At 37.2% G+C, this 133,198-nt stretch overlaps 1 protein-coding gene and 1 pseudogene across 2 annotated transcripts; one reads left to right on the top strand and one right to left on the bottom strand.

Annotated features, from left to right (window-relative positions):
• Window positions 1–21,062: 21,062 nt before the first annotated feature.
• Window positions 21,063–122,523, bottom strand: Pof1b (POF1B actin binding protein). Of its 2 annotated transcripts, XM_060374867.1 has the most exons (17): window positions 122,431–122,523; window positions 122,011–122,315; window positions 102,504–102,578; window positions 82,967–83,047; window positions 72,163–72,264; window positions 64,827–64,997; window positions 57,522–57,652; window positions 55,254–55,281; window positions 53,949–54,023; window positions 41,873–41,965; window positions 40,914–41,027; window positions 40,002–40,154; window positions 39,583–39,702; window positions 36,225–36,353; window positions 35,400–35,482; window positions 25,315–25,429; window positions 21,063–22,942 (listed from the first exon to the last, which is right to left on the bottom strand). In XM_060374867.1, exons 2-17 carry the CDS (start codon window positions 122,278–122,280, stop codon window positions 22,937–22,939), a joined length of 1,746 nt encoding a protein of 581 aa, XP_060230850.1. In that variant the 5' UTR covers window positions 122,281–122,315; window positions 122,431–122,523; the 3' UTR covers window positions 21,063–22,936. The 2 variants fall into 2 exon arrangements, with proteins under 2 accessions (XP_060230850.1, XP_060230849.1); XM_060374866.1 differs by lacking the exon at window positions 21,063–22,942 and having other exon boundaries at window positions 25,291–25,429.
• Window positions 122,524–127,141: 4,618 nt separating this feature from the next.
• LOC110543553 (mitochondrial import inner membrane translocase subunit Tim17-A-like) lies at window positions 127,142–127,642 on the top strand (annotated as a pseudogene).
• The last annotated feature ends 5,556 nt before the right edge of the window (window positions 127,643–133,198 follow it).

The following is a 133,198-nucleotide window of genomic DNA, read 5'->3' as shown; positions in this document are numbered from 1 at the left end:
CAGTTATTTGGGAAGTAATTTTCCATTTTTCAATAGCTATTATTTTTCAATAGATACTATTAAATTGGATTCATATTGCCATATATAGCACTATTAGTTAAAATTTTGCTAATTGAGTATACTGTTACAGTCGTTAGCATAAGAAAAAAATTATTAACTTCATGTATTAGACCAGCGCTCTAGAAATTTAATAATTATCAGATCACCTAGGGATCTTACTAAAATGTGCATTTGAATTCAATTGCAGTGACTACAATTTTACATTTGTAGCTCTTTAACCTGTGTTGCCACCCTGTGAGTAATACGGTGTTAGACAAAAAGCATCCAATATAATTTTAGAACACTTTCGTGCTCATGATTAAATAACTGGCTAAGTGGATAAAGAAAATCCATATTGAGGACATGTCATTAAGAACAAGGAAAGGAAACCTGTAAATATAAATAATCTGAGTTGAAATAAGCTATTGTGAGACAGTGGTGAGTGAGTAGGACTGAAAAGAGATGTAGCCTTTGAAGTTTCTAATAGGAAAACATTGTGGGCTTGAAAGAGGGCAGCATTTTTTTTTTTTTTTTTTTTTTTTTTTTTTGCTTTTGATTTAGTTTCTATTTGAAGATCATCTTGGAAAGTCTAAGGACTACATCGCACAGATGATGGGGGAAGTAAGGTGCCATATTAAGAGGTTGTGTCTGGTTATAGTGGAATTGAACAAAAATAGATCTACTTCTAAATTATCCCTTAAAACCACCACTATCAGCATTGTATTGCTCATAAAATTGTTTTATATATAGACACAAATTCAAAAATAAAAGTAACTTCTATGTACCCATTAAAAATCTTCAGTGACTACCGTTACTTGACAAGCTTGTTTCACTTATATTATTCCTCTTCTCTTCATCCACTTATAATAATGGCTTCTTTGATGCCACCTTACCCCAGTGATTTGAATTGAAGTGAATGACAGATGTTGTTTAAAGATTTTTTTTTATAGATGATAGAATTGCCTGTTTATGAAGGCAGAGGAACAAAAGAAATCAGCTGGCTAAAACTGAGATTTTATCCGGTAAGTTTTTTTTTTTTTTTTTTTAATTTTTGAGTAAATCTTCATGTATGTTTGGGACTGTATTATAACTCTAGAATATCATTAGGTTAAAGAATCTTCCTTATTCACATTGTATAAATTACCACAATTTCTGTATACATTCCTCAGTTGATAGTCATCTGGGTTGTTTCCAGATTCTGGCTATTACAAATAAAGCTGCTTTGAACATAGTTGAGCAAATAAATGTTCTTATTGAATGGTGGGGCACCTTTTTTTTTTTTGTTGTTGTTGTTGTTTTCATGATTTTTAATATTAATTTTTATTTTTTATATTAATCACAGGTTATTTACTTTGTATCCCAGTCGTTGCTCCGTTCCTTATTCCCTCCCAATCCCACCCTCCCTCATCTCCTCCCTGTCCCTTTCCAAGTCCACTGCTAAGGGAGGTCCTCCTCCCCTTGCATCTGACCTTAGCTTATCAGGTATCTCCAGGACTGGCTGCCATGTCTGCCTCTGTGGCCTAGAAAGGCTGTTCCTCCCTCCGGGGCAGGGAGGGTTAGGAGCCAGTCATTGAGTTCATGTCAGATATAGTTCCTGTTCCCCTTATTAGGGAAACCCACTTGGATACTGAGCTACCATGGGCTACATCTGAGCAGGGGTTCTAGTTTATATACATACATGGTCCTTGGTTGGAGAAACAGTCTCATAGAGGACCCCCATGCCTGACATATTTTGTCCTTGTGGAGCTCTTGTCCTCTCCAGGTCATATTAAACTCCCCCTTTTATCTTATGATTCCCTGCACTCTGCTGAAGATTTGGTTATGAGTCTCAGCATCTGCTTTAATAGACTGCTAGGTAGAGTCTTACAGAGCCCCTCTGTGGTAGGCTCCTGTCCTCTTACTTGTTTTCTCTTACTTCCCATGTCCATCCATTTGTCTTTGTAAGTGTGTATTGATCATCTTACTCTGGGTCCTCTTTCTTGTTTATCTTCTTTAGGTGCACATATTTCAGTATGTTTATCCTATCTTATAGGTCTATATAAGTAAGTATAAACCATGTGTGTCTTTCTTCTCCTGCGATACCTCACTCAGGATGATCTTTTCTAGATCATGTTGGGGCATCTTTTGGATATATGCCAGGGTATGCCAGGAGTGGATCTTGAGATAGCATTATTCCTAATTTTCTGAGAAAGTGCCAGATTGATTTCTGAAGTGGTTGTACAAGTTTACATTCCCACCTGCAATGGAAGAGGGTTACCCTTTCTCCACATCCTCTCCAACATATATCACCCCTTTAGGATTTTTAAATTTGTATTTTATTTTTATTAATTACAGTTTATTCACATTGTATCACAGCTGTAGCCCCGCCCCATCCCTTCCCATTTCCACCCTCCCTCCCTCTTCTCCTATGCCCCCACCCCAGTCCTATGATAGGGGAGCTCTTCATCCCCTTCCATCCGACCCTAGTCTATTAGGTCTCATAAGGAGGGGCTTCATTGTCTTTCTCTGTGGGCTGATAAGGCTGCTTCCCACTCAGGTGAAGGTGATCAAAAGGCAACCCATGAGTTCATGTTCAGAAACGGTCCCTGTTCCTATTACTGGGGAACCCTCTTGGACACTAAGCTGCCATGGGCTATTTCTGTGCAGGGGTTCTAGGTTATCTCCACTCATGGTTTTTGTTTGGAGTATCAAACTCAGAAAATATCCCTGTGTACAGATTTATTTTTTTGGTTCTGTTGCTCTTGTGGAGCTCCTGTCCCAGGTATTTCTGTCTCCCCCTTTTTTCATAAGATTCCCTGAACTCTGCTCAAAATTTAGCTATGAGTCTCAGCATATGTTTTGATACCCTGCTGGGTAGAGTCTTTCAGAAGCCCTCTGTGATATGCTCCTGTCCTGTTTTGTATTTTCTCCCTCTTTCAATGTCAGTCCTGTTTGCCTTTCTGAATGAAGACTGAGCATCTTACCCAGGGTTCTCCTTCTTGATTAGCTTCCTTAGGCATATATATTTTAGTGTGATTACCCTATATTATATGTTCAATATCAATTTATATGTATATACCATGTGAGTCTTTCTGCTTCTGGGTTACCTCACTCAGAATGATCTTTTCTAGATCCCACCATTTGCCTGCTAATTTCATGATTTCCTTGTTTTTAATTGCTGACTAGTATTTCACTGTATAAATGTACCACAATTTCTGTATCTATTTCTCAACTGAGAGAGATCTGGGTTGTTTCCAGCTTTTGGCTATTACAAATAAAGCTGCTACAAAACTAAACTCCAAGTGTATCGAAGACCTCAGTATAAAAACAGACACACTAAACCTCTTAGAATAATAAGTGGGGAAGAGCCTTGAACTCATTGGCACAGGAGACAACTTCCTGAACAGAACACCAACAGCACAGGCTCTAAGAGCAACAATCAATAAATTAGACCTCATGAAACTGAAAAGCTTCTGTAAAGCAAAAGACATAGTCATCAGAACAAAACAACAGCCTACAGACTGGGAAAAGATCTTCACCAACCCTATATCTGACAGAGGACTGATATCCAGAATATATAAAGAACTTAAGAAGTTAAACAGCAACAAATCAAGTAACCCAATTAAAAAATGGGGTACAGAGCTAAACATTATTCTCAATAGAAGAATATCAAATGGCAGAGAAACACGTAAAGAAATGTACAAAGTCCTTAGTCAACGGACATGGAAAGAAAAACGACCCTGAGATTTCACCATATATCCATCAGAATAGCTAAGATGAAAAACTCAAGTGATAACACATGCTAGAGTGGATGTGTAGAAAGAGGAACCCTCCTCCATTGCTGGTGGGAATGTAAACTTGTACAACCACTTTGGAAATCAATCTGGCCCTTTCTCAGACAATTACAAATAGTGTCACCTCAAGATCCATCTATACCACTCTTAGCCATATCCAAAAGATATTCAAGTATACAAAAAGGACATTTGCTCAACCATGTCCATAGCAGCTTTATTTGTAATAGCCAGAAGCTAGAAACATCCTTTAAGTATTTGATCTTAGTCAATCTGATGGGTGTAGGGTGAAATTTCAGGGTCGTTTTGATTTGCATTTCCCTAATAACTAGGGATTTTAAACATTTAAGTGTTTCTCTGCCATTCGATATTCCTCTGTTGAGAATTCTCTGTTTAGCTCTGTACCACATTTTTAAATTGGATACTTCGTTTGTTGGTGTTTAACTTCTTTTTTTTTATTAATTACACTTTATTCATTTTGTATCCCCCCATAAGCCCCTCCCTCCTCCCCTGCCGATTCCACCCTCCCTCCCCTTTCTACATGCATGCCCCTCCCCAAGTCCACTGATAGGGGAGGTTCTCCTCTCCTTTTTGATCTTAGTCTATCAGTTCTCATCAAAAGTGGCTGCTTTGTCCTCTTCTGTGGCCTGGTAAGGCTGCTCCCCCCTCAGGGGGAGGTGATCAAAAAGCAGGCCAATCAGATTATGTCAGAGGCAGTCCCTCTTCCCATTACTATGTAACCCACTTGGACACTGAACTGCCATGGGCTACATCTGAGTTCTTTATATATTCTGGATATTAGCCTTCTGTCAGATACAGGGTTGGTGAAGAGCTTTACCCAGTCTGTAGACTGTTGTTTTGTTCTGACGACAGTGTCCTTTGCTTTACAGCTTTTCAGTTTCATGAGGTTCCACTTCTTAATTGTTGATCTTTGAGCCTCTGCTGTTGGTATTCTGTTCCTGAAGTTGTCTCCTGTGCCAATGAGGTCAAGGCTCTGCCCTACTTTTTCTTCTAACAGATTTAGTGGGTCTGATTTTATGTTGAGGTCTTTGATCCACTTGGACTTTAACTTTGTGCAGGGTGATAATTAAAAACAATGAAATCATGACTTTTGCAGACAAATGGTGAGAACTAGAAAAGATCATCCTGAGTGAGGTAACCCAGAATCAGAAAGACACATATGGTATATATTCTCTTATAAGTGGATATTAGCCATGTAATATAGGATAAATATACTAAAATCTGTAGCCTAATGAAGCTAAACAGAAGGAGCACCCTAGGGGAGCTGCTTAATCCTCATTCAGAAGGACAAACAGGATAGACATTGGAAGTAGGACAAGACAAAGAACAAGACAGGAGGACCTTCCACAGAGGACCCCTGAAAGACTCTCTCCACCAGGGTATAGAATGAGATACTGAGACTCAGAGCCAAACTTTTGGGAGAGTGTCGGAATTCTTATGGAGGAAGAGGGTGATAGAAAGATCTGGAGGGGGCATGAACTCCACAAGGAGACCAACAAAGCCAAAATACTTAGGCACAGGGGGCTCTGCAGGGACTGATACCCCAACCAGGGATCATGCATGAAGAGGACCTAGATCCCGGGTTCAATGGAAGCCCATTGGCAACACGGTTTCCAAGTGAGTTCCCTAGTTCAGGGGCTATCTCTGATGTGAATGATGGCTGGCTCTTTGATCACCTTCCCCTGTCGGATGCTGTCTTGCAAGTCCACAGAGGAAGATGATGCAGCCAGCCTGTTTGAAACCAGATAAACTAGGGTCAGATAGAAGGGGAAGGGGTCCTCCCCTATCAGCAGACTAGGGAAAGGGCATGGGAAAAGAGCAAAGGTGTGTGGGACAGGGAGGAGACGAGGAAGGGGTTGCAGTGGGGATACAAAGTGAATAAATTGTAATAAATGTATCAAAAAAAAATTTAAAAAAGAATCTTTCTTATTTCTCAACCTGGTATGTATTGACTCTGCCATTCTAAAGGCATTACCTTGTACACTTGAAACCTGTTAAATGAAGTTCCCTACAAACTCCGGTTCTAGATATCTGCCTGTTCCAATAATACCCTTATACTTACACATTTTTAAGTAAGTACTCCAAAGAGAATTTTATTTGGTTAAAAAAATACAAATCAGTTGACAATATAATTACTGTCTTATACATCACTTAGCATAAGTCTTAGTCACCTCCATTTGATTTACTAACTATCATCCTAGGAACACATTTTCCACAATATGATTGTCTCACTAGTCTCCCTTAGGAAACTACATAAAATATGTATATATTCCTTCGTTTAAACACATTGGTTTGTTTTGTTGTTCCTTGTTCCATACAAACTAAGAACTTGTAACACTAATGTTATTAGCAAACAAAACATAGAAATAAGGCATTATATTATAAAGTCTGCCCTTAAATGATCTGTGTAGCATACATTTCAAACAAAACATTAATATGCTGTGATGGGGAAAAAAGTTTGTACATCTTTTTTGTGAGACATGATTCCAGTTGGGCCCCAGCTGTCTTGAAACTCACTTTGTAGATCAGACTGTCTTCAAACTCAGAGGTCCACCTGTCTCAGCCTCCCAGGTGCTATAATGAAAGGTGTGTGCCACCATGACTGGCTATTTATAAACACACTAATAAGATGAATTCAATAAAATTACAGAGAATATCAATTGATAATGGATATCATTTAATTGTGTCACATAACAATTCCATTATTCCTTTGTAGAATAAAAAGAGGTATATTTTTGTTCTAGAGTAAACACTAGGTACTTTTACTAGTGAAAGGTATGCTTATTATACTGTTTATTGACATATGGTCACTTTTCTAGAGTAAGCAAGAAACACTATGTATTTTACAGTTGAACAAATACTACTACAAAATCAAGTAAATTTTGTAATGGTGTGTCATGGTGAAGATGGACAATTTAAGGAAATAATTTGAAAACATTTACTTTCAAAAAATACTTTTTTCCAAAGAAATGTAGTTTTTTTTTTTTCAAAAATACCTTTTCATAGAAACCAGAATGTAAAATATAATATAAGGAAATAGCATTAATAAAAACCTGCAGTGTGCAGGACAATATAGAATTTATAGTTATTAATGTAAGGTAATTGGTATGTAATAATAACAGTCTTGAATGAAACATTTATTCTAACAAGTGTTCCCTGTTTTTTGGTCTATTGTTGTAAGCACACTATAGGACAGTATTTTCATTTACTTTCTTTTTTATTTTATTTTTTATTTATTAATTGCAATTTATTCACTTTGTATCCCAGTTGTAGCCTCCCTTGTCTTCCCAATCCCACCCTACTTTCCCTCTTTTTCCACTATACCTCTCCCCTAGTCCCCTAAAAGGGAGGAACTCCTCCCATTCTATCTGACCCTAGCTTATCAGGTTTTATGCAGGCTTCCTATGTGGTCTGGCAAGGCTGCACCCCCTAGGAGAAGGTGATCAAAGAGCCAGGCACTGAGTTTACATCAGAGACATTCCCTGATCCCCTTACTAGGGTACCGACTTGGAAACTGAGGAGCCTATGGGCTTCATCTGAACAGGGGTCTAAGTCCTCTCAATGCATGGTTATTGGTTGGAGTATTGGTCTCTGGATCCCCCTAGGCCCAGATTTTTTGGCTCTGTTGGTCTCCTTGTGGAGTTCCTGTCCCCTCCAGGTCTTTCTATCTCCTTCTTCCATAGGGTTCTCTGCACTCTGGCCTAAGTTTGGCTATGTGTCCTAAGATCTCCTTTGATACCTTGATGGTAGAGTCTTTTAGAGGCCCTGTGTAAAAGGCTCCTGTCCTGTTCCCTTTTTTCTCCTCCTTCCGATGTCTATCCTATTTGCCCTTCAGAATGAGGTTTCAGCCTTTTCCCTGGGGCACTCCTTGTTGTTTAGCTTCTTTAGGACTATAGATTTTAATATATTTATCCTATATTATATAGCTACTATCTGCTTATAAATAAGTATATACCATATCTGTCTTTCTGCTTCTGGGTTATGCCACTCAGGATGATCTTTTCTTATTCTAGCCATTTTACTGCAAATTTCAGGATTTCCTTGTTTTTAATTGCTGAGTAGTATTCCATTGTGTAAATGTACCACAATTTCTATATGCATTCCTCAGTTGATTCCTCAGGACATCTAGGTTGATTTCAGAATCGGGCTATTATGAACAAAGCTGCTATGAACATAGTTGAGCAAATATCCTTGTATAATTGAGGATCTTTTGGATATATGCACAGTAGTGGTATAGCTCAATCATCAGGTAAAACTATTCCTAATTTTCTTTTGTTAATTTTTATTTTTTATATTAATTAAAGTTTATTCACTTTGTATCCCAACTGTAGCCCCCTCTCTCATTCCCTCCCAATCTCACCTACCCTCCTTCCTTCGTCTCCTCCCATGAACCCTCTCCAAGTCCACTGATGGGGGAGGTCCTCCTCTCTTTCCATCTGACCTTAGCCTCTCAGGTCTCATCAGGACTGAGAAAGCACCAGACTGATTTCCAAACTGGTTATACAAGATTACATTCCCACTAGCCATGGAGGAGGGTTCTACTTTTTCCACAACCTCTTTCACATGTGTCATCCCTTTAGTTTTTAATCTTAGCCATTCTGATGGGTGTGAGGTAAAATCTCAGGGTCATTTTGATTGTCATTCCTGGGTGAATAAGGAAGTTGTACATTTTTAAAATGGATTCTCTATCATTCGGTATTCCTCTGTGGAAAATTCTCTTTTTAGCTTGGTACCCCATTTTTTAATTGTGTACTTAGTTTGTTGGTGTTTAACCTCTTCTGTTCTTTATATATTCTGTATATTAGCCCTCTGTCAGATGCAGGGTTGGTGAAGATCCTTTCTCAGTCTATAGGCTGTTGTTTTGCACGGTTGACGGTGCCCTTTGCTTCACAGCTTTTCAGTTCCATGATGTACCATTTATTGTTGATCTTAGAGTCTGTGCTGTTGGTGTTATGTTCAGGAAGTTGTCTCCTGTACCAATGACTTCATGGCTCTTCCCACTTCTTCTTCTAAAAGATTTAGTGTGTCTAGTTTTATGTTGAGGTCTTTCATCCACTTGGACTTTACTTTTGTACAGGGTGATAAAAATGGATCTATTTGCATTTTTATACATGTGGTATCTAGTTATACCAGCACCATTTGTTGAAGATGCTATCTTTGTTCCATTGTATAGTTTTGCTTTCTTTATCAAAATTCAAGTATCCATAAGTATGGGGGTTTATTTCTGGGTCATCAATTCAATTCCATTCACCCACCAGTATATTTCTATGTCAGTACCATGCCATCTTATTTTTTCTTGATTTATCACTGAATTTTACTCACTTAGTTCTTTAATATACATTTAACATAAATTCAACATACATTTATGTAACATTATGTACACAGGTAGCTTACATAAACAAATTATTTTTAATGTATTTTTGATTGATTACAGTTTGTTCACTTTATATCCCAGCTATATCCCCTTCCTTAATCTCCTCATAGTCAGACTCTCCATCCCTCCCCCATATCCTCCCATGCTCCTCCCCCACTCTACATTTAGAGGAGGTCTTCTTCCAATTCCCTCTAAACCTAGCATATCTGGTCTCCTCAGGACTGGTTGTATTGTCCTCCTCTGGGGACTGGAAAGGCTGACCACCCCTCAGGGAAACATGATCAAAGAACCAGCCACTGAGATCATTTCAGAGTCAATCCCTGTTCCCATTATTAGGGAACCCAATTGGACACTGAGCTGCCATGGGCTACATCAGAGCAGGGGTTCTAGGTTATCTCCATGCATGGTCCTTGGTTAGAGTATCAGTCTGATATTTTTGTTCTGTTGCTCTCCTTGTGGAGCTCTTGACCCCTCCAGGTCTTACTAACTCCCCCTTCTTTCATAAGATTTCCTGTACTCTGCCCAAAGTTTGGCTATGAGTTTCAGCATATGTTTTGATATGCTGCTGGGTAGTCTTTCAGAGCCCCTCTGTGGTAGGCTCCTGTCCTGTTCCCTGTTTTCTCTCACTTCATATGTCTTTCCCGTTTGCCTTTCTGAGTGAGGATTGATCATCTTACCCAGGGTCTTCCTCTGTGCTTATGTTTTTAGGTGTAAAGATTTTAGTATGTTCATGCAATACTGTATTTCTAATATCCACTTATAAATGAATATATAACATGTGCATCTTTCTGCTTCTCGAATATCTCACTCATGATGATCTTTTCTAGATCCCACCATTTGCCTGCAAATTTTATGATTTCCTTGTTTTTATTTGCTAACTAGTATTACATTGTGTGAATGTACCACAATTTCTGTATCCATTCTTCAGTTGAGGGACATCTGGATCGTTTTCAGCTTCTGGCTATTACAAATACAGCTGCTACAAAATAAGGTCTTGTTTTCTTTTCTTTTTTTTTCTTTTTTTTTTTTTTTTTTTTTTTTTTTTTTTTTTTTTTGTTTTCAATGCAGTTTATTCAGGAAGGTCTTGTTTTCTTGAGCATCTTTTGGATATATGCCTGGAAGTGGTATAGCTGGATCTTGAGGAAGAACTGTTCCTATTTGTCTGAGAAAGCTTCAGATTGATTTCCAAAGTGGTTGTACAAGTTTACATTCCCACCACCAATGGAGGGGGGGTTCTCCACATTACTTGAGTTTTTTATCTTAGCCATTCTGATGGGTATAACGTGATATCTCAGGGTCATTTTGATTTGCATTTCCCTGATGACTAAGGATGTTGAGCATTAGTGTTCCTCTTCCATTTGGTATTGCCCTGTTGAGAATTCTCTGTTTATCCCTGTTTCCCATTTTGTAATTGAATTCCTTGATTTGTTGCTTTTTAACTAAAGAAGTTATATCCTGGATATTAGCCTTCTGTCAGATATAGGGTTGGTGAAGATCCATTCCTAGTTTGTAGGCTGTCCTTTTTTCTAGTGACAGTGTCCTTTTCTTTACAGTAATTTTTCAGTTTCATGAGGTCCCATTTATTGATTGTTGATTTTAGAGACTGTGATGTTGGTGTTTTCAAGAAGTTGTCTCTTGTGCCAATGAGTTCAATGCTCTTTCCTACTTTTCCTTCTAACTGATTTGGTATGTGTGGTTTTATGTTGAAGTCTTTGATTCACTTGGACTTTACTTGTTGGCAGGGTAATAAATATGGATCCATTTGCAATTTTCTACATGTAGACATTCAGTTAGACCAGGGCCATTTGTTTGAAGATACTGTCTTTTTTTCCATTGTATGGTTTTGGCTTCTTTTTCAAAAATCAAGTGTCCATAGGTGTGTGGTATTATTTCTGGGTCTTCTATTCTGTTCCATTGATCCACCATATTGTTTCTATGTCAGTACCAAGAAGTTGTTATTACTATTTGTCTGTAGTACAGCTTGAGATCAGGAATGGGGATACCTCCAGACGATCTGTCATTCTACAGGATTGTTTTAGCAGTTCTGGTTTTTTTGTTTTCCATATGAAACTGAGAATTGTTCTTTCAAGTTCTGCACAGAATAGTGATGGTATTAAGATGGGGACTGCATTGACTTTGTAGATTGCTTTTGGCAGGCTGGCTATTTTTATATGTCAGTCCTACCGATCCATGGGCATGGGAGATCTTTCAATCTTCTGTTATCTCCTTCAATTTCTTTCTTCAGAGATTTGGAGTATTTTTTTTCGAACAGGTCTTTCACTTGCTTGGTCAGAGTCACAACATGGTACTGAGAAACCAAAGGATTAAAAATCAGTGGCTATTACTTTAAAGTTTAAAGCACAAGCCTGAACCAAGGCCAGCCAAGTGGAGATATGTTCAGCCACTTTCAGGGAAGAACTGGCCTTAATGCCCTGAAGGGGAAGAACTAGCTTTTTTTTATTTTTTATTTTTTTTATCAGTTACATTTTATTAACTCTGTATCCCAGCCGTGTCCCGATCCCTCATTCCCTCCCAGTCCCTCCCTCCCTCCCTCATCTCCACCGTGCCCCTTTCCAAGTCCACTGATAGGGGGGACCTCCTCCCCATTCAACTGATCCTGTTTTATCAGGTATCTTCAGGACTGGCTGCAAAGCCCTCCTCTGTGGCCTAACAGGACTGCTCCTCCCTTCGGGGGTGGGGAGACCAAAGAGCCAGTCATTGAGTTCCTGTTAGAAATAGTCCTTGTTCCCCTCACTTTGGGAAACCAATTGGTTACTGAGCTACCACAGGCTACATCTGAGTGGAGGTTCTAGGTTATATCCATACATGGTCCTTGGTTGAATGTCAGTCTCAGAAAAGACCCTGTGCCCAGATATATTTGGTCCTTGTGGAGCTCCTATCCTTTCCCCATCAGACTAACTCCCCTTCTTTCTTATGATTCCCTGTACTCTGCCAAAGGTTTGGTCATGAGTCTTTGCTTTGAAAACACTGCTAGTTAGAGTCTTTCAGATGCGCTCAGTAGACTCCTGTCATACATTCAATGCACATCCCATCTGTCTTTCTAAATGAGGATTGATCATCTTACCCCATGTCCGCTCAATTGATTATCTTTTTTAGGTGTATAGATTTCATTATGTTTATCATATCTTATAGGTCTATATAAGTGAGTATATCCCATGTTTGTCTTTCTCCTTCTGGGATATTTCACTCAGAATGATCTTTTCTAGATCCCACCATTTGCCTGCTAATTTCATGATTTCCTCCTTTTTGATTGCTGAGTAGTATTCCATTGTATAAAAATACCACAATTTCTGTACCCATTCCACCGTTGATGGACATCTGGGTTGTTTCCAGGTTCTGGCTATTACAAATAGAGCTGCTATAAACATGGTTGAGCAAGTGTCCTTTTTGTGTACTTGAACAAACTTTGGGTATATACCTAGCAGTGGTATAGCTGGGTCTGGAGGAAGCACTATTCCTATTTGTCTTAGAAAGCGCCAGATAGCTTTCCAGAATGGTTGTACCAGTTTACATTCCCACCAGCAGTGGAGGAGGGTTCCTCTTTCTCCACAACCTCTCCAGCATGTGTTATCGCTTGAGTTTTTCATCTTGGCCATTCTGATGGGTGTAAGGTGATATCTCAGGGTCGTTTTGATTTGCATTTCCCTGATGGTTAATGAGGATGAGCATTTCTTTAAGTGTTTTTCTGTCATTCGATATTCCTCTTTCGAGATTCTCTGTTTAGCTCTGTTCCCCATTTTTTAATTGGATTACTTGGATTGCTGCTTTTCAGCTTCTTTAGTTCTTTGTATATACTGGATATTAGTCCTCTGTCAGATAAAGGGTTAGTGAAGATTCTTTCCCAATCTGTAGGCAGTCGTTTTGTTTTGATGATGGTATCCTTTGCTTTACAGAAACTTTTCAGTTTCATGAGGTCCCATTTATTGATTGTTGCTCTTAGAGCCTGTGCTGTTGGTGTTCTGTTCAGGAAGTTGTCTCCTGTGCCAATGAGTTCTAGGCTGTTCCCCACTTTTTTTTCCAATTGATTTAGGGTATCTGGTTTTATGTTGAGGTCCTTGATCCACTTTGACTTTAGTTTTGTGCAGGGTGATAAATATGGATCTATTTTCATTTTTCTGCATGTAGACATCCAGTTGGTCCAGCACCATTTGTTGAAGATGCTGTCTTTTTTCCATTGAATGGAATTGGCTTCTTTGTCGAATATCGAGTATTCATAGGTGTGTGGATTTATTTCTGGGTCTTCTATGCGGTTCCATTGATCCTCCTTTCTGTTTCTATGCCAATACCATGCAGTTTTTATTACTGTTGCCCTGTAGTACAGCTTGAGATCAGGAATGGAGATACCTCCAGATGATCTGTTGTCGTACAGGATCGTTTTGGAGATTCTGGGTTTTTTGTTTCTCCATATGAAGCTGAGAATCTTTTTTTCAAGGTCTATAAAGAATTGAGTTGGTATTTTGATGGGAATTGCATTGAATCTGTAGATTGCTTTTGGCAGTATGGCCATTTTCACAATGTTAATCCTACCAATCCATGAGCACGGGAGATCTTTCCATCTTCTGATATCTTCTTCGATTTCTTTCTTCGGAGACTTGAAGTTTTTCTCGAACAGGTCTTTCACTTGCTTGGTCAGAGTCACAACAAGGTACTGAGAAACCAAAGGATTAAAAATCAGTGGCTATTACTTTAAAGTTTAAAGCACAAGCCTGAACCAAGGCCAGCCAAGTGGAGATATGTTCAGCCACTTTCAGGGAAGAACTGGCCTTAATGCCCTGAAGGGGAAGAACTAGCTTTACTGCATTCTTTCCTGCCCACTAGTTATACAGTTGCTAGGAAACCGACCCATATGACCAGGCCAAAACTGTTTGTATTCTTGGCACTTAAAGTGGACCAATCATTTCAAAAGTCAATTTCCCTAACCCAGTCATGTAACACCAAAGCATGTAAGTCTCTGCTTGTGGTTCTGCCCTATAAAAACTTTGTTCTCCTAGACCTCAGGGCTGCATTCCTGTCCTGTTTTAGCAGGGAGTTTGCATCCCATGTTCGAATATGTATACATTTTAAAAACATTTTAAAAACGCATGTATTTACAGCACAGTCTATTCCTGTTTTTTTGTGGTTCGTGAACTGGGCACAGCAGTACTTGACAGTATGAGTAGCTACTGTGAAGGGTGTAGTTTCCCTAATTTTTTTTCTCAGCCCTTTTGTATTTCAAATACAGGAGATGTACTAATTTTTTAGTTAATTTTGTACCCAGCCACTTTGCTGGAGGTGATTATCAGCTGAAGGAGTTCTCTGATTGAATTTTTGGGGTTACTCATGTATAGTATCATATCATCTGTAGTTGTCTTATTGCTGTAGCTAGGAATACAAGTACTATGTTGAAGAGATATGGAGAGAGTGGTCAGCCTTGCCTTGTCCATGGTTTTAAGGGGGTTGATTTAAATTTCTCTCAGTTTAGTTCAATGTTGGCTATAGGCTTGCTGTATGATGCTTTACTAGTTTTAGGTATGTGCCTTGTATCCCTGATCTCTCCAAGACTTTAAAGATGAATGGGTGTTGGATTTTGTCAAATGCTTTTTCAGTATCTAATGGGATGATCATGTCATTTTTCTCCTTGAGGTTGTTTATATGGTGGTTTACATTGATGGATTTCTGTATATTTAACCACCTCTGCATGACTGGGATGAAGCCTACTTGGTCATGGTGGATGACCTCTTTTATGTGTTCTTGGATTGGTTTGAAAGTATTTTATTGAATATTTTTGTAACAACATCCATAAGAGAGATAGGTCTGAAGTTTTCTTTTCTGTTGGGTTTTTGTGAGGTTTAGGTATGAAGGTGACTGTGACATCATAGCGTGAGTTTGATAATGTTCCTTCTGTTTCTATTTTGTAGAAGAGTTTGAAACGATTTTGGAGTTAGCTCTTCTTTGAATGTCTGGTGGAATATGTGCTGAAAACATCTGGCCCTAGAATTATTTTTTTGGATGGCAGACTTTTGATGACTGCTTCTAATTCCTTGGGGAATATCGGACTATGCAATCTATTTACCCGATCTTGATTTAATTTTGGTAAATTCAGTCTATCAAGAAAATCTAGGAACCTGCCACAGACGGCCTCTGAAAGGCTCTGCCCTGCAGACTATCAAAGCAGACACTGAGACTTATGGCCAACTGTTGGGCAAAGTGCAGGGAATCTTATGTAAGAAGTGGGAAATAGTAAGATATGGAGAGGACAGGAACCCCACAAGGAGAGCAACAGAACCAGAAAATTTGAACACAGGGGTCTTTCTAGAGACTCATACTCCAACCAAGTACCAGGCATGGAGATAACCTAGAACCTCTGCACAGATGTAGTCCATGGCAGTGTAGAGTGCAAGTGGGTTACATAGTAATGGGAAGAGGGCCTATCTGACATAATCTGATAGGCCTGTTCTTTGATCACCTCCCCCTGAGGGGAGAGCAGCCTTCCCAGGCCACAAAAGATGACAGTGCAGCCATTCCTGATGTGATCTGATAGACTAAGACCAGAAGGAAGAAGAGGACCTCCCCTATCAGTGGACTTGGGGAGGGGCATGCACAAAGAAGAGGGAGGGGGGTGGGACCGGGAGGGTAGGAGGGAGGGGCTTATGGGGGGATATAAAGTGAATAAACTGTAATTAATTAATTAAATAAATAAATAAAAGAAAAAAAAGGAAAATTGTCCATTTCATTTAGATCCTCAAATTTTGTGGCATATAGGCTTTTTGTAGTTAGACCTAATGATTGCTTGGATTTTCTCACTGTCTGTTGTTATGTCACCTTTTCACTTTTTTTTTTTTTTTACTTTTTTTTTAATTTTATTTTTTTCTTATCAGTTACATTTTATGAGACTGATATTCAACCAAGGACCATGTATGGATATAACCTAGAACCTCTGCTCAGATGTAGCCTGTGGTAGCTCAGTAACCTTTTCACTTTTTATTTTGCTGATTTGGATAGTTTCTCTCTGCCTTATAGTTACTTTGGCTAAGGGTTTGTCTATTTTGTTGATTTTCTCAAAAAAAAAAAAAAAAACAGCTCTTGGTTTCATTGATTCTGTGAATTGTTTTCTTTATTTCTAATCCATTGATTTCAGCTCTGAGTTTGACTATTTCTAATTGTTTACTCTTTGAGTGTGGTTGCTTCATTTTTTCTAGGGCTTTTAGGTGTGCCATTCAGTTACTTGTAAGGGATATCACAAACTTCTTTCTAGAGGCACTTAGTGCTATGACCTTTCCTCTTAGCATTGCTTTCATTGTGTTCCATAAGTAAATTTGGGTAAGTTGTGCCTTAATTTTCATTGAATTTTAGGAAGTCTCTATTTTATTTTTTCATTTCTTCCCTGAGCAAGCTATCATTGAGTAAAGAATTGTTTATATAATTGAGTAGAGAGTTGTTTAATTTCTATATGTATGTAGGCTTTTGTTACTTCTGTTGTTGAGGTATAGTTTTTGGCCAGGGTGGTCTGATAGGATACAAGGGGTTTATTTCAATCTTCTTGTATCTGCTGAGGCTTGCTTTGTGACCAACTATATGGTCAATTTTTGAGAAGGTTCCATGAGTTGCTGAAGAGAAGGTATAGTCTTTTTAGTCTGAGTGAAAAGTTCTGTAGACATCTATTAAGTTCATTTGATTTAGGACCTCTGTAAGTATCATTATTTCCCTATTTATCTTCTATCTAGATGATTTGTCCCTTGGTGAGAGTGGAGTGTTGAAGTCTCCCAATGTTAAGGTGTTGGGATCAGTATGTGATTTTAGCTTTAATAACGTTTCATTTACAAATGGAAGTGCTCTTGTGTTTGTGGCATATATGTTCAGGATTATGATGTCCTTCTGGTGGGTTTTTTTATTGTTGAAACTGAAGTGTCCCTTGTCATCTCTTTTGATTAATTTTGGTTGAAAGTTTGTTTTATTAGATATTAGGATAGCTACTCCAGCTAGTTTTCTGTGTCTTTTTGCTGAAAAACAAAACAAAACAAAACATTTTTCCAGTCCTTTACTCTGAGGTAGTATTTATCTTTGTTGCAGAGATTTGTTTCTTGGACGCAGCAGAATGTTGGATCTTGTTTCTGGAAACATTCTGTTAGTCTGTGTCTTTTTATTGGAGAGACATTGATAGATTATAATGACCAATGAATGTTAGTTCCTTTTATTGTGGAATCAGTGGTGTTACTATTAATTGCTTTTTGTTGTTGTTGTTCTGAAGTTATCTATATCCTGTGTTTTCTTGGGTGTATTTGATTTCATTAAATTGCAGTTTTCCTTCTAGTATCTTCTGTAAGGCTGGGTTGCTATGTAGATATTGTTTAAATTTAGTTTTGCCATGGAATATTTTGTTATCTCCATCTATGTTGTTTGAAAGCTTTGCTGGGTATAATAGTTGGGGTTGACATCTGTTGTCTCTTAGAGTCTGCATGACATCTGCCCAAGCCCTTCTGGCTTGAGAAGTCTGGCATGATTCTGATATGTCTACCATTATATGTTACTTGGCCTTTTCCTCTTGCTCTGTAGATTTAGTGTTTTGACTATTACGTGACATGAGGAGTTTCTTTCTGCTCTAGTCTATTTGGTATTCTGTAAAACTCTTGTAGGTTTACGGACATCTCTCTATCTTTAAATATAGAAAAATTTCTTCTATGATTTTCTTTAAAATATTTTCTGAACCTTAGAACCCGGAATTTTCTTTTTCATCTGTTCCTATTATTCTCAGATTTCTTCTTTTCATGGCGTCCTTGATTTCTTGGATGTTTTGTGTTTGGAACTTTCTCAATGTTACTTTTTCTCTGAGAGCTGTATCAATTTCTGCAATTGTATCTTCAGTGCCTGAGATTCTCTCTTCCATCTTTGGTATTCTGTTGGTGATGCTTACCTTTGTGGTCCTGATCTTTTCTCTAAGTTCTCCAGCTCCAGGGTTTTCTCTGTTTGTGTTTTTGGTTGTTGTTGTTTTATTGATTCTAATTCTGTTTTCATGTCTTGCACCATTTCACTCATTTGTTTGAATGTGGATTCCTGTTTCTCCATGACGGCCAATTTTTTTTATTCATTTCTTCCTTATTTGCCTCCTTTTGTGTGGCTATTTTTGCCTGTATTTCTTTGAGAGCTTTTTTTTTTGATTCCTCTTTCTACCTCCATTTGTGTGGCTATTTCTTTGAGACATTTGTTCATTTCTTCTTTACGTGCCTCTAATAACTCGATAAGCATAGCATTCAAATTATTTTCCTGTATTTCTGATGAATTAATAAATCCATTTATTTTGGGGGTTTGCTGGTTAAGCCATGATATGCTGATTTTTGTTGGATGTGTTCTTATGCCGACCTCTAGTCATCTGTTTATCCATAACCTTCGCTGTTTGTTCCTGGGGTATGTACTTCATACTGGATCCCTCTGTCTCTGGTTTCTGCAGTATTCTTTCAGAAGATGAGAGATGACCACCAGTTGGTGTTTCAGCTGTATCGAAGGGAGGAAGGTCACGGGCCCGTGTGCACAAGCACAAGTGTGTGCGTAAAAGTGTGCCTGAGGGACAGGGTGCTAGAACATGTAGATGCCTGCAAGGATGGAGCTTAAGCACAGGAGGGGGTGCTGGTGCTTCACAGGCACAATGCCCATGCACTGGTGCCCTGAATACCTTAGTGGCCTGTTGTACAGTCCTCCTGGCATTCATATCTGTCTGGGTTCTAGGAATTTTTTTTGCCTGGACTCCACTGTTAGACCCACAGAACAGGACCTTCAATGTTGAGTACACTGTCAGAATAGTCCTTATGTTGCCTACAGTGGGGGTGTGGGTGGGAGTGATCTGATGTCTGGCAGCTAGTGTATAGGGACCCTGGATCTGGGGCTCTGCACACACTCAGTTGAAGACAACCTCACTATCCTGAAGGCCTAAATCGAAAATCACAGAGTTTCCCCCTGTTCTCTACTCTCAGATTTGGGCCCGCAGGGGCAAATGAGAGTATGGGAGATCATTCTGCTCAGTGGTGTCCACTGTTTGTCTTCTTGGCAGGGAGATTTGTACTTGGGACTGCCCCTTCTGCTGTCTCAGTCAATGAGCATGGAGTCTCCTGCTTGGTCTAAGCCATAGCTGCTGACCTGGCAAGTAGGTACAGCTCCCTGCTGCAGCAGCTGATCTGAGAGTCCCCTACAGCCACCTGCAGCACCTGCTGACCTGGGAGGCTCTGCTGCTGCCGCTTCTGGTGTCTCAGTCACTGAGCATGGAGGCTCCTGTTTGGGCAACCAGTGCCACTCTGTGAAGCAGGGAGGCCCCTGTTCGGTACAAGAGGAAGTGCAGGGTGGTTGAATATTCACCACTCTCAGTCCCTGGAGATGGCCATGGGTGACCTGGATTCAAATTGTACCAGCTCATGGGTTGTGTCCTCCTGCCCAAGAAGCTCAATGTTGATCTTCTAGCTTCAGGTGCCCCTCCACTCACCAATTTTGGAATTTTGGATCCTGTGCCCCTCAGGTAAGGTGTGTGCTGGTCGCTGCCATGTTAGACTCCCCACCATGCTGTTTTTATGACTGTTGCTCTATAGTATAGCCTAAGATTAGAGGTGGAGATCCTTCCAGAAAGTCTTTTATTGTACAGGATTGTTTCGGCTATTCTGGTTTTTGTTTGTTTGTTTTTCCATATGAAGTTGAGAATTGTTATTTCATGGTCTGTGAAAAATTGTGTTGGTCCAGCACCCATTTGTTGAAGATGCCGTCTTTTCCCCACTGAATGGTTTTGGCTTCTTTGTCAAAATCAAGAGAGGGGCAGGTAGGAGATGAGGGAGGGAAGTTAGGATTGGGAAGGAATGAGGGAGGAGTCTACAGCTGGGATACAAAATAAATAAATTAATAATATAAGAAAACCCAAATATAAATATTTTGCAAACAAAAAAATGTGTTGGTATTTTGATGGGAATTGCAGTAAATCTCTAGAATTGGTAGGATGGGCATTTTCAACTACCATGGCCTAACACTAGACTTCAACAATAGCAGAAATAGCAAAAAGCCTACAAACACGTGGAAACTGAACAACTGTGTACACCATGACTAATGGGTTATAGAGGAAATAAAGACATTAAAGAATTCCTACAATTCAATGAAAATAAAGGTAAAACTTATCTTAACTTATAGAACACAATGAAAGCAGTGCTAAGAGGAAAGTTCATAGCAGTAAGTGCCTTCAGAAAGTTTTAGACATCTCATACAAGCAACTTAATGGCACACCTGAAAATACTAGAAAAAGGAAGCAGCAGAAACACCCAAGAGGAGTAGATGGCTGGAAATATTAAAACTCGCAGCAGAAATCAATAAATTACAAGCAAAGAGAACAATTCAAAGTATCAATGAAACCAAGAGCTGCTTCTTTGGGAAAATCAACAAGACAGACAAATCCTTAGCCACACTAACTAAGAAATATAATCTTTATAAATTGCAATAATGAGAAAAGATGCAAAGACAGATTTTTTTTTGCTAAACTGATATAAATTTGATAAATAATTTTTAAAATTTGTGTTCTTTTCATATTGTTCATGTTTCAAAAAAGTAATACGGCTAAAGCACCAGTACAAAGATGAGAAAAATATATTTTAGTGAACCATGTTTGTGCATAGAAAACTAAATTTGTAAGCAAATTATATTTTGCATCAGCTGGATATCAAACTTTTGTTAAAATTCCACCTTGGGTAGCTTATATCAAGAACCATTTGTTCTATGTGTTTTACAATATTGCCTCTTAGCTCCTGTATAAACATTTAAATGATAAAAAAATATCTGGCAAATTATGAAGATAAGCTAAAAGTCTTTATTATTTGAAATTTCACAGAGACTACATAGAAGCTTAACATATTTTATTTAGCTATATATACAAATTTTGCATGACAGTCTACAGTCTCCATTTTATTTGACAAATATAGAATGAAAACATATGGAAATAGAAATAAGATAAAAAAAAGCATCCTCACCTGACCTCACTGGAGTTTTCACTTAGAAACTACATGGAATTGGTGAGAAGAAAATAATATCACTTTTATTCCTCTTATTTCTATTGATCTTAAAATGTTAATAAATAAAATGAAAAACTTTTATATGACTAATTTACCATCCTGGATCAAATAGGCTCTTCTTAATTGCTCTCTAATTCTGAAAATAGTTAGTTTTAATAGTTTTGAAAAAGTCTTATTCTCATTTTCATATTGTATTTATGGCAGTTTTCTGTCAAGGTAATTATAACATTCCCTTGTAACTTTTTTAATGGATGAATAAAATAGTACACTTCTGCCACAGTTACAGATATTAGTAGCTAGCAGAGGGAGAAACTGATCTGTTGGTCATAAAATAGAGGGGAATTGTAGGAACATGAAACATTTATATTTTATATCTTAAAATACTGATAAAATAGAAATTTTATTCATGTCAGAAGACGTCATGTTTATCTCAAGTGTTATAAGAATATAAATAAGACTTAATTTTATATTAAGACCTTTTGTATATTTATACCTCATAGTTCTAGTTAGTATAGTGCCACAGCAATGCTTATCTTAACTGATTCTTAATATAATGAATAATTAGATTATGCTTATAAAGCATTGAAGAATTTTAGGAAGGTATCTGTAGATATTTTAGTATAAAGCAAAAAGGTTTTACATGTAATAAACATGTAACCTGAATATATTTGTTACATTAATCCTAACTTTGATGAACAAATTTTTGCAGCGTCTAATTAGGTTATATTATGAAATTCATTACTGTAATATATTTAACAAATACTTGCATTCACTTCGTAATATCACTGTAATTCAACTAACAAACTTCTAAATATATGAACAGCTCTACTATATAATATTCCAAATAAGATATAGCTATCAAGTATCTTTTACTGTTATTTTTATTACTTAAGCTTTTATTACTATACAATATTTCAGCGTTCTATCTGGATATCACTATGAAAAATTCTAAAATCTTATTGCCCCACTACGACAGTACAGTTTTATATGTTTTTAAGAAAATGAATGGCATCACTAGCAGAAAAATATGTTTTGAAAGAACAGATTTTCCCAGGTACTGACATGTACTTAGAACCAAGTGTAACAATGTATAATTTAATTAATATAGTTATTTCAAAAGATATAAGCCCATTTCCATGATTAACAATATTAACCTCCACCTTTGCTTATCTGTTTCTGAGATATGTTAGCACTGTCATACTCTCTTTTAGTCTCAAGATTAATGTGAGAAAAGTAAACTTAGGCTATATATTTCATATTCTAGTTACCTATGTTTAAATTTAATTGTGCTTTGCCTCTGTTTTGCTGAAAAACATCAGTGAGTCTTATAGCTAAACTGCACATTTAATATAATATGATAACTTGTAATGACTTTATCCTTATGAATAAGTTCACCATAGATTAAGCTCCCTATATAAAAATAAGATGTTAAGTTCTAAATTGTCTTTAACCAGTTTAAATACAAAGTTTTTTTTTTCCATTTGCATGATGTTATATCAAATATATCAATGTGAAAAAAGGATTCAGGTGTCCTGAATGGCTGGGAAAACTCATCTGCAGAATTAAATCGACCCATTAGATTCATAGAGTAGTACCATGATTCATAATTTGATTGCACTTTAGAAATAGAAAAATAACCATTAAAATACTGATGAAGACAATAAAAATTTCCTTAGAGTTGTAGTCCTGTAAAGTGGATCCATTCATGGCTAGAAAAGAAAAAAAAAATATCTTAAAATTGGTTCACAACTACATTAAAATACTGCCATTATTACATGTACATAGTTACTAAAATTATTCAGTTGGGTCTGTATACTGCTAACAGAAATGTATCACAGTTTGTATATTATTTATACAGTACTCAATAAAATGATAATCTCTCAGACTTAAGGCATGTGCTTTAAATGACTGTAAGCCAGGAGGAGGGAGATTGGGTGCATTTTCTGATTGTGTTTAGACATTAAGTATATGCTGAAATATGTCTATATGCTGAAATATATCTGCTAATAAAACAGATCTATCATTTTGAACTTATTTAAATATATTTGGAACTACTTCTCCTATATTCCTTTCAGACCTTAACTCTATATTTCACTGGAGATAAAAGAAATGTCTACTAATTCACTTCTGTGTCACAGGAAGTCCAGCAATTGTTTCTGAGTCTTAACTTTTTGCATCAAATTATCCTTGAGTGAAAATTCTGTATCCTGTGCAGACATCTTTGCTGCCAACATGATTGTTGAACTATCAAGAACTTTTATTACTTGATAATTATTAATATCCTTATGAATAATATCATTATTAATATCCTTATGAATAAGTTCAACATATAGGAAGCACCCTATATAAAAATAACAAGTTAGGTTCTACACTGTCTGCAACCAGTTTAAACACAAAGCTATGTGTTTAGTTAGTGACCTAAGATATAATGGTTTTAAAAGAGTCAACTGTGTGTATAATTTTATTTTTGTTGGAGATTTACTAAATACTGCTTACATCCACTGATTACTTAAAATATTGATGCCTAATTGCTATGAAAGAACATCAAAACTGAAGTTATTTTTTAATTACTACTGAAGTAATAGTTTTGTTTTGCTGTAAGTTATATATATATATATATATATACATATACATATTTTTTTTCAAAAGGGTCGCTGTCCTGGAGCTCACTCTATAGACTAGGCTGAACTTGAACTTGCAGAGATCTGCTTGCCTCTGCCTATCAAATGCTGGGATCAAAGGCGTGTACTACCACTGCCCAAGGTATATATAGCATATATGTATGATGCAATATATACTGTATTTTTTAACAACTGTTTAATTTTAGTAACAAGCATAACTGATGTGTAATTTTAAGATGTAAGATTTATTTATTTTCACAACTTATGTATCTAAGTACAATAAAATTGTAAAAAAGTAACATATATTATAAACCTTAGTTTCCACATTGCAAACATGTACTCAAAGTCATGCATCTCAGAAAACAAAATATCATTAGTAAACCAGTCCCTTCCTTATGTTTTCTTGCAATCAGCCTCTGTTTTCCCAGAATAAGCATTTCTTGAGGTTAATAACCATGGACTTACTTTGCCTGTTTTAGCATATAAGCCATTTGACAGGTAGATGTTAACATAACACTCAAGTTGCTTCTTTTGAATAAGATTATGCATGGTTTAAGAGCTGAGATTCTGAAACTTTTTTCTGTCCCTTGCGCCTGAGGAATGTTACACATTCCTGTGCTCATGATAAGTGAATTGCTATTAAAATATTGTTCAAGACTGCAGAAGCACATAATTAAAGAAAAACAAGAATGCTTTTTTCAAAATATTAGTATGTTTTCTCAAGATAAGGACTACTAAAATTTGGGGTCAAATAATTCTTTTGTGAGTGTTCTGCACAGCATAAGATGCATGGCATCACTTTGGTCTATACAAAAGAAGATGCTAATATCGCTGATCTCTACTGAAAACTGAAAACATCTAAATACAATAAATGTTCTGGAGTTGGAAAGTAGATGCCACTAGAGAATATATATGCCACCATAGAGATGCCACTATGTGTGAGGGAACATAGATCTTTTCTTTGATGATCACTACTCAAAGTCAACAAGTTAGTAAAAGTCTTAAGAAAGCAGCTGGCATCCATTTGTAAGAAGAGATTTTTAAAAATTATCAGCCCCTTACTAATGGGTTGAAATATTTAGAATGGTGTTAATATCTATTTTATCTGGTCACGTTGGAGGAAAACATAGAGGGTAAATTTTATAGGACAGGTCATTTGCATGGCTCTTTGGCTTCACATTAAACTCCAGAATTTAAAACTGGAGGATTCTGCAGTCTACAGAAAAACAAAACAAAACAAAAACAAAACAAAACAAAAAACAGACACAACTTTCTTTTCAAATTTTAAGGAAATAAAAGGTAGTAAGCATCCACATTCAAGATCATAAGACAAATTCTATTGATACATGCATATTCATGTTCCATTCCACTTCTAATAGTCTGACATTTGGTATTTTACCTAATTTTAAAATCTATGAATAAGTAAATAAAACAGGCTAGAAATACCCAAATAAACTTACACAAGTCCATTTGTCTTCAGTTTTCTCAATCACAATAGTCTGTGTATCGCTACCTGGTGGTATATATTCATAATCATCGTACAGGAGACCTAGGATCGGATATTGTGTCCTGTACCTAAACAACAAAAACAGAGTTACAAGTAGTATGAAATAACTCATTTGTAGTCACTCCCATTTTCTATTACCTGATTTAAATCAATTTATCAATGAATGATTAGTTTCAAATGAAATGCCTTCTCAAATATGAAACAGCCCCAAACTCAGACTTACAAAAGACCGGGAACCCTGAGATCAACCCCTAGATAAAGGAAGGAATAAAGGAAGGAATGGCTGTCTTTGATCATGATGAATCACTGGTAGTACAGAAAAGAGATAACACAAGAACCTTAAATACTGAGATAACTGCTTTAAGTTTTTCATGTTTACAGAATAGGGAAAGGAAAATCAAATGGATTGTAGAAAGTTTATCAAGTTAAAAAGACACAGTAATGTATGCCACAGTAATATCTTTTGTGACAGATCTCTCTAGAGCTATTTTTTTTTACATTTTTCCTTTTTTATTATTATCACTTATTACAATTCATTCAGTTTGTATCCCACTCCCTCGTCTCTCCCACTGCCACCCTCCCTCCCTCTTCTCCCCCTAGTCCACTGATAGGGGAGATCCTCCTTCCTTTCTATTTGACCCTAGTCTATCAGGTCTCATCAGGACTGGTTGCATTGTCTTCCTCTGTGGACTAACAAGGCTGCACTCCCGCGGGAGAGATGATCAGAGAGCCAGCCACTGAGTTCATGTCAGAGACAGCCCCTGTTCCCTTTACTAGAGACCCCACTTGGAGACTGAATCTGTGGGCTACATCTGAACCTGGGTTTTAGGACGCTCCATGTGTTGTCCTTGGTTGGGGTATCATTCTATCAAGGGCCCCCAAGGCTCAACCTAGAACCTTGATGTCCCTCAATAGAGGAATGGATACAGAAATTGTGGTACATTTACACAGTGGAATACCAACAGACTATCTATTTTATTTATCTGATCTTGATTAAGCTTTCGTAAATTGAGTCTATCAAGAAAATTGTCGGCTCGAGCCAAGATGGCAGCGCCGGGAGAGCACTGTGCCTGAGAAGCAGGACAGCACTCTCCATGCAGCGACCAAGAGAATGAACTCTGGGCCCTGAAACCACAGCGGTCGTGTTTCCCAGGTGAGGGGAGGCTCCCAGGGCTTGGGAATTGGTCGGGTCCACTCTCAGCTGCCCAGCCAGAACCCGGAAGAGATCCCTGGTGGCACGGGCTTTGGGTCTCCAGGCTGGTGCCTTAAGCCTGCGTGTCCCCATCAATTTCCCAGGCTGATACGTGGGCACCAGGGTGCCTGAGGCTGAGAGTCCCAGTCACGGGGGACCCCACGGGGAAGCAAGGTTGCAGGTCTGATTGCGGGTCACCCAGTCTTTCCCCGGAAGGTCTGTGGGACGGCGGTTGCCTGCCTCCATCACAGTTGAGCTCCTGCCACGCGTGGAGAGCTGCACGATCAGCTGTACAGACAAGCTGCGCACCCCAGTACAACAGGGACTGGGAACCCCTGTCCAGAGAGGACCCCACAGAGAAGGAAGAAACTGTGCTACTGGGGTCACCTAGGGAAAGTCTAGCAGCCTGCAGATCGCAGACAGGTGAGTACAGCCCAGGACCCAGAAATAAACCCACAGACTTATGGACACCTGATCTTTGACAAAGACGCCAAAACCATACAATGGAAAAAAGATAGCATCTTTATCAAATGGTGCTGGTCCAACTGGAGGTCTACATGTAGATAAATGAAAATAGATCCATACTTATCACCCTGCACAAAAGTGAAGTCCAAGTGGATCAAAGACCTCAATATAAAACCAGACACATTAAATCGGCTTGAAAAAAAAGTGGGGAATACCCTAGAACTCATTGGTACAGGAGAAAACTTCCTGAACAGAACACCAACAGCACAGGCTCTAAGAGCAACAATCAATAAATGGGACCTCATGAAACTAAAAAGCTTCTGCAAAGCAAAGGACACCGTCATCAAAACAAAGCGACTGCCTACAGATTGGGAAAGAGTCTTCACCAACCCTTTATCTGACAGAGGACTCATATCCAGTATATATAAAAAACTAAAGAAGCTGAAAAGCAGCAAACCAAGTAATCCACTTAAAAAATGGGGAACAGAGCTAAACAGAGAATTCTCGACAGAGGCATATCGAATGGCAGAGAAGCACTTAAAGAAATGCTTAACTTCATTAGCCATTAGAGAAATGCAAATCAAAACAACCCTGAGATTTCACCTTACACCCATGAGAATGGCCAAGATCAAAAACTCAAGTGACAACACATGCTGGAGAGGTTGTGGAGAAAGGGTAACCCTTCTCCACTGCTGGTGGGAATGTAAACTTGTACAACCACTCTGGAAATCAATCTGGGGCTTTCTCAGACAAATAGGAATAGCGCTTCCTCAAGATCCAGCAATACCACTCCTGGGCATATATCCAAAAGAGGCTCAAGTACACAAAAAGGACATTTGCTCAACCATGTTTGTAGCAGCTTTATTTGTAATAGCCAGAAGCTAGAAACAGCCCAGATGCCCCTCAACTGAAGAATAGATGCAGAAATTGTGGTACATCTATACAATGGAATATTACTCAGCAATGAAAAATAAGGAAATCATGAAATTTGCAGGTAAATGCTGGGACCTGGAAAGGATCATCCTGAGTGAGTTGTCCCAGAAGCAAAAAGACACACACAGTATATACTCACTCATATAAACATACAACATAGGACAAACCCACTAAAATCTGTGCATCTAAAGAAACTAAGCAAGAGAGAGGACCCTACCTAAAACGGTCAATCCCCATCCTGAAAGGCAAAGAGGGTGGACATCCGAAGAAGAAGAAAACAGGAAACAACCTAGGAACCTACCACAGAGGGCCTCTGAAAACCTCTGCCCTACAGACTATCAAAGCAGATGCTGAGCCTGATGGGCAACTGTTGGGCAGAGTGAATGGAATTTTATGTAAGAACTGGGAAATAGTAATTTTATGTAAGAGCTGGAGAGGACATGGCCTCCACAAAGAGAGCAACAGAACAAGAAAATTTGAACACAGGGAACTTCCCAGAGACTCATACTCCAACCAAGGACTATTCATGGAGATAACCTAGAACCCCTGCACAGATGTAGCCCATGGCAGCTCAGTCTCCAAGTGGGTTACATAGTAATGTGAAGAGGGACTGCCTCTGACATAATCTGACTGGCCTGCTCTTTGATCACCTCCCCCTGCGGGGAGCAGCCTTACCAGGCCATAGTAGAGGACAATGCAGCCACTTTTGATGTGAACTGATGGACTAAGATCAGAAAGGAGAGGAGAAACTCCCCTATCAGTGGACATGGGGAGTGGCATGCATGTAGAAAGGAGAGGGAGGGTGGGACCGGGAGGGGAGGAGGGAGGGGCTTATGGGTGGATGCAGAATGAATAAAGTGTAATTGATGAAAAATTTAAAAAAAAAAGAAAAGACAATTTAAGATCCTTAAATGACTTTCAAAAGTGGAGGAAAACATGGAGTTAGTAAATTTACATGGAGCACCTCTCGCCCCTGGGGGCAATGGTCTCCTGAACCTACTCAGACCTCGGACACCACCACTGCTAGTTCTAGAACTGATGCAGGATGTTCCAACGAGGGGTTTAAGGCTTCTCATAATATTTCCTATAAGTCCACACCTGTTTGTTTATAACCCCTATTTTTATTCATTGTTATCCAGATAGAGCCAAGTAATTGTGGTAATGATACTTGCTTGTTTGCCCAATGCCGGAATGTTAGTGAATTTAGGTATGCCCTGGTGACCCGCATGCCTCGCTGGGTGCTTGTGCCTGTTGATGCCCCTCACGGTATGACTCTCTTCAGACAGAAAAGGGATCTTGGAATCACAGCCGCCATTGTTACTGCCATCTCATTGGCGGCTGTTGGAGGAGCTACCACCGCGGCATTAGCCATGAGTCATACTATGCAGATTGCTCAGACCCTAAATAATCTTTTAGCCAATGTAGCTCATGCTTTAGATGTACAAAAAGGAATTAATGCTCAACTAAAAGGAGACTTGATGGTGTTCAATCAGAGGATTGACCTCATGCAGGAGCAAATTGATACCCTATGGCAAATCGCTCAACTTGGCTGTCAATGGAAGTATGCTGGACTTTGTGTCACTAGCATACAATATGAGAATTTTTCCCGTGCTGCAAATCTGTCTAAACAATTGTCTAGCTATATTTTAGGTAATTGGACTGAAGAATTCGATACTATGATGGAGCAGCTGAGAGTGGCCATTGTTATGGCAAATTCTACCAGAGTGGACACAGGACTAGCCACAGGATTATCATCATGGATTGCTGCAGCCATGAATCATCTGAAGGAATGGGCGAGCATGGGAGCATTAGCAGGCCTTCTGGTGTTGGTCTCCTTGGTTTGCCTGTGGTATATATGCAAGATTAGAGTCTCACAACAGCGTAATGCAGCCATGATCATTCAGGCCTTTACAGCCATTGAAGCAGGACAGTCTCCCCAAGCATGGTTTGCTACCATAAAAAGCTAAAATGTTATGCTCAGGATGCGAGGGTAAGCACTGCACTCAGGGTCAGCTGCATTCGACCCAGAGAAGAGCAAGTCTGATTGCATGCGGGTTGATGCCCCAGGTCCCGCCTCTGAGAAAAAGGTATTGGACGGGTCTGATGCTCTTTGGGTGGATGACACCTAAATGGACATCGGTACAAAGTCCCAATTTATTTCTAATATCAGAGATCAGACCTCTACTCTTGCCTGATGCGTCTAAAACAAAAAGGGGGAACTGTAGAGAGCTGCGTAATGCTGTGCCTTAAAGATGGAGCTGGTTTCCACCTTCCACCTTCCTGATTGTGAGTGCTCTCTGTCACAAACAACTCCATATTTGGCTAAGGCTGAGGATCTGGCTTCCTTCTGTGTATGTGGACCTATCTGCATTGCCCACGGGGCACGTTGAGGTTGGCTACCCAGAGGCTATTTAAGCTATGGGCTGGCTTTCCCCAGGGTCAGAAGATTGTTCAAGGTTCCTGAATAAACTGCATTGAGAAGAAAAAAAAAAAAAAAAAAGATCAGAAAGAAGGAGAGGAGGACCTCCCCTATCAGTGGACTTGGGGAGAGGCATGCATGCAGAAAAGCGGGGAGGGTGGGACTGGGAGGGGAGGCGGGAGGGGCTTATGGGGGGATACAAAAGGAATAAAGTGTAATTAATAAAAGTTAAATAAAAAATTAAAAAAATGTCCATTTCATTTAAATTTTCTTTTTTTAATTTTAATTTTTATATTAATTATAGTTTATTCACTTTGTATCCTAGCTGTAGCACCCTCTCTCATTCCCTCCCAATCTCACCCTCCCTCCCTCATCTCCTCCAGTGGCCCTTTCCAAGTCCACTGAGAGGGGAGGTGCTCCTCCCCTTCCATCTGACCCTAGTGTATCAGGTCTCTTCAAGAGTGGCTGCATAGTCTATCTCTGTATCCTGGTAAGGCTGCTTCCCCAACAGGGGGAGGTGGTCAATGAGCAGGCCACTGAGTTTATGTCAGAGATAGTCCCTGTTCCCCTTACTAGGAACCCACTTGGAGACTGAGATGCCATGGGCTACATCTGTGCAGGTGTTCTAGGTTATATCCATGCATGGTCCTCAGTTGGAGTATCAATTTTAGAAAAGACAAATGGGCCCAGATTTTCTTGGTTCTATTGCTCTCCATGTAGAGCTCCTGTCCCCTCCAAGCCTTTCTATCCCCCTCCTTTCATAAGATTCCCTGTACTTTGCGCAAAGCTTGGCTATGAGCCTCAGCATCTGCTTTGATATACTGCTGGGTAGAGTCTTTAAGAGGCCCCCTCTGGTAGGATCCTCTCTTGTTCCCTGTTTTTTCCCTCTTCTGATGTCTGTCCCGTTTGCCTTTCTGAGTCAAGACTGATCATCTTACCCAGGCTCTTCTTTCTTGCTTAGCTTCTTTATGTATTCAGATTTTAATATGTTTTTTCTATATTATATGTATAATATCCACTTAAAAGTGAGCATATACAATGCATGTCTTTCTGCTCCTGGGATACCTCACTCAGGGTGATCTTTTCAAGTTCCCACCATTTGCCTGCAAATTTAATGTTTTATTTGTTTTTAATTGCTGAGTAGTATTCCATTGTGTAAATGTACCACAATTTCTGTATCCATTCCTCAACTGAGGGACATCTGGGTTGTTTCCAGGGTATGGGTATTAGAAGTAAAGTTGCTATGAACATGGTTGAACAAATGTCCTTGCATACTTGAACATATTTTGGATATATACCTAGGAGTGGTATAGCTGGTTCTTGAGGAAGCCTTATTCCTAATTGCCTAAGAAAGAGCCAGATTGATTTCCAAAGTGGTTGCATAAGTTTATATTCCCACCACCAATGGAGGAGGGTTCCCCTTTTTCCACATCCTCTCCAGCATGTTTTTTCAGTTGAATTTTTGTTGTCAGCCATTCTGATGGGTGTAAAGTGAAATCCCATGGTCATTTTGATTTGTATTTTTCTTATGATTAAGGACATTGAGCATTCCTTGAAGTGCTCTTCTACCATTCTATATTCCTCTACAGAGAATTCTCTGTTTAGCTCTGTACTCCATTTTTTAATTGGATTGCTTGATTTGTTGCTGTTTAACTTCTTTATATATTCTCAAAGCCTTGCATTCCATTCACAACACTGAACAAATGAAATAGAAAAGAAAGGAAATATCCTAAAACAATTACAAAAATAGAGAATAGTAAAAATTATGCAATATGAAGAAAGAAGTGCTCAAAAATATTATAGCTGTATTTCCTATTCTATAAGGAAAGAACAGTTTCAGCTTTATCCCCTAGGCTTGTATCTTAGCAACTATTCATAAAGAGAAAGTAAATATAAAATACAAGTAGGAAATATAATTTAAAAGGTTAGATAGGAGATAAAGTAAATCAAGATTTCTGAAATCAAAATTATTTCTGAATAGTTAATATAGATGGACCAAGAAAAAGAGAAAGGGCTCAAATTGCTAAAATCACATAGGTTAAATAGAATATCGTTATTACTGAGTTTGAAGAAATAAAAAAAGATATTAATGGGGGAAAGGGACCTGTGGGGAAATCGGGTATAGGTAACAGGTAAGAGGGAAATAAGAGACAGTTGGAGTAACAATAAACAGAGTACATTGTATACATGTATGAAATTGTTAAAGAAAAAAAATTTAAACAATAAAATATAAATGAAAAGGGAAAACAATACAGATTTATCAGGACTAAAGAAAACTCAGATTGTTAAAATTACAATGGTAAAGAAAAAATCACTATTAGTGATTTTGTAGAAATAAAAATGAGTACATAAAATGAGTACTATGAAAATCTGTAGGCAAAAAAAAATAGGTAACTCAGATGAAATGAATAAATTCCTAAGAGAATACAGAGTGTGAATCTATCTCAAGAACAAACAGAAAAATTATGAAAAACAAGACAAACAAACTACTTCCCCCAAAGGAAAAACAATCCTCAAATATTTGAAACTAGTATAGTGCATCAGAAGTTTAAAGAATTAATGGTAATCCTTGGAAATTCATTTTGTAAAGTAAATTTTAACCTGCTATCAGAACCAGAAATATATCACAAGATTAAAAGAACAAAAAATAAAACAGTTCAATAACATATAAAAAGTCACATACCATGAACAAGAATATTAGATTCAAACAATATTAATATTGGAACATCTTTAAATCATTTAATATATTATTTATAGTACAATGGGCATCGTCTTTTGATCACCTAAGTATGTACAAATTAAGCTTTAAATTTTCTAGCACTGTGATAACTTGAAAAAAACTCCATAAAGTATGGATCTTCAATTTGATTAAAAATAATCCTAACTCACAGCTAACATCATAATTGAAATGTAAAGAGAATTCCTCCACCCACTACTCATGATCAGAAAAAGTTAAAAAAAAATCCCTTTCTCACTTCTATTTAACATTGTATTGGAAATTTCAGGGCAATTAGTCAACAAAAAGGAAATAAAATGTAACCAGGCTACCCAGGGACAGTGGCACACATGGGGCACACCAGTAATCCCAGCACTCAGGGAGGCAGACATAGGTGGATTGCAGTGAGTTCAAGGCCAGCCTGGTCTATAAAACAAATCCAGAACAGGCAAGACTACACAGAGAAACTCTGTCTCGAAAATCTAAAATAACAACAACAAAAGTAACTAGGCTGAAAATGAAGAAGCTAAACACTTCTATTTGTAAATGAAATAATTTCACATAAGAGAAATTTGAGTTCAGTTAAAAAATAAGCTATTATATCTTTAACCTTGAAAGATAGAAAATTAATACATAGACTACAAACTGTAATCCTATAATGAATGATCTGAAAATAAATTTAAGGAAACAAATCTAGGAATTTAAGAGATGGCTAGGAGGTTCAGAACAATGTTTACTCTTCCAGAAGACTCTAGTTTCATTCCCAACACCCACATTGTGGCTTAAAATCATCTACAGCTCTGTCTTGGTGGATCCAATGCCCTCTTCTGGCCTTCCTGTACACCAGGCATGCAGATGGTACATAGACATACATGCAGGCAAAAGACATGTACATGTGAAATTTTTCCTTTAAAAAAAAAACAATTTTCCCAGCAATCATATGAAAAAATTCTTAGAAATAAAGATAGCAAAGAAGTGTAAATGAAAACTATAAATTATTGTTTTAGTAACTGATGGAGAAATGGGCATGGTAGCATACACTTTTAATCCCAAAACTCCTAGAAAAATTACTATAGGAAAGGATGATTTTTAACATGAGCACTCTTCCTTTAAACCTATTAAGACCTATAGTAATAAACAGTAGTGTGACAGTGGCATAAAGACAGTGGCATAAAGATCAATGGAATAAAACAGTCTACAATAAAAACTAAGCAATTGAAAGTGGAGAAATAATTTAAATAGAAAAATTTTCAAAGAATTAAATATACATTCCATATATACACATATATGTATAACATAATGCAAAAATATGATCACTAGTTAGAAAAATAAAAATCAAAGCTACAAACAAAAACTCAACAGTTGCTGGGCATGGTGGCACACACCTGTAATCCCAGCAATGGGGGAGGCGGGTGGATCTCTGTGAGTTCAAGACCAGCCTGGTCTAAAGTGTGAGTCCACCACAACCAAAGCTACATAGAGAAACCCTGTCTTGAACCACCCCCTGAAGAAAAGTCAACCAAAAATAAAATTCCAAACCTCAGCAACTATATTGTCCAAAAGAAGAACACTAACAAATGTGGCAAGAGTAGAGAAATGCTGTTACCCCTTTACTACTTGTGGGAATGTACAACGACAGAGCTTCTTTGGAAAGCTGCAAGGTAGTTCTGCAATAAAGTTAATTTAACTATCGTAGCTAATAACTTCACTCCTAGGCCTATACTCAAAAGAAATGAAGGATATATTCAAGAGTTGTACAGAGATGGTCATTGTAATATTGATAATAGTCCAAATTTGGGCACAACTGAATATCTATCAACTGATAGATACAGTGTCATAATTAAATCACTGAGTATTTGCTTTTTACTTCAGTAGTATTTAATATATACATGATATACAGTTATTGGAACGATGATAGCAATGTCCTTTTAAATATATTCATTCTTCATATAATTGCTGGGGTTTAGTGATATACACTTCAACTGAGAGAATAATAACTTAAATTTTATAATAACTTGGCATTTTAAAATGTCATTTTACCTCCCCCTGAGGGGGGAGTAGCCTTACCAGGCCACAGAGGAAGACAACACAGCAGCCAGTCCTGAAGAGACCTGATAGACTAGGATCAGAAGGAGGGAGAGGAGGACCTCCCCTATCAGTGCACTTGAAAAGGGGCATGGCAGAAGATGAAGGAGGGAGGGCGGGATTGGGAAGGACGAGAGAGGGGCTACAGCTTGAATGCAAAGTGAATAAACTGTACTTAATAAAAAATTATTAATTAAAAAAATAAAATGTCATTTTAAAATACATTACTTTTTTGTGGTGATTGTAGTCCTTCCACTGTTGGAGGGCTGGTTATGGGATGAGTATATTTCTTGTCTCAACTTTGAGAGTTCCTTACAAATTAAAAACAATGATTATTTACAACCCCACCACTCCTCCTGGTTTTGATATAAAGTGTTCTAATCCTACTAATACTGATCCACAGTACCCAAAATATACATGCCTTTTCAGAACCTCACTAATTAACATGGGATATTGGCAATCAGATGGACATGGTTGTCAGTATGAGAATGTAATTTTTTTTTCTGAACAGTTGGAAAGTAAGGCCAACTAATACTAATAATAATAGTAATATTTCAATAAATAAGTAGATGCAGCGTTCTAACAGGAATTTATTTTGAATGTTAGTGTGTGTGCCATTATGAAATAATAACAATAAGATATTAGCCATTGATTTTAATAGTTCTATTAGAACTTATTGTATGGCAGATCCTGGGCTTTGTGCTGCTGATATGAAGGAGAGTTCATGATCTAGAAATGAGCTCACAGGCTTTGAGGAATTTCACTGCTAATAAAATATAAAGTCAGTGTCTTAGAAATAGTAAATATACAACACCACTTTTTTGAAACATCAATTTCTGCTTCGATTTCATTTTAAGTGGAAATCTTACTATTCATATACATACTCTCCTATGTAGTAATGTCTTGGTAATTTGTATTTCCTTGCTGTTTTGATAAAGAGTCTAGCCTTTAGCAGCTGAACCATTTCTCCAGCTAAATGTTTCCTTTCCTAAACCATGGAGATTATTTATTCTACAGAAATTCTACCCTGAATTTTCCTTTCTTTTTTCTTACCTCTGATTGACGCTTTATAACAGAATCCTTCTCTTCCAGTAAACTTGTCAATTCATGAAGCTTGAATTGGAAGTCACTACAACTTCCTTCTCTTTTTGAAACATCTTTTTGGTACTGGTTTAATTGGGACTAAGGATTTAGAAATAATAATTATTATAATGCTCTAAAAATACAACTTAATTCTAGTGTTGTAGAGTTAGGTCAAATCACACACCTAGTCATAAATGAAAATTAATACATCAATTTCCATAAATATCTACAGAATTATATTGATGTAAAATATAAGGTTAAATGCCAGTTAGAAATTTCTCATCTTAAAATGCTGTGCTTACTTTATACGATAATGTACTTTCTAGGCAAATGCTTTAGGACATAGCAAAAGAATTAAGCTAAGAAAATAAGCTCTTTGGATTCTGTCAAAAACTAATTAAAGTACCTTCAATCTTAATGTTATAATGTGACTTTTAGTTCACAAAATGACTCTTGATGCATGTCTTATGTGAATATGAACACTATCCCAGGGAGATAAGCATTATATTTTAAAAAGCTAAATTAATATAAAAAGTAATCCAGACTAATGTAATAACAGCTCTAACTCAAAGAAAAGGTACCTGAGGACATACCTTGTCTTCCTCACTTCCACATATGTAGACATAGAAGCTGCTGGATTAAAATGCTTTTAATAATGTTAGGTTGGAAGAGACCAATGGAAAGAAATTTCATAGAATGATCAGTAGGCCTAGTAACAAATTAGGTTTTGTTTAATTTATATAATTCATTGGCCATTTTTTCCATTCAGATATTTAAATGTAGGAGCTGAAGAGATGGCTCATCTGTTAAGAGTATTGGTTGCCCTTCTGAGAGGACCTAAGTTCAATCCCAGCACCCACATGGCAGCTCACAACTGTCTGTAACTCCATGTCCAAGAGATTCGCGAACTTCATGGACATAACAATCCACAGAAAATAAAAATAAACAAATCATAAGATATTTAAATGTATTTGTCTACATTTAGTACTGAGTAAAATAAGGATTAGTTAGGTCAATTCAATATAGAATTATAAGGTAAAACAATACCTACTCTTACAAATATCTTAATTTTGGTGTCTATTATAGATGAACGAAATCCAGTATAACATCATGAGTATCAAAATTCTTAATATGTATAATTTGTTAAAATACAGAGAACAAATGAGCATGAGGTGTCCAGCCTCAATTGATACATGTAAAACATAACTACTGAACCTCAGGCTCAGGAAACATCAAGGAAGAGGGGACAGTAAGAGTGTAAAGTCAGAAGACCAGTAAATCTGCTGTGAGATTGACCATTCTTGCAAAGACTGGGAAATTTCACCTATGGTGCCTCAACAATATGGCTATCTAAACAATACTTGAAATATAATAGGCATGCTAACACAGAAGGGTAAATCTCACCAGACCCCATCCATAGACAAAGAACTATAGGCAGCTAAGGAATATAGAGAGTGGGAAAAATAGGTTTCCCTACATATAAATACCTTACCTAGTTATTCATACCAAATGGACAGCCTCAAAATTATATACGTACAAGTAACACAAAATGTGCTAAGCAAGTTATATTTATGTATTTAGGTATTTATAATAATAACATTTAAAGAAAAATAGGCCAATATATTGAGAGAAAGCAAAGCATGTGTATAAAGGAGGGATTGGGGAGAGGGAAGAGAAAGGGGAAATGGTATAATATTTTTAATTTAAAAACTTAACTAAAATATTTATAAATTACTCAGTTAAACTATGGTTTAGCTGTATAATGCTACATATTACTCTTCCCTGAATAAAGATGCATTAAGGAATATTATGAATGGTCTTCCACCCATCTACCAAATGTAAATTGTTAAAAATTAGTAAAAATCAAGACAATGAAATTAATACTCTTTTTACCATCTGAGAAGAAAAAGTACCCTGAAGCATAAAATAATTTAACTTGAAATAACAGAAGTTTCACTTTTTTTAATATACAGAAGTATATTTATTATAAAAAGTTTTAGAAAATATTAAAAAACCATCAATGTACTTAGTTTTCTCTGTAGCTTTGAATATTATTATTATTATTATGTTATTATAATAATAATAATTTATTTTTATTTTTTAATAGTGGTAGGGTTGGGGAGTAGTGGTGATGGTGATGATAATTATTATTTTTAATAAAAATTTACCTTATTAATTTATCTGTGCATGCATGTGTGTTCATGTTTGTATCTGCATGCAGAGGCCAGAAGGTAATGAATCTCACAGAGCTGTAGTTACAGGCATTTGAAGGATGCTTAGCTGGTTACAAGGATATTGGTATTCAAATTCTGCTCCTCATGATTGAACAGCATTTGTTTTTTAACCTCTGAATTACCTCTTGTAGAGGAATTTTAATCCAGCAACATGGCTACTCTGTCAAAACATCACATCCAATGCCTAGGTCTGTATGATCTAGCTGGAATACAGACACACCCTTACTACACACTTTTAGTCCCTCTGGCTGAAATATACACCCTTAAACCTTTTTGCTGAAATATAGACAAGAAACAGCTTTAATACCTCTGGCTGGAATATAGAAACATTCTTAGTAAACTCATTTAATCCCAAACAGTGATGCCTACTTAAGGGACAGACAGAGTGATGAATCAGAGAAATATTTGACAGAATGAGTCAGAGATAGGATATATTCAACTCTCATGGGAACAGACAGAAAAAAGAAGCTACTTAATGGCAGCTCAGAGAGAGTACAGTACAGTGGAGTAGAGTACAATACAGGAGTTCGCGGAAACAGTATAGTTCAGGAGTACAATACAGTTCAGTGAAGTTTGGTACAGTTCAGTTGAATGCAGCTGAGTTTGTGCAGTTGGGTTTGCAAAGTTCAGAGGCAGTTTTTCTAAGAACAATTCAGTGAGAAGGCAAGAGAAGCCAGTTTGAATGAGTCAACTTGGAGAGAAGTTATGAGCCAGAACAGCTGAATTGAACCAGCCAGCAAGAATTCAGAAAGAACTAGAAAGGGTGATCTTATTCAGCAGTAAGTCCCAGGGAATGAAAACATTCTAGGCCTAGATTGGCAGATGGAGATCAGAAGTTGAAGCCTTCAAGGTCCAGGCTTGCAGATTAGATTTCACAGAAGCTGGAAGCTTCCAGGCCTAGGCCTAAAGGTATTTAGACAGAAATACTCTGGACTCAGGCTAAGCCATGTATTTCTAAAGCCTGGGTATGATTTTTACCTCATTCCAACATCAGAGGAAATAAAAACATTTCTAACTTCTCAAGGTCCAACAATCACTATTGTTTTAAAAGTTTCTGTAGAAATGTATATTTATACAATGTAGGGTCAACATACCCTTAGCTTGCCGATTTCTCTGTCTTTCTCAAGTCTCAAGTTTTTTACCATCTCCGTATAATGGTTGCCAATCTCATCCATTTTAGCCTGTAGTATCGGGCCTGTACAAGTCTCAGACACCTACACAAAACCAAAATAACTTTCTGTAACTGGATTCTTAAGAAGGAAATACATATTAGGTTTCAATATTTATTATTGCAATATTTATTATTGAATACCATGTGATTAAATAAGACACTAAAAATCAAAAAATGATCTTGAGAATCTGTTTGATAAAGTTCAAGTGTCAATATGATAAAATTTTCAGTTAAGGTCAACGGAAAAGAGTCCAAGTACTTTTTAAGGTGTAGTTTGTATATTCTATTAACAATGATAGATTTATAATTATATTACTGGGACAATACTATAAAAATTAGTACCTGTATTCTAAGGTTTTTATTCTCTTGCTCTAAATTACGTTTACAATATTCTAGTTCTTTTAGTCTGTATTCCATGTCTGACAGTGTATGTTGAAGAGAAAGGTTGTTTTCTTCCAATGTCTGACATTTTGAACTTGAGGCTTGAAGTCCTTGCTGTAAAGACAAAAATCCATAAGAAAAATCCATTTTGAACTTACAGATAAAATGTCCTTTTAAGTGATTCATTAAGAAAAATGTTTTTTTCAAATTGAATCTATTAGGTTTTTGCCTTTAGACGATATTGTAAATATCATACGACATATTAATATAGTTCCTAATCTCATTTCTCTAGCTTGAGTAACAATATTTATATTAAATATTCAGTGTCTCAATTTAGTTTTTAGGCCCTTGCTGGTCTTACCACATCATACTATATTAGCAGTCTAAAATGATTATTTCTTGATTATGGTAAAAATATAAGCTTTGTAAAATCTTTAGGAACGTCATGAGATGAAGAGAATGAACTCTAGGGTCTCATTACAGTTTGATTAGAATTATATCAGAAAACTACAGAATGACTCTAGAGTTCATTCTTTTCTTTATTAAGTACACAAACATAATATGTACAATTTTTCTCAGTTAACACATCATTAGTTTGAATGACTGAGTCAACTTAAACTTTCAGTGGTTCTTATTGTCCCTCAATACAGAGAACTGTGTACTTTGTATACTATATAATAATAAGGTTGCTTATTTTTCTAGGAGGACATTCAGTTGTTGAAAATATTCAAAACTGTTCGATTATCAGATGAACAAATGGTTACATACACTTTAAAGCTGCCTGGATTGTATCTCAGAACATAAAAATGCTAGTAATTGTGGATATGGAAAGCTATCAGTCTAGAGTATCACCTACAGAAGACATCAACTTACTTGCTGTTGGCGATTGTTTGCTCTCACTGATGCCAAGAGTTCTTCATATTCTTTTATTTGATTTTCTTTGAAAGCCAAATCCTTTTCAAGTCTTATCTTGTCATTTTCCAGTGACTAAAGGCAAAAATTACTTATTAGGACTCAGAGTTATATAAAATTGCTAACAGGTAAAGTCTTGTTTATGTTGTAAAAATTTAAATAAAGACTTGTTTCATCTTGTAATTGCTTAAGAAAATAGAATTCTTTGAAGTCAAGTAACTTATAAAATACAAAAAACCTATATTGAAAGAAATATTTTGATGGATTGGCTACTGCTAAGTGCAATGAAGCAGAAAGCCCTGATTCATTTTTTATGTTTTACTTCAATCTACAAAGACTTCATCCCAGCAGGCAAGGCAAAGAATTTTCAAATTAAAATATAGCTACACTCACGAGAATGAGAATGCAGAAACAAACAAACAAACACCACTCCAAATTCCTCAAGGTGTTTTTCACTATGAAGAAAACATTCAGAATGTATCTATCTGATGGCACCAAGAATACCAGTTAAAATAAAAAGTAGAAAAGGTTATGTATTGGGAAGAAGGGGTTTTCAAATTGTTTTATTTAAAGAAAGAGAAATTAAAATATACATTATTATGATATTAAAGAAATACTTATTAAATGAATACAGTGGTTCTAATTTTGTAGGCAACTCTGCCTTTCAGCATTAAAATTACTTTAGTGTTAAATTAAATGATTAGGACATATTAACACACTTTCATATACAAATGAGGCAATTCTTTTGTCATCTTTCAATGCTAATTAGCTGTTTGAAAAAATAATTTATGTCTAGGTATGTGTAGTATTGTCACTTTACAATAAATTTTATAAAGGTATATTGAATATTTTCATTTCCATGTTAGGAAGTAAACAATCATAAATAACGATTTTGAGGGAAATATAAATATAAATCTTACTGTCAAATCATTTTGAAGATGTCCAAGTTCTTCCCGGATGTTGCTAAATGTGGACAGCACTAGTCTCAGTGACTTATCAGACATACCCCTCATCTGAATAAAGAAAACAATTGAGGGATTATTTTTCTTAATGCTTCAAAATAGGTAACACAAACAAACATAGCTTGTATTTTTATTCTGTTCCTACAAAAAAATTTATTTTTTATACTTTTATAAAATATATTTGCTCACTGTGTAGCTCTGACTGGCTTTAGATTTGCTTTGTAGATAGATCAGGCAGGCCTAAAACTCAGAGAGATCCACCAGCTTCCACCTCCCAAATGCTGGGATTAAAGACCTGTGTACCACCACACACAAGCCTTTTATACATATTTTCAACTAAAACAATCACATCACTTTCCCCTTTCTCTTTTCTCCCTCCAGAACTTCCCATGTACTCTCATTAGAACCCCTCCCATGCCTGTCACTGACAGAAATTTATTTTTGATATAATATTTGACTAGAGACAAATGAACTTTCTGAATGATGCTGTTAAACAACTCAAGAAACATTCCTGAAAAGATTTTTAGCTATGCCTTTGAAATACTTTATTAAAAATTTTGTATGAAAAAAATATCTCCTTCACACAGCAAAATTCTATCATTAATTTTTGCTTTTATAGCATCTGACAAAGTCCAACACCCATTCATGTTTAAAGTCTAGGAGAGCTCAGGGATACAAGGCATGTATCTAAACATAGTAAAGACAATATACAGCAAGCCTATAGCCAACATCAAACTCAATGGAGAGAAATTTAAATCAATCCCACTGAAATCAGGGACAAGGCAAGGCTGCACACTCTATCCATGTCTCTTCAACATAGTACTTGAAGTCCTAGCTAGAGCAATAAGACAACTAAAGGCGATCAAGGGGATACAAATTGGAAATGATGAGGTCAAAGTGTCACTATTTGTAGATGATATGATAGTATACATGAGCAACCCCAAAAATTCAACCAGAGAACTTCTTCAGCAAAGTGGAAGGATACAAAATCAACTAAAAAAAATCAGAAGCCCTCTTGTGTACCAAAGACAAAAGGGCTGAGAAAGAAATCAGGGAAACAACACCCTTCACAATAGCCACTAATAACATAAAGTAACTTGGGGGACTCTAACCAAGCAAGTGAAAGACCTGTTTGAAGAAAAAAAAAAAAAAAAGAAACAAAACTTTAACTCTCTGAAGAAAGAAATTAAAGAAGATATCAGAAGATGGAAAGATCTCCCAAGCTCATGCATTAGTAGGATTAATATAGTGAAAATGGTCATCCCACCAAAAGCAATCTAGAGATTCAATGCAATTCCCATCAAAATACCAACTCAATTCTTTACAGACATTGAAAGAAAGATTCTCAGCTTAAATAGGGAGAACCAAAAAAAAAAAAAAAACAAAAACAAAAAAAAAAAAAACAAAAAAAACCCCAGAATCTCCAAAAGGGCCCTGTACAACAACAGATCATCTGGAGGTATCTTCATCTCTGATCTCAAGCTGTATTACAGAGAAATAGTAATAAAAACTGCATGATATTGGCATAGAAATAGAAAAGAGGATCAATGGAACTGAATAGAAGACGCAGAAATAAACACACACACCCATGAATACTTGATTTCTGTCCAAGAAACAAAAAACATTCAATGGAACACAGACAGTATCTTCAACAAATGGTGCTGGTCCAACTGGATGTCTACATGTAGAAAAATACAAATAGATCCATATTTATCACCCTACACAAAACTGAAGTCCAAGTGGATCAAAGACCTCAACATAAAATCACATACTCTAAATCAGTTAGTAGAAAAAATGGGAAAGAGCCTAGAACTCATTGGCACAGGAGACAACTTCCTGAACAGAACACCAACAGCACAGGCTCTAAGAGCAACAATCAATAAATGGAACCCCATGAAACTGAAAAGCTTCGGTAAAGCAAAAGACACTGTCATCAGAACAAAATGACAGCCTACAGACTGGGAAAGGATCTTCACCAACCCTATATCTGACAGAGGGCTGATATCCAGAATATATAAAGAACAAAAGAAGTTAAAAAGCAACAAATCAAGTAATCCAATTAAAAAATGGGGAACAGAACTAAACAGAAATCTCTGTAGAGGAATATAGAATGGAAGAGAAACACTTAAAGAGATGCTCAACATCCTTAGCCATTAGAGAGATGTCAACCAAAACGACCCTGAGATTTCAACTTACACCCATCAAAATGACTACAATAAAAAACTCAAATGACAGCACATGCTGGAGAGGTTGTGGAGAAAGGGGAACCCTCCTCCATTGTTGGTGGGAATGTAAACTGTTACAACCACTTTGGAAATCAATCTGGCACTTTCTCAGACAATTAAGAATAGTGCTTCCTCAAGACCCAGCTATAACACTCCTAGGCATATACCCAAAATTTGCTCAACTATACAAGGACATTTGCTCAACCATGTTTGTAGCAGCTTTATTTGTAATAGCCAGAACCTGGAGACAACCCAGATGTCCATCAAAGGAGGAATGGATACAGAAATTGTGGTACTTTTACACAATGGAATACTACTCAGTAATTAAAAATGAGGAAATCATGAAATTTACAGGCAAATGGTGGAACTTAGAAATGATCATCCTGAGTGAGGTTTAGCAAAAGCAGAAAGACACACGTGGTATATACTCACTTACATAGACCTATAAGATAGGATAAATATACTGAAATCTCTACACCTAAAGAAGATAAACAAGAAAGAGGAACCAGGGAATGATGATAAATCCTCACTTAGAAAAACAAATGAGATGGACATTGGATGTAGGAGCAAACAAGTATCAGAACAGAAGCCTACCACAGAGGGTCTCTGAAAGACTCTACCTAGCAGTGTATCAAAGCAGATATTAATACTCATAACCAAACCTCAGGCAGAATGCAGGGAATCAAAAAACAGAGGGGGAGTTAATATGATCGGGAGAGGACAGGAGTTCCACAAGGAACAAATATATCTGGGCACAGGGGTCTTTTATGAGACTGTTTCTCCAAACAAGGACCATGTATAGATGCAACCTAGAGCCCCTGCTCAGATGTAGCCCTTGGTAGATCAGTATCCAAGTGGGTACCCTATTAAGGGGAACAGGGACTGTTTCTGACATGAACTCGATGGTGGGCTCTTTGCCCCCCCCCCCCCAGGGAGGATCAAGCCTTGCTAGGCCACAGAGGAAGACTTTGTAGCCAGTCCTGAAGACACCTGATAAACTAGTATCAGATGTAAGGGGAGGAAGTTCTCCCTTATCAGTGGACTTGGAAAGGGGCAGGGAGAAGATGAGGTTGGGATTGGGAGGGAAAGAGAGAGTGGAATACAGCAGGGATACAAAGTTAACAAATTGTAACTAATATTAAAAATATAAAAATTTAAAAAAAAAGACTCATAACCAAACCTTTGGCAGAATACAAGGAATCATATGAAAGAAGGGGGAGTTAGTATGACGTGGATAGGATAGGAGCTCCACAAGGACCAGATATATCTGGGTACAGGGGTCTTTTCTGAGACTGATACTCCATCAAGGACCATGTATGGATATAACCTAGAACCCCTGCTCAGATGTAGCCCGTGGTAGTTCAGTAACCAATTGGTTCCCCTAGTAAGGGGAACAGGTTCTATTTTTGACATGAACTCAATGGCAGGCTCTTTGACTTTCCCACCCCCCAAGGAGGAGCAGTCCTGCTAGGCCACAGAGGAGGACTTTGCAGCCAGTCCTGAAGATACCTGATAAAACAGGGTCATATGAAAGGGGAGGAGGTTCTCCCCAATCATTGGACTTGGAAAGGTTTAGGGAGGAGATGAGGGAGGGAGGGTGGAGTTGGATGGAATGAGGGAGTGGGCTACTGCTGGGATACAGAGTTAATAAAATGTAACTAATAAAAAAACAAAAAAAATTAAAAAATGTTTTATTTTTATTGTTTGTTAAAATGATTAGAAGAGAGATAAGACAGTTAATTTTGAGGCAATAAAATGAACTTGCCTACGTGTGCTGTGATGTTCATGGATTTAGCCTGCAATATGAAGGATAAAATATTGTGTAGAGTACACTGTGCCCTGCCCTAAGTTATTTCAAATGGAGTTTTCAGGCAGTGACACCATCCTCCTCAAGATTCTTTGTTACATTTTAAAATATGGGATCCTGCATAACACAATTCTTAAAAATATGAGTTCGTTTTCTATCATATGTATGAGTGTATTGCCTTCTTTTATAGATATGCATCTCATGAGTAGTGCCTGGTGCCTGAGGAGGCAAGAAAAAGGGAATAGAATCTACTGAGAGTTACTGAATGTTGTTAACCTCTTTGTGGGTCCTTGGAACTTAACCCTCGTTCTCTACAATAGCAAAAATACTTCATCTGTCCCATCCCTCAAAATGATACAGGGCTGTTGAGATAGACTAGGGAGCAGAAGTAGATTGCTGCATTTTGAGTACAAATCCTCATGTCAAATGACTCTCTGTTTTGTCTGGTGCAAGTGAATAATCACCTGCCTACCCAGTAAGAACTATGACAAATAAACCATCTGTTAAGAACAGTGGTTTTCAACTTGTGTGTCATGACCTCTTCGGGGTTAGAATATCAGATATTCTGCAGATCATGTATTTATTTTACAAGTCATAGTAGTAGCAGTATTACAGTTATAAAGTACTAATGAAATAATTTTATGGTTGGGGTAATCACAACACGAGGAACTGTATTAAAGTATTGTAGTGTTAGGAAGTTTGAGAACCACTAATATAGATGAGTCAAATATTACTTACTATGTGTGAACTTATACAATTAAAATTACCTTACTAATACACAGGAATATGGGCATATCAAAACCATATAAAGCAAAAACCAAGCCCAAAAGTTTATCATACACAGCAGACAAATGAATGATGCAACACTCATATAAAAGTAGGAAAAACTATTAACACTAACATGTGCAGGCTTATTGACATCATCAGATCATGTGGCACATGAATCATGCTACCAACAAGTGAAAACTTTCAGACATGTCCCCGGAACTACAGTTCATAATAATGCTATCTTCCTGATATGCTTCCCTGGAATTGATATTAGTTGGGATGTCCTCTGATGGACTACCCCAGAACATGAATATCCCTTGACCCATATATACCTTGGAGAGAATTTTGTCTTGCAAAACTCCTTAAGAACAGAGTTCCTTAATATCTTACCTATCTCCCCCCCCAGTGGATTTCATTGCACTTTAGAAAGAATTCTTTGAATCTCATAGACTCTTTAGTGGTTTCTTAGCAACTCAATATCCTATATGTCATCATGTAATGTGAAATGCATAATATGAGAGAGTTCATGTTAGTAGCTAACATTTGATTAAAGAACTTGTCATTTCCAATGGCTATAATAATTGTTGAAATTCAGCCAACATACTGATATAATATGTGAATATATTATTAATAAATAATTTTTGAAATTGTGAAAATACATGGAAAGCTCTATGCTTTTGTCAGCATTTCTAACATAACATGCTCACCAAATACTAATAAACTTTCTTTTTCCATCTGGGTATTTATTGGATGAATGAATAATAAAAACCAGAATACAAAACTAATCTATTTGCCATTTATATGTAAATATTATTACTTAAAATTCTGACCTGAACACCCAAATGCACATGAAAAGGACATGGATTAGACAATCCTTGGGTCTTTTACCAAACATCATGGTAGGAACTATAGGCATTGAGTTAAAATAGATACAGGATCCTAGAGGTATATGAATAAAAATGAAACTAATAAACTTTTGTTTAATAAAAATGTTTTAAAAGAAAACTTCAGCTTCAGATGGAAGAGAGATTCTTTTTTTCTGATGTTCTTACTAAGTGTGACTCAAAATTATGGACAGTTATACACAAAACATAATGAAAGGCTCAGGATGATGAAAAACTTTGTCTCTCAGCTAATACCCATGAAAGGAAAATAATAACAATGCAGAAAAACTTAAGACAATAAAAACTGGACTCAAACCAAACACCACATCCGGTTGAGCTGGAGAAACTGTCACTCTTATCTCATCTATAGATAAGAAGATGAGAAATGAGCCCAGACTTCTGCCATTATCAGGGTGTAAAAAGATATTTATTAGGTTCATGTTGGGTATACAGAGTTGACAGATGAGACTTTCATCCTAATAGCACAAAAGTGATACCCCAAGCTCTGTTTTATCTGTGGATACTATAAAGCCTTTCATTCTATCATATGTAGACAGGCTGATTAGGAGAACATTCACTTCCAGTCGGCAGTAATATAAACTGGCCCACTTTCTCTGATTGTTTACTGCAGGAGGTATCCTTCTAAAACAAAATATCTAAATGAGGCACAGAGTTTCATAACAAAGTAACAAAATGCTCAGGTTTCCATCTAGAGTCACTAACCACTGAAAGACGAAAAAAGAAGTGTCAAGTTTATAAGGTGTTAGAATTGCCCAACAAAGGCTTTTAAGCAACCATAAAATGCTGTGGCAAGAAATTACAGACACTGGGAAAGGGGAAGTTACAGACTTTCCCATAATTTAAGCCAGGAATGCTTGGCTAAAAATGAGACTATTAGTTCTATCTTATTATCAGTTCTAGAAAAACCAGACACACATGCACACAAACACACACAGCTGTAGTTCTCACAATATTAAAAGCTGCAAGAGAATGCTTCCACTTAACCTACAGAAGCAATGGTATTCAAAAAATATCAGCTCTATAAATAACATCAACAACAAAACCACATATAATCTAGAAAATAATGGACCAATAAATTTCAAATTATAAAAAAGCTAATTATTGCCATTTAAGATTATTATGGATATAACAGATGCCTACATTCCCACATTTGTTGTGTAGCATGTTATTAACAGCCGTGTTAAGGAATCAATAAGTGAATGGATAAAAAATTTACTTTGTATAAATGACTTTTATTTAGTCAGAAAGAAGAATAAAACTGCTATTTCAAGCAGTGGTTAAAATGGCAAATCCTTCAAGCAAAATAAGACAAACTTAGATAAACTTTGTATCTTTCCTCTGGAATTTAGTATATGTATATGAATAAATATGCATATAGCAGTATAGCAGAGGGGAGGAAAGAGACTAATAGGAAGAACAAAACTAATAGGAAAAACAAAACGGGATAATAAGAAACACAATAAGCACATATGTTCTTTAATATGTAGAGAGGGTGTGTGTGTGTATGTGTGTGTGTGTGTGTGTGTGTGTGTGTGTGTGTGTGTGTATTGTATAAAAGTAGAAATTGTTTTTGGGAATGTAGGAAGGTTCACCAGCGAGAGGATCAAGGACAGATCAAGGACAAAAGTAATGGATAGATGAATATGTACAAAGTACAATGGCAGGTACATGTGAAAATTTCATCATGACATTATTTCATTAATCAAAAATTGGAAAATTAAAACCTAATAAGGAAAATAAGAATGGACTTAAAAAGAGATTACTCTCCAATAAATAATTGAGTCTTGGTTAAGAAATAGGTAATAAAAAGAATAACCAAATAAAAAATTTACAACAATCTCAAAAAGTAAGAAAACAGCAATAAGAGGACCCTTACTGAATGGATTATAAAAAAAAGAAGAGAAAGGACAGAAAAAGTAACTGTAAACATACAAAGAAAAGTTTATAATATAAGCAAAGAGTAAAAGATAATTACAAAATGAAGTTGATACAAGAATCCTTTATGCATATCTAATAGTCAGGTAGAAAGTGAAAGAAATCCACAGATAAAAAGGGGAGAAGAATATATATTCCAAACAGAATATATTCGAAGAAATCTATTCTTTGAAAAATAAAAAACAAACTTTGGGTATATACCTAGCAGTGGTATAGCTGGGTCTGGAGGAAGCACTATTCCTATTTGTCTTAGAAAGCGCCAGATATCTTTCCAGAGTGGTTGTACCAGTTTACATTCCCACCAGCAGTGGAGGAGGGTTCCCCTTTCTCCACAACCTCTCCAGCATGTGTTATCGCTTGAGTTTTTCATCTTGGCCATTCTGATGGGTGTCAGGTGATATCTCAGGGTCGTTTTGATTTGCATTTCCCTGATGGCTAATGAGGATGAGCATTTCTTTAAGTGTTTTTCTGCCATTCGATATTCCTCTGTCGAGAATTCTCTGTTTAGCTCTGTTCCCCATTTTTTAATTGGATTACTTGGTTTGCTGCTTTTCAGCTTCTTTAGTTCTTTGTATATACTGGATATTAGTCCTCTGTCAGATAAAGGGTTAGTGAAGATTCTTTCCCAATCTGTAGGCAGTCGTTTTGTTTTGATGATGGTATCCTTTGCTTTACAGAAACTTTTCAGTTTCATGAGGTCCCATTTATTGATTGTTGCTCTTAGAGCCTGTGCTGTTGGTGTTCTGTTCAGGAAGTTGTCTCCTGTGCCAATGAGTTCTAGGCTGTTCCCCACTTTTTTTTCCAATTGATTTAGGGTATCTGGTTTTATGTTGAGGTCCTTGATCCACTTTGACTTTAGTTTTGTGCAGGGTGATAAATATGGATCTATTTTCATTTTTCTGCATGTAGACATCCAGTTGGTCCAGCACCATTTGTTGAAGATGCTGTCTTTTTTCCATTGAATGGAATTGGCTTCTTTGTCGAATATCGAGTATTCATAGGTGTGTGGATTTATTTCTGGGTCTTCTATGCGGTTCCATTGATCCTCCTTTCTGTTTCTATGCCAATACCATGCAGTTTTTATTACTGTTGCCCTGTAGCTAAGACAAATAGGAATAGTGCTTCCTCCAGACCCAGCTATACCACTGCTAGGTATATACCCAAAGTTTGTTTAAGTACACAAAAAGGACACTTGCTCAATCATGTTTATAGCAGCTCTATTTGTAATAGCCAGAACCTGGAAACAACCCAGATGTCCATCAACGCTGGAATGGGTACAGAAATTGTGGTATTTTTATACAATGGAATACTACTCAGCAATCAAAAAGGAGGAAATCATGAAATTTGCAGGCAAATGGTGGGATCTAGAAAAGATCATTCTGAGTGAAATATCCCAGAAGGAGAAAGACAAACATGGGATATACTCACTTATATAGATCTATAAGATATGATAAACATAATGAAATCTATACACCTAAAAAAGATAATCAATTGAGTGGACATGGGGTAAGATGATCAATCCTCATTTAGAAAGACAGATGGGATGTGCATTGAACGTATGACAGGAGTCTACTGAGCGCATCTGAAAGACTCTAACTAGCAGTGTTTTCAAAGCAAAGACTCATGACCAAACCTTTGGCAGAGTACAGGGAATCATAAGAAAGAAGGGGAGTTAGTCTGATGGGGAAAGGATAGGAGCTCCAGAAGGACCAAATATATCTGGGCACAGGGTCTTTTCTGAGACTGACATTCAACCAAAGACCATGTATGGATATAACCTAGAACCTCCACTCAGATGTAGCCTGTGGTAGCTCAGTAACCAATTGGTTTCCCAAAGTGAGGGGAACAGGGACTATTTCTAACAGGAACTCAATGACTGGCTCTTTGGTCTCCCCACCCCCGAAGGGAGGAGCAGTCCTGTTAGGCCACAGAGGAGGGCTTTGCAGCCAGTCCTGAAGATACCTGATAAAACAGGATCAGATGAATGGGGAGGAGGTCCCCCCTATCAGTGGACTTGGAAAGGGGCACGGTGGAGATGAGGGAGGGAGGGAGGGAGGGACTGGGAGGGAATGAGGGATCGGGACACGGCTGGGATACAGAGTTAATAAAATGTAACTGATAAAAAAATAAAAAATAAATAAATAAATAAATAAATAAATAAATAAATAAATAAATAAAAAAGAAAAATAAAAAACAAACTTATTAAAAGACAAAAAAATTTGAAAGTTTCAAGAGAAACCTTAGTTACTAGGAAAACCAGCTAAAACAATAGATTTATTTTAGAAATCATGGAGATAAGAAAAACGGATACAATATTTTTCAAATGTTCAAAGAACAGAAATGTCAATTAAATTTTTTTAATTATTATTTCTTACAATTTATTGACTTTGTATCCCAACTATATCACCCTCCCTCAGCCCTTCCCAACCCAGCCCCTGTCCTTCCCTCTTCTCCCCCTATGCTCCTCCCCTAGTCCACTGAGGACCTCCTCTACTTCCCTCTGACTCCAGCCTATCAGGTCTTGTCAAGACTGGCTGCATTGTTTTCCTCTGTGGCCTGGCAAACCTGCATGCCCCCAGGGGAAGGTGATCAGAGAGCCAGCCACAGAGTTCATGAAGCAGGAGAAAACAGGGAACAGGACAGCTTACCGCAGAGGGCCTCTGAAAGACTCTACTGATCAAGGTATCAAAGCAGAGGCTGAGACTCATAGCCAACTATAAATTTTATATGAAATGAATTTTAGTTCCTTCTCAAAGAAAGAAAACAAATCATTTTATTTTTTCAGGCTTAGGAAAATGGAAACAAATCACTACCCTTAGACCTACCCTTAGACTAGCTAAAGGAATTTCTCAAAATAGAATAAAATTCTAAATCAATTGGACAATAGAAGGAAAAAATCATATGGGTAAATATGACAGCTTGTAATTATGTTGAACTTCCTTATTTATGTTTGATAGCTTAAACAAAATTTATGATACTAATATGCTATTTATGATTGGAGAAGAAATGTTTCAGAATAATATACATGGAAAGAGACATAAAAACCTCAAAGCTTTCTACAGCTCTGAAACTTTTAAAATGCACGGAAGTCCACACACACGATTAACTAATGGGTATAAAATTTGATAGCTAAAGAAATCACTAAAACAAATGAACCCCCAAACAATAATAACAAATCAAAATAGAATTCTAAAATGCCATTTATTTCCTAAATAAGCAGAACAAAGAACAAGGAATGCCTGTGGGATATTGTCCTGCTTAATGATTGATGTGGGAGGGCCCATATCTCTGTGGACAATTGCATCCTTGGGATGGCGATCCTGAGTTGTATAAGAAAGCAGATTAAGTAGGCTATGGGAGTGCTCCAATAGCAGCATTCTTCCATGGCTTCTACTTGAGTTTCTACCCTGACTTCCCAGGCTGATGGACTGTTATCTGGAAGTGTGAAGTGAAATAAACCCTTATCACAGTGATAGAAACTTTAATTAAGACAGTAGTTTTACTTTTAGTTTTTTGAGGAACATCTATAGTGATTTCTATAGTATCTGCATGACTTTGCTTTCCCATAAACCATATATAAGGGTTGCTTTTTCTTCTGTATCCTGGCTATCATTTATTTTTGTTTAATTTTTTAATGTATATTACTTTCATTCATATTTCCTAGGCATCTATCTTTGTTTGTGGATTTTATTTTATTGCAGGAGAATTTCTGGTTCCTATAGATTCTATCCTTATACAAAACTGGAAGGTAAGGCAATGCCTTTCTATCTTTCACTGTCTGTACTTGGAACAGGAGAAGTAGAGTATGAAATGAGCATGAGAAAGAGAAGGAAAAGATTTGTAATCAGATTGTACTAAATCATGGAAGAATGAATAAGAACAATTCACAGCAGGCAATAATATTTCTAGAATGGTTTCCTGAATGCTAGACATTTGAGTCTTGGTGGTTTGACTAAGCTAAAATGTGATCTTATCTAATTATAATATTGTTAACTCCTGCAGCATATAGCTTTTATTTGAGACTACCTATTCTTATGAGGATCATGTTAGGTAGTACTTTCTTAGGACTGATTACTTTTAAAAACACATATTAAATTTATTAGGATAAATTTTAAATTAATATAACTTGATCTGAACTGTAGTATTACTACTTTTATTTTTTAATTGAATATAACATGCAATTAATACTCATACAACACAACCTGTTTATAGTTTCCCTTCCTGTATTCCTCCTAGTTCCATCCTATCTTCCTCCCCTCTGGATCCACTCCCTTTCTGTCTCTCATTAGAACAGAACAGGCTTCTAAGAGGTAACAACCAAAAATCACAAAATAAAATATAATGAGATGAAACAATAACTATCATGTTAAAACTGGACACTGATCCCATCTTACCTGCAGAATATAACGAATTTGTTGTTTTGTAAACTCTGATAGTCCTTTAGGAATCAATGACTCAATGTCTTCTGACTGTAAGAAAATGGAATTTATTTACTGAGAACATTAGCATTTTTAATATTATAGGCTGTACTTCCTAGACTTTTGTGTAAAAAGAGCATATTTTGGAAGGTTAGTGGAAGACTAAGTCACCTTTAAAGAATAGTTTCTACAATACCATTTGCAGTTTTACCATTTCTCAGTTTTAAATACTCACTTATAATACATAGACAAGTAAATAATACTGAATTTTAAAGATTGTTACAGAAAAGATTTGGGCAAAGAGTCAAATATTCTATTTAGGTTTTTTAAATTTTCAGTTTAGGGTTAGGGCTCAAAGGTACAGTACTTGTGTTATCATTAGAAGTGCATGGCTTTGAACTCCAGAACCAAGGGTCTGGGAGGAATAGCAATTTAAAACAAAAGTGGTTACTTATCTGGGTGCAGTGGTACATGCCTGTACTACCAGTATACAAGCATCTAAAGCAAGAGGATCAAGACTAGCATGTGCTACATAAATTCATGACCAGGCTGTGATATGTAACCATAGACTGACTCATAAAAGAAAAAAATAATGAGGAGGGAGATAATAACAATAACACAAAATTCATATTCCACTTAAAATATCATCACTATATCTTTCAAAACTAAAACTAATTTTATTGGATAGTAGATGTGCTTGAGAAGCTTACTTTTTAAATTGTGAAAACAGTGAAATAAAATTATAAGCATTACAGAATTTAATGAAAATTTACTTGAGGCTACAGTGAATTTTGAGAGATTATAATGTTACCACAGCAACAAACTAAAATAGGTGCTTTTCCTAGGCAATTTAGGACTTACAGAATTACTTTAATGAAAATAGAATAGCTGTATGCTGGATGTCATGATAAAATTAATGTGTTAGAGGTTATTAAACTATGTGATTACTTATTTAATTAAAATAAATAGTTTTATAAAATTGCAAATGTAATGGAATTGACACTTAAAGATTTTTTTACTTCAAATTGCTATCACACGCTAGGTTTTGAAGAATATTAGAAAACATTTATTTCTATCGTAGAGATTTCTATCTTCTAAAACAGTATTGTAATCAGGTAAATTTTAAATGCATTTTAAACAATATCTTAAATCCTACTGACAGTCATAAAAATAGTCTTTGTGATTATTATTTTTATAGTCATTACAAAGATATAAACATTATTTATTTTACTAACCTGTTTCCAGTCTCATCTATTTAATTTTAATGATTTTTAGACTTACTGTATCTGCAGACTCAAAATCTTGTTTGCTGTAAGAATAACAATCAAAAGACAACTTTAGTTTTCACTTTCAGTTTTGACTTAGTTTCTCTTTATTTTCTTTTCATTCCATTTTATCAGAATAAAAATGTTTTTTTTTACAAAGGTGTCAATTCACTTTTTTATTTATTACAATTTATTCACTTTGTATTCCAGCTGTGGCCCCCTCCTTCATCTACTCCCAACCCCACCCTCCCTCCTTCATTTTCCCCTATACCCCTCTCCTAGACCACTGATAGGGGAGGTACTCAGAGACTTCTATCTCACCCTAACCTATTCCTCTCATGAGGGCTAGCTGCATTGTTTTCCTCTGTGGCCTGGGAAGGCTGCTCCCCTCAGGGAGAGGTGATAAGAGAGTCAAGCTGGTTACTGAGTTCATGCCAGAGACAACCTCTACTCTCTTTACTAAGGAACCCACTTGGAGACTGAGTCTATGGGTCACATCTGAGCAGGGTTTTTAGCTCTTTTGGTCTCCTTGTGGAGCTCCTGTACCCTTAAGGTCTTACTATTGCCAACTTCTTTCATAAGATTCCCTGCACTCTGCCCAAAATTTGGCTGTGAGTCTCAGCTTCTGCTCCGATATCCTGATTAGGATAGTCTTTCAGAGGCCTTCTGTAGCAGGCACTCTGTGATCACACACTAGAACTTGCTCTTATCCAGCCAGAGTTTAGTATACATTGAATGGCACTTCCACCTTGAACCCTCTACTTTATTGAACTTTTGACAATGACCATCCTCTCACTATCTATGAAATTATTTGTTTTTAAGACTTCAAAGTTAGTCATGTGATAGTTGCTTTATGTGCCTGTGTTATTCTACAGAATAGAGTCACCTACAATTCTACTTATGTTGTTGAAAATGACAAAATTTAATTCTTTTTATGCTAGTAGATTGTCGGGTTGTTTCTATTCCTTACTATCATGAACATGGCAGCGAAGGTGGGACTTTTACATATTAATTTGATTTTATTTGACTATATACCCAATAGTTGGATATTTGGATCACATGGTGGTTATAGTTTTTGTATAATGACTAGTGTAAGTTACCATAATATTCAATTTTCTTTTTCTTTACACTCACCAGTATTTGTTATATTTTGTCTTTTTACATGCCATTTTATTTAGTTTCTCTCCCAAGTAGTAGTTTTTGCTATCAAAACATATTATAAAAGAAGATATTCATGATTATTAACTGATCATAAATTATTACTTTAAAGTAATGAGATCTTTGATGATTTTTGTAATGCACATTAACTCTTCTTCATTTATTCAGTTTTGAGCTTTTTGAGATATAGTCTTGCTATTTAGCCCCAGCTGGCGAGATAAGATATGTAGCCCAGGATGGCCTCAAAATGAAGGAGGTCCTCTAGCCTTAGCCTCTTGAAGGCGGGGATCACAAGTGTGAAGCTACCATAATCATCATGATTAACTTTTGAAATTAAACATTTGCTCAGATTTCTCATATAATCATTATACTTCAATCATCATTAAGAGTACTGGTGTTCTGCTATGAACATAAGCATGCTCTTTTAAAAAGGCTATTTTAAGGGCTAGAGGAATGACTCATTGATGAGGACCACATACTGCTCTTTGATAGTGACTCATGTTTCATTCCCAAAATGATGCTGAGCAAGTTACAACTGTGCGTAACAGTAACACAAGTTCCAGGATGTCCAACTCTCTCTGGATTATGTGGGCATAAAAAAACATGTGGTGTACATAAACTCATGGAAGCACACTGCTCCAAAAAAGGACTATTCATGGAGATAACCTAAGACCCCTGCACAGATGTAGCCTATGGCAGTTCAGTGTCCAAGTAGGTTCCATAGTAATGGGAACAGGGACTGTCTCTGACATGAACTGATTGTCTTGCTCTTTAATTACCTCCCCCTGAGGGGGGAGCAGCCTTACCAGGCCACAGTAGAGGACAATGCAGCCAGTCCTGATGATACTTGATTGGCTAGGATCAGATGGAAGGGGAGGAGAACCTTCCCTATAAATGGACTTGGAGAGGAGCATGGGAGAAGAGGGAGGGAGGGCAGGATTGGGAGGGGATGAGGAAGGGAGCTACAACTGGGATACAAAGTGAATAAACTGTAATAAATAAAAAAAATTAAAAAACAAAAAAGCAAACAAAATATAAATCTTTAAATGCCTATTTTTAAATTATAAAATTGTATTAAAATATTTGACAACTGCAACATAAAGACAAAAAAATACATTTGTAGTACCTTCCTCCAATTCTCTCCAAATGCTCTAATAGGCAGTGATATAGGTCTGTACTCTTGCGGCTTAGGTCAGCAAGTAACTCTCCAAAATATTTAGGGTCCAATTTCTCAGGGCCATCATTTTGAATTATCACCTGAAGCAAATATCAAGTACAATTATAAGGAATATTGTTTTTGTAAGTTCACAGGCATATTGATATGAAATTTTAAAGAATGAAAAAAATTGTTAATATCATCACATGAATCAAGCCACTGAATTGTCTACACATCATATGTATATATTTTCAGTAGGGGAAGGGTTGCAAGGAAAAAAAATCAACATTGGGTTATTTTAAATTTCATTTTGTTCAATTCTAAGTGATATAGTGAATGAAAAGCTTGAGCAATATTGTTTTTTTTCTTTCTTTTATTGAAAACAGATTTTTTTTTATACACTATATTTTGATCGAGGTTACCCTTTCTACAGCTCTTCTGAGATTCCTTCCAACTTCCCTCCCATTGGAATCCACATACTTTCTGTCTGTCTCTCCTTAGGAAACAAACATGCATCTTAATAATAATAATAATAAATTAAAATAAATAAAATTTTAAAAACTTAACTGGAATAGGACAAAACAAACAGAACAAAAAGAAGCAAAGAAAAAACATGAAATATACATGTAGAGAGAACTTGTTTGTGTTTGAATGCATAGAAATCTCCTAAAAACAGAAGAAAAAGAAGAGGAGGGGGAAGAGGAGGAGGAAGAAATAAAAGAAATGCCCTGTCAAAGACTTATGAGAAAAAGAATCTCCAAAGATGCCACCGAGTTCATTTTGTGTTGACCACCTACTGCTGGGCCTGCACCTTTGAGACTCCCTAAGACACCATTGGAGTAGCTATCAATTGGAAACAGCATCTGTGTTAGTGCTGGGGGCTTCTGTCCATGTCTTCTCTCAGCACTGGGATCCCATCGGACATAGACCTATGCAGGGCCTGTGCATGCTTTCACATTCTCTGTGAGTTCATATGTGCGATGGTACAGCTGTGTTTAGAGGGCCTTGTTTCCTTAGTGTACTGCAAGGTATCAGGAAATTCGTGAACATAGTTGTTTACAAGAGACAGTAAAATAAATAAATGAATAAATAAATAAATAAGTTTGTTAGTTTCCAATTATCACCAAATTTCTTTTTAAAAAAATTAGAGAGATATATTGATTTAAGTTTTATTTTATTTGCATATTCATTTATTACAACTTATTTATTTATCATAATTTATTTATTATACTTTGTATCTCCACTGCAGCCCCTCCCATGTCTCCTCCCAGTTCCTCCAACCCTCCCTCTTCTCCTCCTATGCCCTTTCCCTAGTCCTCTGATAAAGGAGGTCTTTCTCCACTTTTATCTGACCCTAGCTTATCAGGTCTCATCAAGGCTGGCTGCATCATTTTCCTCTGTGGCCTGGCAAGGCTGCACTCCCTAGGGGGAGGTGATCAAAGAGCCAGCCAATGAGTTCATGTAGGAGATAGCCCCTGTACCCCTTACTAGGGAACCCACTTAGAAACTGAGCACCCAATGGGCTTCCTTTTAACAGGGGGTCTAGGTCCTGTCCATGCATGGTCCTTAGTTGGCATATTGGTCTCTGCAGGCCCCCCTGGGCCCAGGTATTTTGGCTCTGTTGTTTTCCTGGTGGAGTTCCTGTCCCTTCAGGTCTTTCTATCTCCCTCTTCTTCCATAAGGATTCCTGCACTCTGCCCAAAGTTTAGCTGTGTGTCTCAGTGTCTCCTTCGATATACTGGTGGGAAGAGTCTTGCAGAGGTCCTCTGTGGAAAACTCCTGTCCTGTTCCTTGTCTTCTCCTACTTCTGATGTCTATCCTGTTTGCCCTTCTGAATGAGGATTAAGCTTCTCTCCTAGGGTCCTCCTTGTTGTTTAGCTTCTTTAGGACCATAGATTTTAGTATGTTTATCCTATATTATATAGCTAATATCCACTTATAAATGAGTATATATCATAAGTGTCTTTCTGCTTCTGGGTTACCTCACTCAGGGTGATATTTTCGAGTTCCCACCATTTGCCTATAAATTTCATGATTTCCTTGTTTGTAATTGCTAAGTAGGATTCCATTGTTTAAATGTGCCACAATTTCTGTATCCATTCCTCTGTTGAGGGACATCTGGGTTGTTTCCAGATTTTGGCTATTACAAACAAAGCTTCTATGAACATAGTTGAGCAAATGTCCTTGTTGTGTGCTTGAGCATATTTTGGATAGAAGCCTAGGAGTGGTATAGCTGGAACTTGAGGTAGCACTATTCCTAATTTCTGAGAAAGTACCAGATTGATTTCCAAAGTTGTTGTAAAAGTTTACATTCCTACTAACAATGGAGGAGGGTTCCCCTTTCTCCACAACCTCTCCAGTATGCATCATCCCTTGAGTTTTTAATCTTAGCCATTTTTATACAGCCTTCATGTGTGTCTGCATGCTAGAACAGGGCACCAGATCTCACTATAGATGGTTGTGAGCCACTAAGTGGTTACTAGGTATTGAACTCTGACCTTTGGAAGAACAGCCAGTGTTCTTACCCTCTGAGACATCTCTCCTGCCCCATCACCAAATTTATTAATTTTATAATTGTGTGTGTGTGTGTATGTGTGTGTGGTGGGTTCTGCATGTAACTTTGCAGGCCCAATGACTTTATAAAATCCTTTGAGCTGGAGGTACAAGCAGTTGTGACATATCAGCCCACAAAATTTCTTTCTTATTTGCTTACTGTGTGTAAACAAAATGTGAATTATTTTAAATATGTTGATGATAAAAGAATTACTATCAGTTTGATAATAGGATACTTGATTTATTGGTGTATAGTAATGTTAGACAAAGAAAAACTATTCAATTCAATGTCCCTTATGTATTTTTGGTCTAATTCTTCACTTTTTATTTGGATTTAATATCTAGGCAATCAGACATGAAGAAAGTAGTTCAGGGCCAACTGAAAAAAATTATAGACCTAAGAGAGATTTAAACTCTTTGACACAAATTACTATGACTACTGTCATAATGCAGACATACTTCATTGGTTTCATTTCACTGCTATTAATCTTTCTAATACTGTTGGTTATATTGTCTATCATCCAAAGACTTACTGCACAGAGAATGATACCTTAGGTCATACTCTACACTATCTTAATATTGAACATGGAATGAAGAGATAAACAGTTTAGGTTTGACTAAAATTTCCATTTCAGTCTCTCTGTTGAATACCCTAAAATTCTGAGCATATAAGATAAATGGAAATATCAGAAAGGAACTAAGAATGGGCACTCATAATTACATCTGTAGTACAAAATTTAGTTTGTGTATTATGGATCAGCAAAAAATAAATGCTGGCTACATATCATAGTATATTTGTATATAGTTTTGTATAGAAATATATATTAATTGTCCATAGTCCTTCTTTGGAACCCTTCCTACTCATGTGAATTCTCTGTTTTTCCTTAGCAAATCTAACTGCAATTTCCGTAAAAGGAATGCAAATTCTTATTTTAAAAAGGCTGAATAAGGTGGCTAGACAGATGATCTGGGTGTGTGAAATTCAAAATCAGCATGACTCTTCAAAAAGGAACAGAAACAATCAAGGCCACTAAGATGTTTTAGTGGGTAAACTTGCCTACAAACCCACTGGCCAGAGTTCAATCCCCAGGTTGCAATGGTAGAAGGCAAGAATGGGCTCTCACACTTGTCCTCTGACCTCTACATGTGGCCCTGTGGCATGTGTATGCCCTCCCTTTATGTATAAGTAAATAAATAAATACATATTCCAAAAAGTCTGGATAAATGCTCCACAATACTAATTATCTTGGCTATATACCTTATGGAGTTGCTTCCCTGGAGAAGGAAAAGTTGTCTGTTAAACAGCTTAAATCCTTTTATATGAAGTCATGAAGTAGATGAGTTAACATGTAATGTTAATAGTATGTTGATATGTCATATAAATTAGTTGTATACATAGATCTATATAGACAACATTTTATATTAAACCTTTAAATGCTTATATAAACATTTCTCTATTTCCCCAAAGATTCTTTGCTTTACCAATAGTGGAATTCATTGTTCTGCATCTACAAACATAGCTCAAAAATGTTTTTATCCGTTGGTGCATCAGTCCCTGCAGGACCCCCTGGGCTCAGATCTTTTAGTTTTGTTGGTCTCCTTGTGGGGCTCCTCTCCCCTCCATGTCCCTCTAATCTCTCCCCTCTTTTCCTTCAGATGACTCCCTGAGTTTGGACCTGAGTCTCAGCATCTGCTTCAATCCCCTCTTGGGTGAACCCTTTCAGAGGACCCACAATAGTAGACTCCCATCCTGTTTCCCCTCCTCTACCACTTCTGACGTTTATCCTGTTTACCATTCTGAATGAGATTTAAACATCATCCCTAGAGTCCTCCTTAGTGTTTAGCTTTTTAAGTCTGCAGATGGCTGTCCTATATTATATGGCTAATATTCACTTATTAGTGAATGTATACCATGCATGTCTTTCTGTTTCTGGGTTACCTCATTCAGGATGATCTCTTGTAGTTTTCACCATTTCCCTCAAATTTCATGATTTCCTTGTTTTTAATTGATGAGTAGTATTCCAGAGAGGACCTTGAAGACCCTGCTTAGATGTGGTTCACACTCCATTTGGATCTCTGAGTGAGGGGATCAGGGGCAGCCTCTATTATAAACTCAGCTAACTGCTCTCTGATCACTTGCCCCTGAAAATGAAGCCTTGCCAGGCCATGGGGAAGAGGATCTAAGCAGTCTTTTTAATTTATTATTTTTATTTTTGCAATTATTTTTTTATTATTATCATTTATTCAATTTGCATCCCATCTGTGTTCCCCTCCCTCATCTCTTCCCAATCTCACCCTTCCTCCCTCTTCTCCCCCTATCATCCTCCTCTAGTCACTGATAGGTGAAGTCTTCCTCCCCTATCCTTCCTATTTGACCCTAGCTTATCAGGCCTCATCAGGACTGGTTGTCTTCTCTTATTCTCCATGATTTTAGTCATTATGGTTAGTGTTTAACCAGATTGGAGAAAATCATAGGAAAACTATTCTCACTTGTGCAGCAGATGTTTACAAGACTCCAAAGACTTTACAACATAAATTAGTCACTCAAGATTGTATCCAGGGAGGTTTCTCCTAAGCAACTAAGTTTTGGTTTCTATTTTGTTATAATACACAATAAATTGTAAGTATAGTCTGACTTGAATTCGTATAATATATTCTTTTAATTTAATTTTATTTTATTAATTACACTTCATTCACTTTGTATCTCCCCATAAGCCCCTCCTTCCTCCCCTCCCTGTCCCACCCTCCCTCCCCCTTCTTCACACATGCCCCTCCCCAAGTCCACTGATAGGGGAGGTCCTCCTCTCCTTCCTTCTGATCTTAGTCTATCAGATCTCATCAGGAGTGGCTGCATTGTCATCTTCTGTGGCCTGGTAAGGCTGCTCACCCCTCAGGGGGAGGTGATAAGAGCAGGCCAATTAGATTATGTCAGAGGCAGTCCCTCTTCCCATTACTATGTAACCTACTTGGACACTAAACTGCCATGGGCTACATCTGTGCAGGGGTTCTAGGTTATCTCCATGCCTGGTACTTGGTTGGAGTATGAGTCTCTGGGGAGACCCCTGTGTTCAAATTTTCTGGTTCTGTTGCTCTCCTTGTGGGGTTCCTGTCTTCTCCAGATCTTACTATTTCCCACTTCTTACATAAGATTCCATGCACACTGTCCAACAGTTGGCCTTAAGTCTCAGCATCTGCTTTGATAGTCTGCAGGGCAGAGGCTTTCAGAGGCCTTCTGTGGCAGGTTTCTAGGTTGTTTTGTGTTTTCTTCTTCTTCTGATGTCCATCCTCTTTGCCTTTCGGGATGGGGATTGAGCATTTTAGTCAGGGTCCTCTCTCTTGATTAGTTTCTTTAGATGCACAGATTTTAGTAGGTTTATACTATGTTATATGTCTATATGAGTGAGTATATACCGTGTGTGTCTTTCTGCTTCTGGGACAGCTCACTCAGGATTATCCTTTCCAGGTCCCACCATTTACCTGCAAATTTCATGATTTCCTTATTTTTCATTGCTGAGTAATACTCCATTGTGTAGATGTACCACAGTTTCTGCATCCATTCTTCAGTTGAGGGGCATCTGGGCTGTTTCCAGCTTCTGGCTATTACAAATAAAGCTGCTACAAACATGTTGAGCAAATGTCCTTATTGTGTACTTGAGCCTCTTTTGGATATATGCCTAGGAGTGGTATGGCTGGATCTTGAGGCAGCACTATTCCTAGTTGTCTGAGAAAATGCCAGATTGACTTCCAGAGTGGTTGTGCAATTTTACATTCCCACCAGCAGTGGAGGAGGGTTCCCTTTTCTCCACAGCCTCTCTAGCATGTGTTGTCACTTGAGTTTTTCATCTTGGCCATTCTCATGGGTGTAAGGTGAAATCTCAGGGTTGTTTTGATTTGCATTTCCCTAATGGCTAATGCCATTGAGCATTTCTTTAAATGTTTCTCTGCCATTCAATATTCCTCTACAGAGAATTCTCTGTTTAGCTCTGTTCCCCATTTTTTAATTGGGTTACTTGGTTTGCTGCTTTTCAGCTTCTTAAGTTCTTTATATATACTGGATATTAGCCCTCTGTCAGATAAAGGGTTGGTGAAGATTCTTTCCCAATCTGTAGGCAGTCTTTTTGTTGTGATGATGGTGTCCTTTGCTTTACAGAAGCTTTTCAGTTGCATGAGGTCCCATTTATTGATTGTTGCTCTTAGAGCCTGTGCTGTTGGTGTTCTGTTCAGGAAGTTGTCTCCTGTACCAATGAGTTCTAGATTTTCCCCCACTTTTTCTTCTAACTGATTTAATGTGTCTGCTTTTATTTTGAGGTCTTTGATCCACTTATTATATATACAACAACAAATTACCCACTTGTGAAATGCTATCATTAACAATCATCTAAAATGACAGCATTTCTAATTCATTGTTCATTTGCATATTATCTCATGAAAATGTGTAATGCTGAACAACTGTTGGGCTAATTTCTAAGGATCACTTATCAGTTCCAATTAAATATGCATGAATCAAGTCAAAACTTTGTACATTTAATTAATGAACCTGAATGATTTTGTCTTTTGAGAGGAGTCTTAGATAATTGTTTTAAAAATGTTGTAAAAACACAAATACCACTGGCATAATTCTTCAATGTTTGGATGAAATTTTAATGCGAGTGATAGAATACTGCTGTAAGACATATTCAAGAACTTATTTAATTTGACAAGTATTCAGCTGATTGATCTTACCTGTTCATGTACTTGGCTTGGCCCACCATGGCAGATTTCATGTCCAATATTTGAATCATTTTCTGCTGTGCATTGGATTTGATGACTAGACCAGGACTGTTGACAATGTGGAGAGTGGATAATCTGGGGTTGTTGGATGACATGATGATGATGAATTTGAGGACAACATTCCTAAAATATATATACATGTCAAAAAATGGTGACCTACAATAATGACTACTACAAATCAAAAAAAAAAAAAAAGATTGGAAACAAATTTGGAAGCCCCAACAAGTCTTTCACAAAATAATTAGATGTAGAATTTGTAATTTTAAGTAGTAATATATTATTTTTAATTTGTACTTTAAGATTTTTTATTGAATTTTGATTTTATTTAATTGGTAGTTCTGACCATTAAAATACTTACCAAAAGTAAGTCAAAAATTGCATGTTCTAAGTAAATAATTTTTAGTTGTACTTAATTCAAAAATTATTATATTTTAAGCTTTCTTTTATAATTCAGTATGTACTCCAGAACCTAATTACATAAAATCTTATAATGCTGAAGGTGTAAAAGAATTTAAAATTAGGAAAAAATACAATACAGTGATTTTTCAATATTAGGAAGCATGTTTGTATCCTTGTCAGGGAGGCAATGATCTCATGCTTATGAAGCTTGAGAAGACAAAACAATAAAAACACTGAAAAGTGGAGAAGCAAGATGGCAGTGCAAAGAGCAAACTGTGTCTGATGAGCAGGGCAAAAGTGACAGCATAGTGACCAACAGACCGAAGTGTGGGTCCCAAAACACCAGTGATTGTGTTCCACAGGTGAAAGGGAATCTCGTGGTGGGGGAAGCAATCTGGTCCAATTTCAGATCACCCAGCTAAACCCCAGAAGACTTCCTGGGTTCCCTATAGGCGCTGGGTTGCCAGCCCAGAGCCACTTGACTATGTGCTCTGATCACAGTCCCAGATTTATCTTTGAGCCCCTAAACACCAGAGATTGGGTTTTCCGGTTGAAAGTAAACCGCATGGTGAAGGAAGCAATTGGGTCTTCCTGACCTCAGGTCACCCAGCCAACCGCCCTGTAAAAGTCCCCCAGCTCTAGTAGGTGCTCAGTCGCCATTCTAGAGAACACACAACTGCTTGCAATACTCAACTGTCCTAGACAGATCTGTGGGACACCAAACAACAAAGACTAGGTTTCCCAGTCGAGAGGAAATCTCGTGGTGAAGGAAGAAATCGGGTCTGACCTCAGATCGCCCAGCCAACCCCCTAGAAAAATTCCCTGGTTCCTGCATGTGCTCAGTAGCCAGTACAGGGCTAAATGCCTGCACCTGTGATTTCTACTCATCATCTCAAACTGAAGTGTGGACCCCCAAGCCACAGACTGGGTCTCCCTGTTGGGAGAAAACTCCATGGCAAGGGAAACATCAAGTTTGATCTCAGGGCACTCAGCTAATCCCCAGAAAAGTTCCTGGGTTCCCTCAGGCTAGGGGGCTCTAGCCTCTAGCCACACACCTGTGTGCTGCTTTCACAGAGCACTGATTACCTCTCAGGTACTGGGGCACAGAGCTCCAACCTCAGACTTAAGAACACCTGGAACCCACGGAATCAGCTCCAGATCCTGCTCCAAAGCTCAACTAAACTTAGCTAAACCAACCAAACTACAAGGCTCCCTGGTTCTTCAAGAGGGCTGTGTCAAGCAAATACAGTGTATGAGCAGCAGCAGCTCAATAAATTCAGATCAAGAAAGCCAGTGGAAGGGCAGCTATCTCTAGAACTTCTCCTGGTCAGAGGAGAGCACATGGGCTCCCAACGAGCCCAGTTAGCCCACAGAACGGTACACCTGAGGAGAACTGTGGCAATTCCCTAAAAAGCACTGGCCATTTGGTGACCAGACCCAAAAAGCTGAGAAGGGATCATTCAGAAACAACTATCTTACTACCAAGAGGATTACCCCTCCCCCAGGACTCCAGCAGGCACCAGAAACTAACAGCCAACAACTGAGACAGCTAGATGGGCAGAGGCCAGTGTAAAAGCAAAATCAGTATCAGCCAAGGCAATATGGGATTTCCAGAACGCAGTTATCCAGGGGCAAGTAGCCCTGGATAGTTTAACATAAGTGAAATTCAAGAAGATGACTTTAAATCTATGCTTACAAAGAAGATAATAGAGGAAACAAATAAAATCAAAGACAAACATGGGATATACTCACTTATATAGACCTATAAGATATGATAAACATAATGAAATCTATACACCTAAAAAAAATAATCAATTGAGCGGACATGGGGTAAGATGATCAATCCTCATTTAGAAAGACAGATGGGATGTGCATTGAACGTATGACAGGAGTCTACTGAGCGCATCTGAAAGACTCTAACTAGCAGTGTTTTCAAAGCAAAGACTCATGACTAAACCTTTGGCAGAGTACAGGGAATCATAAGAAAGAAGGGGAGTTAGTCTGATGGGGAAAGGATAGGAGCTCCACAAGGACCAAATATATCTGGGCACAGGGTCTTTTCTGAGACTGACATTCAACCAAGGACCATGTATGGATATAACCTAGAACCTCCACTCAGATGTAGCCTGTGGTAGCTCAGTAACCAATTGGTTTCCCAAAGTGAGGGGAACAGGGACTATTTCTAACAGGAACTCAATGACTGGCTCTATGGTCTCCCCACCCCCGAAGGGAGGAGCAGTCCTGTTAGGCCACAGAGGAGGGCTTTGCAGCCAGTCCTGAAGATACCTGATAAAACAGGATCAGATGAATGGGGAGGAGGTCCCCCCTATCAGTGGACTTGGAAAGGGGCACAGTGGAGATGAGGGAGGAAGGGAGGGACTGGGAGGGAATGAGGGATCGGGACACGGCTGGGATACAGAGTTAATAAAATGTAACTGATAAAAAAAAAAGAAATACAGTAAGATACAGCCAAACATTTGTGGCCTTTAGAAAAGAAATAATTAAATGAAAGAAAGAAATAAAGGAAGCTCAAATAAACAGGTGATGAAATTGAAGGAAAAGCAGGACAATAAAGACAGGTGAAGGAAATCAACAAAATGATTCAAGATCTGAAGATGGAAATAGAAAAATTAAAGAAAACAGAAACAGAAAATCATGGAGAGGGAAAACTTAGGGAAGAAAACTACATAGGTAAGCATATCCTACAGACTACAAGACATGGCAGAAAGAATTCAGGTATTAAAGATACAATGGAAGAAATTGATGCATCTGTCAAAGAAAATGTTAAATCTAAAAATATTCCTGACACAAAACATCCAAAATATCAAGGACAACATGAAAAGATGAAATATAAGAACAATAGAAATACAGGAAAAAGAAGATTCCATCTCTAAGGCCTAGAAAATGTTTTCAACAAAATCATAAAAGAAAATTTCCCCAATTTAAAGGAGAGGCCTATAAGCATACAAGAGCATCACAGAACACCTAATAGATTATACCAGAAAAGAAAATCCTCCTTCCACACAATAATCAAAACAGTAAGTATACAGAATTAAGGAAAAATACTGAAAGCTGCAAGAGAAAAAAGCCAATAACATATAATGGCAAAACCATTGGAACCACACATGATTTCTTAACAGAGACTATGAAATCTAGAAGGGCCTGGAAAGATATCATGCAGACCCTAAGAGAACACAGATATCATCCCAAACTACTATACCCAGCAAAACTCTCAAATATCATAGATGGAGAAAACAAGATATTCAGTGACAAAAAAAATTCAAACAGTACTTATCCACAAATCCGGCCTTACAGAATATGCTAGAAGTAAAAATACAACCCAAGAAAGCTAACAACACCCAGGAAAAAAACAGGAAATAAATAACCTCACTACAGCAAAACTAAAGGAGCAAAGCACATAAACACACTACCACAATGACCATCAAAATAAGAGGGTCTAACAGCCACTGGTCATTAATCTCTCTCAACATCAATGGACTCAACTCTCCACTAAAAAGACACAGACTCACAAAATGGATGTATAAATAAGACCTAAAAATCTGTTGAATGAAAGAAACATACCTCAGTCATAAAGATAGACATCTGTTTTAATAAATACCCTTCTGAGTAGAGTCTTTCAGAGGCCCACTGTGGTAGGCTCCTGTCTTGTTCCTTATTTTCACCTTCTTCTGATGTCTATCACATTTGCCTTTCTAAATGAAGATTGAGCATCTTACCCAGGGTCCTTCTTCTTGCTTAGCTTCTTTAGGTGTATAGATTTTAGTATGATTATCCTATATTATAAGTCTAATATCCACTTACAAGTGAGTATATACCATGTGTGTCTTTCTGCTTCTGGGATATCTCACTTAGAATGATCTTTTCAAGTTCCCACCATTTGTCTGCCATTCTGTAAATGTACCACTATTTTTGTATCCATTCCCAAATTCAGGGGCATCTGGGTTGTTCTTTTATGTTATAAAATATCACCATGTAGTATTAGGACTTTAAAAAGAATTGTAGTTACTATTTTAAGTCTTGATGTTAAGGTGGAATCCAGAACTTCATCAACACAAGTGCCTACCTCTGATCTATAGCTACAGTTCTTATATTCAACTACCGAAGCCATTGTTTTAAATGAGAATATTTGTATGGTGACCATATTTTGAAATGTATCCTAATATATATTTTAAAGCACAGAATACTCAACACTTACGATTTCTCATAAGTTATTTCTTCATATAGAGTGAAAAGTAATAATATAAAACAAACATTTTGAAAGGATAATTAACTTATTCTGGGCACTACTTTACCAACTTTTTACTACAGAAGCCTCTTTTTTCTTGGACAGGGGCCAGTAAATTTTTTTATTTGGACCTTGGCTTTATCCAGCATGCTGTGATATAGCCCCTATCATTGAGGAAACAATAAAACAGAAAATCATGCTTTATTCCATTGGCACAGATAATTGTACTTTGGACAGCTTACATAGAAGCTATATAATTTGATTGTGCTCACCTTTTTTTTTTTCCTAATGATTTCAATGGTTTGGGAGTTTTATAGCTTCTGTGTAATTTGCTTACTGATGTCAACAGTAAGCTAAAGCTGTCTTCCTAAAAAGGATCTTTTTAATTGGCTCAGTTACATGGGTAGTAATGTATAGCATAGTCAATGTATAGGATAGACAACGCTGTATTCTAGAGGATATAAATTTTAAAAATTATTCATTCTCTTTAAAACAGTAACCTGAAAGCAGAATTAAATGATGTACCGCAAATTCTCTTTATTACTTAAAATGTTTGAAACTTATCATTTTTGATAGCCAAGTTGAATAGGAATAAACGTCAGTTAATAGCTTTAGAAAATAATACTTTGAATTTTGGAAACACACAGTTATTCTTTTTCTTCTTGATATCATACTGTTGGGCTCTTCTTCTGGACCACTTGTGTTTAACCCACCAGGTCTTTAGACATCATTCAGTTTAACAAGCAAGCCAAAATAGAGACATCTTGATGTTATCATTCTGAAAATTTGTGTCATTTCATATTTGCTGGGCACCAAATAAGGAACACTTGATATGTAGTATGTTAGTTCTTACAAGTCTACGAACAACTGCCAATTAGTGCTCATAAAAATAGAGCAGGTTCTCATGCGAAGACGTTTTCAAACAAAATCCATTTTTAGTGTTTCATTTATACATGAGAAAAAGATTTCGTTATGCAAACCTATTTTATAATATTTAACTGCTTATTATGTACTAAATTCCCATACTCCAATTTTTTTTTCTTTCCCATTTTACAGATTAATACCATTTAATAAGCTAACAAAATAAACATCACAGGTTGAGACAACAGGATTTTAAATTCCATTTATAAACTTTTTTTTCACCTTGCAAGAAACACATTTCAAATTCTATTCATGTTTTCACACCATCCGGACAATGGAAAGAAGACTTTATTGTTTTAAATACTACAATATTTAGGTATTTGGAATATATGAAAACTTGAGCATTTAATTTACTTATATGAAGCATAAATATCTCATAAATTTTCACAAACTCTACAGATGTGGGTTCAAATGATATATACAACAAAATTCACTTGAGAGATATTTTTTCACTTTATTTTATTTTTTATTTTTTTAATATTAATCACAGGTTATTTATTTTGTGTCTCCCTCCCTCATTCCCTCCCAATTCTACCTACCCTCCCTCCTTCATCTCCTCCCTGCCCCTTTCCAAGTCCACTGATAGGGGAGGTCCTCCTCCCCTTCCATCTGACCCTAGCTTATCAGGTATCTTCAGTACTGGTTGCAATGTCCTCCTCTGTGGCCTAGCAAGGCTGTTCCTCCCTTGGGGGTGGAGGGAGGAACTGAGTTCATATCAGAAATAGTCCCTGTTCCCCTTACTAGGAAACCCACTTGGATACTGAGCTACCATGGGCTACATCCGAGTTCTAAGTTGCAGAAATATAATATAATATAATATAATATAATAAATATAATATAATATAATATAATATAGTATAATATAATAATATATATTTTGAAAGGATAATTAACTTGCAACTGGCACAGCTTTACCAGTTTGTTTAAATTGCAGTCTTTTCAGATAGAATCAATTTAGAGTGAGGTTACTAGGATGAGACCCAATCCAATATGAGCAATGTCCTTACAAAAATGAGAAATTTTGTACAGAGACAGCCAGGTATAAAGGGATGCTGATGTGCAGATGCACATCCAGGGCACTATGTGATAACAGGGGGTTGGAATGTTATTATGCAATCAAAAGAATGCCTGAGGCTCCCACAAGGGAAACTCAGAACCAAAGGGTTACTTTCCTGACCGTTCCAGAAGGATGATGGTCTTTTCCCATGTAGTACTTTTCAATTTCCAACTTTTAGAATTGTGGGTCAATACAACTCTTTCACTATAAACCTCCCAATTAATATATGACTTAAAGCTTCAGTTTTAATATCTTTTAAAATATTTTACTTCTCTGTTAATACATACTGTCAATTTAAATCTGAGGATATTATAATAATGAAGTTAACATTATAGCCTTTAAATTATCTTTGTAAACTAGTTTTTAAATTTTATATATATACTAATGATATAAAATATCAGAAAACTTACACTATATATTAAGTTCAGGTTCTACCATTAACTTTTTATATGATTTTTGGTTCCCTTTCAGCTAAATGTGTTTCATAATAAAAGAAATATAAAAATATTAAGGATAGAATAAAGGAACATAGACAAGTGACATACTACAACTCACAGTGGTTTTGCCTGGTACTTGATAACTGAATATTATTTTGGTTATATTAAAATATTTATAATTCAAAATTTTCTATTTGTGAAACAAGTTTTCAAACAAAATGTACTTACCTGATCTGTGTTTAGCTTCTCCACCTTTCTTATTGTTTTTTCATAAATTACATTGTTTCCTGGGAAGAAGTGACCTCCTCTTAGGAAAGGAGACAATGGTTCCTAATAAGAGAATAAATAATATGTTTTGATTTGAAAGATGTTATTTTCATAGGAACTCCAACAAATATCTAAGAGGCTCTGAGGTAGTAACAGATTTTAGGAAGATGATGGAGTGATTCACTATCATGTTTCTTCTAGGAGAAAGAAATACTTTTAAAAACAGCCCATTATCAATCAGAACAATTTTAATTCCCCCTATTATTACTAGTTCCCTGAAGGGTTCTGGGAGTGGTGGAAGGAAGTAGGAAAGATAACAGTTATTTTTCTGGGTGAGAAAAGGGTCAGAAGTACAAAGCAGATTGGGTTTGAGCTGCTGTGACTCTATTGGCTCTAAGGCAGAACCCAACAAAAGTTTCTTCTAAGGTAGCCTGACATGAAGTTGATATCACTTAAACTGGGGTTATGGGCAAGTTTCTTTCTATATAAAGATGTTTTTGATAAGTTTATAATAAATATAATTCAGTTCATCTAAAACATAAAATGGGTCAAACTGCATTAAAGTATTTCACTAGGGTTTAATTTGCATGTCTTGTGTACAGTTCCTGTTTGTGATGATAGTCAAGGCTGAGATTCCCAGTACAACATATGTTTTGAGAACGGAGAACAGAAGCATTAAGACCCACTGTATCTCCAGATAATGAACTAAATTCCTATAGTATTAGCCAAGTACTTAGAAGATGTCAAAGGATCCAAAGTGGCAGCGACCAGCATGCACCATATCTGAGGGGCACGGGATCTGAATCTCCAAAATAGGTGAGTGGAGGGGAAACTGAAGCCAGAACATCAACAATGAGACTTCCCAGGAGAGAGGAGACAACCCATGGGCTGGGACAGTTTGGATCCAGGTCACCTGTGAACATCTCCATTGACTGAGAGTGGTGAATATTCGACCCCCCTGCACTTCCCCTTCCCCCAAGCTCAGGCCTTCCTGCTCCTCAGAGGAGCTCTGCTCCTCAGAGTGCTCCTTAAGCACATGCCTCCATGCTCAGTGACTGAAACAGCAGAGGCAGCTGCTCCAAGTACAGGTCTCCCTGCCTGGTGAACAAACAGTGGACCGGACAAACAGTGGAAACCACAGAGCTGACAGATCTCTTACACTCTCATTTGCTCCTGTGGGCCCAAATTTGAGAGTAGAGAACTGGAGGATAGACCTGATTAGATAGATAGATAGATAGATCTGATTAGACCTGTGAGCAAGTGAGTGTGCCTTCAAGTGAGTGCTTGCAGAGCCACAGATCTGGGGTCCCTCTAATCTAGCAGCCAGATATCAGATCCCTCCCACCCACACTCCCACTGTGGGCAACATAGGGATCCTTGGGACAGTGTTCTCAACATTGAAGCACTTGTTCTGTGGATTACCAGTGTAGTCCAGGCAAACAATTCCTGGAGCCCAGACAGATCTGAATACCAGAAGGACAGTACAACAGGTCTGTAAGCCACTGAGATATTCAGGGTACCTGTGCATGTGCATTGCACCCAAAAACAGCACCTGCACCCTCCGCTACACTTAAGCTACACCCTTGCATACATCTACACCCTCTAGTACTCTGTCCTTCAAGTCACACTTAAGTGCACACACCTGCATTTACACATATGTGCCTGAGAACTTCCTTCCTTAGCTACAGACTAACATTACTCTCAAAATGGATGACCTCTCTCATCTTCCTGAAGAATATTCCAGACACCAGAGAAAGACAGATCCAGTGTGAAGTAAAAACTCCAGGAACAAACAGTGAAGGTCACAGATACACAGATGGATAAAGGTCGGTGTAAGAACACATCCAACAAAAATCAGGACATCATGGGTTCACCAGCAACTCAAAAAGTCAATGGATATTCTAATTCACTTGAAACACAGGAAAATGATCTCAAATATATGCTTATCCAGTTATTAGAGGCACAAAAGAGGAAATGAACAAAGCTCTCAAAGAAATACAGGCAAAAGCTGCCAAACAAATAGAGGCATATGTAGAAGCACAAGTAGAGGCATATAGTGAGGAAATGAACAAAAAATACAGGCCATAATGAAAAGATAGGAATCCACATTCAAACAGATGAAGGAAATCATGCAAGATATGAAAACAAAATGAGAATCAATTAAGAAAATACAGAGAAAACCCTGTAGCTGGAAAACATGGAGTAAAGATCAGGAACCATAAAGGTAAGCATTACCAACAAAATACAAGAGATGCAAGAGAGAATCTCAGGAACTGAAGCTACAATTGCAGAAATTGATACAGCGCTCAAAGAAAAAGTAAAATTGGAAAAGTTCCAAACACAAAATAAGCAAGAAATCAAGGCCGCCATGAAAAGATGAAATCTAAGAATAATAGGAATAGAATAAAAAGAATATTCCAGGCGACAAGGTCTAAAAAAAATATTTTCGTGGACGCAGGACTAGCCACAGGATTATCATCATGGATTGCTGCAGCCATGAATCATCTGAAGGAATGGGCGGGCATGGGAGTGTTAGCAGGCCTTCTGGTGTTGGTCTCCTTGGTTTGCCTGTGGTATATATGCAAGATTAGAGTCTCACAACAGTGTGATGCAGCCATGATCATTCAGGCCTTTACAGCCATTGAAGCAGGACATTCTCCCCAAGCATGGTAGGATACCATAAAAAGCTAAAATGTTACGCTCAGGATGCGAGGCTAAGCACTGCACTCAGGGTCAGCCGCTTTGGACCCAGAGAAGAGCATGTCTGGTTGCATGCGGGTTGATGCCCCAGGTCCCGCCTCTGAGAAAAAGGTATTGGACGGGTCTGATGCTCTTTGGGTGGATGACACCTAAATGAACATCGGTACAAAGTCCCAATTTATTTCTAATATCAGAGATCAGACCTCTACTCTTGCCTGATGCGTCTAAAACAAAAAGGGGGAACTGTAGAGAGCTGCGGAATGCTATGCCTTAAAGATGGAGCTGGTTTCTGCCTTCCACCTTCCCGATGGTGAGTGCTCTCTGTCACGAACAATTCCACATTTGGCTAAGGCTGAGGATCTGGCTTGCTTCCATGTATGTGGACCTATCTGCATTGCCCACGTGGCACGCCTGGGTTGGCTACCCAGAGGCTATTTAAGCTGTGGGCTGGCTTTCCCCAGGGTCCAAGGATTGTTCAAGGTTCCTGAATAAACTGCATTGAAAAAAAAAAAAAAGAAAATGAGAGCAGCAATTGGCATATAAGACTCCATCAAGTTAAAGAGCAAACAAACAAAACCCCAGCATGTTAAAGACAGAATGAAGACATTGCCTATATAATAAAAGAAAATCTTTGCCAGCTAGTCATCTCAGAAGTAACTAATATCCTGTGTAATAAAGAACTCAAAGAATTTAACAACAAAGGAACTGGTAATCCAGTCAACAAATGAGAAAATGATCTAAATAGACACTTCTCAAAAGAAATAAAAAAAAATGGTCAATAAAAAAAATATTTTCAAGAAATCATAGAAAAAAAATTTCCCAAATAAGAGAAAGAGATGTCGATAAACATACAAGAGGCTTACAGAAACTGAAATAAACTAGAACAGAAAAGAAACTCCTCATGTCACATAATAATCAAAACACTAAATCTACAAAACAACGAAAAATATTAAAATCAGCAAGGGAAAATGTTCAAGTAACATATAAAGTTAGACCTATCAAAATCACAACAGAAAAGCAAAAGGGCCTGGGCAGATGTCATGTAGACTCTAAGAGACCACAAATGCCAACCCAGACTACTGTTGCAAAGCAAAGCTTTCAATCAACATAGATAGAGAAAACAAAATAGTCCATGATAAAACTAATATTTACACAGCAACCCAGCCTTACAGAAGATACTATAAGCAAAACTCCGGGGTAAAGTAATCAATTACAGCCAGGAAAACACAGGATATAGATAATTTCACAAAAAAATAAATTAAAAAATAAGCACAGAAACACAGTAACACCATCAAGTCCACAATAAAAGGAACTAACATTCATTGGTCACTATTATCCATCAACATGAATGGACTCAGCTCTCCAATGAAAAGACACAGCCTAAGAGAATGGTTGCAGAAACAAGATCCAACACTCTGCTGCATCCAAGAAACAGCTCTGCAACAAAGATAAACATTACCTCAGAGTAAAGGCCTGGAAAAACGTTTTTCAAGCAAACAGACTCAGAAATCAATCTGGGCTAGCTATCCTAATAGCTAATAAAAACGGACTTTCAACCAAAATTAATCAAAAATATGAGGAGGGGCACTACACTCTCACATGGAAAAGTCAACCAGGAGGACATCAGAATTCTGAACATCTATGCCCCAAATACAAGAGCAACTTCATTTGTAAATGGAACAGTATTAAAGCTTAAATCACATATCTATCACAACACCTTAATAGTGGGGGACTTCATCACTCCACTCTCACCAAGGGACAGATCATCTAGACAAAAACCAAATAGGAAAATAATGACGTTCATAGAGTTCCTAAATTAAATGTTTGGCCTAATGTTTGTCTACTATAATTTTCACCCAAACTCAAAAGACTATACCTTCTTTTCAGCACTTCATGGAACCTTCTCAAAAAATGGCTATACAGTCAGGCACAAAACAAGCTTCAACAGATACAAGAAGATTGAAATAATCCCTTGTATCATATCAGACCACCATGGCCTAAAATAGACCTTAACACCAACAGAAATAACAACAACAAAAAAAATCTACATACACAAGGAAACTAAACAACTCTCTACTCAGTGACAGCTTGTTCAGGGAAGAAATGAAAAAACAAATAGAGACTTCCTAAAATTCAATGAAAATGAAGTCACAACTTACCCAAACTTATGGGACACAATGAAAGCAGTGCTAAAAGGAAAGTTCATAGCACTAAGTGCCTTCAGAAAGAAGTTTGAGACATCTCATACAAGCATCTCATACCTAAAAGCCCTAGAAAAAAAGAGGAGACATGCCCAAGAGGAGTAGACCATTGGAAATAATAAAACTCAGAGATGAAATCCATGAACTAGAAATAAATAAAACAGTTCAAAGATCAATGAGACCAAGAGCTGGTTCTTTGCTAAAATCAACAAGATAGACAAACCCTTAGCCAACCTGATTTTAAAGCCTTTTATTTTCCACAACCTCTGTCCTCATGCTCTCTCACACCTTTCCTTCCAGAGAAAACCAAGTTAATGTCATTAGTATGCTCTCACTACATTTTTCCACACTGTAAAAAATTCCTCTTTAGTTGTTGCTCCTTCCAACTAATCAAAGAAGAATTCTTACCAGTGGTTTTAGATGTGTCTCTGTGTCTACCTAGAATTTTATCCCCTCTTTTCTCTTTCGTAATCTTATCTCATTTGTCTTTTTTTCTCTGTTTCATCACTGTCCCTCCCCCATTTCTGAATCATTCTATCTATAAATCTTCCAGGGTCTTCAAGATTCAGATTTCTTCTTTACTGATACCTTCTCTCTTGCCTTTCACCAATATCCTTTCAGAAAGGCATCCTCCACTTATTTCCTTCACTTCCATTTGAGAAGTTTACCCATTTGCATCCTGAATCTGGATTTTTCTGCCCTCTCAAAATATATTAAAACTGTTGTTTTAAATGCCACCATCACTTTCTTTTTGTGTGTTTCATTTTGTTTTTGTATTTATTATTATTATTTACTACAGTTTATTCACTTTATATCCCAGCTGTAGCTCCCTCCCTCATGTCCTTCCCACCCTCTCTCCCTCTTCTCCCACAATGCCTCTCCCCTAGTCCATTAATAGGGGAAATCCTCCTCTCCTTTCATTTGACACTAGCCTATCAGGTCTCATCAGAACTAGCTGCATCATCTTCTTCTGTGGCCTGGCAAGGTTGTTCCCCCAGGGGGAGGTGACTCATGGCTCCACTGAGTCCATGTCAGAGACAGTCCTTGCTCTTTTTACTGGGGAACCCGCCCACACTTTCTTAACTGTCAAAGCTCATTCTAACATATATTCTCCTTGGCTTTATGCTAATTTTATATGGTTTGTCAATACTTTCCTCTATTTGCTTTAGTTACTTTGTTTTGACAGCTTTCTCTGAGAAGACCTTTTCTTACAGTGGGTCCATTTTTTTTTTGTTCCCCTGAAATAGATATATCTCAAGGTTCTGACCTTAACCTCCATTATTCCACATGCTTTTACTGTTGGTGATGAAATTCAGATACCAAACCTCTTCTATCTCAAATGTGATCTCTAGAGGTATTATCTTAAATATGCACTAGATATCCTCTCTATTATGTACCTTAGACCCCACTAGCTCAAACAGGCCTCATAGTGTTCCCCTTTCATAAATCAACCTTTCCTTATCTCTTATCTATTAGGTCACCATAATCCCAGTTTCTCCACCTATCAAGCCTTTTTTTCCCCCATTTAACTTTTCTTCTGTCAGCCTTCCTAACCAGAAAGTTATTAAGTCTTCTTAAAACTATGCCATGGTTAGCTGTCAGAAAAGAGAATTTAAGACCTGATCAAAGCACACCTATTTGAATTTTAATTTCTTTATAAGTATAATGATTCTAAGATCATGTTGATTGTACTAATACATTAACTGTCAAAAGAATTCTTTCCTTGATTTTCCATCATACAACAAATGCATTACCTCTAGTCAAACTGCAGTGTTGTGGTTAATTGCCATCTGAGTTCATATATTTTAATACCTCGTCCTCAGTTAGTGACACTATTTGAGAGGGATTAGGAGATGTGGCCTTTTTGGAGGAGGTGTGTGACTGAGGATAGGCTTTGAAATTTGAAAAGCCCACACCACTTCTAGTTAATGTTCTCTCTCTCTCTCTCTCTCTCTCTCTCTCTCTCTCTCTCTCTCTGCCTAGTGCTTCTGGCTCAATTTTAAGTTCTCGGCTATTGCTATAGTGCCATAGCTGCCTGCCTTTTGGCAAGCTTCCTGCTGTGATGGCTATAGACTCACCCACTGGAACCATAAGCCACCAAATTAAACTCTTTTTTTATTGTTGCCTTGGTAATAGTATCTTGTCACAGCAATAGAAGAATAATTAAAACAGGAGTTAGTAACAGGGGGTGGGCTGTTGCTGTGACATGTCTTACCATAGCGTTTTATGTATTTATTATGTTTTTGTCTGTCCGTTGTTTTTGGAGGAAAGCAGAAAACTTGAAGAGGTTGAATGCTGTAAGTGGGGCTTAATTATCCATCTTAGTATGATATTGGAAAACAACAAAGTATAGAACAATGAAGACTATGGAGGTAAAGATCCACTGGTTTCAGAGGTGAACAGTGCTAGCAACTAAGCTAACAACCATTCTTGGTATATTTTAGCAAAGAAGGTATCAGCTTTTTTGCTGTTGTACTAAGAACTAGGATTTTTTGTTTGTTTTGTTTGTTTTTTGGCAGATGAGGTTTCAGTTCAGCCTAGTATTGATTATTGACTGTGTTATGTGGTTATGAGTGAGCTCTTTTATACAGAGCTACAATGAGAAAGAGAAAGCAGGACAAAAAGGAGAAAATAAATAGCACCAGGAAATATAATGGTAGAAGCTTAGTTTACGATGAGAGATAAGGAGAAATGTAACAAAGGTAGTGATAACCTCAAGGCAAGACTCCACCCAGTTATAAGCTCTCAGGTACTGTTCCAACATCATGCTTGCCAGCCTATTGCCATGTTCTCCCCACCACAAGGCTAATGGACTCACCATAACACATTGTAAGCAAGCCTCAAATTATATGCTTCCTTTTATAAGGTTGCCTAGGTTATGATGTTTTATCACAGCAACAGAAAACTAAGACAATTTGCATTTCTCTAATTGTATCTATCACCTACCTCTTCATATAACTTATAATGTATTTTCACAGTTATCTGTGGACATGCCTTACTTCCAACCCTAAAAAAAGTGTAAGTACCTTTGGTTTAAGAAAAATGCCTTATTTCATTATTGTTATTTAAAGGCTATAAAACAGTGGTTCTCAACCTGTGGGTTATGACAGGGACCATCTAACACCACCAGAAAACATTTTCTGACTATCTCAGGAACTGAGACACTGCTCCTCTATCCATCTTCAGGTGGGTCCATCCACATGCAGATACACCCACAAACCAGTACCTGAAACTGTATTAAAAACAGCATATGGAAGGTTGAGAACCACTGTATATTCTCCACAACAAGATCATGACAATGAGAAACGTAATGAAACTGACAAATATAAGTCAAATTTCATCTACTGATAAACTGAATGTATTTACTTCAATTTTTAGATAAAAAACAAAACAGTACATAAATTCTATGACTACAAAGAAAAACTGAGAAAAAGAAAATCAGGAGCAACGACAAATAAAAACACTGAATGGAAATAGAAGGAACCATAATTAGAGAAGCCTATTGAGATCATTTTAATCCAAGGAGAGAAAATAAAGCTTAGAAAAGATAGGAAGTGAAAGAGGATGAGATTACCATTTAAAACCTCAACTTACTGTAAACATTACAATTAAACTACATATTCTCCTGGAGAGATTTAAAAGTGCAAACCACAAAAGAAACACACTTAAAAAGAAAACAGGGATATACAGTGTTAAAGTTATTTTGCAAAACCAGTTAGGCATATATATATATATATATATATATATACACATTTATATATATATAATGCATGTGGCTTGAAACTTGTTTTATTTCCCAACTAAAGGCAAAGTTAAAAATCTTTAAAATGACTATTTTTCTTCACTCTTCTGTTAGATCTTCCTGAGAAAATGTTCATAGTTCAACATAGCCTGAGATAATGAGTTCTTAGAAGAGTAAGCCCAGTCTTATTAATATGTCCTTACTTATACACATACTTCGAATTTTGTTACCTTTGTAAACAGCATGGTGTATAAGTAAATATGTATCTACACAATTTATCTGGTAGTCATTTAATGTCCATTATGAGTTGTCCTTAATTTGCTGTTTTTTCTTCTGCATTGTTCAACTTCATTTCCAACTTTGTCACTTTGTAATTCAGTGTTCCTGCAGCACTTACGAACTTAAGCTTTCTCAAGAATAAAGAAAATGTGTTTTAAAAAATGTTAGTTCCAGGCTGGGGAGATGGCTTGATTGATAAAGTGCTTGTTGTATAAGCATAAAGGCCAGAGTTTGGATGCTCAGCATTAACTAAAAATCTGTCCCTGCTATCATACATTTAATCTTAGCCTTGGGGAAGTAAAGACATGTCTCTAGAGCTTACTGAAGAGGCAGGCTAGTCTTACCCATGAGCTCCAGGTTCAGTAAGAGACTTTGTCTCAAAAAGAAAGGTAGAGAATGATTGAAGAAGGCATTTGATGTTAACTTCTGACTTCCACATGCACTTGCATACATGAATACAATTAAATACACATATAAATATTTATCATATTACAAAATACAAGGATATATAACTATGTAAGCATAGACACCAACTAAGTGGGTAAAAAGCAGATTAGATGCATACAAGTAAAGAACATAACAAAAAACTATTTGTAAGAAACCACTATTATAGGCTGTGTCCAGATAGCATGCATTCAGATCCCATTAGGTATATTGAAAAGGGAAGAAACTGAGGGACAAAGGTAGGCAAACATACTTTTCTCACTGAGGTTCTCCTCACTGCCCCTTGTCCAGCCACCTTGCCCCTGTTTTCAGACTTACTGCTTAAATATTTGATTTTGCAGGAGAAGGAGCAGGCAACTGCTTTAGCTATAATCACATCCTCTTTCAATGTTTACACAAATTTATGAAAACTCAAGCAAATATCCAAAGGAATCATCCCCTTACTCAGATCTTCTGTGTATACAACTTCCCACAGACATGCATGCAAAACTAGCGGATTCCTTAATTAAGGAGACATGAGAACATGATTTTAATAAGTAAATTTAAAAATAAGAGGTAGAATAGATAGTGTAAAAGTACATCCTCCACACCATCTAGATTACTAACAAATAGGAGACTCTGTATTAACCCTTTTCTTTCTACAGCTGGAATAAATATTCAATCTTTCCGAAGAGGGAACGATTTTTACCTCGTGATACTGGAGAAATAAAAAGTAAAGGAAATAATGTCATGTCTCTATCCATAGCACAGTGTTTCCTATTGTGACATTGATGATTTGAAAAGACAAAAGAAAATTGTCTTGCCATTGTATATGTATGGTGCACATGTGTGTCTGTATATTAAGGAAGGGTTATCATCGTAGGAAAATGTGTTCTTAATTTCTTTCTCAAATTAGACAGAGCATAATATATTTTGTGAAACTTAAGCTTATTTCTCTTAGTGAAAATATAATAATGTAAATTTTTCTGGGTACATACTTCATGCATCAAAGGCTACAGCACATGCACACATTTTTCAACTTTTGACTTTTAATTTTCTTTTTCCCAGTATACATCTGAAAGGAAAAAAAAAATCTGAAACTTCCAACTCCTGATGTGATGGTTGGTGGATTTTTATGGGAAGCCTGTGAAGACCTTTGTCCCTTTTCATTCTGGTTCAAAGTGCACCAAGTCCCTGCAGTACAAGAGTGGGGCTATAGAAATGAAACTATTATAACAGCCAGGTTGCTTGGAACTTTTGTTTCTTTATGTCAAAATGTATGGGTGCATGGCTACCTGAAATTAAAAACAGAGTTTTTTATTAATGGTTAGAGGTTTACTTTTTAACTGGAAGATAGGCTAGATCTACATTTAAGGATCTGGTAACTGACTTACTTACCCACCAGAAAAAGACACCTTACCTGTTCAGGGTTTTGTACTATGTATCTACTAATGGTGGTTTGTGGATATGCAGTAATTTTCACTGTTGGAGAATGGAGTTCCTGTGAAGAAAATTTAAATCCATATAACTACATAAAATTATCATTATTTGGTAGCTTGGAGCCATCAATAATAAAGAAAAATTTTCATAATGAACAGTATTTAATTATGTTCATGAACAATGATATATGACTCTATAATTTATTTAACTTTACCATTGAAAGTACTTTTGGAAAGTAGCATTTGTTCAGTGTTGTAAGTAATTGCATTATACTAATTTCTATGTTTACCACAGTTTTAACATTTTATTATGATTATATTATATATTCTTTTCTACTGGAGTTTGGCAAGTAAAAAGTTCACTTGCCTTTAAATGTTACTCAGCCTCTTTAAAATATTTATTTATTTATTTATTTATTTATTTATTTATTTATTATTCATTACAATTTATTTCCTTTGTATCTTGGCTGTTGTCGTCCCACACTCCCTCCCTGTTCTCCCCCTAAGACCCTTCTCTAGTCCACTGATAGAGGGGAGTCCTCATTCCTTTATATCTGACCCTAGCCTATCAGGTCTCATTAGGACTGGCTGCATCATCTTCCTCTGTGTCCTGACAAGGCTGCACCCACTAGGGAGAGGTAATCAAAGAGCCAGCTACTGAGTCCATGTCAGAGACAGCCCCAATCCCCTTATTCGGTAACCCACTGGGAGACTGAGTTGCCTATGGCCTACATCTGAACAGGGGGTATAGGTTCTTTCCACGCATGGTCCTTGGTTAGAGTATCAGTCTCTGCAGGCCCCAATAGGCCCAGATATTTTGGTCTTCTTGTGGAGCTCCTGTCCCCTTTCACTCTTTCTGCCTCCCACTTCTTCCATAACATTTCCCAAGAGGAGTAGACTACTGGAAATAAACAAACTCAGGGCAGAAATCAATAAATTAGAAACAAAGAAAACAGTTCAAAGAATCAATGAAACCAGAGGCTGGTTCTTTGAGAAAATCAACAAGATAGACAAACCTTTAGCCAAACTAACTAAAAGGCAGCAAGATACCATCCAAATCAACAAAATCAGAAATGAAATGTGGGGGAAAACGACAGAGACTGAAGAATCCAATGAATCATTAGGTTTTATTTCAAAAGCCTATGTGTTACAAAATTTGAAAATGTAAATGAAATGGATGATTATTTTTTGTTGGATTCCACTTACCAAAGTTAAATCAAGATCAGGTAAATAAATTAAATAGTCTCATATCTTCTAAGAAAATAAAAGCAGTCGTCAAAAGTTCTCCTCACAAAAAAAGCCCAGGGCCAGATGGTTTCATCACAGAATTTTACCAGTCCCTCAAAGAAGACCTAACTCCAATACTCTTATTGCACAAAATATAAACAGAAAGAACATTAGCATCTTCATTCTATGAGGCCACAGACCAAATCCACACAAAAATCCAACAAAAAAAGAGAGCTTCAGACCTATCCTCCTATGAACATTAACTCAAAAATACTCAATAAAATACTGGCAAACAGAACCTAAGAACACATAAAAGATGTCATCCACTATGACCAAGTAAGCTTAATCCAAGGCATTGCAGGAGTGGTTCAAAATACATGAAATGCATCAATGTAATCTACCATATAAACAAGCTGAAGAAAAAAAATAAAACAACAACAACAACAACAAAAAAACCATGATCATCCCATTAGGTGTCAAAAAAGTATTTAATAAAATCTAACATCTGTTCACCTTTAACGTCTTGGAGAGATCAGGGATACATGGCACATACCTAAACATAGTAAAGGCAATATACAACAAGCCTATAGCCAACATCAAACTACACAGAGAAACACTTAAATTAATCCCACTGAAATGAGGGACAAGGCAAGGCTGCCAACTCTCTCCTTATCTCTTCAACATAGTACCTGAAGTCCTATGTAGAGTAATAAGACAACTAAAGGAGATCAAGAGGATACAAATCAGAAAGGAAGAAATCAAAGTATCACTATTCACACATGATATGATAATATACACAGATGACCCCAAAAATGTTATCAGAGAACTCCTTCAGCTGATAAACACCTTCAGCAAGGTGGCTGGATACAAAATTAATGCAAAAAAAAATATCAAGCCCTCCTGTATTAAAAAAAAAAAAAAAACAACAACTTCAAGTCACTGTAGAAAGAAATTAAAGCTATCAGAAGATGGAAAGATCTCCCATGCTCATGGATCTGTAGGATTAACATAGTGATAATAGCCATCCTACTAAATGAAATCTACAGACTTACTGCAATTTCCATTGAAATACCAACACAATTTCTTATAGACCTTGAAAGAACAATTATCAATTTCATATGGAAAGACAAAAAAAAAAAAAAAGGAATAGCTAAAAGAAAACTGTACAACAACAGATCATCTAGAGGTATCTCCATCCCTGATCTCAAGCTGCACCATCGAACAGCAGTAATAAAAAAATGCATGGTACTGGCATAGAAACATATTGGTGGAACAATGGGATCCAATTGAAGACCAAGAAATAAACCTAAACACCTATAGATACTTGATTTTTGACAAAGAAGCCAAAACCATAAAGTTGAAAAAAAAAAAAAAAGATAGCATCTTCAACCAATGGTGCTGGTATAACTGGAATTCTCCATGTAAAATTTGCAAATAGATCCATATTTATCACCCTGCACAAAAGTAGAGTCCAAGTAGATAAAAGACCTCAACATAAAACCAGACATACTAAACCTGTTAGACAAAAAAGTGGGGAAGCGCTTTGACCTTATTAGCACAGGGGAAAACTTCCTGAACAAAACCCCAACAATATAGGCTCTAAGATCAACAGTCAATGAATGAGACCTCATGAAACTGAAAAGCAAAGGACATTGTAGTTAGAACAAAATGAAAACCTACAGACCAAGAAAGCATCTTCACCAATCCTATGTCTGACAGGATTAGATAAATAAATAAATAAATAAATAAATAAATAAATAAATATTTTAAAGAGGCCGAGTAACATTTAAAGGCAAGTGAACTTTTTACTTGCCAAACTCCAGTAGAAATGTCTAATGTCTAGAATATATAAAGAACCCAAGAAGTTAAACACCAAGTAATCCAATTTAAAAATGGGGTCAGAGATAAACAGAGTTTTCTCAACAGAGGATTGAAAATGGCAGAGAACCATTTAAAAAATGCTCAGCATCTTTAGTGATCAGAGAAATACAAATCAAAATGACCCTGATATTTCATCCCTCAGAATATCTAAGATCAAAAACCCAAGTGACAATACATGCTGGAGAGGATGTGGAGAAAGGGGAACCCTCCCTCATTGCTGGTGGGAATGTAACCTTGTACAACCATTCTAGAAATCAATCTGACACTTGCTCAGAAAATTAGAAATAGTGCTGCCTCAAGATCCAGCTATACCACTCCTGGGCATATATTTGAAATATGCTCAACTATACATCAAGGACATTTGCTCACCTATGTTTGTAGCAGCTTTATTTGTAATAGCCAGAATCTGGAAACCACCTAGATGGCCCTCAACAGAGGAAAGGATACAGAAATTGTAGTACATTTACACAATGGAACACTACTCAGCAATTAAAAACAAAGACATCATGAGATTTGAAGGCAAATGGATGGAACAAAAAACGATCATCCTGAGTGAGCTAACCCAAAAGCAAAAAGACACACATGGTATATGATCAATTACAAGTTGATATTAGATATATAATATAAGATAAGCATACAAAAATCTATAGTCCTAAAGAAGCTAAAAAACAAGGAGGACCCTAGTGAAGATACTTAATCCTCATTCAGAAGAGCAAACTGTATAAACATTGGAAGTGGAAGAAGAGAAGGAAAAAAAGAGAGGAGCCTACCAGAGAGGGTCTCTGAAAGACTCTAAACCAGCAGGGTGTCAAAGCTGATGCTGAGACTTATTGCCAAATTTTGGGAAGAATGCTACTCTACCTCTTAAGATTGATTAATTCATGTGACCCACTGACTCAATAAATACTTTACAAACAAAAATAATTGCAGTGTTTTTTTTAAATAAAATATCAAAAATTAGTATTTCCAAGATTTCAGTTCCTAACTCATTTTTAAATTTTCATACTAGGGATATGTTAGATTAAAGGAAAATTGCTTAAATGACATGAAAAGAAATTAAATGAAGTACAATATTTTCCCTCTTAGTGTGCTTCTTCTCTCACTTTGGAGCCTTGTTGCTCCTTGTCTATGTGTCTAAGTTTCCTAGAGTCTTCTGAAGTCATCTGAACCATCTAAGGCACAAGCAGAAATGCTACTGTTTATGGAAGTTGAATAGAATCATATCATGTTATTTCTGTGTTATTTTAAATTCTCTTAAAAAGTAAGCCTTAGAATTGCCCTAAAATTTCTCACTTGCCTCCCTCCTTCTTACCCAGTCTAGAGTAAGAGAATGTGGACATTGAAACTCTAGCAAGGTGCCTTGAATATACATAATATTTGGTTTAAGGTGGGTTTCTCTACAGGGGTATTTATTTTTAAGAAATTCATGTTGAAATTCTCTTTCCTTAGGGGAACCCTCCTCCACTGCTGGTGGGAATGTAAACTGGTACAACCACTTTGGAAGTCAATCTGGCGCTTTCTCAGATAATTAGGAATAGTGCTTCCTCAAGACCCAGCTATACCACTACTAGGCATATACCCAAAATTTGCTAAAGTACACATCAAGGACATTTGCTCAACCATGTTTGTAGCAGCTTTATTTGTAATAGCCAGAACCTGGAAACAACCCAAATGTCCCTCAACGGAGGAATGGATACAGAAATTGTGGTATTTTTACACAATGGAATACTACTCAGCAATCAAAAATGAGGAAATCATGAAATTTGCAGGGAAATGGTAGGATCTAGAAAAGATCATTCTGAGTGAGGTATCTCAGAAGGAGAAAGACACACACAGTATATACTCACTCAAGTCCTATAAGATAAGATAAACACAATGAAATCTATACACCTAAAGAAGATAAACAAGAAAGAGGACCTGGGGTAAGATGATCAATCCTCACTTAGAAAGACAAATGGGAGGTGCATTGTACAAAGGAGAAAACAAGTAACAGGACAGGAGCCTGCCTCAGAGGGCCCCTGAAAAATTCTACCTAGCACTGTATCAAAGCAGATACTAAGACTCATAACCAAACCTTCAGCAGAGTGCAGAGAATCATAAGAAAGAAGGGGGAGTTTGTATGACGTGGAAAGGATAGGATCTCCACAAGGACCAAATATATTTGGGCACAGGGGTCTTTTCTGAGACTGACACTCCACCAAGGACCATGTATGGATATAACCTAGAACCTCTGCTCGGATGAAAACCGTGATAGCTCAGTAACCAATTGGTTTCACATATTAAGGGGAACAGGGACTATTTCTGACATGAACTCAATGGTAGGCTCTTTGACCTCCCCACCCCCCAAGGAAGGAGCAGTTCTGCTAGGCCACAGAGGAGGACTTTGCAGCCAGTCCTGAAAATACCTGATAAAATCAGGTATAATAAATAAATAAATCAGATATATAAATAGATAAATCAGATATAAAAAATATCTGATACAGTCAGATGAAAGGGAGGAGGTCCTGCCCAATCAGTGGACTTGGACAGGGGCAGGGAGGAGATGAGGGAGGAAGGGAAGGTTTGGGAGGGAATGAGGGAATGGGATACAGCTGGGATACAGAGTTAATAAAATGAAACTAATAATAATAAAATAAAAAATAAAAATAAGTTAAGCAAACAAACAAACAAACAAACAAGAAATTCCCTTTCCTTTAACTTGATAATGTTGTTTCTTTCTAGACTTTTTCAGAGTGATTAATTTTGCAATGGAATGTTTTAATAAAAAGTTAAGCTTAAATAAAATTTATTAAATAAGTTCTATATTAAAACTATCCATGGTACAAGATTGTAGAGACTAGCACATACTGTATCTGAGGGGTAGAAGATCCTAAACTCTGAAACTTCTGAGTGAAGGGACAGCTGAAGCCAGAACATTGACATTGAGGCTCCCTGGGTAAGAGGGGACAACCTGTGAGCTGGGACAGGTTGGATACCGGTCTGCTGTGGAGGTCTCCAGGGTCAGAGAATGGGGAACATTCTACTCCCTGCACTTTGCCCTGAGCATGAGCCTCAATGCTCAGTGACTGAGACAGCAGAAGTAGCAGCAGGATGGAGCGCCCTGCTCTGCAGCCAAACAGTGAACACCACTGACACATCTCCTACACTTTCATTTGCAGCTGCTAGACCAAATATGAGAGTAGAGAACCAGAGAGGGGGGAGACCCCTGTGGTTTCTGCAAGGCTGGCAAGCCAGAAAGTGAGCCTTCAGGTAAGTGCTTGCAGAGCCCAAGATACATTTACACTAGCAGCCAAACATCAGATCCATCCCACCCACACCCCCAGTGTGGGCAACATAGGGACCCCTAGGATAACATTCTCAACACTGAAGCCCCTGTTCTGTGGGTGTCCCAGTGGAGTCCAGGCAAACAATTCCTGGAATGAAGGTAGTACCACCCAGACATATATGAATGCCTGGAGGACAGTGTGAGAGGCCTGTAGGCCACTGAGGCATTCAGGGCATCTGCATCTGCATATTCAGCCTGTGAACAGCACCAGCACCCCCACCTTTGCTTACACTCCACCCTTCAAGGTATCTACACTCTCTAGCACCTAGTCCTTCAAGGCACTCTTCCAACCACCCTCCTGTCCTTGTGCAATTCACCTGCAAGCTTCCTCCTTTAGCTGCAGCTGAAAAAAACCCAATATCCACTCTTGAACCAGTGGACCTCTCTCCTCTTCCTGAAGAATACTCCAGACTCCAGAGACATAGGGAACCAGTCTGCAGTACAGGCTCCAGGAACAAACAGTGAAGGATAAGCTGGTGGCTAGAGGCCAACATAAGAACACATCTAAGAAAAATCAAGACATCATGGCTTCAACCAACAACCACAAAAATCAATGGATACTTCAATTCATCAGAAATGCAGGAAAATGATTTCAAATCTATGCTTACCCGGTTATTAGAGGCACAAAAAGAGGAAATGAACAAAGCTCTAAAAAAATACAGGCAAATACAGCCAAACGAATAGAGGCACAAGTAGAGGCACATATAGAGGCAGATAGAGAGGAAACAAACAAAAACTAGAGGCCATAATGAACAGACATGAATCCAAATACAAACAGATGAAGGAAATGATGCAAAACATGAAAACAGAATTAGAATCAATAAAGAAAACACACACAGAGAAACTCCTGGAGATGGATAACCTAGCAAAAATATCAGAAACCACAGAGGTAAGTGTCACCAACAGAATTCAAGATATGGAAGAGAGAATCTCAGGAACTAAAGCACAATTGAAGAAATCAATACATCTCTCAAAAAAGACAAAAAATCAAAAAAAGTTCTGGCACAAAATATCCAAGAAATCAAGGATACCATGAAAAGACAAAAACCAAAAATAATAGGAATAGATGAAAAGGAAGATTCCAGGCTCCAAGGTTTAGAAAACATTTTCAAGAAAATCATAGAGGAAATATTTTCCAATTAAAGAAAGAGACTTCCATAAATGTAAAAGAGCCCCACAGAACACTAGAGTAGACCAGAAAACCAACTTCTCATGTCACATAATAGTCCAAACACTAAGAACAAAGAAATACTATTAAAAGCAATCAGGGAAAAAGTCCAAGTAACATGCAAAGGTAGACCTATCAAAATCATGCCAGACTTCTCAAAAGAAACTACGAAAGCCAGAAGGGCCTAGGAAGATGTCATGCTGACTCTAAGAGACCACAGATGCCAACCCAGAATGCAGACTCTAAGAGAGCACAGATGCCAACCCAGACTGCTATACCCAGCAAAGGTTTCAATCAACACTGATGGAGAAAACAAAATATTTCATGACAAAACTAAACTTAAACAAGATCTACACAGCCACCCCAGCTCTACAGAAGATTCTAGAAGGAAAACTCCTGTCTAACAAAAACAACTACACCCAAGAAAACACAGGACATAGACAACTTCACAAAAGAAAAGAAAACAAGCACAGAAACATATTATCACCACCAACTCCACAATAAAAGGAACTAACATTCATTGGTCACTATTATCTATCAACATCAATGGACTCAACTCTCCAATAATAAGACACAGACTAACAGAAAGTTTTCAGAAACAGGATCTAGTATTCTGTTGCATCCAAGAAACACATCTCTACAACTAAAATAAAACACTACCTCAGAGGAAAGAGCTGGAAAAAGGCTTCTCAAGCAAACAGACCCAGAAAACAAGCTGGAGTAGCCTTCCCAATATTTAATAAAATAGACTTTCAACCAAAATTAATAAAAAAAGATGAGAAGGAACACTTCATTCTCATCAAATGAAAATTCTACCAGAAGGATATCACAGTCCTGAACTAGTATGTGCCAAATAAAGAGAGCACCTGCATTTGTAAATGAAACATTATTTTTGTTATTTTTCTTTCCTTTTTTATTATTATCACTTATTACAATGTATTCATTTTGTATTCCGGCTATAGCTCCCTCCCTGGTCTCCTCCCACTTCCATCCCCCTCACTTTTCTCCCCATATGCCTCTCCCCTAGTCCACTGACAGGGGAGGTCCTTTCCTTATTCTATTTGACCCTAGCCTATCAGGTCTCATCAGGACTGGCTGCATTGTCTTTTGCTGTGGACTGGCAAGGCTACACCCCTGATGGGGAGGTGATTAGGGAGCCTGGCACTGAGTTTATGTCAGGGGAAGTCCTTGCTCCCCGACTGGGGACCCCCAACTGGAGACTGAGTCTATGGGGTACAACTGACCTGGGAGTTTAGTTCCTGTCCATGCATGGTCCTTGGTTGGGGTATCATTCTTTCCAGGGCTACCAGGGCTAGGGTTCTATGACTCTGTTGGTCTCCTTTTGGAGATCCTGTCACCTCAAGATCTTTCTGTCTCTCCCTTCTTTCATAAGACTTCTGCACTCTGCCCAAAGTTGGCCTATGATTCTCAACATCAGCTTTGATACTTCCATCAGTAGTCTTTCACAGGTCCTCTGTAGTAGGCTCCTGTCCTGTTGCCTGACTTCTTCTGCTTCTGATATCTATCACATTTGTCCTTCTAAATGAGGAATGAGCATCTAACCATGGGTCATTCTTGTTGTTTAGCTTCTTTGGAAGTATAAATTTTAATATGTTTATCCTGTATTATGTGGCTAATAACCACTTATGATTAAGCATGTACCATGTGTGTCTTTAGGGTTCTGGGTTACCTCAATCAAGATGATCTTTTCTAGTTCCCACCATTTGCCTGAAAATTTCATGATTTCCTTTTTTTAATAGCTGAGTAGTATTCCATTGTGTAAATGTACTACAATTTCTGTATCCTCTCCTCTGTTGAGGGACATCTAGGTTGTTTCCAGATGCTGGTTATTACTAATAGAGTTGCAACAAACATAGTTGAACATATGTCAGTGTTGTGTACTTGAGCATATTTTGGATATATGCCTAGGAGTGTTATAGTTGGATCTTGAGGCAGCACTATTTCTAATTGTCTGAGAAAGTGCCAGATTGATTTCCAAAGTGGCTGTACAAGTTTACATTCCCACCAGTGATGGAGAAGGATTTCCCTTTTTTCACATCCTTTCCAGCATGTGTTGTCACTTGTGTTTTGGATCCCAGCCATTCTGAGGGTTGTAAGGTAATATCTCAGGGTCATTTTCATTTCTATCTTCTTAATGACTAAAAACATTGAGCATTTATTTAAGGGTTTCTCTGTCATTTGATATTCTTCTATTGAGTATTTTCTGTTTAGCTCTGTACCCCATTTTTCAATTGTTTCTTTTTAACTTGTTATGTTCTTTAAATATTCTGGATATAAAACCTCTATCAGATAAAAGGTGGGTGAAGATCCTTTCCCAAGCTATTGGCTGTCATTTTGTTATGAAGAGAGCGTCCTTTGCTTTACAGAAGCTTTTCAGTTTCATGAGGTCACATTTATTAATTGTTGATCTTAGAGCCTGTGCTCTTGGTGTTCTATTCAGGAAGTTGTCTCTTGTGCCAATGAGTTCAAGGCTCTTCCCCACTTTTTCTTCTACTGTGTCTGGTTTTATGTTGAGGTCTTTGATCCACTTGGACTTTAGCTGTGTGCAGGGTGATAAATATGGATTTATTTGTATTTTTCTACATGTAGACATCCAGTTAGACCAACAGCATTTGTTGAAGATGCTGTCTTTTTTTCCATTGTGGGGTTTTGGCTTCTTTGTCAAAAGTCAAGTATCTGTAGGTGTGTCAGTTTATTTCCAGGTCTTCGATTGGATTCCATTCATCCACCATTCTTTTTCTCTGCCAGTATCATGCAGTTTTTATTACTATTGCTCTAGAGTACAGCTTGAGATCAAGGATGGAGATACCTCCAGAAGATGTGTTATTGTACAGGATTGTTTTAGCAATCCTAGGCTTTTTGTTTTTCCATTTGAAATTGAGAATTGTTCTTTCAAGTTCTGTAAAGAATTGTGCTGGCATTTTGATGAAAATTGCATTTTATCTCTAGCTTTCTTTTGGTAGATCTTTCAATCTTCTGATGTTTTCTTTAATTTCTTTCTTCAGAGACTTAAAGTTTTTTTTTTTTCTTTTTCATACAGGTCTTTTACATGCATGGTTAGAGTCACAACAATGTACTTTATGTTATTTGTGGCTATTGTAAATGGTGCTGTTTCCATAATTTCTTTCTCAACCCTTTTGTCTTTTGTATTAGTAGGGAGGGCTGCTAATTTTTTTGAGTTAATTTTTTATCAAGCCACTTTGTTGAAGGTGTTATCAGGTGCAGGAGTTCCCAAATAGAACTTTTGGGGTCACTCATGTATACTGTCATATCATTTTTGAATAGTGATACTTTGACTTCTTCCTTTAAAATGTGTGTTCCTTTGATCTTCTTTAGTTGTCTTACTGCTCTAGCTAGGACTTCAAGTACTATGCTGAAGAGATATTGGGAGAGTGAGCAGCTTTGCCTTGTCTTTATTTCAGTGGAATTGTTTTACGTTTCTCTCTGTTTAGTTTGATGTTAACCATAAGTTTGCTGCATATTGCCTTTATTATGTTTAGGCATGTGCCTTGTTTCCCTGATTTCTCTAAGACTTTCAACATGAATCAGTGTTGGATTTTGTCAAATGCTTTTTCAACATCTAAGGAGATGATCGTGGTTTTTATCCTTCTGTTTGTTTATGTGGTGGATTACACTGATGGATTTTCATGTATTGAAATACCACTGCATACCTGAGATGAAGCCTACTTGGTCATGGTGGATAATAACTTTTATGTGTTCTTGGATTCAGTTTGCCAGTATTTTATTGAGTATTTTTACATCAATGTTCATAAGAGAGATAGATCTGAAATTCTCCCTTTTGTTGGGTATTCCTGTGGTTTAGGTGTCAAGATTACTATGGCCCCATAGAAGGAATTTTGTAATGTTCCTTCTGTTTCTATTTTGTGAAATCATTTAAAGAATATTGGTGTCTGCTCTTCTTTGAATGTCTGGTACAATTCTGAACTGAATCCATCTGGCCCTGGGCTTATTTTGGATGGGAGTCTTTTGATGACTGCTTTTATTTCCTTCGGGGATATAGGATTATTTAATTTATTTATCTGGTCTTGATTCCGCTTTGATAAATGGAATGTATCGAGCAAATTGTCCATTTCATTTAGATTTTCAAATTTTGTGGCATATAGTCTTTTGAAGCAAGACCTCATGATTGTTTGTATTTCCTCAGTGCCTGTTTTTATGTCCCCCTCTTCATTTATGATATTGTTGATTTGGATAGTGTCTCTCTGACTTTTAGTTAGTTTGACTAAGGGTTTGTCTATCTTGCTGATTTTCTAAAAGAACCAGCTCTTGGTTGCATTGATTCTTTGATATGTTTTCTTTGTTTCCGATTTATTGATTTTTTTCTCTGAGTTTGATTATTTCCAACTGTTTATTCCTCTTGGATGGGATCCAGGGCTTTCAGGTGTGCTGTTAAGTTGCTTGTATGAGATGTCTCAAACTTCTTTCTGAAGGCAATTAGTGGTATGAACTTTCCTCTTAGTACTGCTTTCATTGTGTCTCATAAATTTGGATAATTTTTGCCTTCATTTTCATTGAATTTTAGGAAGTCTTCATTTTTTTTAACTTCTTCCCTGATCTAGCTATTGTTGAGTAGATAGTTGTTTAGTTTCCATTCACGTGTAGGATTTTTGTTATTTCCATTGTTGTTGAGGTCTTGTTTTAGGCCAGGTGGTCTGATAAAATACAAGGAATTATTTCAATCTTGTTGTCTCTGTTGATGTTTGTTTTGTGTCCGATGATATGGTCCATTTTTGAGAAGGTTCCATGGGGTGCAGTGAAGAAGGTATACTCTTGAGTTTTGGTGAAAGGTTTTATAGACATTTAGTAGGTCCATTTGTCAGCTCCAAGATGGTGGCAACCAGTGTGCATAGTATCTGAAGAGCAGAAAATCTTAAACTCCAAAACTGGTGAGTGGATGGGCAGCTGAAACCAAAGCATCTACTTTGAGGTTTCCATAATCAAAGAGGACAACCTGTGAACTTGGACAAATTGGATCTAGCCCCTCCTTCACCGCATCAATGTCTCTACCGTCTGAGAGTGGTAAACTATGGGCTGCACCCTCATGCTGGGAGCATATAACCACAGGTAAGGGGTGCCTCCTTACTCTAAAGGCCAAGTGGGGACCCAAATCTGAGAGTAGAAAACTGTGGGCTCTCTGAGCTTACCCCTTATGCCACAAGTGAGTTTGATGGCCCTCTTAGCTTCTCACACAGCCCTGCCAGTGAGTGCTTCTGCAAGAGAATACATACAGAGCCCCGGATCCTGGGTCTCTCTATGCTAGAAGCCAGACATCAGAGCCTTCCCACGAACACCCCTGCTGTGGGCAACATAGGTTGCTACAGCATTCTCACTGTCTAAGCTCCTGTTCTGTGGGCCTCCCAGTGGAATCTAGCCAAACAATATCTGGAAACAAGATGTTGCAAACCAGACAGACCTGAGTGCCTGGAAGACAGTGGGCCACTGGGTCATTCAGGGCACCTTTGCATACGAAACCTTGCCTGCACCACAACAAACTGTGCTGGCTTGCACTTCTCCCTCACACTCTACCTTCCAGGCAGGCACACCTTCACATACAGTCCTGCACTTGCACACTCATGCCTGAGACCTTCCTCCCCTAGCTCCATCTGAAACACCAACATCCACTCTTGAAACAGTAGACCTCTCTTATCTTCCTGAATACCCCAGACTCCAGAGACAGAGGCACCCCATGTGCAGTACAGGCTCATGGAAAAAAACAGCAAAGGCTGCTGCCCATCAGATGGCTAGAAGCAGGCATAAGAATACATTCAACAAAACTCCGGACACCATGGCTTCAACGGCGACCCCTAAAATCTATGTATATTTTAACTCATCAGAATCACAAGAAAATGATTTCAAAGCTATGCTTATTGAGTTATTAGTGTCACATAAAGAGGAAATTAGCAAAACTCTCAAAGAAATAGCCACACAAATAAAGGCACATAAAGAGGAAACAAATAAAAAAGAAATAAATGCTATCATGGAATGACAGGAATCCACATTCAAACGGATGAAGGAAATGGTGCAAGACATGAAAACAGAATTAGAATTAGTAAAGAAAACACAAACAGAGAAAACCCTGGAGCTTAGAGAAAAGATCAGGAACCACAAAGGTAAACATCACAAACAGAATACAAGAGATGGAAGAGAGAATCTCTGGAGCTGAAGATACACTTGCAGAAATTGATACTTCTCTCAAAGAAAAAGTGAAATCAGAAAAGTTCCAAACACAAGACATCCAAGAAATAAAGGATGCCATGAAAAGACAAAATCTAAGAATAACAGGAATAGAATAAAAAGAAGATTCTAGACTCCAAAGTTCAGAAAATATTTTCAAGAAAATCATAGAAAAAATTTTCCAACTTACAGAAAGAGATGTCCATAAACATACTAGAATATCAAATAGACTAGATCAGAAAATCAACTTCTCATGCCACCCTCCTCATGTGCTCTACCATAGAGGGCATCTGAATGACTCTACCCAACAGGGTATCAAAGCAGATGCTGAGACTCATAGCCAAACTTTGGGCAGAGTGCCTGGAATCTTATGCAAGAAGGAGGAGACAGAAAGTCCTGGACTGGACAGGAGCTCCACAGGAGAGCAACACAGCCAAAAATTTGGTCCCAGAGTTCTTTTTTGAGACTGATACTCCAACTGAGTACCATGCACAATGAAACCTAGAACACCTACACAGATATAATGCATGGGAGCTCTGTCTCCAAGTGGGTTCCCTACAAAGGGGAACAGGGGCTTTCTCAGACATAAATTCAGTGCCTGGTTAGTTGCTCACCGCCCCTTGAGGGGGAGCTGCCTTACCAGGCTACAAGGGAAGACAATGCAGCCAATCCCGATGAGACCTCATAGGGTAGGGTCATATGGAATGGGAGGAGGACCTCTCCTATCAGTGGGGTTGGGGAGTGGCATGGGAGAAGAGGAAGGAAGTGTTGGATTGTTAAAGAGGGAGGGAGGGAGCTATTGCTAGGTTACAAAGTGAATAAATTGTAATAAATAAAAGAATGAAAATAAATAAATATTATAAAAAACTATTCACAATGCTCATTTCTTCAATTTATTTTCTCTTGGAGACATGGGATCTGATTGCAAATCAAATGACTATGGTTTCCAGGCTCTTTGGGTTTTTGTTTTGTTTTGTTTTGTTTTCTGTTGTTCCCATCTACCTGCCCATCTGGCTGCTAGGAGTATTTCCAAGGATATGGGAAGTCTCCATAAATTTCAAGGATAACACCATATGACAAACCATATGGTATTTTGCATACCCCTAAGGTATTCAATAAAAAATTATGCAGTATATGCAAATTTGCACTTAACAAGTGGGTGTGACCAATCAGCATCACTGTGCTTGTGTCGAAAAATCAGAGAATGTATCTCCACACCTCCTCTTGGTCTATTATTGCTCGCTTCTTGGGACAGTTTGATGTAGTTATCATCTAAAGAAATCTCTTTATGTTTCTGTCTATTGTTAGAAGCTGGACCTGAGTGCACATAGTTCACATATTTACTTTGCAGTTAATCCACACCAGAATTTTTACTGTGTAAAAGAGTTCAGTGGAGAACTCAGTGTTGAGGAGGTTGGGAAGTCTTACCTACTTGCTATAGATCATGAGTTGTATGCTGCTACCACAGAAACAGCACTAGTCAGCTACTCTGACACTCTCTATGAAAAACACAAAGCAGATGCAATCTTGGGCCATGGATTTCACTGGGAAGAACTATGGTTATTCTTTGCATTCAAAAGTCTGTTGTCCTGTCTAAATGGTTCTGTCTTGGGGAGTGGCGGTTTAAATGAGAAATTTCCCCTATGGCCTCAGGTATTTGAATAATTACTTGGAGCCCAACTGGTGATAATGTTTGGATAGATTATGGAACATTTAGGTGGGAGAATCTTGCTAGAGGAAGTACTTCACTGTGGATGGGCTTTGAAAGTTTATAGCTTTACTGTACTTCCAGAATATTCTATGTCACATGTTTGTAGTTAAGATGTGATCTTTCAGCTTCCTGATCCAACCACCTGCTGTCATGGCTACCCTAGCATTATGATTTCACCCTCTGGAACTGTAAGCCAACTAAACTCTTCAATCGTGTGCTGCCTAGTTTTATGTCAAGTTAACAGAAGCTTTAGAGAGAAAGGAGCCTCGATTGAGAAAATGCCTCTACATGATCAGGCTGCAGACAGCCTTTAGGACATGTTTTTAATTAGTGATTGATGTGCAAGGGCCCAGTCTATTGTAGGTGAGGAAATCACTCCTGGGATGGTGGTCCTGGGTTCTATAAAAGAACTTATCTTTATGGAAAATGCCACTTGTATTTTACAAGAGTTTTGTTGTAATCATGTGTTTATTTTTGTTGTACACATGGGATTGGGTTAATTATCACCAGATAAATATTTTTCATATTGTTTATTGTTCTGTGCTTATATATGTCTAAAATCAGCTGTCCAATGTCAGACTCTAAAAGTTTGAAACATCCCAGCAACTGAGTATCTCTTTGCCTCACAGGGATATCTTCCTGGCCTTGGTGTTTACATAGACTCCCAAGCAAGACAGGGAATGAGCCTGACTAGCTTAGGCCCCAGACTAGAATATTTAAAGGCATTAGAGTAAGTATTTTGAACAACTTCTACAGTGACTTGGGTATTTGTATTTTTCTCATTAATAATCAGCTTTGTGAAAATCTAGAACGTTTCATAGATTGAGAAGAAAAGATCTGGACTAAACATTTTGTAATCAAGAGTGCCTCTTGTCTCATTTGCTTTCCAGGGAAGAGTTGATGGTGCCTGTTCGATGGTCAAATGGCTCTCTGGTGCTTCTGTGGGGAGAGTGAAATCCATTTCTGACTTGGAGTCACTTTCCAGGTTAAGGTTATTCTCCAGCTAAGGCTAACTGATGTGACAACATCAAGCACATTGAAGACCACACAGAAATGTGCTATGGAAATGTGAACAACAGTTACTCCAAAAGCAACAGCAGCAGCTCCGTGACTAGGTGCCTCGACATATTTTTTTTTCACTTGATTGTTTTTTTTTAAATCTTTCTTTCTTTCTTTCTTTCTTTCTTTCTTTCTTTCTTTCTTTCTTTCTTTCTTTCATTTATTTACTTTGTATTCTTGCTGTAGCCCTCTCCCTCGTCTCCTCCCAGTCTCCCCCTCCCTCCATCTTCTCCTCTTATGCCCCTTCTCTAGTCCTGCCTTATCAGGACTGGCTGTATCATATTTCTCTGTGTCCTGGCAAGGCTGACCCCCCCAGGGGGAGGTGATCAAAGAGCTGGCCACTGAGTCCATGTCAGCGACAGGTCCTGCTCTCCTTACTAGGGAAATCACATGGAGACTTTGCTGACCATGGGCTACATCTAAACAGGTGGGTCTAGGTCCTCTCCATGCATGGTCCTTGGTTGGAGCATTGGTCTCTGCAGGTCCCCCTGGGCCCAGATATGTTGGTTCTGTTCGTCTTCTTGTGAAGCTCCTGTCTCTTCCAGGTCTTTCTATCTCCCTCTTTGTCCATAAGATTTCTTATACACTTCCCAAAGTTTGTCTATGAGTCTTAGCATCTGCTTTGATACCCTGCAGAGTAGAGTATTTCAGAGGTCTTCTGTAGTAGGCTCCTGCGTTGTTTCTTCTCTTCTCCCACTTCCAATGTCTATCCTGTTTGCCCTTCTGAACGAGGATTAAGCATCTTCCCTAGACTCCTCCTTGTTAGGCTTCTTTAGGAATATCGATTTTAGTATGTTTATTCTATATTATATGGCTAATATCCACTTTTAAGTGAGTATATACCATGTGTGTCTTTCTGTTTCTGGGTTACCTCACTCATGATGTTATTTTCTAGTTCCATCTATTTGCTTGCAAATTTTGTTTTTTTTAAATTGCTAGGTATTATTCCATTGTGTAAATGTACCACAATTTCTGTATCCATTCTTCAGTTGAAGGACATCTAGGTTATTTCCAGATTATGGCTTTTAAGCTGCTAAGAACATAGTTGAGCAATTTTAAAGGACCCTTGGTGAGACTTTTTAGATACTGGTATTGTTGAGTGAATTCCCATAGGATTAGAACAAAATACTTCTTAAAATGAGTTAAAAATCTGGCTTTATCTGGGCATGGTAGCATACACTTTTAAATACTCATTGTGTTGGATACTGAGAGCCATAGATCACATTAAAACAGACAGAAAACCTGTATGTGGTGATGCTGACATGTAATTATGATATTCAGAGTCTGAAGCAAGAGGATTTAACTTTACAGATTAGCATGGTGTACATACCAAGACTTTGTTTCAGCAATTTATCAAAAAAGGCAAGAAAGAAAGAAAGAAAGAAAGAAAGAAAGAAAGAAAGAAAGAAAGAAAGAAAGAATGGAAGGGAGGAAGGAAGGAAGGAAGGAAGGAAGGAAGGAAGGAAGGAACGAAAAAGGAAACAAAGAAAAGAAAGAAAAAAAGAACAGAAATAAAAGCACCAGAACAAAATTATTTGTAAAGTTTTAATGGAAAAAGTCAAAATTGTTAATATACGAGGGTTGTTATGTATCAATGAGAAAAGATCTCTAAATTAATAGCAAAGCAATCAAATATATGTACAATTTAATAAAATAAGGCTCATGGATTATGAAAGAAAGGGTGGGAATGTGGGAGTGTTGTAAGAACCAGAAATCATAGACATCTCCAGCAAAACTTTATTTGTTGAACATGACAAAACCATTGCACACATGAATTCACAGTGTCTGTGACTGCATGTATGAGATCTGTACAAGATTAAACCAACGAACACATTAAAATGGTTGGGGAAGAGATCATGAAGTCCTGCCCATATTTGAGGAGCTACTGGAAACTGATGGTTGCTTGGGGATGGGGAATTAGGTTTTTGTCAGTGATGTGTTCCCTGGAGAGCTACTCATGTTCTAACAGAGGGACCAACACCCATGCCCAAGAGGGACCAATACCCATGCCCATAGAGGAAGCACCCAGTGAATTCAGTTTGAAAAAAAAAATCATAAAAGAAGAACAGGTTGGGAGAAAAAAGTATTGGCAGGAAAGGATTGGAATTCAAGGGGGGAAGGAATAGGGAAGTCATATGCATGTATGAAATTTTCAATTAAAATATGAAGAGAAAGAAAATGGTTAACAAATCTCAAACTATTCAACCAAACCAAAAATTAGATTTAGCAACGAAATACCAAGTGTTTTCCAGAAATTTAAAATGGCAACTTCTCTCTTGTCTACATCCTAATTTGTATGTTTCTCTCCCATGTAATTGCTAATTTAATATGCTTTATGTTTTGTTTCTTTAGACTTTACTTTATATATATGTATATATATATATATATATCAATTAACTAAACATTTTATTACAATATCAATCATTTGCTACAGCTCTCATTTGGATATACAATACTTACAGTAAAACCTAATCCAATAACTAGGATTATTAGGCCATATATGTGAAAGGAAATAAAGAGTTTGTGTCATTGAAATAATACACACATAATAAGGATAATCTCTTGCCATGTAAATATAATTTTTAAAGTACTATTACTCACAAAGTGAGTTCCTCAGTCAATCCAAATTCAGGTATTTTATTTGTATTCAAACCAAAAATATTTAAAAATACCCAGTCACTAAGAGATTGTCAGCTAAAAGTCAAGTACACTTAAACTAAAAACAATATGAATAAGAAAAAAATATAATAAATGGCACTTGCTATACAACTTTTTCATAAACAGATTATATTCATACATGAAGATATCCTCTTTTGTTTGCCAGCTTTGACACTTTTTGAAGGTGTAGTTCTCTAAAGACTGTCCATAAACGTAAACAAGATTATATAAAAAGAAGAAAAGCAAGTGTAACATCACACAAATTTTGTTTACCTGTTCAGCATTTTGTGTTATATGCAAAGTGCTTGGCGCACACGCAGATATTTTCATAGTTGGAGACTGGAGCTCCTGGGGAGAAAAGCAAATCATTCAGAAATTGGTTCTGACCACTGCACTGTGAAAATCTTCAATTACTGGGATTACTAGCCCATGCAATTGAATGGATGAGCTGTCCTTTATTTTTATAATAATCTTATTAGTCTCAAATAAGAGCACATAGAGCTTTTTTGGATGATGTCTATCCAAAGGACACATTTACTGAATTACTTGGCCAACTTCTAAAGTAACCTCATAATAAAAGAATTTCTAGAGTATTTTTATTACAGCACAATCTTGTATTATTAGGTTTACTTTTTTCTTCTTTGACAACTGTGTTAATATATACCCCAATAGTATTATATGTTTGCTGTGAACAAAATGAATAATTTGTCAAGTAAAAAAAAAGATAGATTATCAAACTAATAGATGAAGCTACTTGTAATAGATGAAACACAATGTTACTCTTAGTTTACTTCAAGTTGGCTCCATCATAATTTAATCTGTTTTATTACCAGCAATTAAGCTGGAGTCAGCGGTGGTGTTTTAAAATCATTGCAAAAGTGAAGAAATGTGGTATTCATAATGATTAGACAAAATGATTAGCATTTTGACTATGCTTTCATTGATTATATTTCTCTCCAAGTTAGGTAAGATGCACTGCCTCATTAGTGTGTACAGGAATTTTTTTTCATGGTACTGGAGATCAAACCCAAGACCTCATCTGTTACTCAAGTGCTAATCACTGGTCAACTGCACCATCTTTAGATTGCACAGAGTTGATAGTATCACTCAAGGTCCTTACCCCTTCCTATAATTTATAATGGATTGACATACTTCCGAGGGACTTTTCCACAAACACTGACAGATTTATCAGAAGCCAAACTACAATGTAAATATAACATGTGTTATCAAAATATTTGCACAAACTGGAGAACATTCTAGACACTCTGAATTTTTTTTTTTTTGGTCATTTTGTCTTCAACTTGTTACATTTTAATCTTTCCCTTCCTTTATTTCAACTTCAGCAATAGAGATTCAAATATTTTCTGGGTGCTTCTGAATAAGTTCCTCGATTTCCTGCAATAAGCTAAAAGCTGTTCAGACAAATGTAGAAGGTTACAGAAATAAGGCAAACAAGCACACACTCTTTATTTCAGAAAAATGATTTCAAATACAAGCATGTGTTAATGGATCTGGCCCACAGATAATGAAGTATGTTTTTCTTTTTTTTTTTTTTTTTGGTTCTACATGAATGTAATTCTCACTTTTTTTAAAAGATTAGTGAGATATCTTACTAACATTAATTATACAAAGTAAGTGGCTTCATCACAGTAGTCACATGAATATAATATACTTAGATCATTTTTATCCTCTTTGTTAATCCTGCAAAGAGTAATTTCCTGTCCCATAAGAAGTGAAAAAAAAAGTTTGTGAATGAATTAATGAAGAGCATGTCATGAATTTAAGGTCACTCCAAGAATAAGGATTTTTTGTAGACTTTTTAAGTGTTTAATTTTGTATAAATTACCTATATGTAGGTCCCTTAGGCCATTCATATTGAAATCATTAAATTCAATGATCCAGTTGGGCATGGTGGCACACACCTTTAATCCCAGCACTCAGGAAGGCAGAGGCAGGCAGATCACTGTGTGTTCAAGGCCAGCCTGGTCTACAAATCGAGTCCAGGACAGCCAAGGCAACACAGATAAATTTTGTCCAGAAAAAAACAAACAAGCAAACAAACAATTCAGTGGGGCGTGATACTCTGTGTCACATTTTTTTCATTTGGGATAAGTAATTTTTAATTTATATTATTTATTACAATTTACTCACTTTGTATCACGGTATGATAAGCAATTTAAAGCACAGATGGGGTGTTTTGGTTATCACGGTCCAGTAGAAAGGTGCCTAGGCTTGGAGTCAGGCTCTTTAGTTTGAAATCTAGCTATAGTACTGGCCAGTTGGGTTACTTATATCTTCTCCATGAGCTTCAGTTTTCTCATGTAGGAAATTACATGTGGGTGTGTGCAAATGTGGTTTAGAAAACCCTTAATAGTTGTTCAATTTCTGACATTCTATAAACCATGGAGATCATTTTTAAATTATTTTTCCATATTGGTTCCATATTTACAAAACAATTTAAATTCTTTAAGCTTGTCAATCTTGTTTTCCTTTGATGATGATGTTATTAATGATAATGATTTTAACATGATTTTAACACATTAAGAGTTTTCTATATCAAACATCTTTCTTAGAGGTTTTAAATTCAATACTTAAAACAAGTTCATAAGGAAGTTAGAAGTAGAACCTAATTATACTTATAAGTAATTTTAGATAAAACAGCCAAATTTAACAAATGGCAATCATATGGGTATTATTAGGTACTAAAATTTCAACAAAAATATCAATGACTCCAAAAATCATGCATTTAATCACTGTGTATTTTGCCACATTTGTAACCTGCTTGATTATATTTTCAATTTAATAAATTATAGAATCTACTTATAAGGTACATTGTGATTAGATTAGATGTTATATAAGGAGACTAAATATATTTTTATTTGTCTCTTGAAAATTATTTCTTATGAAAAGCGACATTTATATTTTTGCTATTGGGGAATAAATTGAGGTCTTTATGCATGTTAGAACAAGTGCTCTAACACTAAGCTATATCCTGGTTATTGTTTTCTGTGGTGAATTGTAGTATGTAGCCCACACTAGCCTCATGACTTCCATGCCTTTACTCACAGCATGCTGGAATTACAGGTGTGCATCAGCGGGGCTAGTTCAAAGGCAACTTTTTTATTCTTGAAAATATTACACCTATCCAAAAGTGACTGCATGAGGAGACAACTTTGATTAAATTATTTAAGCTTCTGTGAAGTCACGAACTGATATCTTTACACTGCATGATATATTTGCAAACTATAGACACAGGACTCTAATCAAGTAAAACACCGAAGTTCTATCGACTACTTACGTCTTTTAAGTGCTTTAATATTTCAGGATGGTTCCACATTTTCTTATAAAACATACACTATTTTATTAAGTCATCTTTTCTTGTAGCTCAAAAATAATAAGCATCACCTCATTGTCCACATATTTTACAAAGAAGTCTGTTGAAATCAAGGTTCTTAATTACACAGGCTAGGTATGGTATAAAATCCAGGTTTTTTTTGTTTTGTTTTTCCTGCCCTGCCCTGCCTCAGGTAATGAATCTTAGCTTTGACAAAGTTGTAACAGTTTTCGCCCTTGCTTCATCATTTACTTTTTATGGGGTAGACACAGCATTGGCAATTTTAAAATCAGAGTGTGTTGAAATCAGTTGACTTTCTGAAAAAATTTCACCACATTACTCCAGTTAATTTTCTTCATTTTAGCACATACTATACCAGAGCTAGACACTTTGGTTTCCAGTAGAGAATTCACTATTCATAAAAATGTGTTCGTTTTCAATTGTTAAAATAGCTATGTTTTTTTTTTCAATTAAGTCACTTGACATGTAAATGGTCCAAGTTTCTCAGTTATTTACTCTAATGTCAGTGTTTGTCAGTATTACAGTGCAATAGAAAAAGAAAGAGAATGCATAGAGGAACACATACAGGAAACCTACAATATGTAGGCTATGTTCTGAATTCAAGGATTAATTGAAGAGTGTAATTAAAAATCAGAGTAGATGCATTTTTGTCCTCTAATATATATTTTATGCTGTCCTAGGGTAGCATAGACACCAAATAAATTATCATAATAAAAATATAAATATGTTTAAAGTGAGACACTATTTTATTTAATTGATTAACTAAAGTAGACAAATTGCTATGAGGAAAATATCCATATTGATTTTCTAAATTCAGTGACTCATGAGTTATTAACATAGCTGTGCTAACATGGACAAGTTACATGAGGCTGTTGGAATATTGGCTTTTTAATTTTTTTTTTCAGGAATCAAAGTCTTCAACTAGTAGAACTAAACAGTGTATGTGGATGCTGGATATCATACCCAGGGAGTCATGCATGCTAGGCAAGCACTCTATCAAGTGAGCTGCATCTCCAGTCCTCTTTATATGTGGCTACTATTTGTTATGTAACAGAGAGGTATAAGAATGAGCAGAATAGAATCTCCATTCTTGTCAAACTTATAACCCGATAGCCAATAAAAATTTACAAATAAAAGTGAAGTAAGAGATATAAGGATTTTACTACAGGAATTTCAAGTGTTACCCAGTAGGGTATTTAAAGCAGATCTTAAGACTCATAGACAAACTTTGGGCAGAGTGCAGGAAATCTTACGAAAGAAGTGGGGATGCAAAGACCAGGAGAGGACTGGAACACCACAAGGAGAGCAACAAAAGCAAAAAATCTGGGCCCATTGGTCTTTTCTGAGACCGATACTCCAACCAAGGACCATTCATGGAGATAACTTAGAAACCCTGCACAGATGTAGCACATGGCAGCTGAGTGACAAAGTGGGATTCCTAGTAAGGGTAACAGGGGCTGTCTCTGACTTGAATTCAGTGGTTGGCTCTTTGATCACCTCCTCCTGAGAGGGGAGCAGCCTTACCAGGCCACAGAGGAAGACAATGCAGACAGTCTTGATGAGACCTGATAAATGGGTCAGATGGAAGGGGAGGAGACCCTCCCCTATCAGTGGACTGGGGAAGGGGCATATGAGGAGAAGAGGGTAGGAGAGAGGGTGAGATTGGAAGGGGACAAGGGAGGGGTCTACAGCTGGAATACAAAGTAAATAAATTATAATAAATAAAAAATTAAAAAAGAAATCCATCTCTAAATAAATAAATACTAAATACATAAATAAATAAATCAAATGCATTAAAAAAGAGGTAAACTTAAACTTGGATAGTTAAAGACAGATCATAAGGAAACACTGGAAGGGGGTAATAAATTTCACTGTCATTTTGTCATGTATAGATTGGTGAGAGGTCTAAAAACTGGGGGCTTCAGAGCCAGATGGTTTCAGGGCAGAATTCAACCAGACCTTCAAAGAAGAGCTAACTTCAATTCTCTTCAAACTATTCCACAAAATACAAACAGAAGGAACATTACCAAACTCATTCTATGAAGCCACAGTCACCTTGGTACCTAAACCTCACAAAGACCCAACAAAGAATTTCAGGCCAATCTCCCTTAGGAACATTAATGTAAAAATACTCAACAAAATACTTGCAAACCGAATACAAGAACACATCAAAGATATCATCCACCATGACCAAGTAGGCTTCATCCCAGGTATGCAGGGGTGGTTCAATATATGGAAATCCATCAATGTGATCCACCATATTAACAAACTGAAAGAAAAAAAAAACCACATGATCATCTCCTTAGATGCTGAAAAAGCATTTGACAAAATCCAACATCCATTCATGTTTAAAGTATTGGAGAGATCAGGGATACAAGGCACATATCTAAACATAGTAAAGGTGATATACAGCAAGCCTATAGCCAACATCAAACTGAAGGGAGAGAAACTTAAAGCAATCCCACTGAAATCAGGGACAAGACAAGGCTGTCCACTCTCTCCATATCTCTTCAACATAGTTCTGGAAGTCCTTGCTAGAGCAGTAAGACAGTTGAAGGAGATCAAGGGGATACAAATTGGAAAGGAAGAAGTCAAATGATCACTATTTGCAGATGATTAGATAGTATACCTGAATGACCCCAAAAATTCTACCAGGGAACCTCTACATCTGATAAAAACCTTCAGCAAAGTGGCTGGATACAAAATTAACAACAACAAAAAAAAAAAAAAAAACCAGTAACCAGTAGCCCTCTTGTATAAAAAAGGCAAAAGGGCTGAGAAAGAAATTAGGGAAACAACACCCTTCACAATAGCCACAAAAAACATAAAGTACCTTGGTGTGACCCTAACCAAGCAAGTCAAAGACTTGTATTAAGAAAACTTTCTAGTTTCTGAAGAATGAAATAGAAGAAGATATCAAAAGATGGAAAGATCTCCCATTCTCATGGCTTGGCAGGATTAACAGAGTAAAAACAGCCATTTTATCAAAAGCAATCTACAGATTCAGTGCGATTCCCATCAAATTACCAACAAAATTCTTTACAGAAATTGAAAGAAAAATTTTCAACTTCATATGGAATACCAAGAAACCCAGAATTGCTAAAACAATCTTCTACAATAAAAGATCTTTAAGAGGTATCTCCATCCCTGATCTCAAGCTGTATTATAGAGCAACAATAATAAAAACTACATGCTACTGGCATAGAAACAGAATGATGGATCAATGGAATCCGATAGAAGACCCAGAAATAAACCAACACACTTATGGACACCTGATTTTTGACAAAGATGCCAAAACCATACAATGGAAAAATAACATCTTCAACAAATGGTGCTGGTCCAACTGGATGTATACATGTAGAAAAAATGCAAATAGATCCATACTTATCACCCTGCACAAAACTAAAGTCCAAGTGGATCAAAGACCTCAACATAAAACCAGAAACACTAATCCTGATATAAGACAAAATGGGGAAGAGCCTGAAACCCATTGGCACAGGGACAACTTCCTGAACAGAACACTAATAGCACAGGCTTTAAGAGCAGCAATCAATAAATGGGACCTCATAAAATTGAATAGCTTTTGTAAAGCAAAGACACTGTCTTCAAAACAAAATGACAGCCTACATGATTGGGAAAGGATCTTCACCAACCCTATATCTGAGAGAGGGCTGATATCCAGAATATATAAAGAACTCCAGAAGTTAAACAGAAGCAAATCAAGTAATGCAGTTAAAAAATGGGGTACTTCTGATGAGAACTGATAGACTAAGATCAGAAAGAAGGAGAGGAGGACTTCCCCTATCAGTGGACTTGGGGAGGGACATGCATGCACAAAGGAGGGGGGGAGAGGGTGAGACCCAGAGGGGAGGAGGGAGGGGCTTATGGTGGGACACAAAATGAATAAAGTGTAATTAATAAAAGTTAAAAAAAATACAACCCCCCCAAAAAAACACAAAAAATGGGGTACAGAGCTAAACAGAAAATTCTCAATAGAGAAATATTAAATGGCAGAGAAATGTTCAAAGTTCTTAGTCATCAGGGAAATACAAATCAAAATGACCCTGAGATTTCACCTTATACCCACCATAAAGGCTAAGATGAAAAACTCAAGTGACAATATATGCTGGAGAGGATGTGGAAACAGGGGAACCCTACTCCACTGCTGGTGGGAATATAAACTTGTACAACCACTTTGAAAATCAATCTGGCGCTTTCTCAGACATTTAGGAACAGCACTTCCTCAAGATCCAGCTATACCACTCCTAGGCATGTATCCAAAATATGCTCAAGTTTACAAGGATATCTGCTCAACCATGTTTGTAGCAGCCTTATTTGTAATAGCCAGAATCTGGAAACAGCCCAGATGCCTCTCAACTGAAGAATGGATACAGAAATTGTGGTACATCTACATAATGGATTACTACTCAGCAATTAAAAACAAGGAAATCATGAAATTTGCAGGTAAATAGTGGGATCTAGAAAAGATCATTCTGAGTGAGGTATCCTAGAAATAGAGTAATGCAGTTTTCTGACACAAGGTATATACTCACTAATAAGTGGATATTAGACATATAATATAGAATAAACATATTGAAATCTGTACACCTAATGAAGCTAATCAAGGCAGAGGATTCTGGCTAAGATGCTCAATCTCCATTCAGAAAGGCAAAGAGGATGGACATCAGAAGAGGGAGAAAACAGGGCACGGGACAGGAGTCTACCACAGAGGGCCTTTGAAAGGCTCTGCCCTGTAGGGTATAGAGGCAGACTCTGAGACTCATAGCCAATCTTTGGGCAGAGTGCAGGGAATCTTATGAAAGAAGTGGGAGATAGTAAGACTTGGAGAGGACAGGAGCTCCACAAGGAGAGCAACAGATCCAAATACTTTGGGCACAGGGGTCTTTTCTGAGACTGATAGTCCAGCCAAGGACCACTCATGGAGATGGCCTGGAACTCCTGCAGAGGTAGCCTATGGCAGTTCGGTATCCAAGTGGCCTCCATAGTAATGGGAACAAGGACTGTCTCTGACATGAACTGACTTGATCATCTTTCCCTGAGGGGGGAGTAGCCTTACCAGGCCACAGAGGAAGACTGTGCAGCCACTCCTGATGAGACCTGATAGACTAGGGTCAGAGGGAAGGGGAGGAGAACCTCCCCTATCAGTGGACTGGGTGAGGAACACAGATGGGGAAGTGGGAGGGAGGGTGAGATTGGGAGGGGAGGAGGGAAGGAGCTACAAAGTGAATGAACTTAAAAAAAAATAGGGGCTTATTTAGAAAATGCTGGCTTATATTTGGTCTGCAACACAGGACAGTAGAATACTGTTTGAACAAAACAAGTTCCATAAAAAGCAAATCACAATTAGAACTGAAAGTCAAACAAAGAAATTTATAGACTGAATGTCAGTAAAACTTTAATGGGGAGAAGAATGAGATGAGATGTTTGCTGAAAACACAAAAGATTTTTCTGGAAAAAAATTAGGTAAGTAGGTTTCTGAAGAATTTAAAATAATAATAACAAAAATTTAAAATATTTTTTACATCTGAACCAGTCATTTTTTTTGTGTTGTTTGATCAAGTACAAAAACAGGCTAAGGTAAAAAAATCATTTATTTTGGCTCATTATTTCAGAAAGCTTACAGATGCTCGGTCCTGTGTGATTAAGAAGAGAAAGGTGGCAGTAGCCTGTGGTGGAGAAAAGCTGATCACACCATGGTAGAGCAAGAAACAGAGAGATAGTGATCCAGGATATATACACTGGGTATATACAGGATATATGTGTGTGTGAGTGTGTGTGTGTGTGTGTGTGTGTGTATGTCCAGGGATAATATACACTGAAGGACATATCCAAAGTGACCTTCTTTCTTCAAGCAGGTCACATTTCCCTTAAAGTTTCTAGACTCTCTAAAAATAGTGGTAGTAACTCAGGAATAGATGTTTAAAATATGAGCTTGTGGCTGCCATTTCCTAATCAAGCCACAATAATATTCAGGCTAAAGTTTTTCTAAGAAGATAAATTGGCAAGCAAATCCTCTATTTGAACCAAAAATTGTCCTTTAGTAAGTTCCAAATAGTTTGGTATGTATATGAGTAAGGAAGAGTTGTAATAGTTTTACAAGAAAATCTCTGGTCACATAACTAGTATGTCAAACTATTAGCGGATTATAGAATAAAATATAATAAACAAAAGAACTTCACTTAGACAGATTTCATCATCAGGGCAAGTACATGGAATATATATAAAAGCAAACTAATTAAAAGCTTCAGGCAACAACTCAGGAAACTGCTATGATGACCGATCAAAATACTTGTACTTTAACATCATATGCCGTAACAATTGTGACAAATATTTATCTGTTAAAACTACAGACCAAATACAAACAAGTCAATTTTAGATGTTTAATAAGACCTCACTCCTGGAAAGCAAACTAATTGACTCATTGAATAACTTCCTTATGCTTACTATATTTATTTTATGTTCTGTTCACACTTTTTAAAAGAAGCAAGATGTGCCTTTCTAGTTTAATTTCACAGCGAGATCATGGAAGAGTGACAGTCTGAAACAGTTACAGTTAAGAACTATGTCTTTACAAAAACCATATTCAGGAACTTTGGGAAGCCATAATCATAGAAAAGAAAGAAAAACCTAAAGCATGGAAGAGGAAGGGAGGAAGGGACCAGCAGAAAAACAGGATGAAAAAAAATGCCTACATATTCTGTTTTCAAGAACATGTATTTCCATTTGCCATTGAGTTCAATTTTAGAAAAAGTGTCAGCCTTTAAGAGGTGTAAAGAGCCTGGGTAGAATAAGAGACCACACAAGTATTGTAAAATTCAGTGTTATGTGTGTCACCCTCTAGTTAATGCAAACTAATATTAGTTGTAAAAGTAGATTGTATCTAGAGTGTTTGTGGGTGAAAAGATATGGCGTAAGGAAAAATTTAAGGTTGACATAAAGAAAAAAGAAAAAAACTTCAGGGCATAAGTAGGATCTGAGTCATGATCAATTATTTACAGAGCCTGGAATGGAAATAATAAAGGTGAAAGTGTGAAGAGTAGTGAGCTGAATTTGTTTAAGAAGCATTCATATGGATAGCTGGAACAGCATATAGAAAGATGTAGCAAATGAGAGATAGACTAAAAAGTAGGACGGGATGTTCCCAAATGGTCTTTTCACATTATCAAAGACATTTTGTTTCATTTATTTCATAAATTTTACACAAAGAAGGAGGGATTCGTATTCTTTCAGTATTTCCATCAAAGTTATCCCAAGGCATTTTGACTTTTGAAATAACTAAAAATTAATTTCTTGCATCATCATGTATTTTGATGAAAAATAATTAGTAAAATTAATGGAAAGTATTTTTAAAATAATTCTGAACAAAAACAATTTTTTTTTTTGTTCCTGAGAAAGAACACATTTCACACAGAATGTTATTCATGCTGCATTTTCTTGGGAAGTCTATGATGGCCTCAGATTCACTATGTAGCTAAGGCTGGACTGAAATTCATTATGGTCCTCCTGCCTCAGTCTCCTGAATGAGGAGATTACACCATGCCCATAATGTATTTTTATTTCTGTTTGCCGGCATTATCTTACGTGGTTTATAATGGGTGCATACAAAAGAAAATAGTGATGAAATACAGCAATGAATCAGCTAGCACAGATTTTGTAGTGTAAATGAGTCAAATGTACAGGGTAATAATATTACATAATGGTTATAGGTATAGGCCTGGAATGAACTGCTAGGTTTAAATCCCAGTTTGGTTACACATTAGCTGTATGTAATTCCGAAGGTATTTTTACATCTCTGTACTTCACAGACCTGTGAAAATGGAAAGGAAATAGAACTTCATTTACTGGCTACCTCCTCATTTACCTCATTCAGTAATCACTGCAGTCTGAAGAAAACCATTTATTTATTCTTTCCAAATAAATAAACAGAAGTTCTAACAAGTCAAGTGACTTATTCAAGGTAATATAATACATAACACTTACCTATGAGTCAGGCACTGTACTATGTGTTTTCTACCATATGTAATCCCATTTGTCTATAATAATAGGTTATAAGTTCCTTGTTATTATTGTCCTACTTTATAGATGAGCAAAATGACACATACAGCTAATGAGTTTCAGTTGCAAGAATTAAACTCAAGTTGAAAATCTAAACTATGTTGTTTCAGAGTTCTGTTTTATCCCAGTGCACCTGAATATTTAGTATCTGAACATTTAAATCCTGAACGTTTAGTTCCTACACCTTTGCCTAAGACATTCCATAGAGAGCAGTTTTATAAGAATTTTCAATGTAGCAGCTGTTTAGACTGCAAGATCTGAACCTCTTCAAATATCTCTTGCTGGCTTTCACTTACCTCCTGATGGCTCTGACAAAAGGACTCCAGATATCCAAGCAACAGAGAAAAAAATGAGTGAATTAGGTAGTGGAGGATAGTATATTCAAAGTGAGGACTTTTTTCTCTATATATTTGGAAGTCTACTGCAATGAACACAAAATTTTGTCATAACTTTCATTTGAATTTTAAACCTTTATTTAAAGACTAATATATAATGTTTCCTATTGAAGAGCATGGGAGTGTTATGAATCCTCTTGTTAGTCACAATAATTACAAGAATTACTGAAAATAATAATAATGAGTCACAATGGGTATAGTCTCAGTAGTTTCAAAGAAGCAGGGTTTTTTGCATTTTATATTTCTTTCTAACTGAAAATAATTTTTTTTTTCAAACAATATATTTTGATCACAGTTTCTACCTCCACAAACCACACCCAGATCCTCTCCAACTCCCCATCCGCACAATTTCAGGCCTTCTTTCTCTCTTTAGAAAAAGAGACCTGATAAGCTAGGGTCAGAAGGAAGGGGAGGAGGTCCTCCCCTATCAGTGGACTTAGAGAGGGGCAGGGAGGAGATGAAAGGGAAGGTGGAATTGGGAGGGAATGTGGAAGGGGGATACAGCTGGGATACAAAGTGAATATGTATATATTTCTAAAAAAATATATATATATATATATATATATATATATATATATATATATATATATATATAGAAAGGCTTTAACTTTTAAATGAAGCTTAAAAGCATGACAAATATCCAAGTTGTTATACCATGAGTGGGGAGGAAAGAACAGTTGATTAAATGTTTCTTCTCTTCTTACACTGGCTACATTCCCTGCATGACAAGGACAGCTTGTGAATGTCCCTGCCTGAAACCTGGCCCAGAAACTTATCAGACCTTCCATAACAAGAGACAAATGCCATGGACATTTTCACCCAGCAATTAGGTGCACTAACAATATGCAAAGCTTCATTTAATTGTAAGCACAAAGGGGATGACCAATTCTGAAAACATGAGCCCCTTTATCCCATGACCTCATTCTTTTTTCAGGCAACCTACTTCCCTGAACAATCACTCCCTTTTCTGACCACACCCTTGAGCAGCAATTTCTTAAAGCAACACACCCCTCTACTCAGAACAAGGAAAATTTCTGGTAGTAAACAGAATGTTAACACAGAAGGGACGTCATTCACACTCTTTGCAACCAAAGACCAAAGAAAATAAAATGTAAACAAACTTATGCCCTGAGTAAAAAAGGAGTGAAGTTCATTTACAAATATACATTTCCCTCTAGGCTACTCTGAGGTTAAATTTTTTGATTCAAGTCTTTAAACTAAAAAATAATGGCAAACTTTTTAATCCATACATTAAAACCCAATATTTTATTTAATAAAGGTCTCATGTCAGGTTCTGACCACACGGAAATGCTAATCAAGAGATCATGCATGGGGGTTACAGAGGAAGAAGATGCAGATAGTCCTGATGAGACCTGATAGGCTAGGGTCAGATATTAGGGGAGGAGCAGTCCCCCTTTCAGTGGACTAGAGGAAGGATATAGAGAGGGAGAAGAGGGAGGAAGGGTGGGACCAAAAGGAGGTGAGGGAGGGTGCTATTGCCAGGATACAATGTGAATAAGCTGTAATGAATAATAAGGAAAGAAAGAGAGAGAGAGAGAGAGAGAGAGAGAGAGAGAGAGAGAGAAAGAAGAAAGTCCTCATGACAGCATATAAACTAATATTTTCAAATGTTTTTTTTTAAATGTAGATAGGCATATGGGCCATTGACAGCCCAGGCTCTCTGTGTTTATCCTCCAAGTGGACTTTCCTTGGATAAGCAAGTGGTATTTATTTCAACCACAGCATTTCCCCTAAAAATAGGCACTTAAGAATTACCTGATAAAACAGGGTCAGATGAATGGGGAGGAGGTCCCCCCATCAGTGGACTTGGAAAGGGGAAGGGCGGCGAGGAGGGAGGGGGGGTGGGATTGGGAGGGAATGAGGGAGCGGAATACAGCTGGGATACAGAGTTAATAAAATGTAACTAATAAGGAAAAAATAAAAATTAAAAAAAAAAGAATTGCCTGTTCAGGACTATCTTTGACAGGAACTCAATGGCAGGCTCTTTGACCTCCCCACCCCCCAAGGGAGGAGCAGTTCTGCTAGGCCACAGAGGAGGACTTTGCAGCCAGTCCTGAAGATACCTGATAATACAGGGTCAGATGAAAGGGGAGGAGGTCCTCCCCAATCAGTGGACTTGGAAAGGGGCAGGGAGGAGATGAGGGAGGGAGGGTGTTTGGGAGGGAATGAGGGAGGGGAATACAGCTGGGATACAGTTAATAAAGTATAACTAATAATAATAAACAATAAAAAATATTCATTACTTATAAAAAAAAAGAATTGCCTGTTCACTGAATGACTAGAATTTAACATAGTTAATTTCTGATGCATTTTTCTTTCTCAAAACAGTTTATCATTATTCATGGAAAATATCTTGATCTTCATGAATACTTAAATTAGCCAAAGGGGAAAAATATAAGTCCAATGAATAATTCACAGCAGTGTTGTTCATTTAAGGCACTATGCCATTTTGAGTTAATTATGGTGGTTTAATATTTAAGTGTTAAGGATTGAATTTTAAAGGGTTTTATTGTTATTATTTTCTTTCACTTTAAGTAGCTTCTAGAATATTATTCATAAATTTTTAAGACGTTAAAAGTGGGAATCTTATAAAAGAAGGGGTAGATAGAAAGACCTGGAGGGGACTGGAGCTCCGCAAGGAGAGCAACAGAACCAAAAATTCTGGGCCCAGAGGTCTTTTCTGAGACTGATACTCCAACCAAGGACCATGCATGGAGATAACCTAGAACCCGTACACAGATATAGCCCAAGGCAGCTCAGTCTCTAAGTGGGTTCCCTAGTAATGGGAACAGAAGTTGTTTCTGACATGAAATCAGGAGCTAGCTCTTTGATCACATTACCCTGAGAGGGAGCAGCCTTACCAGGCCACAGAAGAAGACAATGCAGACAGTCCTGATGAGACCTGATATGCTAGTGTCAGATGGAAGGGGAGGAGGACTTCTCCTATCAGTGGACTGGGAAAGGGGCAGGGGAGGAAAAGAAGAAGGGATGGTGAGGTTGGGAGAGGATGAGGGAGGGGGCTACAGCTGGGATACAAAGTGAATAAATTGTAATAAAAAACAAAAAATAGAAATGAAAGAAAAAAGAAAAGTTTTAGCTTAGAAAAAAAGCTAATAAAAACTCTTATTAGCTTTGAAAAAAAAGTGTTTCTGGCTTTGCATGATTATGCTTGTTCCTGTAAAATTTAAATTATTAAATTTTACTATCAATTCAGATAAGTTAGTAGAATGTGGTATTTATATTTAATTTATATTTAAATTTTTTGAGAAATAGCCTATTAATCAGATAAGATGATATCCCCCCAAAAATCATAAATATGTCTCATTAATTACTGGTGAGAAATGAAAGCAACATTATGTATCATATAGGGAGAAATATAATCATGTTTATATCTGTAAATATAATTTCAGAACACAAGAGCAGAATAGTTGAAAATACATTCTAAAATACCAGAGATAGAAAATACTAAATAATCATGAATGGCATTTAGTTACATTTAAAATTAAGATTAAGATTATTGGGGGAAAAAAACAGTGTAGCATGAATTGTTTTTTCAAAAGGAATCTGTTTATTACTGGCAAGAGTTATTTTAATATCTGAGTTCTCTAAATAGCACACATTCATCAAAACCAAGTAAAAGTTTAATTAAATTCATCATGGGCAGAACTTGAATGCTAATCCTCATTATCTTGGCTTCCCCTCTGGTAAACTCTGACATCAGCAGAATTACCACATATCAACTTATCTAAAACACAGCCTATCAAAGAGAAAATTTGCTTAAATTGTAAAAGGAGTTTTGAATAATTTCTACTGCCTTATGCCTGAATGGTATGTAATAAAGGTACCATTATAGTGTAGCCATTTTGTCAGCATGAAGGTAATTTCAGATCACATCTAGGACTACTTTACATAGTGCCACAATATCATTCCACCAACATACAAGAGAAAGAGAAACTAAACAGAAGGGCTTCCTATTCTTTGTCACTGTGGTTTCTATCTTAAACTGTGGTTTTGCTGTAGTCCCTTTTAGTGGAATTCATATTCCACTAAAGGCCATCTGAAATTTTATAGTCAAAGTTTCTCTTTTCTACCACGAGAATAAGGCTTATTACCTTCTATCACATTGCTTGAATCTCATCACCCTCATATTTACTCATCCATTATTTTTATTTCTTTCTAGTCATAAAACCTGCACACTTCACAATGAGCTGAAATCTAATGTCTCTTCTTAACTACTAAGGTCACACTTTCATCCCATAAGGGCATATAGTTTCTCTACAAGAAACTAAGTTTCAGGATTGAAAGAGTCTTAGAGATATCATATAAAAGACAAATGGGCTGAAAAAGAAATTAGGGAAATAACACCCTTCAAAACAGCCACAAATATCATAAGAGCTTTGGTGTGACTCAAATCAAGCAAGAGAAGGTCTGTACAAAAACACTTCAAGTCTCTGAAGAAAGAAATTGAGGAAGAAATCAGAAGATGGAAAGATTTCCCATGCTCACGGAACCATAGGATTAACATAGTAAAAATGGCCATCCTAAGAAAAGAAATCTACAGATTCAATGCAATTCCCATCACAATACTAACACATTTCTTTTATAGACTTTGACAGAACAATTCTCAATTTGATATGGAAAAAAAATAAAACAAATCAAAAACCTAGAATAGCTAAAACAACACTGTACAGTAAAAGATCTTCTGGAGACATCTCCATCTCTGATCTCTATTCTACTTTGTTTTCCAATAAAAGTTGCCATTTAAAAATAAATTTCACAGAATGAGTTTGGTGTTGTTCCTTCTCTTTCTATTTTGTGGAATTGTTTGAAGAGAATTGGACTAAGCTCTTCTTTGAAGGTCTGGTAGAATTCTGAGCTGAAACCATCTGGTCCTAGGCTTTTTCCAAAACCACCATGTATGACAACGGATTGCCTGGAGTTATTTCCATCCCTGATCTTAGATGTACTACAGAGCAATAGTAAAAAAACAAAAACAAAACAAAACAAACAAACAAACAAAAAAAACAGCATGGTACTGGCTAGAAACAGAATGGTAGATAAATGGAGTCGAGTTGAAGACCCAGAAGTAAACCCACACACCTATGGATAATTGATTTTTGACAAAGAAGCCAGAAAGATTAAATGGAAAAAAGACAGCATCTTCAACAAATGGTGCTGTTCTAACTGGATGCCTACATGCAGAAAAATGAAAATAGATCCATATTTATCATCCTGCACAAAACTAAAGTACGAGTGGATCAAAGACCTCAACATAAAACCAAACACACTAAATCTCTTAAAAGAAAAAGTGGGGAAGAGCCCAGAACTTTCTTGCACAGGCACAACTTCCTGAACAAAACACCCGTAGCACAGGCTCTATGGTCAACAATCAATAAATGGGACCTCATAAAACTGAAAAGCTTCTATAAAGCAAAGGACACTGTCAACAGAACAAAACGACAGCCTACAGACCGGGAAAAGATCTTTACCAGCCCTACATCTGACAGAGGACTAATATCCAGAATAAATAACTCAAGACATTAAACACCAACAAACCAAGTGATCCAATAAAAGTGGGGTACAGACTTAAACAAAGAATTCTCAATAGAGGATTATCTAATGGCAGAGAGACACTTAAAGAAATGCTCAATGTCCTGTCCTTAGTCATCAGGGAAATGCAAATCAAAAAGACCCTGAGATCTCTCATTACACCCATCAGAATATCTAAGATGAAAAACTCAAGTGACAATACATGCTGGAGAGGATGTGGAGAAAGGGAAACCCTTCTCCATTGCTGGTGGGAATATAAACTTGTACAACCACGTTGGAAATCAATCTGGGGCTTCCTCAGAAAATTAAGAATACCATAATACCACTCTTGGGCATATATATCCGAAAAATGCTCAACCATACAACAAGGACATTTGCTCCACCATGTTCATAGCAGTTTTATTCATAATAGCCAGAAGCTGGAAACAACCCAAATGTCCCTCAAATGAGGAATGGATACAGAAACCGTGGTACATTTACACAATGGAATACTACTCAGCAATTTTAAAAAGGAAAGTTTTATAAAAAGCTTAACCATCTCAGTTTGGCTCTGACATTATTATTAAGAAGGAATGTTACATCAAAGAATAATAAAATACAATTCTCAAAGTTGTCCTATATTTAATATTTTTATAAAATTTGCTCTTATATGTGTATCTATTATGCTTTTGCTAGCATAGTTACAAGAATAAAGGCTGTGGGGTGAAATACCTGAAAAGTAGGATGAATTCAGCATTCCTATGATAATAGTAATTGTTTATTCAAACCATTGTTTAGAATGTATTAAGAATGTAAGATGATATCAACTTTGTTGTTCATTAACATGCTAATGTTGAATATTGGAATGTACATTTGCATCATTATGATCACTTATACAACCTGTTTTGTTTTTTTTTTTTAACCTTCATAGTTTTCTACCCCTTGAACTCAATACAGATGAAGGTTTTCCTAGGTACACACAGAAAGGGTGTGGATTTGGATAGGAGAAAACAACCTGTTTTTTTTTTTTTTTTTTTTTTTTTTAACCTTCATAGTTTTCTACCCCTTGAACTCAATACAGATGAAGGTTTTCCTAGCTACACACAGAAAGGGTGTGGATTTGGATAGAAGTGGCGAAGTTCAAGGAGGAGCTGTATGTGGGGGAACTAAACACTGTATATTCTATGAAAAAAATATCTGTTTTCAATAAAAGGAAAATACAAAAAAAAGAGAATTACTAGCATTAAATCATCTATATGTTTTGTATTTTTCCCCGAATTTTAAACTAAGTGTTAAATAAAACAATAGTAAAGTTATTGTGCCAATAGTTTGGTATCTTTGAGGAAATCCTTTTAAAAACCTTTCACTGTACATTTTAAGAATGCTGCTTCATATTCTATTTGAGTTATGGGCTTTGGAAAAAGAACCTGTACTGTTTCTGGTTGATATAATGATATAAGTAGGATAAGACCCCAGTCATTCCTTTATGCAGTCTTTACAGTATAAATATCTTAAAATACAATTTCAGTTTAGAGAGAAGCTCACAGAAAGCTTAAAGGTATGTACATTTAATATAAAGAGAGTTGGAGAATCAAAGCAGACATTAAACTGTCATTTTATATTATGTTTTCATGCTATTTTTCATGTACTTGCAAGACTATTAGCATGCATATGGATGGTTAAAAAAAAACTTAGAAACAATTTATTACATTTTCAAAAGTGTCTTAGAAATCCATCACTTGTAGCTTTCATATAATACTTGCTTACCTCTTTCTTGCTTTTCAAATCGTATAACCTGTCTTTTCCCAACATTCCATAAATTATTCAGCTAGTATGTATTAGAATCAATGTGTCATTTTGACACATAAGAAAATTCTAAGACATGTGCACCTGTAGCTTATCTAAGATCAACATACTATTAGATGAACACAAATAACTACATATCACTCCATATATGCTTTTGTCTTTATATCATTCTATTTGGCACAAAACACCTGTTTGCTCCTGATATGAAGTGAATCAGTGGGGAACTGTTTTAAAAATAAACCTATTGCATTCAAGTTTCTGACTGCTTTTGTCGTTAAAGGCAAAATGGTTTACCATCTGAAAAACATTTTTCCATCTTCATTAATGTTTAAACTGTTCCTTCCTATGCTCTGGTTAGATTATGTAAATCATTGGAACGGCAACCAACCAACCAATCAACCAAGCCCAGGAACTTGAAAATGAAAAAAAAATCAATAATAATAGTTAAGAGACAAATTTGGGTGATTGTCCAACACATCCAGAAGTGCAGTCCACCAACAGCTACCCTGTAGATTACAACAAGTGAGGCAGAAGAGAAGTGAGATTTAAGATTTGTTTTTCTTTTTCCTGATAGTCTACAATATCTGTCTTGTATTACCTGAGAATGGTTGCTCCAAACCAAATTCTGGTAGGAGGAGGCGGTTTTGAGGGGGGAGAGTACTTCCCGTGAGCCGAGGGGGTCCAAGGCCTGCACCACCTTGTTCATGGGCCCACTGTAGGTCCTCACTCGCTCATACACTACATTTTTTTCTGGAGGCTGCTGATGGTAACAGTGGTAATGCTGAGGCTGGCACTGCAGGACCTCTGTGGGCTGCTGGGTCCCACAGCTGCTACTGCTGGTCTCACTCCAATAGCTTGAGCTCATCATCTTCTCAGTGGAAAGGGTTTTCCCAGGTGTTCTCCCTAAGGAATAGACATGAAAATATGATAAGAGGGCAGGCAGGCAAGCAGGGACACGCAAAAAAGGCCTTTATCAACCACCTTTTATCCCTGGTGGTGCTAGTAAAAGAGGAGTTACCTGAGCGGCAGCAGGAGCAGGTCTGGCAGCTGCAGAGTACACAGTGAAGTATTTGAGCTCAAATGAAAAGTGGAGCCACCCTGGGAGATTGCTCCAGGAAATGGTACTGACACGCCCATGAAGGGAGTATTCACCGGGCAGGTTTGCATGCCAAGAGAGGCCCTGCCTTGCCACAGAGAGAGCAACAAGACTTCCCAGTAGGTAATGGAGTCTAGAAAAAGCTGAAACAGAAGTTCTGGGCAGGAGCAAGCTCCTTGGATTGGAAATTTGAAGACAAAGATACCAATCTCAAAACCCTGTTAGAGAAAACAAAGCGACTTTCCCATGGCTTGTAAATTTAGCAAAGGTTGTTTCAAGCCTATGTACTCATTCCATAATCTTAGACCAAATTAAAGGGTATTGGCCTAGGCACAAACTAATTTTCAGAGATAAATTCACATGCTTCACAAACCCCGTGATAATTCAGATAAAGCAGATTGCAGTGGGGACTCCAAGAAATTTTCTCTAATATGAGAACCTGTTTATCTGGCTCCAGTGCATACTATGGTGTTTTGAACATTGACAGAGATGTAACCAAATGGCTGAGGCTGAATTTCTGATTAGAAATTGGAGATATGCTGTGGGAATGGTTGAGGAAAATGGTACCTTTCCACAATGCTTTGCGTTTTGTATTTTGCTTTTAATAATTTGCAGTTTTACAAATGCATTTGTTCTGACTTTTTGTGCCTTGGGAAACACGGAGTTCCACTGTTTGTTTGTTTCTTTAATTTCCAATTGTTAAAGGAACTGTAAGCCTTCATGGTGCCTTTTGAGAAAAAAAAATGAGATTTAAATGTGTTCAGCACTTATTTACAATTACTTGCAAATCCAATTATAATAGCATTTACCTACCAGGTAATACTTTGAAGGTTACTCCAGCACAACTCAACTGCAAAATACTACCTGTATTTTGTAGTATTTAAAAAAAAAGGTTGTCTTTCTTAAGTGTATAAGGACCTCACTATTTCAGAGAAAGAGAAGATAATATCTTTTATCTGGGTTGCCGTTTTTTTGTGTGTGTGATAAGTAAGCAAAAGACAATAAATGACTAGTCACTTACTGTGTGCCAGATCATATTCAAGAAAGTTTACATGAAAGTTACATTCTCACAACTTTGTAAGAATTTACTGGTGAGAAACTGAGACACACATATAAAGAAGTTGAAATTTTTTCCAACAGTTAAATAAGTATGTAATATGGATCTGGCAAATTGAATACAGGGAGATTCACATCAGAGTCTAAGCTTTTATGAACCACTATAATGTGCTAAATCAATTTTTACTTGTTCAGCATACAACCATCTAAGAAATCTCCTAGGTGACAGGAAAAAGAAAGACACATTTGAAATGAAAAGTTACAACTGACTTTAAAAGTAATCTGTATGGATATAACCTAGAACCTTTGCTCAGATGTAGCCCGTGGTAGCTCAGTAACCAATTGGTTTCCCATAGTAAGTGGAACAAAGACTATTTCTAACAGGAACTCAATGACTGGCTCTTTGGTCTCCCCACCCCCGAAGGGAGGAGCAGTCCTGTTAGGCCACAGAGGAGGGCTTTGCAGCCAGTCCTGAAGATACCTGATAAAACAGGATCAGATGAATGAGGAGGAGGTCCCCCCCCATCAGTGGACTTGGGAAGGGACAAGGAGGAGATGAGGGAGGGAGGGAGGGATTGGGAGGGAATGAGGGAGCAGGATACAGCTGAGATACAGAGTTAATAAAATGTAACTAATAATAAAAATTTAAAAAAGTAATAATTGTTATGGATGGAAGGTATATACAAAACACCTGAAAATTAACCTTTAAAATGCTTTAAAATAACTTGTTCTTATTACACCTTTCTTGCTATATGAAGAGCTTTCATACACGTGTTCAGTTAGAAGTTGTTTCACAAAATCACTGTAAATTAGCTAAGCATGGTGGTACATGACCATAATGCCAGTACTTGTAAAGCTGAGACAGAAAGACTGAAATGAGTTCGGAGTTAGTCTGAGTTTAACAATGAATTTCAGTCCAGTATGGGCTACAGACTAAAATCTTTTCTCAAAAAGTCCAAAATAATAAAAGAATTAATGACAAATTAATTAGAAACACATGAACTACCAGGTACCCAGGTATAATATTAGATCAGTAACTCATTACTAACATTGGCTATTTCATTTTGCGTAAGCTTTGTGTGAATGGGGACTGGATATAAATGGTGTCATCTAGTTCACAATGACTGAAATCTAAATTTAACATACACACACACTGCTGTTAGTATCTGATGCCAGTCAGTAAGTAACCTTATATGTAAAGAAGAAACTGAAGTGAAGAATGAAAAGCATTGTCCCCATAAAGTGCTGACTGTATCTGCCCTCTTCCTTTCTTAGAAATAGAGGCCTTAGACTTTGATGTATTTGGGCTACAATTAATGTGCAAAATTGATATGCTCTCTCAGTCTTTATGTGTCTTACATCAGTGTTTCCAATCCCTGGGTACAAGGAATACAGCTTAAAGCTCAAGAATAAAGAAATGAGCTTAAGTAAGACCTGACAGAGAGATCACATCTAACTACAGAGCAGATACCTAGCATCCTTGTTCAAGTCCAAGAATTTAATCAATAATTCTCGAGAGAGTCAGTTCCTTCTGTGGGAACTCCTTTGTGAATTAATAATCTGCATTCCCAATTGTTTTATTGATAAATAAATATAAATCCACTTATCTATTGTAATAATAGTACCTGCAGTATTTCACACTTCAAAATCCAGTGGATTTGACATGGTATTTTCCAAGCTTTCTTCTTCTACCTTTGGTATATGGCATAATAAGTGTTCATTACTTATTTTTATCATGAGACAAGTTCAAAGAATTCTTGATTACATTTCTAACAGGATTTTGTTTCACTCTGTAATACAGATATTATGTATTTGGTACAAAAAACTAATTTAGAAATGTTTGATTTGTCAGAATAGAACAGATATTCCATTAGACGATAATTTAATTATAACAGAGCTAAAAATTTTATTCACTGTTCCTAGCCATAAAAACAATTCATTCTTTAAAAGTGCAAATGATGCGGTTGGGGTGATGGTTTAGCAGTTAAAAGCACTTGCTCCTCTTACAGTGGATTCAATTCCCAGCAACCACATGGTGGCTCACAACTATCTGTAACTACAAGTATAGAGTAATTGATGCCCTCTTCAAACCTCTGAGGACACCAGCCATGAACATGGTACACATACCACATGCAGGCAAAAGACTCATACATAATAAGTAAAATATTGCAAATCTAAAAAAAAGTTAAAAATTCAAGAGAGTACGTACAAAAAATAAATTAAAAAAATGGAACTCATTAATGATAGACATAAGGATTGAAACATCAGCTAAATACATTAAAGAAAAATAATTTATATTTGGCTGAGCTGTTTTGATGGTCATTTTTTAAAAGTACTGATTAGAGCTACAGAAGATATAGGATAAGCAAACTCAGAGTCTCTTACAGACACAACTCAGAACACTCATGTCACCAACTATTGTGTGTGTGTGTCGGGAGGAATTCTCCTGCATACAAAGCAAGCAGTTATTCCTTCCATGGACACCATTTGGGAGCCCTCTAGTTTAATTCAGTTTTGACACTCAATCCTACAGGACTGAACTGTGGGCACCACAACATCAGAGACTAAGATTTAATGTTTCCAACAGCCTGTGATCATGTTGTAGGTACCTAAGGCTGCCAGTAATTAATCAATTAATTGGCATGCCAAAAAAGGCAAATTGTCTTAGGAGTTATATGCTAAGAGAACAAGAAGAAGAACAGGTGAGGGTATGTGTGTATGTGGGGGTGTTAAACGCTGATATCTATTTCACAAACTCATTAGGCGCAAATATGAAAATGCTGGCTAGTTGCAATATACTACCCAGGTATAATATTGTAAAATACATTGTTCATAGATTTCAGTGTAATTTTTTAAATTAGTCAACCTGAAAATCAAATTGAATGTCCAAGTGAGATACGGTTCCAATTTTTGGAAACATCAGCTACCTGAAACTGTTAAGCTAGAACAAAGCACCAATTAATGCATCAAAATTGACATATAGAACTATATTAGACAATTAAACTGCAAAAGTAATTATAAAGTTGTCACCAAATACATTTCATTAGCATCAGCAGTTTTTATGTGTATTACTAATCCTTACTCCACCTTCTGTTTTATGAGGATGATGCTTAGATCTATCACAAGCCCAGGCTCATAGCTTGGGGCTAATGATACAAGAACAACAGATAGAGTTAACACAAAGTTCCTTAAGCCTTTTTGCTTCTGCCTTCTCTATTATCAAAAGAAGAATGCTAATGTTATAAAAGGTCAATGAGCATTAGTCTGAAGGAGGTAAATCCCAAGGAAGATGAGACTATTGTATGATTAAATAAAAGGATCTTTGTGCTATTAACTGAGCACAATTCATTTCAACTGGCAGAACTCCATTCCAGCCTGCTGACAGGACTTAACACTGATCTTGTTTAACTGCTGTTGTGAAATTTTTAACTGAGCAATGTTTCAGGATAAGAGGAAGAAAAATATATTTATTTTAATTTAAATAAAAACGAAAGGCAGCATTTATAAACAGGTCAGTTCAATCTGAAGTGAATTCAGGTCAAAATTATATATCAAGTTTGTCTGGGCTGAAGCCAAGATGGAGGAGTAGGTGAGAGAGCTCTGTCCCTGGCGAATTGTGGATGATTTTGGTGGTGTCTTTACGATGGGTAGCATGGGTACCATGGGTGGTGGTATCTTTCAAGCCTTCAAAGGTTTTCAAAATTCTCCAGTGGGAGTAAACCACAGACTACGAGGGAGTTTAACAACTATTAAAACCAAGGTTTCACAGTTGGGAGGAAGCTTTACAGTTTTGGGACAACTGTTTTCCATGAGTGATTGTATTATGGTTCAAATAAGAGGCAATGAAGATTCCTGGAATTTCATCACTAGCAGGGGCCATCCTGGCATCAAGAAACAGACTAGTAGCCATGGTTAGGTAAGCTATGGTAGCATTCTCTTATCTTTAATTGAAGGAGCTGGTATCTTGTTGACAAGATTGGCCTCTGCTCAAAAATCATCAGTTTGCTGAAGATGATTTCCAGTTGCCTTCAAGTCAGCTACTATCCTCACCCTCAGAAACTACCAACAATATCAGTAAGACTTATTTCCCAGGATCCTATAACTGGGTAGACTATACTGCAGTAGATTCAGAAGATCAAGTTACAGTCTGTTGAAAGCCTTAGGTGGAACGATACTGGCCAAGCAACCATGAAGAGACAATTACCTCTTTTTAAATTTCTTTTCATATAATAGCTTGCATAGTAAAGGCTTAAACATGGCAGGTTTGAAATATTCAGGGTGGGTTTTGGGATTTAGCTCAGTGATAGAGCTCTTGCCTAGCAAGCACAAGGCCCTGGATTCTGTCTTCAGCTCTGGAAAAAAAAAAAAAAAGACAAAACCCTGTTTAAAAAAAAAAAAGTGGGATTCGGCAAGATGGCTGCACCGGGACAACTCATTCTGACCAGCAACACAGCAGGATCGGCACAGTGACAAGCAGTCAGAACTCGCGGCCATAAAATACAAGTGATTGTGTTTCCCAAGTGAGAGAATACCTCACGGTGGGGGATTCAATCATCTTTAACTCACCCAGCTAAACCTCGGAAGAGATCCCTGTTTCAACAGGCCCTTGGTCGCCAGACCAGAGCTACACACCAGCATGATCTGATCACAGTCCCAGACTGAACTGTGGGCACCACAACATCAGAGACTAAGATTTCCAGTTGAGAGATAACCCCATGGTGCAGGAAATGATTGGGACTGACCTTAGGTCACCCAGGCATTCCCTGGAAAAGACTCAGGGTTCCGCAGGTGCCCAGGAGCCAGCCCAGAGCCAGAGCCAGGGACCCAGGTGCCGGCACAGAGTCCTGCCTCTGTACCTGACTTGCTGCCCCAGATAGAACTGTGGGCCCCAGGGCACCAGAGACTGAGTTTCACTGTCGGGTGCAAACCCACAGGGAGGGGAACTGCTGGTCTGATCTCAGAGCACTCAGCCGACACCCCCACCCTGAAAAGGTCTCGGGAAAATTACCCAGTTTCGGCAGAAACCCAGGCACCCAATCCCCAGAAAGGCAGAAAGGTGGAGCCACATAAGTCTGTGCATGCATGCTGGTCCATCACAGACAGAATGGCTGTCCCCAAAGCAAAGACTGGGTGTCCCTGTCAGAAGGAAACCGAACAGTGGGGGGATCCTCAGGTCCAACGCTCAGGAGACCCAGCTCCAACAGACTTTCTGGATTCACTCAGACTCTAGGCTCTAGCCTTCTACTGCAGGTATGAGCGCTGTGCTCACCCACCATTATTGAGTACCGCTAGGGCACTGGGGCACACAGCTGCATCCTCAGACGTACAAAAGCCAGAGAGCCATTACAGCAGCCCTCAGATATGGCTCCAAAGATCAACCAGTTATCCCTAGCTAAACTGACAAAACTGTGGGAATCCCTAGTTCTTCAAGAGGGCTTCACCCAACAATTACACCTTAAGAGCAACAGCTGCTGCTCACTAAATTCAGACCAAGAAACCCAACAGCAGGGCAGTCATCAAGAGGACCTCTCCTAATGAATCAAAAGACATAGAGAAGGAAACTTCATACTCATCAAGGGAAAAATCCACCAGGAAGATATCAAAATCCTGAACATCTATGCCCCAAATGCAAGGGCCACCACATTTGTAAAAGAAACTTTAATAAGACTTAAACCACACAGAGACCTCCACACATTAATAGTGGGAGACTTCAGCACCCCACTCTCAACAAAGGACAGATCAACAAAAAAGAAATTAAACAAAGAAACAATAACTCTGACAGAGGTCATAAATCAAATAGACCTCATGGATATCTACAGAACCTTTTACCCAAACACAAAAGAATTTACCTTCTTCTCAGCACCTCATGGATCCTTCTCCAAAATAGACCATATAGTTGGTCACAAAGCAAGAATCAAAAGATACAAGAAGATTGAAATAATCCCTTGTATCCTGTCTGATCACCATGGACTAAAGCTGGACCTCAATGACAAAAATAACAAAAAGCCTACACACACATGGAAACTGAACAACTTGCTACTAAATGACAGCTGGGTCAGAGAAGAAATAAAGAAAGAAATTAAAGTCTTCCTAGAATTCAATGAAAATGAAGGCACAACATACCCAGACTTATGGGACACAATGAAAGCAGTGCTAAGAGGAAAGTTTATAGCGTTAAGTGCCTTCAAGAAGAAATTCGAAACATCTCATGGAAGCAACTTAATGGCTTACTTAAAAGCCCTAGGGGGAAAAAAAGAAGCAGACACATCAAAGAGGAGTAGACACCTGGAAATAATCAAACTCAGGGCTAAAATCAATCAATTAGAAACAAATAAAACAATTCAAAGAATCAATGAAACCAAGAGCTGGTTCTTTGAGAAAATCAACAAGATAGACAAACCCATAGCCAAACTAACTAAAAGGCAAAAAGAACCTATCCAAATCAACAAAATCAGAAATGAAAAGGGGGACATAACCACAGACACTGAAGAAATCCAAACAATTATTAGGTCTTACTTCAAAAATCTTTATGCAACAAAATTTGAAAATGTAAATGAAATGTACAATTTTCTTGACCGATTCTACATGCCAAAGCCGACTCAAGACCACGTAAACCAATTAAATAGTCCTATATCCCCTAAGGAAATAGAAGCTGTCATCAAAAGTCTACCATGCAAAAAAAGATCAGAGCCAGATAATTTCAGTGCAGAATTCTACGAGACCTTCAAAGAAGAGCTAACACCAACACTCCTCAAACTATGCCACAAAAAGAAACAGAAGAAACACTACCAAACTCATTCTATGAAGTCACAGTCACCCTGGTACCTAAACCTCACAAAGGCCAAACAAAGTAAGAATTTAAGGCCAATCTCCCTCATGAACATTGATGCAAAAATACTCAACAAGATACTTGCAAACAGAATCCAAGAACACATCAAAGATATCATCTACCACGACCAAGTAAGCTTCATCCCAGGCATGCAGGGGTGGTTCAGTATATGGAAATCCATCAATTTGATCCAGCACATAAACAAACTGAAGGAGAAAAACCACATGATCATCTCCTTACATGCTGAAAAAACATTTGACAAAATCCAACACCCATTCATGTTTAAAGTCTGGGAGAGATCAGGGATTCAAGGCACATACCTGAACATAGTAAAGGCAATATACAGCAAGACTATAGCTAATATCAAACTCAATAGAGAGAAAGTTAAGTCATTCCTACTGAAATCAGGGACAAGGCAAAGCTGACCACTCTCTCCATATTTCTTCAACATTGTTCTTGAAGTCCTTGCTAGAGCAATAAGAAAATTAAAGGAGATCAAAGGGATACAAATTGGAAAGGAAGAAGTCAAAGTATCACTATTTGCAGATGATATGATAGTATATCTGAGTGACCCCCAAAATTCTACCAGGGAACTCCTACAGCTGATTAACAACTTCAGCAAAGTGGCTTGATACAAAATTAACTCAAAAAAATCAGTAGCCCTTCTGTATAAGAAAGACAAAAGGGCCAAGAAAGAAATTAGGAAACAACACTCTTCACAATAGCCATAAAGGACATAAAGTACCTGGTGTGAATCTAAACAAGCAAGTGAAAGACTTGTATGAAAAAAAAAAATTCCAGTCTGTAAAGAAAGAATTAGAAGAAGATATCAGAAGATGGAAAGATCTCCCATGCTCATGGCTTGTCAAGATTAATATAGTAAAAATGGCCATCTTATCAAAAGCAATCTACAGATTCAATGCAATTCCCATTAAATTACCAACACAATTCTTTACAGACCTTGAAAGAAAAATTCTCACCTTCATATGGAACAACAAGAAACCCAGAATTGCTAAAACAATCCTCTACAATAAAAGACCTTCTGGAGGTATCTCCATCCCTAATCTCAAGCTGTACTATAGAGCAACAATACTAAAAACTGCATGGTACTGGCATAGAAACAGAATGGTGGATCAACGGATTTGAAGAGAAGACCCTGACATAAATCCAAACATTTATGGACACCTGATTTTTGACAAAAATGCCAAAAACATTCAAGGGAAAAAAGACAACATCATTAACAAATGGTGCTGGTCTAACTGGATGTCTATATGTAGAAAAGTGCAAATAGATCCATACTTATCACCCTGCACAAAACTAAAGTCCAAGTGGACCAAAGACCTCAACATAAAACCAGACACACTAAACCACTTAGAAGAAAAAGTGGGGAAGAGCCTTGAACTCATTGGCACAGGAGACAACTTCCTGAACAGAACACCAAGAGCACAGGCTCTAAGATAAACAATCAATAAATGAACCCTTATGAAACTGAAAAGCTTCTGTAAAGTAAAAGACTGTCATCAGAACAAAACAACAGCCTACAGACTGGGAAAGGATCTTCACCAACCGTCTACCTGACTGAGGGCTAATGTCCAGAATATATAAAAAACTAAAGAAGTTAAAAAGCAACAAATCAAGAAATTAAATTAAAAAAATGGGGAAGGGAGCTAAACAGAGATTGTTCTGTCATGGAATACTGGATGACAGAGAAAAACTTAAAGAAATGCTCAACATCCTTATCCATCAGGGAGTTACAAATCAAAATGACCCTGTCATTTCAACTCACACCCATCAGAATGTCTAACATCAAAATCTCAAGTGACAACACATGCTGGAGAGGTTGTGAAGAAAGGGGAACCCTCCTCCATTGCTGCTGGGAATGTAAACTTGTTCAACCTCTTTGGAAATCAATCTGGTGCTTTCTCTGACAATTAGGAATAGCACTTCCTCATGATCCAGCTATACCATTGCTAGGCATACATCCAAAAAAATGCTCAAGGACACAACAAGGACATTTGCTCAACCATGTTTGTAGCACTTTTATTTGTAATAGCCAGAACCTGGAAACAACCCAGATGTCCTTCAAGGGAAGAATGGATACAGAAATTGTGGTACATTTACACAATGTAATACTACCCAGCAATTAAAAACAAGGAAATCATGAAATTTGCAGGCAAATGGTGGGATCTAGAAAAGATCAGTCTGTGTGCGGTATCCCAGAGGCAGAAAGACACACACAGTATATACTCACCTATAAATGGATACTAGATCTAAAAGATAGGATAACCATACTAAAATCTGTACACCTAAAGAAGCTAAGGAATGAATTCCAGGCTCTTCCCCACTTTTTCTTCTAACCAATTTAGTTTATGTGGTTTTATGTTGAGGTCTTTGATCCATTTGGACTTTAGTGTTGTGCAGGGTGATAAATATGGATCTATTTTCATTTTTCTGCATGTAGCCATCCAGTTGGACCAGCACCAATTGTTGAAGATGCTGTCTTTTTTCCATTGAATGGTTTTGGGTTCTTTGTCGAAAATCAAGTATTCATAGGTGTTTGGGTTTATTTCTGGGTCTTCTATTCAGTTCCATTGATCCTCCTTTCTGTTTCTATGCCAATACCATGCAGTTTTTGTTACTATTGTTCTATAATACAGCTTGAGATCAGGGATGGAGATATCTCCAGATGACCTGTTGTTGTACAAGATCGTTTTGGAAATTTTGGGCTTTTTTTTTCTCCATATGAAGTTGAGAGTTTTTCTTTCAAGGTCTGTAATGAATTGAGTTGGTATTTCGTTTGGAATT

This window comes from Meriones unguiculatus, chromosome X, assembly GCF_030254825.1.
Source record: "Meriones unguiculatus strain TT.TT164.6M chromosome X, Bangor_MerUng_6.1, whole genome shotgun sequence".
NCBI lineage: Eukaryota > Metazoa > Chordata > Mammalia > Rodentia > Muridae > Meriones > Meriones unguiculatus.
Note: the sequence above shows the minus strand (reverse complement) of the source record. Positions and strands in the feature narration are given on the sequence as shown.

What these genes read in the sequence shown, in the direction of transcription:
- Pof1b (XM_060374866.1), bottom strand. Translation starts at nt 122,280, where the DNA reads ATGATGAGCTCAAGCTATTGGAGTGAGACCAGCAGTAGCAGCTGTGGG. An exon ending in CAAGCCAAGTACATGAACAG is followed by an intron (nt 57,653 to 64,826) that starts GTAAGATCAATC and finishes TATTTGCTTCAG; the next exon opens with GTGATAATTCAAAATGATGG. An exon ending in TTGGAGAGAATTGGAGGAAG is followed by an intron (nt 55,282 to 57,521) that starts GTACTACAAATG and finishes TTATTCTTACAG; the next exon opens with CAAACAAGATTTTGAGTCTG.